This window comes from Ascaphus truei, chromosome 1 (genome assembly GCF_040206685.1).
Source record: "Ascaphus truei isolate aAscTru1 chromosome 1, aAscTru1.hap1, whole genome shotgun sequence".
Taxonomy (NCBI): domain Eukaryota; kingdom Metazoa; phylum Chordata; class Amphibia; order Anura; family Ascaphidae; genus Ascaphus; species Ascaphus truei.
In genome coordinates this window covers 349484514-349621029 of record NC_134483.1, presented here as the reverse complement: position 1 = coordinate 349621029, position 136516 = coordinate 349484514, and the positions used below count along the sequence as shown (strand labels likewise).

At 44.1% G+C, this 136516-nt stretch overlaps 2 protein-coding genes across 3 annotated transcripts in view; both read right to left on the bottom strand.

The window, feature by feature from the left end:
- Positions 1 to 20374, bottom strand: part of BDH2 (3-hydroxybutyrate dehydrogenase 2) — a 60622-nt gene extending 40248 nt beyond the window's left edge. Inside the window, exons 1-4 of the mRNA XM_075608964.1 lie at positions 20240 to 20374; positions 16893 to 16972; positions 2429 to 2507; positions 1544 to 1640 (exon numbers count right to left, since the gene is read on the bottom strand). Of these exons, the coding sequence (XP_075465079.1) occupies positions 1544 to 1640; positions 2429 to 2507; positions 16893 to 16964 (248 nt within the window). The 5' untranslated portion in view covers positions 16965 to 16972; positions 20240 to 20374. The remainder of the gene's footprint in view (positions 1 to 1543; positions 1641 to 2428; positions 2508 to 16892; positions 16973 to 20239) is intronic.
- A 12846-nt stretch (positions 20375 to 33220) lies between these two features.
- CENPE (centromere protein E) lies at positions 33221 to 131871 on the bottom strand. Of its 2 annotated transcripts, XM_075608937.1 has the most exons (53): positions 131811 to 131871; positions 131422 to 131712; positions 127542 to 127639; positions 124382 to 124471; positions 123996 to 124114; positions 119199 to 119321; positions 118321 to 118402; positions 114844 to 114911; positions 114670 to 114744; positions 114322 to 114373; positions 114132 to 114219; positions 112311 to 112440; positions 111638 to 111763; positions 110524 to 110679; positions 109605 to 109761; positions 106125 to 106290; positions 104854 to 105334; positions 103827 to 103886; positions 103567 to 103734; positions 99120 to 99194; positions 98079 to 98198; positions 97813 to 97947; positions 96173 to 96350; positions 95522 to 95676; positions 94735 to 95049; positions 94340 to 94633; positions 88479 to 88787; positions 87660 to 87803; positions 86701 to 86865; positions 85150 to 85464; positions 84755 to 85048; positions 56074 to 56382; positions 55255 to 55398; positions 54295 to 54459; positions 53011 to 53319; positions 52691 to 52861; positions 52466 to 52612; positions 52104 to 52268; positions 50561 to 50719; positions 50190 to 50462; positions 49084 to 49401; positions 47851 to 48012; positions 45996 to 46151; positions 45152 to 45367; positions 44834 to 45067; positions 43256 to 43465; positions 42584 to 42784; positions 42100 to 42297; positions 40524 to 40636; positions 39670 to 39767; positions 39064 to 39226; positions 36935 to 37251; positions 33221 to 33915 (listed from the first exon to the last, which is right to left on the bottom strand). In XM_075608937.1, exons 2-53 carry the CDS (start codon positions 131475 to 131477, stop codon positions 33821 to 33823), a joined length of 9117 nt encoding a protein of 3038 aa, XP_075465052.1. In that variant the 5' UTR covers positions 131478 to 131712; positions 131811 to 131871; the 3' UTR covers positions 33221 to 33820. The 2 variants fall into 2 exon arrangements, with proteins under 2 accessions (XP_075465052.1, XP_075465063.1); XM_075608948.1 differs by lacking the exon at positions 99120 to 99194 and having other exon boundaries at positions 131811 to 131870.
- Positions 131872 to 136516: the final 4645 nt, after the last annotated feature.

Sequence of the window (136516 nt, the reverse complement as noted above, 5' to 3'; positions counted from 1 at the left end):
GGACCCACACAAGTGCCTATTAAAGTTAATAGTGAGCATCAGAGCCTTTCTGGAGCTTAAATCCGGAAATAAAATCTTTATGAGGAGGCACTATGGCCAAAACAAACACGAATTGTTAGTTTTACCACTTTGTAAATATTAATAAATGTAACCCCGCCTTTGGTATTACGTGGGCGTTTGAGGTTTAATGGTGTAGGCTCACACAGAGTAACGCTTCTCTTCCGTTTCATGGTACTGGGTGACTTGGCAGGACCTAAGTCCCGCCCACTTTTGCCTGGTGACGGTGACATCACAGTAGTATACTGTATGTATATTGTGAGGGAGAGTGTGCTGGAACTCGGGCTCCTGGCCCGAGATCTAGTGGAGAAGCCTCACTGTAAATAGTGTAAATATGTTTAGTGTAAGGATGGGTCTATTACAGTGTAGGAATCCCCCTTTCTTGTTTTGTAGTTAGGGACAGTGTCCTGTCCCGATAGTGTCCATGGGAATGGTTCCATACTACTCTCTTGTTTCTCAGAGGAAAGCTATGCCTAGACGGGTTTCCCCAAGCCACAGTCCCCAGGCATCGTAGGATCAACCCAGCCTGAGGGTACGTAGTTAATGCAGGTAACTGGGTGGCATTCAGCACCCGAGATGGGGATACTGATGACAGTCAGAGAGAGTGTAGTACAAGGCCCAGCAGAGGCCCCCAGGAGATAGAGCGCTATCGCTGCTATACAGGAGAGGAATTGTTTCTGAGCTGCGCCCCTCTGCCTGGCAGCCCCAGCGCTCGCGCCCCCCCCGTCCTAGGACACGATGTCAAATGAAACGCAGGTCACTTGACGCACTTTGCCATGGCGATGCATTGCCGAAGAGCAGGCTGAGAGCAGGTAAGAGAAGTTAGAGGCCTCACGCCTCCCCTGGCATTTAATTTAAATGCCTTGGGGAAGAGCGAGGGGCCTCTGTAAATGCTGTGTCCCCCCTAGAAAATCTTGCGTCCCCCCAGTTTGCACACCCCTGAGGTAAACCATCATGATCCAAGCCTTAGTACCCCCCAGCGGTCCGAGAGTGGGGGAGCTAGGGAAGAGCATACCGACAGTACAACCCGTGAATATACCAGAGACTGTATATATAACAAGGTGTATGTTGTGACTGAGCACGTATCACTGGCGGTTAATAAAGCTCTTGTTTGTATGAATACATTTCCCTGCGCCCAGCATTGCATTATCATCGGCCATCCTGCACCCTGACAAGGTAACACAGCCTGAGCACGCCCTGTAAATATACATTGATGTAAAATGACTTAGGAGTTGGGCAAGGAAGGTTACACAAAGAATGAAGCATTTCTAAACAGTTTAAATTGAAATAGTTGTCTTGATAAAATGTAAAAGCAAAAAATTTTTGGAGCACCTTATCCACACACACACACACACACACACACACACACACACACACACACACACACACACACACACACACACACACACACACACACACACACACACACACACACACACACACACACACACACACACACACACACTACGCAGAAAAGTCTACTCACCCAGCTACGTTAAAAAGGACATCGATTCTATCAATTTCTTTGCACAGGTTTTCAATTTGTTCCTTCTTAGTGACATCCAACACTCTTGTTTGAATACCTACAGAAGTTGAATAACATAGTACATTATAAGTGATGCTCCTACTACTTGGTACAGTACAGTGTGGCAAGATAACACAAACAGGCTTGTTTTAGGCGCTTCAACACAGAGCTGAACATAGTATGCATGGGTAGAGATGGAAAAATGTGTATAAATTCAGCCGGTGAACTTTCAGACAACCTTTTCTACTTGCACACGAACAAAAGTTTGTTACAATCTTTAGTTATTAAAAATCCTGTGAAAGCATGCAATTCCACCTGTCTCTATTTTGCTGTAATTTTTATTTTATACACACTCACATTGGCAACTTTTTCCGAACTAAAACATATTTGCGGCAAATTCAAAAGATCACCCATCTCTACTTATGGGCCCATGGGTATGAAAGAGTAGTTTCAGTTTTGAGGTTTTTATAGAATGGCATCACCACCATAGATATATCGATACTACTAAAATATGCTTAAGTGCATGTGACAGGAATGGAGATACTGGACAAATGTGTGATGAGATTACAGGAATTAAGGCATACATAACTGTTTCATACACTTAGTTTACTGCATGAATACAAAGATACAACAAGTAGTGCAGATTGCATTGCCATATTTCTAAAACTCAAACTCATTGAGTTAGCATGTTATTAAAAGGGAAAAGATAAGAAATATTGAAGATAAAGGCGTCAGGTATCACTTTAACCATACATAAAGGAATATGGATGGGAATGAAGCCAGCAACCCCCAAAACATTAAATGAATACATTACAGATTTTAGGAAAGTAACATAGCAGAAAGTACCTTCATAGGATTCCAGTTCCTTCAGCTTCAGACCATTAGTATCCGTGGCAATGACCTGCGCTCCTTCTTTAGCAAATGCCTTAAACACAAACATGGCGCACATCATTAAATAACCTCCTCTACTTTTTACAGCAGTCATGAGCAACCAGCTGATGTGTCACAGTGCAAGTATGGTCCGCTTTTTTTTTTTTTCTCTTCCCTGTATCCCAAATGGTAGCCCATTATTCCTTTTTCTGTTGTACATATTTTCTTTAATTCAACGATACTGTTTTATATGCTCGAGATGCTGCTCTTTGTGGATTGACCTGCTCTTGCAGGATGGATCAGTCCACTCGGAACACCAACTCTTAGGCTGCGGTCCCAGTAACAGCCTGTGCGCACGGCACGGCGTGCGCTGTGCGTGTGAGCACCGCCCCTTCAATGGGGCTGGGCCCAGTACGCACCGTCACGCTGAAGGTGCAGCCGCGCCGTACTGCAAGGTTTTTTACAACTCAATGAAATTGAGTCTAAACCTTGCGACGGAGGCGTGGCCACGCCCCCACCGGCGGTTCACCCAATGAGGGCGAACCAGCCGCGTGACGTAATGGCCACGCCGCCGCAAATCCCCGACCACGCCCCCTCCCATCGAAAGCTCCCTCTCTCCTGGAGACCGCAGATCACGGTTAGCGCTGTGCACGCGTCGCCCTCCCCGCCGGGTGCGCGCGTCACAGTCATGACTGGGACCGCAGCCTAGGGCTGCGTCCAGGGTGGCGCTGAGCTGGTGCGGGCGCTCACGCTGGTCGCGATGAGACACATTGCAACAATGTGTGTGGCCTGCGTTATCGCCCCCCCTGCGCGTGCCCGTGAGCACTCCTCCGGGGCTCAGATTCAAGAGTTTCAAAAATTTGAATCTGTAGCTCCGATTTCAGATCACATGACCAAATTTAGCCAATCAGAGGACAGCAAGGCAAAACCAATGCAATACAAGCATTGGGAGCTTGCATTGGTTGCTGTCCTCTGACAGGGGGGGGCACATGAAACGGGGACACACACGAAACGGAGGGGGGACACAAAACGGGGGGACACGAAATGGAAAACGGAGAGATGTGAATGGGGGGGCAAACAAAGTGGTGGTGGGAGGGGGGCAAACAAAGTGGTGGTGGGAAGGGGGCAAACTGAGTGAGGGGGGATGGGGGAGAGAGGGGAGGCAAGGGAGAGAGGGGAGCGGGGAGAGAAAAAAGCAAGGGGGGAGAGAGAGGGGAGGGTCGTGGGAGAGAGAGGGGAGGGTCGTGGGAAAGAGAGGGGAGGGTCGTGGGGGAGAGAGAGGGAAGGGGGGAGAGAGAAAAAAGGAAGGGGGGAGAGAAAAAAAGAAGGGGGGAGAGAGATGAGGGGGTCATGGGAGAGAGAGGGGAGGGTCGTGGAAGAGAGTGGGGGAGGGAAGGGGGGGAGGGGGGAGGGAAGGGGGGGAGGGGGGAGGGAAGGGGGGGAGGGAAGGGGGGAGAGAGGAGGGAAGGGGGGGGAGAGGGTAGGGTCGGGAGAGAGAAGGGAGGGTCGGGAGAGAGGGCGGAGGGTGGGGGGAGAGAGGGCGGAGGGTGGGGGGGAGAGAGAGAGCAGAGGGAGGGGGGAGAGAGAGCGGGGAAGGGAAGGGGGGAGAGAAAGCAAGGGGGAGAGAGAGGGAAGGGGGGAGAGAGGAGGGAAGGGGGGGAGAGAGGAGGGGAGGGAAGGGGGGTGAGAAAAATGCAAGGGGGGAGAGAGAGGGGAGGGTCTTGGGAGAGAGAGGGGAGGATCGTGGGAGAGAGAGGGGAGGGTTGGGGGAGAGAGGGGGAGGGAAGGGCGGAGAGAGAGGGAAGGGGGAAGAGAAAAAAGGAAGGGGGGAGAGAGATGAGGGGGTCGTGGGAGAGAGAGGGGAGGGTCGTGGGAGAGGGAAGGGGGGAGAGAGGGAAGGGGGGATAGAGGGAAGGGGGGGAGAGAGGAGGGAAGGTGGGGAGAGAAAGGGGAGGGTCGGGGGACAGAGAGGGGAGGGTTGGAGGAGAGTGGGGGAGGGAAGGGGGGAGAGAGGGGGAGGGAAGGGCGGAGAGAGAGGGAAGGGGGGAGAGAAAAAAGGAAGGGGGGAGAGAGATGAGGGGGTCGTGGGAGAGAGGGGAGGGTCGTGGGAGAGGGAAGGGGGGAGAGAGAGAGGGAAGGGGGGGAGAGAGGAGGGAAGGGGGGGAGAGAGGAGGGAAGGGTCGGGGGACAGAGAGGGGAGGGACGGGGGAGAGAGTCGGGGGAGAGGGCGGAGGGAGGGTGGAGAGAGAGGGCGGAGGGTGGGGGGAGAGAGAGGGCGGAGGGTGGGGGGAGAGAGAGGGCGGAGGGTGGGGGGAGAGAGAGGGCGGAGGGAGGGGGGAGAGAGAGCGGGAGGAGGGTGGAGGAGAGAGCGGGGGGGAGAGTGAGCGGGGGGAGGGAAAAAGCGGGGGGGAGGGAGAGAGAGCGCGTGGGGTGAAGGAGAGAGCACGTGGGGGGGAGGGAGCGCATGGGGGGGAGAGAGCGCATGGGGGGGGAGGGAGAGAGCGCGTGGGGGGGAGGGAGAGAGCGCGTGGGGGGGAGGGAGAGAGCGCGTGGGGGGGAGGGAGAGAGCGCGTGGGGGGGAGGGAGAGAGCGCGTGGGGGGGAGGGAGAGAGCGCGTGGGGGGGGAGGGAGAGAGCGCGTGGGGGGGAGGGAGAGAGCGTGTGGGGGGGAGAGAGCGCGTGGGGGGGGGGAGAGAGCGCGTGGGGGGGAGAGAGCGCGTGGGGGGGGAGAGAGCGCGTGGGGTGGGAGGGATGAGAGAGCGCGTGGGGAGGGAGGGAGAGAGCGCGTCCGGGGGGAGGAAGGGAGAGAGCGAGTGGGGGGGGAGGGAGAGAGCGCGTGGGGGGGGGGAGGGAGAGAGCGCGTGGGGGGGGGAGGGAGAGAGCGCGTGGGGGGGAGGGAGAGAGCGCGTGGGGGGGAGGGAGAGACCGCGTGGCGGGGAGGGAGAGACCGTGTGGGGGGGAGAGAGACCGTGGGGGGGAGAGAGACCGTGGGGGGGAGGGAGAGAGCGCGTGGGGGAGGGAGAGAGCGCGTGGGGGAGGGAGAGAGCGCATGGGGGGGGAGGGAGAGAACGCGTGGGGGGGAGAGAGAGACCGCGTGGGGGGGAGAGAGCTGGGGGGGAGGGAGAGAGCGCGTGGGGGAGGGAGAGAGCGCGTGGGGGAGGGAGAGAGCGCGTGGGGGGGGAGGGAGAGAGTGCGTGGGGGGAGGGAGAGAGCGCGTGGGGGGGAGGGAGAGAGCGCATGGGGGGGGAGGGAGAGAGCGCGTGGGGGGGGGGAGGGAGAAAGCGCGTGGGGGGGGGTGGGAGAGAGCACGTGGGGGGGAGGGAGAGAGCACGTGGGGGGGGGAGAGAGCGCGTGGGGGGGAGAGCGTGCGTGGGGGGGGGAGGGATGAGAGAGCGTGTGGGGAGGGAGAGAGCGCGTGGGGGGGGAGGGAGAGAGCGCGTCGGGGGAGGCAGGGAGAGAGCGAGTGGGGGGGGAGAGAGAGAGCGAGTGGGGGGGGGGAGAGAGAGCGAGTGGGGGGGGGAGGGAGAGAGTGCGTGGGGGGGGGAGGGAGAGCGTGTGGGGGAGGGAGAGAGCGCATGGGGGAGGGAGAGAGAGCGTGGGGGGGAGGGAGAGAGCGCGTGGGGGGGAGGGAGAGAGCGCGTGGGGGGGGAGGGAGAGAGCGCGTGGGGGGGGAGGGAGAGAGCGCGTGGGGGGGAGGGAGAGAGCGCATGGGGGGGGAGGGAGAGAGCGCGTGGGGGGGGAGGGAGAGAGCGCGTGGGGGGGGAGGGAGAGACCGCGTGGGGGGGAGGGAGAGACCGCGTGGGGGGGAGGTAGAGAGCGCGTGGGGGGGAGGTAGAGAGCGCGTGGGGGGGGAGGGAGAGAGCGCGTGGGGGGGAGGGAGAGAGCGCGTGGGGGGGAGGGATGAGAGAGCGCGTGGGGAGGGGGGGAGCGCGTGAGGAGGGAGGGAGAGAGCGCGTGGGGGGGAGGGAGAGAGCACGTGGGGGGGAGGGAGAGAGCGCGTGGGGGGGAGGGAGAGAGCGAGTGGGGGGGAGGGAGAGAGCGAGTGGGGGGGAGGGAGCGCGTGGGGGGGAGGGAGAGAGCATGGGGGGAGGGGGAGGGAGAGAGCGTGGGGGGAGGGGGAGAGTGTGGGGGGAGGGAGAGAGCGTGGGGGGAGGGGGAGAGTGTGGGGGGAGGGAGAGAGCGTGGGGGGAGGGGGAGAGCGTGGGGGGAGGGGGAGGGAGAGAGCGCGGGGGGAGGGAGAGAGCACAGGGGGGATGGAGGGAGCGAGGGGGGGGGAGGGAGCGCATGGGGGGAGCGAGCGCGTGGGGGGGAGGGAGCGAGAACATGGGCGGAGGGAGCGAGAGCATGGGGGGGAGGGAGAGAGAGCGTGGGGGGGAGGGACAGAGCGTGGGGGGGGAGGGACAGAGCGTGGGGGGGGAGGGAGAGAGCGTGGGAGGGAGAGAGCGTGGGGAGGGAGAGAGCGTGGGGAGGGAGAGAGCGTGGGGAGGGAGGGAGAGAGCGTGGGGAGGGAGATAGAGCGTGGGGGGGGAGGGAGATAGAGCGTGGGGGGGGAGTGACAGAGCGTGGGGGGAGGGACAGAGCGTGGGGGGGAGGGAGGGAGAGAGCGCATGGGGGGGAGGGAGGGAGCGCATGGGGTGGAGGGAGCGCGTGGGGGGAGGGTGGGAGAGAGCGCGTGGGGGAGGGTGAGAGAGAGCGCGTGGGGGGAGGGAGGGAGCGCGTGGGGGGAGGGAGGGAGCGCGTGGGGGGAGGGAGAGAGCGTGGGGGGAGGGAGAGAGCGTGGGGGGAGGGAGAGAGCGTGGGGGGGGTGAGGGAGAGAGCGTGTGGGGGAGGGAGCGTGGGGAGGGAGAGAGCGTGGGGAGGGGGAGAGCGTGGGGAGGGAGAGAGCGTGGGGAGGGAGAGAGTGTGGGGAGGGAGGGAGAGAGCGTGGGGAGGGAGGGAGAGAGCGTGGGGAGGGAGGGAGAGAGCGTGGGGAGGGAGGGAGAGAGCGTGGGGAGGGAGGGAGAGAGCGTGGGGGGGAGGGAGAGAGCGTGGGGGGGAGAGAGCATGGGGGGGAGAGAGCATGGGGGGGAGGAGAGAGCATGGGGGGGGAGGGAGAGAGCGTGGGGGGGGAGGGAGAGAGCGTGGGGGGGAGGGAGAGAGCGTGGGGGGAGGGAGAGCGTGGGGGGTGGGAGAGCGTGGGGGGTGGGAGGGAGAGAGCGTGGGGGGGAGGGAGAGAGAGCGTGGGGGGGGAGGGAGAGAGCGTGGGGGGGAGGGAGAGAGCGTGGGGGGGAAGGGAGAAAGCGTGGGGGGGAGGGAGAAAGTGTGGGGGGGAGGGAGAGAGCGTGGGGAGGGAGAGAGCGTGGGGAGGGAGAGAGCGTGGGGAGGGAGAGAGCATGGGGAGGGAGAGAGCGCGTGGGGGGGAGGGAGAGAGCGTGTGGGGGGGGGAGGGAGAGATCGCGTGGGGGGGAGGGAGAGAGCGCGTGGGGGGAGAGAGCGGGGGGGGGAGGGAGAGAGCGCGTGGGGGGGGAGGGAGAGAGCGCGTGGGGGGGAGAGAGCGCATGGGGGGGAGGGAGAGAGCGCGTGGGGGGGGGAGGGAGAGAGCGCGTGGGGGGGAGGAAGAGAGTGCGTGTGGGGGGGGAGGGAGAGAGCGCGTGGGGGGGAGGGAGAGAGCGCGTGGGGGGGAGGGAGAGAGCGTGTGGGGGGGAGGGAGAGAGCGCGTGGGGGGGAGGGAGAGAGCGCGTGGGGGGGAGGGAGCGCGTGGGGGGGAGGGAGAGAGCGCGTGGGGGGGAGGGAGAGAGCACGTGGGCGGGGGGAGAGAGCGCGTGGGGGGGAGGGATGAGAGAGCGCGTGGGGAGGGAGAGAGCGCGTGGGGGGGAGGGAGAGAGCGCGTCGGGGGGGAGGGAGGGAGCGAGTGGGGGGGGGGAGAGAGAGAGCGAGTGGGGGGAGGAGAGAGCGCGTGGGGGGGGGGGAGGGAGAGAGCACGTGGGGAGGAGGGAGAGATCGCGTGGGGGGGAGGGAGAGATCGCGTGGGGGGGAGGGAGAGATCGCGTGGAAGGGAGGGAGAGACCGCGTGGGGGGGAGGGAGAGACCGCGTGGGGGGGGAGGGAGAGAGCGCGTGGGGGGGGAGGGAGAGAGCGCGTGGAGGGGGAGGGAGAGAGCGCGTGGAGGGGGAGGGAGAGAGCGCGTGGGGGGGGAGGGAGAGAGCGCGTGGGGGGGGAGGGAGAGAGAGCGTGGGGGGGAGGGAGAGAGCACGTAGGGGGGGAGAGCGCGTGGGGGGGAGAGAGCGCATGGGGGGGAGGGATGAGAGAGCGCGTGGGGAGGGAGAGAGCGCGTGGGGGGGGAGGGAGGGAGAGAGCGCGTGGGGGGGGAGGGAGGGAGAGAGCGCGTCGGGGGGGGAGGGAGCGAGTTGGGGGGGAGAGAGAGAGCGAGTGGGGGGGGGTGGGAGAGAGCGCGTGGGGGGGAGGGAGAGAGCGTGTGGGGGGGGGAGAGATCGCGTGGGGGGGAGGGAGAGAGCGCGTGGGGGGGAGAGAGCGGGGGGGGAGGGAGAGAGCGCGTGGGGGGGGAGAGAGCGCATGGGGGGGAGGGAGAGAGCGCGTGGGGGGGGGGGAGAGAGCGCATGGGGGGGAGGGAGAGAGCGCGTGGGGGGGGGAGGGAGGATGCGCGTGGGGGGGGGAGGGAGAGAGTGCGTGTGGGGGGGGGAGGGAGAGAGCGCGTGGGGGGGAGGGAGAGAGCACGTGGGGGGGAGGGAGAGAGCGCGTGGGGGGGGAGGGAGAGAGCGCGTGGGGGGGGAGGGAGAGAGCGCGTGGGGGGGAGGGAGAGAGCGCATGGGGGGGGAGGGAGAGAGCGCGTGGGGGGGGAGGGAGAGAGCGCGTGGGGGGGGAGGGAGAGACCGCGTGGGGGGGAGGGAGAGACCGCGTGGGGGGGAGGTAGAGAGCGCGTGGGGGGGAGGTAGAGAGCGCGTGGGGGGGGAGGGAGAGAGCGCGTGGGGGGGAGGGAGAGAGCGCGTGGGGGGGAGGGATGAGAGAGCGCGTGGGGAGGGGGGGGAGCGCGTGAGGAGGGAGGGAGAGAGCGCGTGGGGGGGAGGGAGAGAGCACGTGGGGGGGAGGGAGAGAGCGCGTGGGGGGGAGGGAGAGAGCGAGTGGGGGGGAGGGAGAGAACGAGTGGGGGGGAGGGAGCGCGTGGGGGGGAGGGAGAGAGCATGGGGGGAGGGGGAGGGAGAGAGCGTGGGGGGAGGGGGAGAGTGTGGGGGGAGGGAGAGAGCGTGGGGGGAGGGGGAGAGTGTGGGGGGAGGGAGAGAGCGTGGGGGGAGGGGGAGAGCGTGGGGGGAGGGGGAGGGAGAGAGCGCGGGGGGAGGGAGAGAGCACAGGGGGGATGGAGGGAGCGAGGGGGGGGGAGGGAGCGCATGGGGGGAGCGAGCGCGTGGGGGGGAGGGAGCGAGAACATGGGCGGAGGGAGCGAGAGCATGGGGGGGAGGGAGAGAGAGCGTGGGGGGGAGGGACAGAGCGTGGGGGGGGAGGGACAGAGCGTGGGGGGGGAGGGAGAGAGCGTGGGAGGGAGAGAGCGTGGGGAGGGAGAGAGCGTGGGGAGGGAGAGAGCGTGGGGAGGGAGGGAGAGAGCGTGGGGAGGGAGATAGAGCGTGGGGGGGGAGGGAGATAGAGCGTGGGGGGGGAGTGACAGAGCGTGGGGGGAGGGACAGAGCGTGGGGGGGAGGGAGGGAGAGAGCGCATGGGGGGGAGGGAGGGAGCGCATGGGGTGGAGGGAGCGCGTGGGGGGAGGGTGGGAGAGAGCGCGTGGGGGAGGGTGAGAGAGAGCGCGTGGGGGGAGGGAGGGAGCGCGTGGGGGGAGGGAGGGAGCGCGTGGGGGGAGGGAGAGAGCGTGGGGGGAGGGAGAGAGCGTGGGGGGAGGGAGAGAGCGTGGGGGGGGTGAGGGAGAGAGCGTGTGGGGGAGGGAGCGTGGGGAGGGAGAGAGCGTGGGGAGGGGGAGAGCGTGGGGAGGGAGAGAGCGTGGGGAGGGAGAGAGTGTGGGGAGGGAGGGAGAGAGCGTGGGGAGGGAGGGAGAGAGCGTGGGGAGGGAGGGAGAGAGCGTGGGGAGGGAGGGAGAGAGCGTGGGGAGGGAGGGAGAGAGCGTGGGGGGGAGGGAGAGAGCGTGGGGGGGAGAGAGCATGGGGGGGAGAGAGCATGGGGGGGAGGAGAGAGCATGGGGGGGGAGGGAGAGAGCGTGGGGGGGGAGGGAGAGAGCGTGGGGGGGAGGGAGAGAGCGTGGGGGGAGGGAGAGCGTGGGGGGTGGGAGAGCGTGGGGGGTGGGAGGGAGAGAGCGTGGGGGGGAGGGAGAGAGAGCGTGGGGGGGGAGGGAGAGAGCGTGGGGGGGAGGGAGAGAGCGTGGGGGGGAAGGGAGAAAGCGTGGGGGGGAGGGAGAAAGTGTGGGGGGGAGGGAGAGAGCGTGGGGAGGGAGAGAGCGTGGGGAGGGAGAGAGCGTGGGGAGGGAGAGAGCATGGGGAGGGAGAGAGCGCGTGGGGGGGAGGGAGAGAGCGTGTGGGGGGGGGGAGGGAGAGATCGCGTGGGGGGGAGGGAGAGAGCGCGTGGGGGGAGAGAGCGGGGGGGGGAGGGAGAGAGCGCGTGGGGGGGGAGGGAGAGAGCGCGTGGGGGGGAGAGAGCGCATGGGGGGGAGGGAGAGAGCGCGTGGGGGGGGGAGGGAGAGAGCGCGTGGGGGGGAGGAAGAGAGTGCGTGTGGGGGGGGAGGGAGAGAGCGCGTGGGGGGGAGGGAGAGAGCGCGTGGGGGGGAGGGAGAGAGCGTGTGGGGGGGAGGGAGAGAGCGCGTGGGGGGGAGGGAGAGAGCGCGTGGGGGGGAGGGAGCGCGTGGGGGGGAGGGAGAGAGCGCGTGGGGGGGAGGGAGAGAGCACGTGGGCGGGGGGAGAGAGCGCGTGGGGGGGAGGGATGAGAGAGCGCGTGGGGAGGGAGAGAGCGCGTGGGGGGGAGGGAGAGAGCGCGTCGGGGGGGAGGGAGGGAGCGAGTGGGGGGGGGGGAGAGAGAGAGCGAGTGGGGGGAGGAGAGAGCGCGTGGGGGGGGGGGAGGGAGAGAGCACGTGGGGAGGAGGGAGAGATCGCGTGGGGGGGAGGGAGAGATCGCGTGGGGGGGAGGGAGAGATCGCGTGGAAGGGAGGGAGAGACCGCGTGGGGGGGAGGGAGAGACCGCGTGGGGGGGGAGGGAGAGAGCGCGTGGGGGGGGAGGGAGAGAGCGCGTGGAGGGGGAGGGAGAGAGCGCGTGGAGGGGGAGGGAGAGAGCGCGTGGGGGGGGAGGGAGAGAGCGCGTGGGGGGGGAGGGAGAGAGAGCGTGGGGGGGAGGGAGAGAGCACGTAGGGGGGGAGAGCGCGTGGGGGGGAGAGAGCGCATGGGGGGGAGGGATGAGAGAGCGCGTGGGGAGGGAGAGAGCGCGTGGGGGGGGAGGGAGGGAGAGAGCGCGTGGGGGGGGAGGGAGGGAGAGAGCGCGTCGGGGGGGGAGGGAGCGAGTTGGGGGGGAGAGAGAGAGCGAGTGGGGGGGGGTGGGAGAGAGCGCGTGGGGGGGAGGGAGAGAGCGTGTGGGGGGGGGAGAGATCGCGTGGGGGGGAGGGAGAGAGCGCGTGGGGGGGAGAGAGCGGGGGGGGAGGGAGAGAGCGCGTGGGGGGGGAGAGAGCGCATGGGGGGGAGGGAGAGAGCGCGTGGGGGGGGGGGGAGAGAGCGCATGGGGGGGAGGGAGAGAGCGCGTGGGGGGGGGAGGGAGGATGCGCGTGGGGGGGGGGAGGGAGAGAGTGCGTGTGGGGGGGGGAGGGAGAGAGCGCGTGGGGGGGAGGGAGAGAGCACGTGGGGGGGAGGGAGAGAGCGCGTGGGGGGGAGGGAGAGAGCGAGTGGGGAGGAGGGAGAGAGCGAGTGGGGGGGAGGGAGCGCGTGGGGGGGAGGGAGAGAGCGTGGGGGGAGGGGGAGGGAGAGAGCATGGGGGGAGGGGGAGAGCGTGGGGGGAGGGGGAGGGAGAGAGCGTGGGGGGGGAGGGAGAGAGCGTGGGAGGGAGAGAGCGTGGGGAGGGAGGGAGAGAGCGTGGGGAGGGAGATAGAGCGTGGGGGGGGAGTGACAGAGCGTGGGGGGAGGGACAGAGCGTGGGGGGGAGGGAGGGAGAGAGCGCATGGGGGGAGGGAGGGAGCGCGTGGGGGGGAGGGAGGGAGCGCGGGGGAGGGTGGGAGAGAGCGCGTGGGGGGAGGGTGGGAGAGAGCGCGTGGGGGGAGGGTGAGAGAGAGCGCGTGGGGGGAGGGAGCGCGTGGGGGGAGGGAGGGAGAGAGCGTGGGGGGAGGGAGAGAGCGTGGGGAGGGAGAGAGCGTGGGGGGGTGAGGGAGAGAGCGTGTGGGGGAGGGAGCGTGGGGAGGGAGAGAGCGTGGGGAGGGGGAGAGAGTGGGGAGGGAGAGAGCGTGGGGAGGGAGAGAGCGTGGGGAGGGAGAGAGTGTGGGGAGGGAGAGCGTGGGGAGGGAGGGAGAGAGCGTGGGGAGGGAGGGAGAGAGCGTGGGGAGGGAGGGAGAGAGCGTGGGGGGGAGGGAGAGAGCGTGGGGGGGAGAGAGCATGGGGGGGAGAGAGCATGGGGGGGAGGAGAGAGCATGGGGGGGGAAGGGAGAGAGCGTGGGGGGGGAGGGAGAGAGCGTGGGGGGGAGGGAGAGAGCGTGGGGGGAGGGAGAGCGTGGGGGGTGGGAGGGAGAGAGCGTGGGGGGGAGGGAGAGAGAGCGTGGGGGGGGGAGGGAGAGAGCGTGGGGGGGAGGGAGAGAGCGTGGGGGGGAAGGGAGAAAGCGTGGGGGGGAGGGAGAGAGAGCGTGGGGGGGGGGAGGGAGAGAGCGTGGGGGGGAGGGAGAGAGCGTGGGGGGGAAGGGAGAAAGCGTGGGGGGGAAGGGAGAAAGCGTGGGGGGGAGGGAGAAAGTGTGGGGGGCAGGGAGAAAGTGTGGGGGGGAGGGAGAGAGCGTGGGGAGGGAGAGAGCGTGGGGAGGGAGAGAGCGTGGGGAGGGAGAGAGCGTGGGGAGGGAGAGAGCGTGGGGAGGGAGAGAGCGTGGGGAGGGAGAGAGCGTGGGGAGGGAGAGAGCGCGGGGGGAGGGAGAGAGCGTGGGGGGGGAGGGAGAGAGCGTGGGGGGGGAGAGAGCGTGGGGGGTGGGAGGGAGAGAGCGTGGGGGGGAGGGAGAGAGCGTGGGGGGGTGAGGGAGAGAGCGTGTGGGGGAGGGAGCGTGGGGAGGGAGAGCGCGTGGGGAGGGGGAGAGCGTGGGGAGGGAGAGAGCATGGGGAGGGAGGGAGAGAGCGTGGGGGGGAGGGAGAGAGCGTGGGGGGGAGGGAGAGAGCGTGGGGGGGAGAGCATGGGGGGGAGAGAGCATGGGGGGGAGGGAGAGAGCGTGGGGGGGAGGGAGAGAGCGTGGGGGGGGAGGGAGAGAGCGTGGGGGGGGAGGGAGAGAGCGTGGGGGGGGAGGGAGCGTGGGGGGGAGAGAGCGTGGGGGGTGGGAGGGAGAGAGCGTGGGGGGTGGGAGGGAGAGAGAGCGTGGGGGGGAGGGAGAGAGCGTGGGGGGGGAGGGAGAAAGCGTGGGGGGGAAGGGAGAAAGCATGGGGGGGAGGGAGAAAGTGTGGGGGGGAGGGAGAGAGCATGGGGAGGGAGAGAGCGTGGGGAGGGAGAGAGCGCGGGGGGAGGGAGAGAGCGCGGGGGGAGGGAGAGAGCGCGGGGGGAGGGAGAGAGCGCGGGGGGAGGGAGAGAGCGCGGAGGGAGGGAGAGCGCGGGGAAGGGGGAGAGAGCGCGGGGGAAGGGAGAGAGAGAGCGAGGGGGGGAGGGAGAGAGCGCGTGGGGGGGAGGGAGGGAGCGCGTGGGGGGAGGGAGGGAGCGCGTGGGGAGAGGGAGGGAGCGCGTGGGGGGAGGGAGGGAGCGCGTGGGGAGAGGGAGAGAGCGCGTGGGGGGAGGGAGCGCGTGGGGGGAGGGTTTGGAGAGAGCGCGTGGGGGGAGGGTGGGAGAGAGCGCGTGGGGGGAGGGTGGGAGAGAGCGTGTGGGGGGAGGGAGGGAGAGAGCGTGGGGGGAGGGAGAGAGCGTGGGGAGGGAGAGAGCGTGGGGGGGTGAGGGAGAGAGCGTGTGGGGGAGGGAGCGTGGGGAGGGGGAGAGCGTGGGGAGGGAGAGAGCGTGGGGAGGGAGAGAGCGTGGGGAGGGAGAGAGCGTGGGGAGGGAGAGAGTGTGGGGAGGGAGGGAGATTGTGGGGAGGGAGGGAGATTGTGGGGAGGGAGGGAGAGAGCCTGGGGAGGGAGAGAGCGTGGGGAGGGAGGGAGCGTGGGGAGGGAGGGAGAGAGCGTGGGGGGGAGGGAGAGAGCGTGGGGGGGAGAGAGCATGGGGGGAGGGAGAGAGCCTGGGGAGGGAGAGAGCGTGGGGAGGGAGAGAGCGTGGGGAGGGAGAGAGCGTGGGGAGGGAGGGAGAGAGCGTGGGGAGGGAGGGAGAGAGCGTGGGGGGGAGGGAGAGAGCGTGGGGGGGAGAGAGCATGGGGGTGGGAGAGAGCATGGGGGGGGAGGGAGAGAGCGTGGGGGGGAGGGAGAGAGCGTGGGGGAAGGGAGAAAGCGTGGGGGGGAGGGAGAGAGCATGGGGAGGGAGAGAGCGTGGGGAGGGAGAGAGCATGGGGAGGGAGAGAGCGCGGGGGAGGGAGAGAGCGCGGGGGGAGGGAGAGAGAGCGCGGGGGAAGGGAGAGAGAGAGCGAGGGGGGGAGGGAGAGAGTGCGGGGGGGAGGGAGATAGCGCGGGGGGGAGGGAGATAGCGCGGGGGGGAGGGAGATAGCGCGGGGGAGGGAGAGAGCGCGGGGGGGAGGGAGAGAAAGCGCGGGGGGAGGGAGAGAGAGCGCGGGGGGGAGGGAGAGAGCGCGGGGGAGGGAGAGAGAGCGCGGGGGAGGGAGAGCGCGGGGGGAGGGGGAGAGAGCGCAGGGAGGGCGGGAGAGCGCAATGGGGGGGAAGAGATGGGGGAGAGAACAGTGGAGAGGGGGGCAGGGAGAAAGCAGGGGGGGAGAGAGAGCAGGGGAAGAGAATGAGAGAGGAGTGAGTTGCAATCACAGCAGATCCCAGTGTGACGGAAGTGGTGTGATTGCAACTCGCCTACTCCCGGGAGTTGCAGGTTTCATTATCTTCTATATGCTCAAAAGAGTGGCCTTTCTGTAAGTGCGCACTCTGGAAGGGTGTTTATATATTTTTTATATAAAGTATATTTGCTTTTATACCATTTGCGCTATTGTATGTCGCTTTCTCTCTCCTCTCTCACCGATACTCGAGATCCCAGATACACCTTTGCTACTGAATATGACAGGCTTATTTTTTACATTTAAAATGTGAGTAGAAACTTTGGAGGACTATTATGTTTTCCTATTGATGAACCATCGCAATTCTACACTATCGTGTCCCACTTTTTGTCTGTTTTTCCATGGTTCTCCGCTCCCCATTTCCTTTGAAGACAACCTACATCTGAAGAAACTACCTACATCTGCACAAATGATCACTTATTGATTTTAATCACAGAGGAAGTAATGTCTGCACTATCACTGTTTAGAATTGTATATGGTTATTCCACCGATGGCAATGTAAAAATTATTCACAGGAGCTTACTCTACATTATCTGTGGGATCGCCGCCCTGTCACATTTTGGTTTGCACTATGTGCATTATGATGTCACATGCCAGATACATAGCCTACCATGTACAACACCCACTGGCTGACTTGCTTGTTAGAGACATTTTAATCACTAATTAAATCAATTAATGTGTCTAAATAAATTTTTAAACAAAAGATCCCCCAGGTGCACACTCCTAAGGTTCCCTTAGTTTGCCTGCAAAGTTTCAGGTGTCTTTCATCATTAGATATATTCCACTCTAATGTGTATGCGCAGAGGTGTTTAAAAACCAAACTGATTGTTATATATATATATATATATTTTATTGAAAGATATGTACTGTTGTTGTTTTTCCCACATATCGATTGGAGAATAACGCCATCATATACCAGGATCCAAGCGCCGAGGCAGACTTTTTCTTTGTATTCCTTTCTTTCTTTGTCTGCTTTCTGTCTAAACTTTATAGCTCTCCATATCTGCCACCAGGCTGTGTGCATTATGATGTGACGTGCCATTACTTGATGGGGTGGTTTAAGTTAGATATGTTTACCTAGGGCGCCTGTGGGTTGGACCTACGAGGTTCTCACAATGTTGTAACAATGTTGCTGGGGTGGCTCCCTGGAACATAGGCCAGGATAACACTGTTTCAGGAGACCCCTGTCATGGCAAGGATTAAGAAAATGAACAGGGGAGGGAGGTCTTGGCTTTAAGAGTGATTACATTTATTTTAGAAAGCCAACTACATTGGTTAGTTGCCTTTATTGTGAGATAGGTGGGACTACCCCTTTAAATAAGCTGATACAATGAGAGGCAATGCTGGAAAAGGCAGGTCATAATGTATAGACTTACAATGGCAGCAGCCCGTCCGATTCCTTGCGCTGCAGCTGAGAGTACAATGACTTTTCCATCTAGACGACCCATGCTGACACCTGCGGAAACAGTCATTCCTGTGTTAAACATGAACACATACCAGTTAGCAGTTCCTGTGCCAATCCTTTAAGCAGAAATCCCAGATGCATGTTTCTTTTAGCTGAACCCTGCTCACTAGATAACTACCAGTGAAAGTACCTGCGTCATATTCCCTTTTAGGAGAAACACTATGTCTTGTCACATAACCTGCATCTTGTGGGCCAATAGAAAGCCGCAACTTTATTGGACCACCCTTTAAAATCGCAGTGCAAAACAGGAGGTGACACCAGTACCTTCCCCAATAAGCGTCTCGGGAACCAGGAGATCCCCAGAGCAGAAAACGGAGCATTTTTGGTTCGGGGACCTCCCCTGCTTACATTAAAAGAATCTTCTTCTGCAACTTATGTTTTCAAGTAAATGCACAAAAGAGGAAACATTTTTTATTATATTTTAGGCTACTTTTGGGATTGTGCTTACTGATTGCTGTCTGCATGTTTTGTATGTTATTATGAGTTTTAAAATGATGAACTCGTCAGGTTTAACATTTACAGAGCTAAATCAGCAGATGCAGGCCCCTGGCCTCTGAGGCAAAGATCCACAAAGCTCCGTTAAGTCACTTAACTTGGTGTTATTCTAACTTTGTCACGTTAACACTAACGGTGTATGTTCCAAGGACAATAAGTTAACGTTAAGCCAAGCTTTATCCTGTAACGGCTGTTATAGTTAATGACTCGACATGACATGCAAACGAGGCACTATCACATTCACAAAAGTCTAACAAGGTTAACGGGGGAACGTAACATTACATTACTTACAGTAAGTTATACCAATACTTGGTGTAACTCCTATCCTTTATGCTGAAAAGAGGCTTTTGCAGCGAGTGGATGGGTGTAATGCCACATTTAGGTATAATTTAAATAGCATAGGCTAGTATTATTTCCTGGGGTTATTTCCATCTCCACTCTCTCCACTTCTGCAAAAGCCCCATTTCGGGGCATGGAAACGAGTAACACCAAGACAGGCATAACGTGTACTAATACTTGAAGATAATGCAACGTTATGCTACAATGACTACGTGACGTTAAGCCTATGGGAAAAAGAGATGTAATGCGGACTTTGTTTTTGCATATAATTAGCTTTGAGAATACCATGTTAACTCAGGCCACAACACATTCTCCTGTTTTAGGTAAAGTCACGTTATGAGCCCTGACTTAACAGAGCTGTGTGGATCTGGATCTAAGGGCATATTGTATATAGTCCAAAGAGACTGGTAAGGCTGTTTTCAGATGAAAATACCCTGTGACTTCAATGGGGATTTACATCCAAAAATGTCCAGAAATGCCACTTTGGACTATAGAGAATCCCTGTGGCCTGCTATGCCTTCACACTGTCCCCTTTATTTGCTTTGTTCCCACCTTTAGTGGACTCCTCGCTATAAGTCAGGATGATTCAGTTAAATAATTTTTTTTAAACACATTGTTTATCTTCCAATTCTTTCTGGAAGAATTCCAGAACTCATCAACTGTTCCTTCCAATTGGAAGCCATCTTGCTATCTTAACCTGCTAATTACTGTTCAAACATGGCTTTAAAAATCAAGCGGTACTGAAATATATTTTCTTTAAAAAAAAGTAAGTGAAAGTTTACATTTGTAAATAAGTAGTGGTATTCTTTACCCCCTAGTGCAGGGGTCCCCAATCTTTTTGTGCCGAAGTGTACACTTGAGAGTTCAGGAGAGAGTGGCGTGTACCAACCAATTAACACGCACGCGCGCGCACACACACACACACACACACACACACACACACACACACACACACACACACACACACACACACACACACACACACACACACACACACACACACACACACACACACACACACACACACAATACCTAACCTTGGGGGAAGGCTTCCAGTATCACGCCGGTCTCGCTAGCGAATGCTGGGCATGACATACAGACGGGCCCGACTTCTGGCGCAGACCGGCACGAGAAAGACGCACGCTCAGCTGTCGGCAGCACTTCAGCGAGCTACTCATTGGCAGCCAGCGAGCTACCGGCAGCTCGCGATAGACGTGTTGGAGACCCCTAATCTTCGCCGTATTATAAACTGGTTGGCCAGTCAAACCCACAAAAGACTTGGTGGGTGCCATGGTGCCCACGGCACCGCGTTGGGGACGCCTGCACTAGTCCTATCACACTGCTGGCAGTACACACACTGCCAGGTGCTGCAACATAACAATATAGGGTGAAAAGCTACAGCCTTCTTATTGATCTATCTGTTTAGAGATGTGAAGAGTTTACTTTTTATACAGTGACAATATTTTCTTTTGCTAATTTACTTTGGTCCATTCATCTTCCTGACACAGTCTTGTACCAATAAGCCAACACTTGCTGAATTTAAATGTGTTCAAGGATAGCACCTGGCTGTAGGGTTGCCACAATTGTCCCAAAGGTGGTAGGACTGTCCTGATTTTGTTGCCAACTGTTCCAACTCAAGTCTGATGGGACTGTGAGCTCTCCCGAATTTGTCGATGCATTCGCCTTTTTGAAATTTCACTTGGTTTAATAATGAAAATGAATGGACTGGATACAAGGTAATGAGAAAAGGCATAAAGGACAACTTGCCACCTGTTTGAGCCTCTGGCCATGCATGATGTGTCAGTCCCAGCCAGATCTGTTTTGCCATGGGCGTCATAAATAAGCACATGTGCCCCTACTACCCTTGTCTGATGGCTAAAAACCCTAAATTGGCCCCATGCAATCCAGGGTTTTGAATTAGTTTTCTCCAAAACCATTTAAACACTTTTGTTGGTGGTGTTTCACTTTTACCATACGTTTATAGGAACTCTTGGATTATATTTTTCTTGGGAGGCAAGAAATGTCTAAATTGACAAACAATTAGTAGACAAAAACACTGCGATGCCTGTTTTTTGTACATTCTCTATCATTTGTAACCTTTGGTGCTATGTAATCCTGCTGTCATACAGTTGCACAGTCTGGCAACGAAGGGGTTACATTTCTCCTAATGACCTTTAATGATGCAGGTTTGGGATAAGGAGACATGTTATCACATATGTTAATTTTCAAGAACTCAAATCAGTGAGATTTGGGGCCAAAACAAATCTGGTAATTTGATGGTAAAGTACTGATCGTTATCTGTGAGACTCACACAAAAATAGTGAAAGTTGACATGTACAGTAAGTGTTATTATCTGACTGCATTATTTTATTTTTGTCAGTATTGTTTGATGGGATCTATAATTCTGGAGAGCACGTACTGTACCTATTTCAGATGTTCTCTCCTGCAATGCAACTTCCAGCTGCTATATGATCTTTGTACTGCATTCAAAGGAAAATGGAGTATGTTGTTAAACTGCTTGCAGTGTGCAAAGATCACCCCCCTCCTTGTATGTTATGCCTAATCTGAGTGCTGCCACCTGGTGTGTAAAATTGATCAATTCATAAAAATTTATACATTTTACAGAACTGCATGTGTGTGCAACTGTCGACAGTGCATTTCAACAGGGTTCTGCAGGCATTCCTAAATAGGGTGACCAGATTTGCACATGTAAAAACCGGAACACAATTTTTTTTTTAACAAATGACATCAACTGTGTACACACACACACGTCATTCTGCCTATCTTTCCCCACACAGTTATGTAAGTCCTGCTATCTGTAGGCTGTAAGGGGTTAATTTTATGGGTTTGTGACCTAACCCATGCTCCTCTATGATGACTCCTGATGACTATGGTGGTGACTCATGGCCTGTCTAAGCCTATCAGGGTAGGTATAGACCATGAGCCCGTCCCTTCTGTCCTAATTAGGGGACTACCAAATTTAGAGTCAGTCCTGTTCCTGCTCTGGAGGAGTGAGGAAGCAGTAGAGTTATCAGACTCTCCCATGGCAGGATGAGTGTGCTCACCTCCAGCCTTTGGGTTGGAGGAACATCTGATTCAGCCCCAGATGCCCTATACTACCAGGGGCAAAGCACCATCCAGAGGTATGGAGCCTCTGAGACCTTGCATCGCTGTAAGATCTGCCGTGGATTTTCCCCAATAAAGATCCTGTTCATAATATACCTCTGTCTGAGTATCAGTCCTTGGGCACGGATGCTACAAAAATAACTAAATATAGGGATCTAAGTGTACCAACCAACATTAGCCATTCTGGCGTGATGGGGGAGGGGAGGGAGGGAAATGGAGGAAACAAGGGAAAATATATATATGTGGGGGAAATGCGATTGGCGAAAAAGAGCTGCTGTGTGTGGAGTAAGGGGAGCAACGTTTCGGGGCAGGATGCCCCTTCCTCGGCCATGTTCCCACATATCCTCAGAAATGTGGAACCTGTGGTACTTCCCTTTGACGCACACCACATTAGTCTCTCTCCGTGGGAATAAAATGGTGAAACCACTTCACCAAAAGATATCAGGTTGTACTTCCAAAGTCTGGGAATTTCACTTATGTAAAATCAACCTCTAGAAAACTAAATCACAAATCAGGCACCAATATAATACACAGATATAAGTTAGTGTGAGTACTATTTAAACTTTAAATTTTAAAGCATATGTACAAATGCACGCACATACTGTAACCAGCGAGGGATCCAACATACAGTCAGAGCAGGGACAGAGTAATTTATAGAATAGAACTCTATGTGGCTAACTCAATGGGGAAATGGCAGCTCCATAGACTGAACTGCAGCACTGATCAAGTGTCACGTATGGCTCCTTTGATACACTGTCTAGGTAGAACATTTGTCTCTTTGCTCTAAAGCATTTCTGGCCTGATTCATTGGGGCATGCACCCATGGTTTGTCCCTAGACATTTGGGTATTTCCCTTATACCTATGGTTCATATTTGATGTCAGAGATCAACGTCACTTGGAGAATCTAGCCTCATTATGGTTGGAATCCAATGATCATATGGGTTAACAAGTTATGGTTACTCCTGAAGTGATTAATACCTCTGACACCTTGGCATCTGATATAAACTGTTAGATCGTTCATTCTACTTTTAGATCTAAATCCCTTTTTTCCCCTTACCAATCTAAGGGAAACTTTATAGATACATTTTATACTTTGGTTCACCATGACCTTCAACAACTTTGCAAAGATCAGTCTAGTAAACTTCTTAGCAGGAATCTCTCGAGATGAAGAAGTAGCACTGAGGGAACTACAGAAACAGGAAGACTTAGTCATATGGCAAGCTGACAAAGGGGGGAGGGATGGTTTTACAGGACAAAGTTGTCTATATTAGTGAAGCAATCCACCTCTTGTCGGATGAAAAACTTATACCAAGATCGACTCTGACGCTACTAGGCAGATCTGCAGTGTGTGCTTAAAGAGGCCTAGACCAGATGCATTTTAACTGACACTGAATTTAAATTTCATTATATCACGTTTCCCAGGGTGCCTATAGTTTATCATTTACCTAAAGTACACAAATCTCTTACTAACCCTCCTGGCTTTTCTATTGTTTCAGGGACAGAGTCGATGACCTCCAATCTGTAGATTATTATCTACAGACCCATGTTACATCTTTGAGGTCACACATTAGGGACAGCTTGCATGTCATTGACTCCGTCTCCAAGATCAAGTGTCAACCATCCTACCGGTGGGCCACCTGTGACGTTCAGTCACTATACACCTGCATTGATCATAATGTAGCCCTGAGTAGTTTTGGGCTATAGTTCTGTCCTCCTTCTGGCAGTAATACCTAGTAAGGCTAGGTTTGCCAGGAGTAATCATGGGTTTTCCCCAGACATGCAGCTCAGTGAGTCAGAGAAGGTGGGCAATGAGGCCTGCTGTCCAATCAGTGACAGAGGGCTGGTTCTTATTGGAACTGATTTAGTGAGTTGCACTTCCTGATTAAGGCCCAGGCCATGGTTAGTGCTTGCTTGCTTAAGCGTGCTCTCGCTTGCTAATGCTTGCCACTGAGCCCCTACAGTCGCAATTAAAGCGGCTTTAGTAGGGGCTCGCGCATGCTTTCCGTTGTTTGCTGAGGCGCGCTTGAACAGAGCCGACAGTGAAATTTTACATTCACGCGCTGACTCTGCTCACGTGACGCCTCAGCATCCAATGGAAGGACGAGCAGGGAAATGTGAACGGGGTACTGGCGCCAGCGGAGTGAGTGTGTGTTGATGTGCGGTGCGGTGATGTGCCCCCTTCTGCCCGATCCCTGTGGCTGTCAGCCTGCGGGAGATGGAGGGGGCTTGCGCCGCCGGGGGGGGGGGGGGGGGGGGGGAGCGGGTGATGTTCCCCCTTCTGCCCCGATCACCGTAGCTGCCCCCCTGCCCGTGCAAGAGATACAGGGGTGTTGCGCTGCCCCCGTGGGGGGGGGGGGGGGGAGGAGGAGGGAAGGGGGAGCGGGTGATGTGCCCCCTTCTGCCCCGATCCTTGCGGCTGCCAACCTGCCCGCACTGGAGAGGCAGGGGTGTTGCGCTGCCCCCGTGGGGGGGGAGCGGGTGATGTGTCCCCCTTCTGCCCCGATCACCCTAGCTGCCTCCCTGCCCGCGTGGGAGATGGAGGTGGGTTGCGCGGCCGCCAGGGGGGGGGGGGGGGGTGAGGAAGGGGTTGTGTCCCGGAGCAGTGGTGGCAGCAAGGTGGTGTGTGTGATTATATATATATATGTGTGTGTCTGTGTCTGTGTGCATGTGTGTGTGTGCATGTGTGTGCGTGTGCATGTGTGTGTGTGCATGTGTGTGCGTGTATATGTGTGTGTGTGCATGTGTGTGTGTATGTATGTGTCTGTGTGGTGTGTGCATGTGTACCAGTGTGTATGTGTGTGTGTGTGTGTGTGAATGTCTGTGTATGTATGTGTGTGTACATGTGCATGTGCGTGTGTACCAGTATGTATGTGTCTGTGTGGTGTGTGTGCGCGAATATATTTATCAAAGTTGCACAATGTTAATAAATAATTTATTCGCACGTCTTTTTTTTAATTTTTAAAATATATAATAAACACACACACACAGGTTCCCCAGTGACACACAAACACACAGACCACTTCAAAGTGACACACACACACACTGACAGCTACCAAGTGACACACACACAGTGATACCCGCCTCCCAAGCGCGCTTGCTGTCTCCTCTGCCAGGACAGCAAAAAGCTCCTGGTAGAGCGAGCAGCAGCACCTAAGCGCTTACTATGTCCGAGGCCTTAGCCAGTTGGTCTCTACCTTTGATAGAGACAGGTTCATCCGTAGTAAGCTGTCAGGGCTCTGGCAGGCTTAAGGCCCTCCCTCCAGGGAGAGTTTGGGAACCATACCTCCTATACCACAAGGGGATAGAAGAGCAACGACCGCTCTCGGTGCCCTTTGGCTGGGAGTGGGTCCAGGGACATCCTGAGGGTGGATACACTAAGAACTGCTGTAATCTGTGACTGCTGAAAAAGGAAGATCAAATAAAGCATCCTGAGTTTTATAATACCTCCTGCCTAAGAGTGAAATCTATTGGGAGGAGGGGGACGTTTTTTTTCTGCAGAGACATCATCCCATACAGCTGTGGGCTGCACGAGATGGAGGCTCTGCACCTGTGCGTAGAATTCGGGCAAGACCCCAGAAGCCTGTCCTGTAATTCCCATTTACCATGATGAGGGAGACCCAGTGCCCCCTGTTACGAGCAGGTATGCACCACACAAAGCCATGTAACCAGAGTTGCATTTCCCCTAGGAGACACTATGTGAGATAGGGTGGGGGAAACAGGGTTACATTTGGAGTCACTGCTGAGATAAATCAGGACAGGCTTTCAGCGAAGCAGAACTGGAAGAGCAAGATGTATACTTCCAGAGCAAGTGTTGCAGAGAGAGAGAGTCTAGGTGTATTCAGGGGTACCTGAACCTCGCAAAGCACGACCTAAGACTGGCCTAAAGAGGTGCACAAAGTTGGCAGTTGAGCTATAGCTGTTCTAGTTTCCTCAGGCGAGTAGGATGCCTGAAGGAAGTATACTGGGTAACGTGGGTCAGCAACTTCTGGAGAGGGTCTACGGTACTGGCAGTCAATAGGAGGGACGCCCATGCTGCGTGGGGGAAGCTCCCCCAAAAGCACTTCTAGCCGGTAGCCAGTCTATCACCACAGAGCACTTAACTGGACTGTCACCGTGTGCAGTGTACAGAGAAAGAGTTTTGCCTAGCCTGGGGTATGCCGATTATCACTGGTTAGAAGCTGAAATGAAGTGTAGTGGTCACCGAAGAGCGAGTCCCCCTTTAAGCAGTGAAGGTTGTGCTACAGTGAACACCATGGGTTCAACTAAGATGGCGCTGTATGTGATAGTGCCCCCACTAAGAAGTTAAAATGGCGGCTCCCGCTGAGTCTGAATGGCGCAACTGGCTGGGTTTGGCGTGAAAGCCAACGCCCTGCCTGGAGGGAAGTGGCGCGAAAGCAGGAGCCGCGCCCCCCTGTGCTGTGACTGGAACAACAAAAGGTCCATGTCACGCAGAGATGCTGAGTGCCCCTCCTCTAATCTCCAACAGAGGGAGGGGGCATGATGAGTCAATCCCAGAGCTCTACACGAACTGGAGGAGCTGGATGCGAGCTGCCGCCCCCTCAGTATGATGGAGCATGGCGGGCAAGAGGAGTGAGTTCCTCGTTCCTTTTTTGCCCGTCTACTTAAAGTGAGATCAGGTGAAATGGACTTTGCCTATTACTCACTGCCAGAAGGGTTCCTGGATGTACCCACTGATGGGATCACCAGCTTGATGTGCTTGGGTCCTGATTGTGCCTTCCCGGAAGACCTTGTTTGGGGGGCTATTTTCTCAGTGAGTGGAGCAAGCCATCTAGTGTCTAGCCCGCTACTGCCTATAATTGGGGAGTACCAAGCCCTGACGACCGAGACAAGACCCGAGCCTGTTCCAGAGACCGCAACCCAAATGCTACCGGGTGAGGGGACTGAACCTGATGAAGCCAGGGCCGGGCCTCTGGTGTCAGCAAAGCCCGATGGCCCTTGCCCCATAGCCGCCAGCCCAGGTGAAAAAACTATAATAAAGCGCAACAAATATTGTGATATACTCAAGCTGCAGCCTAAACACCAGCGGGTTTTCCCAAATTAAAAAAACCTAAACAAAACAGTGTTCATGGCACAAAGTGATAAAACAGTTAATATGTGCAAATAAACAGTGTTAGTTAGCACTGAAAAACACATAATACTGTAACTCCAAGTAGAAGATTCTCCAGGTCAGCAGACTTTGTAGACCCTCATATGAAGAAACACAAATGCAAGGATATAGTGCATTAACATTTACTTTAAGATGACAAACAACACTGAGGGGATGGTGACACACTCACCCCGCTGGTAAGTAAACAAGTGACTTCGGGCACACTTCAGCCCTTCTCCTTAAATAACAGCACCCGATGTGACCACTCCACCTCAGTCAGGAACAGACCGCGATTGCCTCTGCCAGCGTCTCTCACCCGCAGTGGGGGCACTACGCCGCGTCACGGTCGTTTCAGCAGAAGATTGCTTCTCAGTGGCTCTGAGAAGGGTGAAACGTTGGTGGGGCTCTCCTTTGCCCTTTTTTCCATGACCAATAACTTTTTTTATGGGATACGCACCCGCTTTACTCTTTTCTGGATATCCACAGTAGTGCTCTGCCAGTTCTCTTCCTTTCTATCAGTTTACCCTTACATGCGGATCGCATGGACGTTGCAGCATTCAGAGTGAGTTAACCGCTTGCTACATGTTTGCCTGCTCAGGACTTTAAGACAGTTGGTACATCCTAGGGTGTGATTATACTTATTGCTCCTGGTTTCATTGTTTACATCAGCGTCACGTATTAGTGAGCTCATTATCCAGGATTTGCAACCAATTACCTGTCTCCTATCAAGTTTATATTCAGGGGTCCCCCGAGTATCTGGTCATTCACTCATTTACCCATCTCACTGTTGTGGTCTTTAGCATTACGCATTCATATGGTCCATCTACCTTGACCAGACTGTTATCCTGACCTTGCATCTCTGCCGACTAGGACTACTTTAACAGGGCACTGTCCCCTAATTCTGGTCAGTGATCATATACCTCTACCGTAGCCCCATGGGTCACCTTCCTATCAGACATGAGCAGTTATAAAAAAAAAATAAAAAAAAAAATATATATATATATATATTTTAAGGCACAGTAGGTAAAATTTAATTTGGCTATTACTTGCATCTAGGTGCAATCTAATTCTTGGAGTATTTTGCAGTGATGTGTGTTGACAAAGTGGCATATTGAGTTGTAGCGGGTATCAGGTGTCTAGTATGCCAAGGTGCATTTGGGGTGCTGCACCATATACCATGTCCCCATAATCTAGAAGTGGCATTAGCAGCTGCTGTGCAATGTGCTTTCTGACCAGATCACTTATAGGAACAAATACTCCCTAAGTACACCCCGTTTGATATCCCGACATCCAAAACCTATGCCAATGTGCAACCCAAATGTTAATTGGGAGTCAAAGTATTTGTCCAAATATTTATAACTAGTCACAGAGGATAAATTGGCATTAAGAGTTTGTTCTGACTAGTAGCTCCATCATTGGTACTGTTGCTTCAGAAATTTTGCCGATATCCCATCATTACAGTTGTCAGTGTTTGAAGAAAATGTCCACGGTCAAATTGTTTCTAGAGAGGCTAGCGCTGTGTGCAGATAAGATTGTGTCATCTACATACATGTGCATTGAAGATCCCTTACAAGCTGTGGGTAGATCATTAATGAATACTTAAGAGTAGGTGCCCCACAAAGCCTTGCAGGACACTGCAGTTGACATCGAAGGGGTTAGGATCTCTGATAATTGGTAAAATGACTGTGTGAAGTGTGCCAGATTATACAAACACTATGAAAAAAAACATATGGCTATGTGTAATACGAATGAACAAATAGTACCCCATTCATTCATCTGAATGAAGTCTTTACCCAACACCCCTAGTTGGAGTCAACCAAAGCGACTTAAAAAAAAAAAGGGGGATAAAAACTTTTAACGCCAACACAAAAGGGCAGTTGCCATAATGGAAAGCAATCTTTAAAAATGCAAGTATTAGCCTATTTGAGTAAATTTAAAACTTTCACACGTTTTTCTTTAAAAATAATGACAAAATTCCTATAGAATTGAATTCGGGGTTGAGGAAATTCTAGCCTTCTCACAATATTTCCACATACCACAAGTAATATAACCTTGTGAGAATCCCACAAGAAAGGTGAAAAATGTTGATAATGTTAGAAGCACTGAGAAGATGATTCTGGCCATACAATCCTTGAAAAATGAAAAAGCCCCATACCCAGATGGGCTCACAAATTCCTATTTAGAAAAATAAATAAAATGGTTGTGTGCCGAGCACACACGAAAGTCAAACTTAGTGTTTTGTCACTGAAATTGTATTTTGATTTTCATGTTTTTGAATTAATTCTACTCTGAAAAACTTTTAAACCAAAAACATGAAAATCAAAATACAAAATCAGTGCCAAACCTCAAAAAGGTTTCACTAACCACGTGCATGCTCGGCCCACACGTCTGTTTTTGTCTGAAAACTAAATTATAGATTGCTCTGCTCTTATGACAAGGAAATGTTCTCTCTGTGTGCTTTCAATCGACTGAACTCATTTTTGCTGCTGGATGGGGAGTGTTTCCTCCTTCCCCGTGTCTGGCTTAGCTTCTTAGAGGGGTCTGCGCATGCACTGGAATCATCTAGCCTTCTGTGCATGCGCTGCTTACAGCCGCTTCTACTCATATCCCCAACAATGCAGATGTATGGACACAGTCATAAGATTCTACACATGCGCAGTCACTCATTTCATTACAATTTTCAACCCCACACTTTTTTTCCCATGAGATTTTTTGTGTGTGCCACTGCCAGCTAAGAAGTTTTACTTCAAAAAAAATAGCTACATCACTACCTGGGAATTACAGACCTGATACCTAACAGCAATAGTGGGGAAGCGAATTGAAGGTTTAGTACAGGATAATATTCAGGAAAACCAAGTGGATAATACAATTATTAGTAATTGCCTAATATCCATGCTATTACAATCAGTTGCAGTAAAAATATTTGCACATCAATTAAAAATTGGTTGATGGATATACAGAGTTTCAGTAAATGGAGCCTTTTCAGGTTGGCCTAAAGTTGTAAGTGGAGTACCTCAAGGATCAGTACTTGGACCCCTTTTTTAACTGGTTTATTAACAATCTGGAGGTTGGCAGAGCAAAATCTCCATATTTGCTGATGACACTAAAATGAGCAGGATGTAATCTCTCCAGGACTTCGATAGTCTGGAAACGTGGGTAGGTAGATTGCAGATGAAGTTTAAAATAGATTAATGTAAGGTTATGGATTCGGGAAATAAGAAACTAGGCAATTTACAAATTAAATGGGACAATTAGGTATTTTGAGAAGGATTAAGGAGTATTTGGATAGCCTGCTGTCTACAGTGTCCAGCTATAGCTGCAAAAGGTGAACATCTTATCTTGCATTCAATGGGCTATGGTTGGAAGAAAATCATAATTATGCCACTATATAAATGAGTAAATCCACACCTTGAATAGGGAGAACAGTTTAATTAGACTTCATTAAAAAAAAAATGTAAAAAAAAAACCACAGACATGAAACTAGAAGTGCAGAGAAGAGCCACCAAATTAAGAGGATGAAATAGCGGAATGCCGATGAGATGCCAACTTAATTTTTTTTTTCTCCAGTGAGAACAAACCTAAAGTGAAAAAGCAGCGCACAACCAGAGTAGGGTCCAAAACAAAAATGTTTTATTGAATCTTGTGGGGGAAAAAATAAAATAAATAAGAGGTACACAGCTCTTCTACACACTTCATTCACTTCTGTAAGAAAATCAATCATAGCTATAGAGTGAATCACAACTTGAACAAGAGAGTAATTCCCTGGAATTTTAAGAGATGAAATCCCATAAGAAAAAACTACTTGAAAATATTAAAAGCAGATATTGCATATCCACAGAATGCATTTAGATTCTGGGGAAAGTGTCAAATTACAGAGATTGGGTCCATGGTAGGCGAGGGTGAGATGTATATAAAAACTTACCAGTAGAAGCGATCAACCACAAGGGATGCATTCAAACAGAAATAATCATTTTGGGAAAGGAGTATACACGGTGTAATATGAATGTACCTAATGAACAGAACGTGATTTCTCCCTCCCAGGATGTTATGTCAATAATGCTGGGCTATAAAAGCGGAAATCTGATCGTAGGTGGAGACATGACCTTGATTAGACCAGTCTAGCATTGTATCTCAAAAAACATGCAATTGTTAAGACACATTGGAGTGGCTGGAGGATATGAACCCTATTGAGCGGGACTACACGTTCTAATCTAGTGCACACAATACCAGAATGCAGAAAATCCTAGAGAAAGTAAAAACTTGCATCTGCTGGGGAATGTATCACACACAGACATAGGGCACATTGTTATCGCAGACCATTTGGTGGGAAGGCTAAATATACTGGTAGGAATTTGGTGGGGGGAGAAATAAAAAAAATGGAGCAAACACATGGATATTCCCCAGTTACTTAGTAACTAATGAAAACTAGAAATTATTTTAAAGAAATGGTAAGATTATGCAGAAACCAACAAGGAACATAAACACAAACCTTTTACTGTACTCAGAAACTTCAAAGGCGGTGATGGTGACAATTTCATATTTAGCCAGATTAAAAAAGCGACGCATTGTGGAAAAGTCAAGAAAAAATATTTACAAAAAAGGCTTAAAGCTGCAGTTGTCTTTTTTTTTTTTTTTACATTTATTTTTTTACTTCAATAGTTTCATGTGTGCAATCTCTAATTACCTAAAGAACTGTATAGCTGCAGGTCAATTCGTTCTCCATGTATTGATAGGTCGAAATTTGGTGACATTAAAAGCTGGGATTTGTTTATAATCTGCTTGTCTGTCAGTGGAAGCTCATGAATATTCATGAGCACTCCTTCACTGACATGTGCTAGAGGGAGGGCAGGGCTGACAAAGGGGTGTGCCAGGGCTTGTGACAGGACATGAAGGGGCAGTGCCTTAGCAAATGGCTGTTAAAATAGAATACAAGAAAATTGGTCTTTCAAAGTTGTTTTTTAAAAACAGAAAATGCTAAAAGTATTTTTTCTTACTACAGAACTGATTTATTAAAATAAACACACATGCAGGATATTGACTGAACTGCAGCTTTAAGATGAGGCTAGAAAAAGCAAGCAAGAAACATACAATATTTTAGATGTGAAATCAAAAGTAGATTTCCGAGTAATTTACTAAAATATTTTAAGGAATCTGCTCCAATCACAAAATTAGAACACTTCACATTTAAAGCCCCCAAAAATAAATGAAACATTTAGATACGTCCATATGGAAGCACGATTGAAAAAAAAAAAAAAAAAAAGCCCAAAACAAACACCACCACATTAGTTTACCTAAAAACAAGTGGATATGTAGCTCAACGCCGAAATAAATTTTACAAAAATTAATAAAAAATGATCTCTGCTATCTTTCAAGCTACAGTACAGAGCACCAGGAACAGATTAGCAATGTATTCTCAACCTATGGCTAAAAAATGGCAGCAGGTCTCCTCGAACAAATCTCAGTTATTCAGAGTGACTAAGAGACGATAGCGGGATCTCTGGTGTGTCAACCTGGCAATTGAACCATTGGCACAATTCCAGAGACAAATGATAGAATGTGAGGGGATTAGAATAGGATCAGTAGAACCAAAGCTTGCCGATGATATTTTGATATTAATCACATCCAGATAAGTCTAAAAAGAATTACCTTTTTATTTTATAACCTCGCAAATCTAAAGTCAGAGAATCTACCTCTCCATTTACAAAAAAAAAAAAAACCCCATGTGCTAACTAGGAATTAGGTTACAATCAGAACTGGGAAAACTATACAAAAACAATTTTAAACCAATCAAACAAAATTACGGAGGAACTGAAAAGCTGGTTAGAGCTTCCTCTATCACTATTTGGTAGCGGATGTGAATTAAAAAGAATATTTTCCAAGATTGCTTTATCCCATGAAGAATACCAGTACTACAACACAGATCTAAAAACTTAAAACACAGCCATGTCAAGGTTTCTGTGGGAGGGTAGGAAAAGCAGAATAGTACAAAGTAAAATATATTTACCTAAAGGCAAAGGAGGAATTAATTTACCAGATAGAAATTACAATTTAGCATGCTTACTCAGACACATGGGAGACTAGAATATTTGACGAATAGTCTTTTCCTAGAATCCAGTCACAACTCACAAGCCCCATCACCTTGAAGGAAAAGTTGCACCTGAAATGCTGAGAAAATGCCCCCCATGTAAGTAGTATATTGATTTGCGACAAAAACGTGGAGGGAAATTAAAATAATTTCGATTACTTTCTGATATCTCAAGATCCTTACCTACACAAGGGAACTTGAAATTCCTACCATGGGTAGAACAAAAATCATTTAAAACATGGACAATAATGAAATTGTCTAGATAATCTTATCGACAAAAACTCCTCTTGAAATGATTGATTGAAGCTTTTTCTCCTCTCCTCCCTTTCCCTCCTTTAATCTTTCAAATAAGCCATCTCTTCTATACAAGTGATGGATTACGGCAGGAAATTACCAAACTACATTGAGTGCATTGACAAATGGAAGATTTGATAAGCATTTATCACATGTCTAGATACACAATATCTGAACGTTATACTTTAATCAAAGATAATTACGGCCAGGTTCTACATAACACTGCATGGCAGCAAGATTTCCCAGAGATCCAAAATGACTTATGGGAGTACAAAATATCTATAAACCAACACCTTCAGGGACATGGGAGGTTCAATTTAAAATGATGCAGTTTTCAATAACAAATTCCCCACCCCCAATGACGGGTTTTCCAACCAATGCCCCAAAAGCGCAGGGAAAACAAAAAAACAAAAAAACATTGCATATGGTCATGTAAATATATTTCTACATTTTGGGACAGGGTTTTGGAATAGAACGAAAAACAAACTTCTAAAACCCAAAAATCCCTTGGTTCTAGTGTTTGCAATTAAGACAGCAGAAATTTTATTTATTAGAATCAGATGAAAAACTTCTTCCAAAATTGGGGATGCATTGTTAACTCAGTCAGACAAGGTGAAATCAGATATAGAAAAATTATTTAAACACAAATGGTGTTAAACAGATTTTTACGTAACCAACACCAAGGACAGAAGGTATAGTCTTCTCTGATGGGGGTAAAGAAACTCTGAAAAAGCTGGTTTATAAATTAATTCACTAGAGGATGGAGGAAAAAAAAACCAAAAAAAACTAGGACACAAGACAAGGAAAACATTTAATAAACAAGTAAAACAAAAATAGTTACCCATGTGAGGGAAGAGGAAGCATTACAGTAAGTTAAGTTACAGTTTATAGAGTTCAAAACAGAAGGGGAAGCAAAAAATAAAATCTGATTGCCATTAGTGGTCAGAAAATAATTTAATTTCCACTTATGAGACAATGCATAATCTTTCACCGGGGTCTTTTGTTTGCCTTCTTGTGAATAAAAATACAGCAAATATAGGATACATGTCCACTACAGTATGTAACAAAGGGAGAGAACAGCACCCACAAATGTGCACGTGAGTGGCAGTTACCTAATTTACATAATTAAAATATAGCCTTTATTAATAACCCATAAAATAAAATCAACTAACGGAACACAAGTGATTACAATATATAAAAACAAAGCAGTGCATCTGTGTGTGCACACTTTTAAGTATTAAAAATATGGCAGGAGAGCACACACTGCCAGTTCCCGTCAGCTTTAAAAATAAGGAACATTTTATAAATCACTACTACATTCCCAATTGCAAAAAAACAAATGCACTATGATGGGGAAGAACGTCTGCTTCGTCATGTTTACTGTATGTAAATTTACGATTGTTTACATTCAGAGACGGGCTCATGTGTGTTCGATGCCCACCATTCGTCACTTTGATTGCTTTCAGAAGCTTCTGCAGGACTGGATTCTGAATATAAAAAGAAATAAAATGGTTACATACACAGATTGATATTGTAACAGCTATGTCTAAAATCACTTTAAAGATGTTCAAAATAAGTCTCCCAAAAACATTTACATAGAAGTATTACAATAGCTTTGAAATATTAAGTTGTCCAAAAATGTACTAGTGGAATGTCAAGGTTGTCACCAAATACGGACATAAAAATGCTACAGTAAAACATTTTCACCAGCCAGCACATGAAAAAAGAATTCAGACAAATGCCCCTTCAACCATTGTTTTTATACAACCATTGTTTTTATACAATCTAAATACTCGATCTGCAAGCAAATCTTTAAGCATTTTGCTTAAATGTCAAAACATTTGTGCTTTGCATTCGTGCGGTTTTTTTTCTTCCCCAAACCAAAAAAGGAGGTGAATGTGCCAATTGGAGAAGGTCACAAATATCCACCACTGAAGAAAGTCAAAGTTAATTGAAGTCATAGGTCACATAAAAATTCACCCATCACTAGCCAACAGCACAAATGCGTGAGATTTTAACTACCAAGACCAGCAATTTGAAACCTGCGATTAATATCCGTAATGTAAAGCAGTCCTTTCCCCCCCACTACCCCGCCGTAAGACAATGCACAGATTTTCTTTATCCCAAAACCAATATATATCCTTTGATTGTTTTGCATTACATTTTTTCTAGTTATCCATTATTTACAGAACCATTTACTAGTAATTTTGTAATCAACTGATTCATTTATCAAATGTCTTAACAAAAAGTGGATGTGTTAAAAAATGGGCCCGAGCATGGTTTGAAGTCTAACAGATCTGTGTACAGCACTTTCAAACAAACATTTGTATGAATTTCTGTTAAAAGCCCGATCTTAACGTAGATATACACCCCCCCCCTGCTCTGCCTTTTACCAAAGAATAGGGGTGCACAAGGGTAAATATATAACTTGTAAATAAAGAGTGGAGAGTGTTGCACAAGACTTGTGCTATCCCTTCACTAAAGTACCCCTTTAAAGTGCACTCTCCTAGTATAATGACAATATACTAGTGAGACTAGAGTAGTAGAGAAAGCATCCGTGTTAATACTAATAAGTAATCCCATGTATGTAATGTACAGTGGATATGGTTAAAATCAATTTTAATTAAACTAAAAACTAAAATAAAGCGGGGTCTAAAACTAATGTACATACAAACATATAGATGGTGTGTTAGTTATAATATAAACACCAAAGAGTATTGTAAATCCCTCTTACCATGTTACTTTCTTGGGATAAAGAACTGTTCAAGATAGTACTACATGAATAATACTATCCTCATAGTGGATCAGATTCAATGGCTCTGTTGCTGTATATTAATCTTTTGGAGCGAGACTCTTAGGAGGTATGTATGAGCATAAAGATAAGCGTGATGGCGTGTGCTTATTAAAGTGTCTGTAGTGTATAATATATAACTACCTAATGACCTGGAACTCCTAGATATGTAGTAAAACAGGTAATCTTTTTGTTCACTGATGTATCAGATTCATATCTCACCCACCAGTGTACATCTGCGTTGCCCCAAAGGCACACAGCCTTTGGCGCAGCCAAAGGGTGCGAGCCGTTTGCTGATGTTAAAGCTGCTCTATTTCTATCTGAAACTCATAAGCCCTTTTATCCCCTGTATCCAATTTTCCAACTCCACCTGTCCATGAATTCACTGTATAACCCTGTTCTTTTATTGTAACCATGTATTTTTTATAACTCTGTGCCCAGGACATACTTGAAAACGAGGAGGTATCCCTCAATGTATTATTTCCTGGTAAAACATTTTTTTAAATAAATTAGATACAATGTCCATATGATTGTTGCATATGTAGCATAGCTGAATATTCCCCCTAGAGGTAACTATGGGGAAGTTCAGTACGCAAGGAACACTACACCGACAGTACCACTGCTTTTGTGAGAATAGCCCTATGGAGTGTAGATGCTGTACGGTATAAATGGCAATCCCATAGAAGTTTATAGTGGGGAATAGTAGCCACAGACACTATTGTGCTCCGCACCCACCGGTTTACAGTGGAGATGCGACACTGCACAGAGCCTATACAAGCCCCCCCAATGTGCACCGGCACCGCTGTTCAAGCGAGTATATATTCCCAACCCTCTGGGGTATCAGTGTGTGGTTAATATTTATCCCCAATGTGATATGAGGGACTTGAGGGAAAAAATAGGAGCGTAGATGTACCAAAAGAGGTGCTTCCATAGTCACCTCCCCTGCTATTAGCTGTTTGTGGTTTCTGAGATATACCGATAAATTAAAAAATATATATACACAGCCGGGCCACTGAGTATGAGCGTGTTTTTTGCTCAATGCCGAGTAATCTGTACTTTACTCAATACGAGATTTGCAGTTTATTTGGTAAATATTAGTGTTTACCCTGTATGCAGCAAGCGTATGCTCCGTTTACCACGGAGTATCCTGAGGGTTTACCTCAACATGCGGTTAAGTATAGATAGGTGGACACACACACACACACCCTTTGTTGGGCCACGCCTGCAGTGAGCATTGATTCCGCTCGCTGCCGGGGGTACGGAATGCTTCTCTCTATGTGAGGTTAGCGTGGCTCAATTAGTACAAGATATTTGCTTTAAAAGAGATTTGGTAAACATATATAAATCTCCTGTTCTGGGCCACTCGTGCGAGGTTAGCGTAGCTCATAATACAGCAAGCACAATTTAACATTTCTCATCTCCTAGGTCAAGAGGACATAACGCATTCAATCACGCTCTCCCGACATATGTTTCGCTCATATGTTTCGCTGTCGCTTCGTCTGGGGAGGCAAAGCCCAATCTTTCCTTAATCCCATGGTTGATTTTATAGGACCGTTAAACTCAAAGTAACCAATTTAGGTGGTAAAAATAAATAAATACCAAGACAAATAGTACTCGTTAACCCAAATCTGAGGACATGCACAATACAATAATTTAACAAAGATCATTGCAAACATTCAAGTAGGTACAGAATATTTCAGGATATTGTTACCTACCTGGAAAAGGGGCAAGCTTGGGATGGTCAAAAAAACGGGTTGGGCAAGTGATGGGTAGAGATTTTGACCTTGCATCAAAGAATTTACTTTTAGGGGAATCTTTCTTTTCGGGCAAGTTTTGCTTTTTGCATGGAGATAGACACACACTGCTAAACACTGGTATTTCACTCTTGCTTGGAGACATTGCATGTTGCCTAGGCAGGTCAGGCTTCCTTGGAGACACGGCTTGTTCATGCACAGCATCCAAGTTATGTGATTGGGTTTTAATTACATTTCCCTTCCATTCCTTCAGTTCATCTTCAAGATGCAACATATTTCTTGAGGGGAAAAAAAGAAAAGTTAATATTTGTATCTTGGATAAACATGTTGATGATATTTGACCTACAATCACTGGTATCCCGTATATTTTACTTCTATTTCTTTATTTTTTGTTTGTTTTTATTTTGGGATCCAGGTATATAGCTTAAAACAAGCCAGGATCTGTTTTGACCATTTGGGCAGATCACCCTAGGGGCTCTCATTCCTACATTTTACTCTATGAAATGAATATGTATTTCGGGATAGTCAATGGGAATCCATACAGTATCTATGGTCTCAATCATATTTACAGATTTAGCATCTGTACTATTGGACTTGCTGTAATAATTTCCTAATAGAACCACCTGTGATCTCTCATAGGATATGACCAACCCTTGGTGATTGGTCAGACTGGGGTAGTCTCGCTACTGTTGGCTAGTGAGACAACACCCGTTCAACCTCTTTGTATATATTATAGCCGAATGACCAACATTTTAGACTGGTTTCCTGATGAAGCACGAATCACGTGCGAAACATATGTTGGCAGAAAGACGTGACGCCTGTAAAGTGGTGATTCTTGCAGAAGACAGACTCAAGAAAACAGCTCTTATATGAGCATTTGATTTCCTCTATTGGTCCTCCTTTGCCATCGCTATTTACTTGTAAACTATTGTACTTCTCTGCTAGTTTGGCAGTGTTGCTTTAAGTCTGTTACCTATTCATAGTAGAATCGGGTGGGGAGCACTTCCGCATTCATATCTCGCCACTACACTAGCATTGTTCACATACAGATCACACGTGGCCATTATAATTTGTAGGCAATCATGTACCCTTATGCCAAACTGTGTTCTAGCTGCTTCTTGTAGGCATGTCATTGTAGTCCTATGCTAAGCCACGCAGGAGCTGCTACCAGGATATTAAGCTATACACTACACCATTATTTGTTAACCCTGTATCTGTATATGTATATGTAGAGTTTCTGTAATAACTGCCCGTGGACAAGAGTGGCAGCTCAGAAGCCAACAATTAGGGATACTCTTCGTGTTTACATCCAGATTACGTTCTGTTTGGTTACTGTTACATTGTGTATTATGTATCAACTCTAGTGCCACATAAGTATGTGGTAGTTGGGGAGCGTTTCATCATTAGAGACATTAGTAGCATCTTTGTCTACACCTAATTGATGATATACATGTACAGGACATTAAGAACAGAATTGCATGCGGACAGTATTTCTTATATCTTGAGTCACTTAATTTTTTGGGGTGATTGGTGTTCTTAACACTTGTTGCTATGTTTGAATATATGCTTATTACAACAGAGTATATATCATACGTAACTAGAATTATACATTGCACAATAGCATTCTAGGACACCATCCACCATCTACCCATTTATTCCATATATTTGTTTTGGAGTCGCCCTACAATCTCATTCAGCTCTCCATATAACCATCTACATGCATATACAATGCTGTATATTACAATTAATTGTTTGGATATGGATACCGTGACTGAGTGATTTTGTCTATATCACCACGGCAGAGGAATTTTATACATTTTCTATTGAATATACTTCATTTGATTGTGTCTATTATATATTATGGATGTATTAAAGTTATTTTTTCTGTTTTACTATATTTGCTGGTCCACTTTGATCTATTATGATCACCAATCAGACATTATCTGAAGGGCTATTACAGTCCTAATTATCACTATATATGTACCGAGTGCAATAATTGGAGCACTTTGGATCAACTGTGTGCAAAATATTTGTATCTGCATTAAACCATTGTTCCTGAATGTAAATAAATGTGATTTTTTCCGTCTCACCTGGAGAGACGATTACAGTGGCTCTTATATCGGGAGAGCTCCTTTTCTAACCTCGCCTTCTCCGATCTCAGCACCAGCATTGCCGTGCTCTGCACAATGCCACTTCCACCACCACAAGTCAGTGCCAACTTTGAGGAAGAGGGATGATCTTTTTCATCAAAAACTGTGGGGAGAAAGAGGTTAGCATTCAAAAAGTTGCACTACCCATTTATCAGCTTCTGGTGAGATACTTTTGTATGGAAGGATAAAAAGTCTAGCTTTTCATTTAAAAAATAAATAAATAAAACGTTTCATGCAAATATTAGACCACTATTTTTAGTCCAGTTAAAGCAAACATTGAAGAACTCCTGCAGCAAATAGGAAGTTAAATAAAATGTACACAACTCCGCTTTAATTTCATTCACGAGCTAGGAACATAGGTGATAATAGCAGTAAAAGGCAAAATAGCGTTAGGTCTGCCGCTAAATCCCTGTTAAAAACAAACATTGCTCATATTCCAACATTTACAGTTATGTTTCTGATCAGGCTTCTTATTCTCGCTGTTGGTTATGGGCCCCACATTTTAGTAGAAAATAGTGAATCTATTTCTATACTTTGTTTACCTACCCGAAGTATCATGGTCTTGCTGTGTTCGTCTCAACTGTTCTTTTAATTTACGTATATTTTCTTCTTTATCTTCCATGCAAGACTTTAACGATGTCATTCTGCCACGGGAGTTAAATTACAGCCATTTAAGACACATTTTATATACTGCATCAGCCTCCAGTTATCTGTGACATGTAGCTCATCAATAGAGCAGATCACAGATATGCCCATTCAAGTCAACGGGAGTATATGTGCGGTAGCGCCTGATCAACAAGTCACTTTACCTTAAGCATCATTACATTTTAAAGTCAACATTTAGTGGTTTGTTACTTCTGAAATTGAGCTTTTCTTTTTAATGGGGTTGCAAAGCCAGTCAAGCGTTTCATCTATCTTGTGCCTGTCATAAGACCACTCAAGACCGGGACAAGATGTAAAGGGGTACTCTTTGCCCGTGCAAGCTCTTGTCCATCACAATATCCCAAAAAAACGACACCCACAAGTTAAATGGCCCGTGTCTGCAAGACCAGACCAAAAAAAGCCAATAACCCTGTTTATTTTGGTGCTAAGAGTGCAGCACTATTAAGTGAGGATGAGTTACAAAAAATTATCTCCAATTACTAGGAAATCTTGGATGACAATTTAGATTTACAGCAAAGAAAGACATTTCAACTGCCTTAAAGGGTCATGCTAAAGTATGTATACTAATAAAATGCAAATACTAGACTAATTTCAATAGCTTAAAGCAAAATGTCCTTTTTTTTATTATGGAAAATTGTAAAAATGTGAAAAATGTCAATTTTACTTATATTGATCATTAATTAAAACCCAATTTAAAGCCGAGCATTTTGCCCCAGAATTCGTAAAATTGTACTTACTCTTGTTCCATTGATTTAGACAACTTAATTTTCCCCATTTCAATTTTTACCAACCGAGTTTTGAGGTTGTCAATTTCTGCTCTATATGGTTTTGTACCGTCAGCAACTTTTTCCTACACGGTCAAAAAACATAAAAAAAGGGTCAACACTGGTGTCTTGTCAATGCATTGGATGAACAGTTGAAATCTTAATTTGCACAAGCTCGAAAAAGATTGAACCATGCACGCATCTATTGCCAAAATGTAAGACACTGCAATCTTTTGGATATAGAAAAAATCAGAGTGCACATCCCATGGTGTGTGTGTGTGTGTGTGTGTGTGTGTGTGTGTGTGTGTGTGTGTGTGTGTGTGTGTGTGTGTGTATATATATATATATATATATTTTTTTTTTTAAAGTAAAGTGCAACATGTACACACAAGAATTAGAAGATATATAAAATATAGTCCCACTCACAGAAGTAGAGATGTAATCAGGATCTCGGGTTATTTGAAAGGCTTCACCAAACCATATCAGTTCTTCAAAGATGGATTCTACTGAACGTCAGGGTAGAAAGAGCAAATCATGTAATCTTTTTTACGAGTAAAAACTAACGGTAATCAAAAACACTCAATATGAAAAACAATTGGGAATGGGGCACCAGGCTCTCTCCATTAGGTTTGTGGCGTCACTTTGTGATGTTCATGATGCCATCATCCAGGAGAGAGCCTGGTGTACCCATTCACAATGCGCAGTGCTGCAGCATCTGGATATGGCCCAGAGGGCGTCACTTTGTGATGTTCATGATGCCATCATCCAGGAGAGAGCCTGGTGTATCCATTCACAATGCGCAGTGCTGCAGCATCTGGATATGGCCTAGAGTGGTCTACATGCAATTGGTTTTCATATTGTTTGTGAGTGTAGTTTTACACCATTTTCTCCATGAGTAAAATCAATATTATACTATTGTTGGCTTTTCTTCCCAACATGAAGCTCACTAGAATCCATCTTCTTTGAAGACCTGTTATTGTTTTGGGAAAGCATTTGGAATAATCCGAGAGCCTGATTACATCTGTAGTTCAGCGAGTGGGAATATACATACAATAAGCTTAGGGCTTTATGTTAAAATGGATAAGAAGCAAAAAGGTGACACAGCTCATTTGCATGTCATTTACCAGAATCTTTGACTGCAGTGGAAGCACAGTTTGCTTAGAGATGGTGAAAAGCAGTGTTGCAGACCTGTCTGCGACATGAATGTGCTCACAATAATATTTTTATTTGCTGTACATATTACACACTGTTTTTATATACCACAGGGGACTTTTTTATATATTTCATTGTAGACTCTTTGGAAAGTCTGTTTGAGAAGTGGTTGTATGAACGCTTACATTTTATATTGCATGTTTTACACACCGCTTTTATGTAAAACTTAAGTGAGATTTGCGCTCATCTTTCACCTTTTCACATCGTTGTAAAATATTTTGCACATGCAATCATTGACAGGAGGCACAATGAGTGTAGCTTCCCAGATTATTTTAAACGTGAGAGAGTGAGAGAGTGTGTGAGAATATGTAACACACACACACAAATTGTGACATACCTGAAGTGTCTGCATTTCTTTTAATGCGGTCTGAAGATTATTTTCTTTTTCAGTCATCTTAACCTGCAAATTAGCCAGCTCCAATTCTGCTTCTCTTGACAATAGTTTGTTTTGTAACAGAGTTGCTTCTTTCTGTTTGGCATGTGATTTTGCCGCACCCAGTTCCATTTCTAGGTTTTGAATGCTGGTTTGCATCGTCTAGGCAACAATAATGAAAAGGTAAATACCATATGTAGTAGCTTCACATCGATTTTATGATCTAGGACTAATGCCCACCTAAATACCCTAGTTTCAGTGCCTAATTGCCATAATGCCCATTGCCAATGTGTGCTACCTAACTTTAGACTGAGACTAGGGTTATACAATTGCTTGCCCCACCCCTTCAAAAATCAAGCCAAAGTGATCTGTAATTAGCTTTCACAAATCCCCATTGCATTGGGAACTTACAAAACTTGAGCACCACTACAGAAAAATAAAGGGTTACCTTTAATTCTGTTTCCAGAGTCCTCAATTTGCTCAAAAGTCTTGCATTTTCTTTCTCAATCTCATTTGTATTTCTGCCTGGAGCAAGGCATTGCACAGTTTTCAATAATTCAGTTCTCTTCGCTTTAGTCTCTTGTAAATCATGATCAAGCCGATTTTTATATAAACTCATCTCTGTTTGTGTTTTGGATGGAACAAGTGCCTGTAGAGTAAACATAGGCAACCTGTTTTGAAAGCAGTGTGTACTAATTTCAGGTATTAAGTATTCTCATACGCATCCATTACAACACCAAACTAAACATGATGAAAAGGAGAATTTATATATATTCTTAAGCCTATAGGGAACCATGTTTATGGTTTTGAAGCAAAAGGTGGCACTGTGTGTTCATTTGCCTTGCTGCAGTGGAAGTGGTGTGTGATAATGGTGAAAGGCGGGGTTGCAGACCTGTTTAAGTCATGCAAATGAGCATACAGTCACAGTCACACACCATATATAGGGGGGTAATGTGCAGCCCTTTTGAAGGCTGAAGGGCCTCACATGCTGCACTTTGAAATATATCATCTACCACTTGGGTTAGACTCATTTGCCATGTAAAAACACAAAATAGAAGTCCTGTTTTAGCAATGGAAAAGGTTTTTTTTTTTTTTTTTTTTTTTGGCATACTTTTCTTACCTCAAGCCTTTTTATTACGAGTTTGACAGTTTCAGCGATTCTCTTATTTTCCTGCTGGAACCCTTCACTGAGCTTCATGGCATCAAAGTGAAGACCATGAATTTCATCAAGCCACCGGAGAAAATCCTTTTTAGATTTTAGTTCATCATGCAGCTCATCTCCCAAAGTGGCAAGAATGACTTGTGTTGCAGAAAAATCCTCCTCAATGTGCTGCACACAAAGATACAAAAAAGTACCAACAGCAACATTACCAACCAATATAAAGGATAATGTAGCAACCACACTTTGCTGTATTACAGGTTTAAACATTTGATTAGGTAAAAATCGGGAATTAAATGAGCACTGTACCCTACAGAAGTGTATCATACAGAGAAGGACTATTGTATCCTGCAACGGGTACACAGGCCCCCAACGACCTGGGGATAGAATCTGGTGAAGGAAAGACTGGACGGTACTCAATAGGTCTTGTCAAATGAATAGTATGTTTATTGTGCAAACATTTGATCAGCTGTTGTCCTATTTTTGGACAAAAGGTCCTAAATAGGACAAATGTTAATCGAAGATATTTGTACAATAACCAGACTGACACCAATGGCGTGTCTTCCAGTCGCCTAAACTCTTAAAAAGTATATCTAGTGCACATACTTGCCACGATTACGTTAATGCACACCCAGTCTACCTTTTAACGCCTAGTAATAATTATTAGAGCCCTTTTAAAAAAGTGTCTGCTTTTTTACTATGTGGTGGTAGATGGTCAATTGAGAAGATTTGTCAGTGGAGTTGAGAAAAGTGTACGCTATACTTTAAATTGTAGTTATTCAGAAAATGTCCTGAACACAAATGACTGCTCCATACTACTGCATTTGCAGTGGCCTACGGCAGCAAATTCAAACCAGTGTTCTTCTAGAGCAGTGGCAAACAACCTGTTGGGGGTTCTTGAGGAGTGAAGTTAAAGATATCACCGCTTCAGCAGAGGTGGTTCAATCAAAATGGCTGCGGCACGGATTAAGCCACCTGTGCTCAAGCAGGGATATCCATAAAGCCTGACCTGATTGGGGGGTGGGGGGGTGAGGGGTTTGAGGACTGGCGTTGGGAGCCACTGTATTGTATGTAGAGCCAAGTTTTCACCATGGAAAAAATACATAAATGATCATTGTAGACATTGTCCCTTAAAAACCCAAAATGATAAATACAGCAAATATTTTTAGGACTAGTATTCCATTACTACACAAGGAGAGCTTAAACCATTTTTACACATTCACAGATGCTTTAACCCTTTTGAGTTCCCCAGGATGTAGCTACACTTATGAAATTAGTTTTTTGGGATGTCGCCACAACGTCAGGGGGCACAGTGCCAAAACCCATTATTTAGTAGCTATATCTAAAGTTAAATAAAGTGCTCCAATTCTATGGGGAGATCGCATCAAGCGCCTATGGAGCTCAGGATAGGGCATGATGACTTCCGTTGCAGCATCAGTGATGAAGCAATCATGTGACGAGTGCCAGGACCCTTTCAGCACTCTGGCCCAGCTGCCTTTCGAAGGATTAAAGGTCAAAGACCACTGGCATATACCATACCTTTATAAGCTCAATTTTCCCAGAAAGCAATTTATTTAAGTGTTTTAGTTCACAGTTTTTAAGTTCGTCAGATGCGGCTTCTGACCATTTTGTGCCGTGTCGCTCAAGGCACTGAAACTGAAGTAGCAGCTCATCGTGGTTCCTTTGCTCTGCAGATAGATTTCTTTCATTGTCCTTTATGTAGTTTAATGTAGTGTAGTGCTCCTCTTTGATTGCAGTTTTCCTGCATACCACCTATTAAGATAAAGTAAAAATTCTGAAAACAGCTAAAAACCAGTCCTTCAGAACGGAGACAAATGTATTGTGGGGGCACTATACCTTAAACTTATTTAGGAGACTCTGTAGTTTATTATTTAACTTCAGATTTTGAGCCAGGATGTTTTCAAATGACCTCGACAGTGCAGAGGAGAGAGATTTCTGTGCGTTACTCATGGACAGTTTTTGAGCTTCAACGTCGTCATGAAGGTCACTAGTGATGTTGTTAAGTAAATGGTTATGATTAGAAAATACATCTGCGATTTTGCCCATAAGATCCTGTATAGAGAGAAAAATATCCACATCAGTTTCAATATGGCAAACACACAACATTAGATTTTACTTTAAGTCCACATGTTGCATGTATGTGTATGAATAAAAATCTGCAAATGTTTAAAGAGAAAAATTACACAGTCAAATACTTCTATATTCTCTTGGAAAAGGGTAATTTAGTTTAAGCTTTTGGCCAAAGCGTCGTAAGCCTGTGAGCAGGGTCTGCCTTGATGTGGCTCACAATGCATTGGTCAAAGGGTTATAAACTAAGTGACCCTTTTTCAAGAGAATATATAGAAGTATTTTACTGTGTATTTTTGTCATATTGGAAGTGGCATTGGGCTTTTTTGTTTTGTTTTATGCATCCGCCATGCTTAGTAGCACTCCTTTTTGACACTTATATACATATATATTTTTGTGGGGGCTCAGGAGTTCCCAAAATGAGCTTCTTGAGGTTCTGTGTAATGTTTAAAGAAAGTTGACTTTCCAAATTCTAAAAATTGTAGGCAATTACCAAGCAGTTGCAAGTCATAAGACAGTTTGCTGCCCACTCAAGTGACAAGGCTGTAAGGTAACTTCTGGTATGACTTGCCACTGTTTAGCAAGTATGGCCCTGTATCTTTATTAGCAATACCTGTATTTGTTGATTTTTCTTTTCAAAGACATCTACAAGTTGAACATCCTCTTGAAAAGGTGCATTCTGAATTAAAGGCAACACCAACATTTGTTTCTCCTTAAGATCAACCTCCTCACGAAGGTCGCAATTTCTATTTTTTTCATCCTTTAAGTCCTAAAATACACAAGCATACATTAATACAGATACAAACTTTAACGCCCTGGCAGGTGCGCAAACATTAAAAAAAGTAAACAAAACACCCTAGCCCTTGAGGTGAATTTCTGTGCCATCTTCAGATGAGGCACTGTTGACAATAATCATCCAAAAACATAATTGGAGTATCTATGTTTACACTGTCTAGAGGTAAAAGGGGTTAATCTCTTCTGTTTCAGATGTTTGTCTCAGCAAATAAAAGTTCTAAAGACAGATATATGCTACAATTAAGAGGAGTGGTCAGATATTTGTGAGATCGCTTCGAAATCATTAGTCTGCAGTATAATTAGACTTAAAAAGAAAAAAATTAATAATACGGTACGTTGGTATCTCCCTTCAGTCAGACTACATAAAGTTTATCCATTATGTTCCCGACTTTGCTGGAGAGAATGCAACCAGGCGAGTTTCATATCCAATATTTGGTGATCTTGCGCTTAAATAATTCCTGTTCAGATAGATCCATATCTATCAAATAACTGATTTCGATGTCTAGGGACCCTTGGACTGAAACACATTAAGCACGGTAAAACGTATCATTGCCAGAAACTGGAAAAAAAAAAATCCGACCAAACTACCTGGTCTCAAATTATTAACACTGTGGAAGGTAGTCTCGATGGAAAAAACAGCCAACCTAAATGACTTGGGTTAACAAATTCCAGAGCTTGGGCTCCTTGGTACCAAAAATATGTCCATGCTAAGGCGATTCTCGCCCCCCCCCCCCACTCCCATTAATACAGATTTGATTGTGATTTAAATTCTATCCGGTGACTGCTATCAGACTTCCAAGTACAGTATGTAAAGTTTATTCTACAGGATATATTTCTAGGTTACAGTGACACATTTTGTCCAATGGTATAATTGACTATCGCACTGTGCTTTCTGCTTTCTTTTCTTCCATCTCATATGTTTATGTAAAAATGCAAGTCCTATTCATAAATACAGTTTATAACCGATTTAGGTACATTAAAATTCCAGAGGTAACAAAAAAACAAAACAAGTGCAGTTCAACTTTTTTTCAGGAGCTCTGGAAAACAGCACACCTAAGCAGGTTATCTATTAAGCCGGAGTAATTTGGCAAAATGCGTAGGAGTGGTAAAGGACTGACAGGAGGATTAATTACAGCCCCACTGACGTCGTGGGAGAGTACGAGAAAGTGGAAGTAGTGTGTGTGCATTCTGGCGGGACCGCGCGAGTGAATGGAGTGCAGAGCGCTGACCGGGACTGAGAAAGGTTACAGCTCGGCTAAGTCTAGGAACCCGTGTAGGACTGACTGCAGAGAGTGCTGGGATCGGAGACACAAGAGATTGTACAATGTCCTAAAGAACCTGTAATATGGGAGTGAGACCATTGGATGGTACATATACATCTTACACTTTTGAAACATTGCACTATTGGTTCTCTACTTGTCCCTTTTCTATGTTAAGTGTGAGTCTGACACTTGTTCCAACACCATCAGCACTATTTTGGACACATGAATTTGCCCAGACTGGAGGGCAATTTGATTAGTGCTGCACCAGCTGTTACTCACAACTTACGATATTTGTGTCACTACATTTGTATAAATTTACTTTTAGAGACCATTTGATTAGTTTGATGCATTTTTACACTTGGGCACAGAGTAGCACTAAAAATCGTTTGTTTGTACTATTTAAACAGATACCTGGTGTAGTTGTTGCAGCTGTTGCTGTAAAGATGATATTTGCTGCAATAGATTATCCAGTGTGTTTGTTTTTTCAGTAAGCTGCCCGTTTAGCTGATCTTTCAGTTGCTTGATGGCTTGTAATTCAGTCTGACAAGTATTCAGCTCCTCCCTTAGCTCAGACTAAGAAAGTTACACCGGCAATTATTTTCTAAAATCTCATAATTCAACAAATATTAAGCAACCAAACAGATGTACATTTTTAAACACACAAAAAGGTGTCGCTCACACTAAAAAGTAAATGGTAACAAAAACCAGTCTATAAAATAAGAAATCTATTGACGGATGGTGCTGGGAATAAACGAATATATAAACACACGAAGAAAAAACTGAATCAGATGAGGCGCACATAGGCGAGCTCCTGACCCATGATTCTGTTGCTCAGCAGGGAATACTCCATCATGGACTATTATTCAACTTCAGCTGAGTATTACCTGTTTTTTTTGTGGTTATTAAACCACTTTTTAAAGGCGATTTGCCTGTGTGTACAGTTTAATATTTATGCCTTGCTCTCAGTGGGGGCTAGATAATGGCTTTATTAGTACTATACAGGCACATCTCTTTTGATTGATAGTGTATTAACCTTTCATTGTTTGCTGTGGGCAATTAAAAATGTGTATGTTGATTTTTCATCTATTTCTTACCCACCTCCCCTTTGAGATATGCATAGCTGCACTATTTTTTTTTCATGCATAGTTATAAGCTTATTTAGCCATATCTATTTTGGTTAGTGGCTTTCCAGTGATAGTATTTGGTGCATTATTATAGTAGCAGTTTTGACTTTATCTCAGGGTGTTACTCTATAGCCCTCTCCTTTCACAATTTCCATAGTGGTCTAGCATGGCAAGTTTATTCTACTTGGGATATGGTAGCATTTGACCCTATTTTGTGTGATCTTGTCTCATTACAGTAGTGGTGCTATTTTTCCTTGTATGATCAGGTTTTGGTACAATTTCCCTTTTTTTCTTTTGGGAGGTTCTTAGTGGTCTGTTTTTCTGTATTTTTTTTTTAAATATTGTTAGTGTTACTTACCTTTGTGTTCAATTAAAAGTCATTTGATTCGGACTCAGACTTTACATTTCTTTATGGGTTAAGTACGGTTATTTTTTTGAGTGCCATTAGTGGGATTCTGCTTTTTCTTCGTGTGTTTAGATGTACATTTTTGTTTATACATATCTACGTGTATGTACTTACTTCTACTTTCTCTTGATCTTGTAGATTTGTATACATTCTGTTATTTTCTGTTCTTATTCCCTCATTTAATTGCTGAAGCTGTTCCCTGTCTCGATGAAGAGTTGATATTTGCATCTCATGTTCCTGGATACAGTTTACCAAACTAGCTTTTTCAGCTTGTATTTGTTGAGATGAAGCATTATCGTTGGTAATCTTCTCCTTCAGCCGTTTGATTTCAGAAACTAGTCCTTCCAACCTGTGGTTTGCTGCCTTCTTCTCTAACCAAAGGAGATCATGCTGATACTGAAGTTGCTGTAGTTCATCGCTAGATTTCTTGGCCTCAAAAAATAAAATAAATAAATAAATCTTACACCTTGCAAAAGCTTTAGATCTACATTTAACGCAAGGTCTACTGCATTGAATTAACATTGTAATTGAGACATAATATAATGTTTAGGGCATCAAAGACGTATTGCATTTATGACAGTCAACTAGCACGAACCATAGTTGTCTGTAGGAAGCACAATGCAGTGATACAATTATGACTGGGATGGGGTGACCAGGGAAAACTATTGTTCAGATCTAAAGTATTAATTGTGTAACCACAAATTAATTAGGAATTAGACCACACTGTCTAATTTAGTTTGGGTTAAAAAGGTTTTATTCTCGACGGAACAGAAGCTTAAAATGCAGTTTCACCAAGCAACATATATTGGAAATGCAATAAAGCATAAACACCCCCCACCCCGTTTCCAATAAAGTGTTTTTATATTAAAAAGTTTTTCCAAATATGGAGTTAGAGCATACATATAGGACAATATGGATTAGGGGTTTATAGATGACAATTAAAAATATTAAATGTGAATTGTGTATATTTCCCCAAAATAAAAAATGCAGAAAACGTAAGGAAAGAAGCATGCGACAAGGGTGAAAAACAAACCAAACAAACAAACCAAGGAGTAGTGAACCGTTTCACTTCCCTTGCTTGGTCAAGGGAATCAAGAACGAATGCAAAATTGAGAGCCTTCAAGCACAGAGAGCAAATCCACTCTGTCCTGCACCCAATCGGTTACATGAATATTTTAAACCTCTGCATTCTTCAGCTTGCTTTGCCATCTGAAAATTACCTCTTCTTTGAAGGTTTCCTTTAAGTGTTGCAACTGATCCTTCTCTTGTGACACACTTCTAATTTCTTCTGTCAGAGCAAATATTTTCTGAGCAGCTTCAAGGTTCTCCTTCTCAACCTTTTCAAATGCAGATTCGTTGCTCTTTAAACGCTCGTTAAAACGTTCCATCTCTGAGGTCAGTAGTTGCAGAGATTGGCTAAGGACCGCTTTCTCGCTGAGAGTTTCTTTCAGAGTGTTCATATTTTGACCCATCTCTTCCTCTACAGAAGACAACTAAAAACAGAATATTAGATAAACAAAAATCGGACTGTGAAACACAAATATTTAAATGACCAAATGTACATAAAATCTAAAAGGTCATTAAAACAAACCTTTTCTTCCAATAAAGAAATTTTCTCCATTGCCACAGATTTTTCCTGTATGCTGCTAGAAGAAGATTCCAAAATCTGATTATTCAATGCTGCAACTGTATGTTTCTGCTGCTGCAATTCTTCTTGAGCCCTCCTTAATTCATCTTGTGTTTCAATAGACTAAGGATAAACATACAATTACTAGAAACTTTTCATTTAGTTCCTCAGGGTAGAAGATCAACCACTTCAGCAAACTTTCCCTAGGACCATTTGCTACATCTATACATGCACCAACTTTTCACACTATTCAGGTTTATTTTTACATTGACAATTGTACAATGTAAAGGCAAAAGGACAAATATTTTAAGACTTCTGAGTTTATAAGATCAATCTGTCACTGTATGGCTGTATACCACTTCACTAGTGTAATCAGAACCACCTGTATTCTGTAAAACCCCAGGGTCTCCAGGGAAGACACTGGGAGTTCCATAAAATAGTCACCATGACATTTTACCTTTATATTTAATAAATAAATAAAAAAATAAAAAAAAATTCACCATTACATTTGAAGAATTTGTTCTTGAAAATGCATACAATATTCCAAAATACAACACCATTAACAAAAATACTTCTATATTGTAGTGATGATATTTTATGTACACAAGATGGGTAGTCCGTGTTTCTAGGTTATCAAATTGAATCTTTAAAAGGGTACTCCAGACTTGATGTCTGAAAACCTCTGAACAACATTAAAATGGCAACTATGGGAAAGTTACCAAAATTGTGTGCAGTTAGAGTAGTTAATGAATTGGTGAAGTTTAAACACTTTACACCCTTGCAAGGCATTTTACCCTAGCTGGTTAACCAATTGCATTACAATTGGAAAAACCATGACCTGGTACTTCTACTGTTCCAGGGACTAAGAGGCCCAGCCTGATGCTATTTGGCATAAAGTTTAGTGTGATAATTTTGATCGGGTTTGGTTAACAAGTTATGGACATACTAGAAATGCCTGTAGACAAGCAGAGATATAGATAGAGAGATATAGATAGAGAGATATAGAGAGAGATATAGATATAGAGAGAGATATAGATAGAGAGAGATATAGATATAGAGAGAGATATAGATATAGAGAGAGATATAGATATAGAGAGAGATATAGATATAGATATAGAGAGAGATATAGATATAGATATAGAGAGAGATATAGATATAGAGAGAGATATAGATATAGAGAGAGATATAGATATAGATATAGAGAGAGATATAGATATAGATATAGAGAGAGATATAGATATAGAGAGAGATATAGATATAGATAGAGAGAGATATAGATATAGATATAGAGAGAGATAGAGATATAGATATAGATATAGAGATATATAGATAGAGAGATATATAGATGGAGATAGATGGAGATAGATGGAGATAGATATATAGATGGAGAGATATATATATATATATATATATATATATATATATAAAAGAGAGAGAGATAAAGAGAGAGATACAGTCAGAAGTTATCACAGTATTGCAATCATCCTGGTATATTGCACAACCCTACCTGGAGGTTATCGTTACATTTCTCTATAAGTGCATCTCTTTCTCGGGTAATAGTAGAGACCAATTTCACCAACTCCTGTTTTTGTTCCACTATAGCTGTATGTTCAACAATAACTTGATCTCTCATACGTATTGTGTCCTTTAGTTGTTCCTCCAATTGCAATAGCTTTGAAAGGTTAAAAAAAAAAAAAAAAAAGTTACTGCATATTATTCCAAAAATAAGAAATAACTTATAGTGTTATTTTAGCTGAAGCAAATCTACTGTTCTACTGCTTGCAATGGTACACATCAAAACCAGCAAGCCAAATAAAAACAAAGTGTCTGGCTAACATCTAAATAAGCCACATCTTGTACATCCCGTACTTTATGTTCCAGGCCCACTCCTAGACTCGTTTGGTCCGTTGGTATGGTAAATTCGTTATTTGCTTCAGCTCTCAAGTCGTCCAACAATTGTGATTTTTTCCCCAACTCCTCTAGTGCACATCGTAGTTGTTCCTGAGTTTCAATAGACTAAAACAAATAAAATAAAAATAAAACAAAACTCTAAATGAAACCCGATAGACTATTGCTCATCTTTCATGGACTTACCATTTCAATAGTTTCTTGAAGATCAAGCTTCAGTTGGTCTCTCTCAGATCTTACATTTACCAATATATCCTGCAGTTCTTGCTCCCGTGCGACTGCCAATATCTTATCTTTACTTTGTTGTACTCCATCTTGCAACAGGTTCGTCTCAGAGAACAGGTTTAGTTCAGTCAACTGTTGAATATATTGAAGGATAAATCATGCTGTAATTCTAGTGAATTACCTATCGTTAAGCCTTTATATTTTGGCAGAAACTAGACAGATTTATTTTCTTGGGAAACACCCGTTTTATAACAGGAACCCCCCCCCCCTACAATACGCACCACTTTAACATTTTCAGTTTCTTCTTTAAGCTGGTCCCCTTTGCCTTTGTGGCTCCCTTGCATGTTCAAGTCTTCTCTCTCCTGCGATATGGATCTCTGCAGCTCCTCAAAAGTAAGGAGTTTTTGTGTCGCCTCAAGCCTCTCCTTTTCTACCTTTCCCAGCGCTGACTCGGCAGCTTTAATGCGATCTTGAAGCTGCTCCATCTCACAGACTAAGCTCTGTCGAGCCCTTTCAACCTCATCTCTTTCACGATGAAGTTTTTCATACTTTGTTTCATTTTCCTGAAGCTCTTCCATTAGAGAAGAAACCTGAAAAGCAATGTTTAGCCAAGAAATCATCATACCACAAATAACCAAGTCACAGTTATTCACTGCTTTAAAGGTGCAGTCCCAAATAGCAAGTGCAGGTCATCACCTATATAACTATTTTGTAAAAATTCACATTAAGATGTCAAATAGTTTTGTAGATGTGTTGTAGGCTGGGATACATTTTAAAGTACCAATTTTAGGGTTTTTCATACATGAAATTAATATGTGCAAAGCTTTATAAATGCCAGTTTCTTCCAAACCAAAAGGTCAGTACACAACATAATATTTCCCCCCCCCCCCCCCAGGACTAATACGGCTATTACAACTTTAAAGCTTAATATTTGTAAAACTAATTTAGTTCAAAGTCCAGCTACAAGACCACAGCCAATATAATGGGTTATAGAAAATATGCTGCTTTGTTACTTGGAAGCATTTAGCTCACTGATGAAAACAAAAAATAAATAAAACAGAATTCCAGTTTCTAGAAATCACAATGACAATTAATAGTGGCCACAAAATACATTTAAAGATTATCCAAAACAGAAAATTACTGGATGCTTCTAAAATTTGAAGATAAAAATGCAGTTTCTTTATAATGCCTGATATCTGGTACGCGATGACATTTTGTAAAATACATTTACGAGTTTAACAAACCTTTTCTTTTAGCGTTTGGCATTTTACCCTAGCTGGTTAACCAATTGCATTACAATTGGAAAAACCATGACCTGGTACGTCTACTGTTCCAGGGACTAAGAGGCCCAGCCTGATGCTATTTGGCATAAAGTTTAGTGTGATAATTTTGATCGGGTTTGGTTAACAAGTTATGGACATACTAGAAATGCCTGTAGACAAGCAGAGATATAGATAGAGAGATATAGATATAGAGAGATAGAGAGAGATATAGATAGAGAGAGATAGATACAGTCAGAAGTGATCACAGTATTGCAATCATCCTGGTATATTGCACAACCCTACCTGGAGGTTATCGTTACATTTCTCTATAAGTGCATCTCTTTCTCGGGTAATAGTAGAGACCAATTTCACCAACTCCTGTTTTTGTTCCACTGTAGCTGTATGTTCAACAAGAACTTGGTCTCTCATACTTATTGTGTCCTTTAGTTGTTCCTCCAATTGCAATAGCTTTGAAAGGAGAAAAAAAATAAATAAAAAAGTTACTGCATATTATTCCAAAAATAAGAAATACCTACACCACGTGATGTGACGTCACCGCGCCCACGCGTCACATCACGTGGTGTAGCTGATTCCTGGTGTACCGGAGCCTCTGCATGTTGCTGGATGTGTGCGAATAGCCGTATTCCATGAGAGACGCAGCGTTCTGGCATTGATTAGCCAAGTATTTTTACTCTACTATACAGAGTGTTATGCTGCAAGGATTTATGATCTTTATCACTAGCTACAGGGACTCCCGAGTAAAACTTGACAGCGATGTTGGAGCTGTGCTGTTTGATTTCAAGCAGCGTTCATATGGTAGTTTAGTTGATTAGGGAATTCCCTCTTCCATCCTGCAAACATACCTCTGAGTGTAACGGTTTATTAGAGACCTTTATGTCTGCATGGACGTTGTGTTGTTCGCATGTTATTCATTATTCATCCAACTGCTGGGGCAATGATTTAGGAGTTTGATTGCCAGATTTTTGGGTGATCAACTGTGTGTACAACTCTTGATTTTTCAACTTGAGCAGGAGGTTAGTTCAGTACTATATATTATATAGACATATACACCATACAGCAGGAATTAGCAACATTAACTCACTTTATCACCCTTGTGTTTCACGTTGTATTCACCATAAAATTTAAAATAACTAGTGTGGAGTGCACCATAAATGTACATTCTGTGAGTGATCTGGTGATGCGTCACAAGTTTCACTCAATTTTTAATACATTTTGTAAAATAAATTTACGAGTTTAACAAACCTTTTCTTTTAGCGTTTGGTCTTCTATAATTAATGGAATGCTTCCAGCATAATCTGTCACCTGTCTTTTCAAGTCATCAACTAGCTCCTTCTGTCCTTTGAGCTCTTCCTGGGTTGTCCTTAAATCATCTTGGGTTTCAATAGACTATAGATTTTGTAGACGAAAGTAGAAATAAGCAGAATTTTAGAATATGCTTGTATTGGTTAATTAACATGCACGGTATTCTGCGGAAACAATAATATTTCACAGATTGGAACGACATGTCAAACACAAAAAAGGTGTATTCAACTACAATACCCACCACAATAATCGTTCGATTTGTTTGTTCCCATCACCCGAGATGCTCTTGCAGATTCTACACAACACATCGGAAGCCTTTCCAATAGTATTTAAATCTACTGAAGTCTACATTTGTTTTGAAAATTGTAATAGTAAGGGGCATTGAGAACCGCTAGCAATAATTGATAAGGCTATTCTAAATATTAAAAAAAAATTTTTTTTAACACTAAACAGTGTAATTTGTTTTTAAAGAAGTAAAACATGGAAATTAACATGAGGAAGCTTACAGCTTTTATTTCTAAGGACAGAGGGTTCCTGAAGATTTATGGCTGTTCAATATTTAGTTTTCCATGTGGTAATACCACAACTAATGTAATAAACTATTAGAAAAATGTAATTCCTATCTGGCAATGGACCAGTAATTAATTTATAAAGAAAAAAGTATTACAATTTTGCCTGCCAATTCCAAGGGTGTTCTGGGCACCATCACAGTTTCATCTGGATCAGGACTAATGCATGGAAACTCAAAATGTGAATTACCAGTTCAATGTTTTCTTTGAGATCTTGCTTTAGATTGTCCCGCTCTGCTTTAAGGTCCTCTAATGTGCATCGGAGTTCATTTCTTTCTTGGACAGATACTTGGTAGTCGTCTTGAAGAGCTTTGAGTTTTTGAGCAGCCTCAAGCATTTCCCATTGCATTGTGTCCAGGGCTGACTGCGTGTCATTCAAATGCTTCTGCAGTTGTCCCATCTCAATCAGTTTATGCCGAGTTTGTTCAAGTTCTTCCCTTTCCTTATCAGTTTCATGTTTATCATCCTGCTCTTGGTGAATTGCAAGTAGAGATGATAACTAAATGGACAAAAGATTAATATAGTTTAAATCTCAAACAATGTTCAGAGTAACCATATTACACATTGCGGAAATATGTATGAGTATGGATGTAAAGTTGAGAATGGAGAAACCAAAGTGTTACAATTCAATGGTTATTTTATGCTGGTAATAAAGTAATATATGGTTTTCTTGTATATTGATAGTATCGATTAACTTGAACACCCCCCCACCCCCATTATCATGGATTCAATAGGTGGCACCAGTCCCATCTGCCCAACTTTGTCTAACATGTATTGATACAGGTTTAGAAATAATGAAGACTGGCACTTTCTGCAGATAATCTCATGAATAAGAAATACTAAATTGGCATACCTTAGTAGAATATGACATGAATGCATTCTAAATTACAAGAAACTGTACAGTTTGTGTTACTGGGGATATTGGAAAACATTTATAAAAGGTCGGTAGCAGAAAGCACGGCTATCCTCTTATATTGGACAATGTGGCCACTTCCTTCACGTATTCAGCCAATTCCCAAGGTTGCTTTGCCTCTGACGTATTACTGTGAGACTTTAAGAGGTGAGGCTGATAAACTAAGCACAGTGTAAAGGAGATGTGTGACCACCATTCATAAGGAGAGGTGCGTCAAAATGCATGTGTGCACATCCATCACTAGTTTTCATCTTTAGAATTGCAAAACATTTTTTCTGATTGAGAGCCTGTCTTAGCCATGTACCTAAAACTATTCCTGCTTTGCTTGTGCCTATGTATCCACATAAAAAGCTTTATATTATATACAACAAAATCCAGGATCACTCCTAAGAAAAACTGATGCTACTAAATGAATACTAGCCAGTCCCACACAAGAAAGCCAAATCCATAAAGCACAAAATGTATGTCCATAAGCATCTCTTCCGTTCACTATACCACACGTGTACTAATAGTATTGTAATGACACCCCTTAGGAGTACATGGCTAATGACTAACACGGGTAGGGGCTAGTTGTGGTAGGGATGAATGAATATCAGTGATACCGCCGTGTCTACTAACAAGGAAGCAAAGGCTAAGTACACCGCTACCCTCCGCCACTGCCCTCCTACACCCGGTGTCAACCACGGACTCCGGAATCCTCTCACGGAGGTAGGGGAAGGGAGATAACTCACAGTCTTGACTCGCCGAGCTCCGGTCTGCGATGACGTCACTGGACTGTGAACCGGAAGAGGAAATCAGCGTGCTCCAGCCCAAAGGTAAATCGTACAAAAATAGAAGGTTGCGAGGCGGTTCACTGCTGCCGCCGGGGTATGAATGCAGACACGCAATGAATAATAAAGTATTTATTTGTGCATATTACACAGAAATTCGCTGCAGAGCAAACTCTGACGCGTTTCGTTCCTAGCAGGAACTTTGTCAAAGAGTACCCAGCACTAAGCCCTGTGATGCATATATACTGCGCTCCCCTCATGCAATTGGATGATAGGCAAGTAGGTAATTAAACACACAGTGTGAATACACCTGGAGACCAATGAACCCACAGGAGTATGAGTAAAGTTAACACTATAATCTCCATACTTAGAGCACACACAGATGCATCAATAGGGCACACAGATATTAACACAAACTTTTCAATGACAAACTAATGGATTAAAAACAAAGAACAACCACAAGACTAAATGTCTAATAGTATCAATCTACAGCTATAGACAACAAGTGCCGGTAGTTCAGCAGCAGAATGAATATTGATAAACTTTAAAACATCTCTCACATTGTGAAATCATTAGATCACTTAATAGGGATTTAGTAATAACAATATAGAAACTTGATCTTCTGTAAACTTATTACACTATGAAATACATATAAATGGGAAAACATACTTCATCTATATCAAATGCAATGGTAATACATGCCCTCATAAACTACAATACACACTTATATTATAATAGCAATATCAATAATAAAGAATAAATGAAACAAATCATTATATATAAAAATCTCACACCACTTGATGAATATACTAGATAAAAAGTGAATAAATGTATTAATAATATAACCAAATCTTTTATATAAAAAACACACACCACATTAGTGAATATACTACATATAAACAAGTGAGTAAATAAATTGATAATATAACCTATATACATAAATCACAAATTTAACTTAAACACTCAAATCAAAAAATGTTTAAGATCCCACTCGATATTCATACCTGTGGGATATAAGGTGTTTAGGGCATGAATCCAAAACATTTCTCTGACATTCAATTTATTCCTGCTTTGCTTGTGCCTATGTATCCACATAAAAAGCTTGATATTATATACATACTGTAGATTCAAATTGTTGCCACCTTCCCATCCCTTTGGAGAAGGAAGATAACAGGTGTTAGAACTATACTATGAAAGATTGAATGATTAGCCAGGTACAAGTAGGAAACTGGAATTAATGTGGGGGTGGCAGTAGTTTTATGTTCTGTAATTTCTACTAATTTATTTATATGGGCTGCAAAACGGCTACCAGCCCATATAAATTTGTAATACTAAACCTGAGGTTCGGGATCTGTAGCAGGGTTATGGTTTCATGTTTATCCTACTAATTATGCATTTGTGGTTTCCATGTAATTTTGTGTGATTCATTGTATGCTTGGGCCAGTAACAACGATCAAGTCAGGGGGCTTGTCAGGGGGCTAACCTTTGTGTGGGGCCAGATGCTGTGCTTGTGGACAATGGTGAGGTAGGGTGAGCCCGCCTGCTTGGAGAGTTAACACTTCCAAAGCTGAGGCATTGTTATTCCCTGGCAGCAAGAGTCTAAGCAAGAGGCATGAAACGAAAAATTAGGAACAGAGGCTTTGGGTCTAGCCCCATCTGCTACGTTCCCATTTACCGCGCTTCCAAAGCTCTGCCCTCGAGGCTGTCTGTAAGCACCGTCACCACCCAGTCCCATTTGGTCGGCACACAGATTCAGATGAGCCAAGGAAATTATAGAAGTCTATGCCGATCAGGGCTCCACAGTTCTTGTAGTAGAAGGGTGAATCCACGCTCGTGCTTTCAACTATGTTGATTAATAAGGTTAACTTGTGCTCCATACTGCTACTATGTGTCTGAGTCGTTCCATCTCCCCAAAACTCCACCGAAGAAAACCTCAGAGGACCAAACAAGAATAAGAACACACAGCACACCAGAGGCAAGTAAAATGTATATTAAACACCGGTAATAAGTAAGACACTTATCAGAAATCAGCTGTGCTATGACTGCACTGCGGTCATTCTTTCTGATTAGTGTATGCCGCAGTGCCTGACGGAGCCCTTTGAGAGACACACTAGTCTCCTGCACGTCGAGTACCTTTGCTGAAACGCAACCCGGAAGTGTAGGATCGCCGACAATACCAAGCTAGTCCCAGCGAGCGGGACATGAAGTCGGCTAGCACCACACTTCCCCAGCGCCTCAAGATCGGCTGAAGGCACGGTGAACTGCGTTCCACTTCATTTGACTTAATTGTAAGTTTCTACTTAATTACCCTTGTTTAAAATACATTTTACTTACCTCTGGTGCGCTCTGTGTTTTCTTCTCCACAGTTCTTGGTTGGTCTGTGTCGAGAGACCAACTGGAAAGTGAACTGTGGAACCAGAGGCAGTCATCCCGAGTTACTGACAAAGGAAGCATCCGGGGTAAGCTAGATTCATCAGCGCCCTCCACCTTTGCACTGTTGTGATGGATTGGATAAAATGCCTATTTCTTCATCTGTAATGTGTACCTTGCTATGATTCCTTACTCAAAATGGCTACCGCAGCTCCCCCTCCCATCAACTATGAAATCAAGATGACACCCAACCGAGGAATTCCACCCAAATGCTGTGTCCAAAAAACCTACAATAACAAGACCATATAAGGAAAAGACCTAACAAAGAACCAATGAGACACTGACCTGTGCATTGGCACACAACCTTTAGACCTGAGACAGCTCCTTTGCATACAAACCCTCCCCTACAGCCCCTATATAGGAACGCAGGCTGTAGTAATAAAGACAGACATTATCATTCTGAACTCTGTGTCAGTGTGATTTTTCTCATTGCACCACCTACGTAGGAAACCAATCTGGACGGGGACAGATACTCTGCAGACGTTTGGTCTGATCCAATTCAGCTGGCACCCAACGTGGGGCATCTGGGTTGTGAACCAACAGACAGCCGTGAACAGAGGAACCGAGGTGGACCAAATGCGGACGCGGCAGGAGACTGGTCACCTCTGGAGTACGGTAAGATAACATTTATTATCTACCGATACGCACTGTCTCCGCTGTTGGTCTATTTCTGTGTCTCATACGGCTCTACGAAGGTCACCTAAAGACAGGTAGATATCTTGCCCGGAGCCCGTTTTAAACTCAAACCTGTTACCTACACTGTCACCTGGTATATGTTTATATGTTATATATGTGTTAGTCAGTGCCGCAAGTGGGAGCCCGAAGTGGAGTGGGATTTTTGCCGGCTGACTAGGGGTCTTGTCATTATACGTTGTAAACTTGGTGGAAGGAGGGGAATGGGGAAGTAAGGGAAAGTCGGTTCAGAGAGGAACACGGTGATCCCTGTAGTGACTGCGTGGTTGGCGCGTTGCAGAGGGAGGGGTGTTAAGGTGCGCGTTACGGTTGGTAACAGCGTGGAATCCTGCCGACTGATTCCTGAACAACCTTTTCCTCTCTCGTAATCAAGTTGTATGTTATGTCCAAAATGTGTTTGTGAATTAGTGTTGAGAATTCATGAGGACGGGTGGGGATTGTTGAGAGTAAAAAAGAGATAGGCAACAGTTACTTGGGCGATAACCCTTAGACGTTAAGCTGCCCGAACTCCTGGTTTTTCGCGTTAAGGTACGCTTTACAGTAAAAAAAGAAAAGTGAATAGGAAAGAAATAGCAAGTGAATTTGCCGATAGATAATCAAGGCATATGATGGTGTTGAGGAAGTAGGTATTGAGGGTTATTTTTATGAAAGGTTTATATGCAGAAATTGGGATACAATTAGAGTCTGTGTATATTGTTTGGAAGGGACAGAAAGTGTTATAAGTGGAAAAAAAAGGCAGGACATTTTTGCTAGTAATTGCAGTGCAGCTTTAAAAAAAAAAAAAAAAAAAAAAAAAAAAAGAGTGAGGAAAAGCTCGGATTCAATTTGGTGCCATAAAGTGTGTAACCAGAGTAAGACAGAGAAAGGAGTCTTAGCCTGCCACCTAGTGGCGGAAAGAGAGAGAAGAGAACGGAAAAGAATGGATGTAGCCCTGTAACTGGTAGAAATGTATTTTTTTTTAAAAGGTTTGTTCGTACTGGCCACACAAATGGGTCTTTTAAAACCAGAAAATATTCTTTCCTTCTGTTCTAATGGCAACTAGAAAGAGAATCAGAACAGAAGCACAGACCGCGCCAAACCCCCCCTGTTTTTCCTCCAAAGGAATGTGCAAAAGATACGGAAATTGTGCAGATGTTTAAATGAAAGAGGGGTCTTTTTCTGTGGGATTGATAAGCTCAGGGAGCGCCGTCTTGTGTGTTTTTGAATCCCACAGGGAAACATACCTTACGTTCATATGGGTCAAAAGAATTCTGTTGAGGGACAGAAGTGTCCCGCTGCATTTATTTTACCATTGCCAGGACAGAAGTTAATATAACAAGTGAAAAAGAAAAAAAGTAGATTGCAGCCAGAAATGTGGCGAAAAATATTGAAAGAAACGAGAGGAATTTTGAGTGATAACAACCTGCTGAAGACAGCGGAAGCCTGGTTTAATGTCGCCAAGGCTGTCCACAGAGAAAAATGGACTGAGCAGGAGATAGAAAAGGGAGGGAAGGTTGTATTTCTTTATCACCCTTGCGGCGACTGTACAAGTAACCCCACTGAAAATGACCAACCCCCCCACCCTATGCTGGTGCTGACCCACCCTCCTGGACATGTTTAAGGTGTGGCACCCGAAACCCCCAATGCAGGGAAGATTGTTTTAATTGTGATGCGCAGCGCCCCCGTGTGACTGATTCACCTATACTAACTCCTTTGTTACCTTCGCTCCCAGCTCCAGCAGCACCCCCACCTATACAACCCACTACCCCGCCCACGAATGACAAACCAACCTTGACTGCCCATGCAGCACAACTATATCCTGTGCTGCAGGCGGATGGTTCCTATTAAACCCCGACTGCGCCCCTAATGCCAGCCCTTTCACCCCAAACAACCACTGCCCCAGCGGTAGGGATTCAAGTCTACCCTGACACAACAATGGCACACAGACCCAGCAGCAGTGTCCACTACAGTGCGCCCTATAGTTTTGACTCAGATAGTGAGTCACAGGCCGCTGCACAGGAGGCGAACATGACCTGGAACACTAACCCCAGACATCCCCCAGTACCCGACCGCAGCCCAAGGTTATATGGGCAGACGCCCAAGCAGGTAGAAGGCGCCCCAATAATGTAGGTCACCTTCACCCCCCCCCCCCCAAGCCTCCTCCCTGGTAACCACCCTACCAGACCCAGAGAAACAACCTATGCCCTTTTATCGTAGAGTGGCCCAGATTCAAAAAACGTATTCAGCAGCTCGACGAGATTTGGTTAGCTTATGCGAGATTAAGGCGGGGGAAGCATACTGGCCCATAATGGAAAAAAGCCTGACAGACGCTATGGTGACAGGTGATGATACATATGCCTCCGGGGTGGACTTTTGTGACCAGTTACGTGACTGGGCCAGGGAAAAGCTGGCTGACCAAGCCATCAATGTACAGGATGTGACACAGGAAAAAGGGGAATCAGTAGAGAAATTCCATACCAGATTATCCCAGTTTTTTTCCGATTTAGGTTTTACCACCTACAACAAAGCCCATAGTCAGATGTTATCTGCTGCATTTGTAGCCGGACTCGAGGCACCCATTCGGAAAGGTTTAATTCTGGCACGACCAGAATTCCGGGTACTCCCTCTAGATACCCTTTTGTTGGTAGCGAAGGGTCTTGAATCAAGCCAGGCCCTGAAGAAAACCACCCCTATTATGTTGGCGGAGAATGTCTCTGCCCCCACTTATGGCCAAGGTTACAATCATGTGCAGTATGAGCCACGACCACCTCCCACTTGTTTTAATTGCGGCCAGCCCGGCCATTTTAGAAGGAACTGCACGGCACCTAGACGCCCCCGCAGGAATCAATATAACCCCGGAAACAGTAATTCCCAGTGGAATCAGAGCAGGGACAACCGCTACCCCGATGACCAGCTACCTCCCTGTCAAATGCCCTTTCAGCCCACCAATCATGGTGGGGACCAGCCCCGCTAGGAATCCGGCAAGCCTGTGTCAACCCCCCTTCTAGCCGTAGCCGCCCGGGAAGGAGAAGGTCTCCTAGCCCAGGTTATATTACCCACTAAAGATAGCACAAGCTGATGCTATCACTAAACATGTTAAGGCTCTCCTTGCAAATGGCGCATTAATACCTTGCACCTCACCCTGCAATACCCCTCTTTTCCCTGTGAAGAAACGCACCGCGAAGGGTGAACCTGATAAGTATAGAATGGTTCAAGATCTTCAAGCAGTAAATGATGCAACCATTGTACGATGTCTTAACAAATCCCTTTCAGATGACCCCAGAGGCTTCCAAGAATTTCACTGTTCTCAAACAGGTAATATCCTCGGCCCCTGCCTTGGGCCTCCCAGACTATGATTTACCCTTCAAGCTTTTCGTATCAGAACGAAATGGACATGAAACTGGAGTGTTTCACATGCTGGCCGATGTCGACCTATTGTTTATTACTCCAGCAGTCTCGATGCTGTGGCTCGTGGTGGACCGTCCTGTCTTTGCTGCTCAAGCACTGCTGGATAAAACTTCGGATATTGTTCTAGGGCATGACCTCATTCTCCTGGCACCACATGACATTTCTGCCATTCTCAATCAGACACAGCCAAAACATCTGTCCGCTGCCAGACACCTCAGGTTGCAATGCTCGCTTCTCATTCCAGACAATGTCACCTTTCTCCGGTGCCAAGTGCTTAACCCCTCCACTCTTCTTCCACTTCCCGAGGGGGGAGATGTGCAGGGACACGAACAAGAACAAAGCACAGCTGGAGTCGACCTACCCCATGATTGCTTCGAACTCATGAAGCTAGAAACAGCTCATCTGCCCACGGTGAGTGAAACGCCGATACAGAACCCAGATCTAATTCTGTTTGTGGATGGTTCTCGATATGCTGATCAACAAGGCACCTATCATACGGGTTATGCTGTCACCACAGACTCTGTGGTCCTACTGGCAAGCACACTACCGTCAACAGCATCTGCACAAGAAGCCGAACTACAAGCTCTCACTGCAGCGTGTAAACTGGCAGAAGGACAAACGGCGAATATCTACACTGACTCTAGATATGCCTTTGGTGTAGCACACGATTTTGGCGTCATTTGGCAAACCAGGGGATTTCTGACAGCAGCAGGAACACCAGTGAAACACAGCTCAGCCATACAAGCTCTGATGGACACCCTACTCCTTCCAAGCCATGTGGCCATCCTAAAAGTAAAAGCCCATGGGAAACTGAACACAGAAGAAGCCAGAGGAAACCATCTGGCGGATGCCGCGGCAAAACAAGCTGCCAGCGGGATACGAGAAGTGGAAGATCGAGTGGACACGACAAGGATGGTTCCGTTAATGCAGAACCTCCCAGTAAAATCGAGAATATCTGAAGTTGCAAGAATCTGCAACAAAGGAAGAAAAGGAAAGCTGGAAGAAAAGGAGGTGCATGACCCCAAGAAGGAATTTACGAGTACAAAAAGAAACTGTCTGCCACAGGCACTGTAACCTGCTGTGGTACAATGGGCACATAGAGCAGCACATCTCTCGAAGACTCTTATGAATGCACTGATCGACAAATACTATGTGGCGCCTGGAATTACCCCAATGACTAGTAATTTCTGCAAATCATGTACAATTTGTGCAAAGTGTAACCCAGGACGTGTGGAAAAACCACCGCAGAAACACCTTGCAAGGCCCTTATACCCTTTCTAGCGTATCCAGATTGACCATATTCAGATGCCAAAGTCGGGCCGTTTTGCATATGCTTTAGTAATTGTAGATATGTTTTCAGGATGGCCAGAAGCCTATCCTGTCACCAATCTCACAGCAAAAAAAAACTCCTGACAGAGGTGGTTTGTAGATATGGGGTACCTGAAATAGAAAGCGACCAAGGCCCCGCTTTCACTGCTACGCTAGCTAAAGAAATTTGGTCCGCGCTAGGGACCACCCTTGCTTTCCACACCCCATACCATCCCCAGAGTAGCGGAAAGGTAGAAAGAATGAATGGCCCAGGAAACAAATATGCCCATGCCAGATAGTCTACCCATTGCTTTGTTCAGTGTTCAATACACCCCACGAGGGGAACATGCTCTATCCCCATTTGAGATACTGTTTGGTACTGCCCCCAGACTTGATTGTTGTTACTACCCACAGCAGTTACAAATGCAGTCTGATGTTTTGACCAAATATGTAACTGCCCTAGCGCAAGAACTAACCAATATGCATGGTCAAGTGTTTTCTTCTATTCCATATCCAGATCTAGATACCGGGACTCAGACCCGTGCCCGGAGACTGGGTGCTCGTGAAGAAATTTGTAAGGAAACACTCCTTAGAGCCCAGATATGATGGTCCTTTCCAAGTTCTGTTGACCACAGCCACATCAGTCAAACTAGCTGGCAAGAACACCTGGATACACGCCTCTCATTGCAAGAAGGTTCCAGCTCCCAACGAGGACACCTCAGAAGGAAAATGATTCTATATATCTTTTGCTTGTTGGGTCTACGGGGGGCACAAGAGATTGCTATCACCCAACATGAAGGGGTAGTCACATTTTGGTATAATTCATCCAATACTCATGTAGCTACCTTCTCCTTTGATTATTGTAATATAGTCAGCTGCCCCTCAACACAATGGCAATGTGTTCTATACAGCAATTCCGGTTCCAGGTCCACTTATATATGCGTAACGGATTCCTACTGGGGACAGGAATGTGATTACTGGGGAGCAGTAGGATGGAACACAGGAACAGATTGGGGATACCGACCACAAAATGGCCTAGCAAGGAAAGACAGGAATGGCAAGTCTCTAATTAGTCGGATGACCTTGCGAAAAACCGGTACATGTCTAGTCAGTGGTAAGACGGGTAAAATAATGAAACTCACTAACTATAGAAAACCCTAGCCCCGGGGACGCTGGTGTATATGTTCTAGGGACTTGGATAAAAGGAGGTACAGGGGGTGCTTACGGGAAGTTCAAACTACAGGATATGTATAATTCCAAAGATTGGCAGATGTCAACCCGAAAAAACCCCGAGCCAGAGAAAACCCCCCCGTAAACCACATTTCCATACATTGGAAAACATGGTGGCAGTAGCTAACCCCACATTTGAGGATACTATGGCCACGGAAACTGGATTCTCTAACACCAATTTGTGGCTTGAATGGATGCGATATAGTGCAAACAGTCATAATAGATCCAATTGTTATGTCTGTGGTAGTGCTAGACCCCATTTGGGCACAGTGCCCCTCAATATCCCAGAGGACAGTGAAGACTGTTTCCTCAGTTTATTCACCAACACCTCCACTAACCACACCTCCTGTGAAGTCTGGAAAAAAGAATACCCTATAATCACAAAGGCACCCCGGCCTGAGGAAGGGATTACAATTTACCAGGGGAACTACATCTGTTATGCTAACCACGACCATAAAGGTAGATTTTTGGGTAATTTCACCTTTGGATATTGTTCTAAATATAGAATCTCTCCGGAACACTGGTCCAGAACCAGGTCCAATCATTAGGCGATATCTATTGGATATGTGGGGATCTAAAGATTCGGACTAGATTAGAAGGGAACTGGACTGGAGAGTGCGCCCTAGCAAAAGTCCTGATGCCCTTACATATTCTCGCAGACCATTCCTCAGATAATAACGTCCCTACAACACACCACCGCACCAAACGCTCCACCCTCCCCGGTTGTTTTGACCCTCATGTTTATATCAATGCTATAGGGGTCCCAAGGGGGGGTGCCCGACCAGTTTAAAGCCAGGGACCAGGTTAAAGCGGGATTTGAATCTCTGATTCCCATAGTTACCATCAATAAAAACGTTGATTGGATTAATTATGTGTATTACAACCAACAACGGTTTGTCAATTACACCAGAGATGCATTACAAGGTATTGCGGACCAATTAGCCCCAACATCTTATATGACCTTCCAGAATAGAATGGCTTTAGATATGATTCTAGCCGAGAAAGGAGGTGTTTGCAAGATGATTGAGAATACGGGAACCTGTTGTACCTACATTCCCGATAACACTGGCCCCAATGGTAAAGTCACATTGACCATTAAGAAATTAGAAGAACTGTCAATTGAACTCAAGAAGAATTCCAGGATTACTGATCCATGGGACCAGTATTTTGGTTGGCTAACGGGATGGCAAAAGATTCTTGCCCAAATAGGCATCGCAATAGTTATTATTTTTGTCTTGCCTGTGATTGTCTGCTGTGTTCTCCCATGTTTTAAAAAGTTCATGACCAAAGCTGTTGACAATAGCACTCCTACCTTTTTTCTGCAGTCAGATAATAATACTCCACTCTCGGAAGATGGTCCATTTACTCCGTTACAGTCCCTCCCAGTTAAGTACAATAGTATAAACCCACAGGGACAGCATCTGACTTCCTTATGTGCAAAGTCTGTGGCAAGGGGGGTCATGGACAAGCCATGACCCGTTTAACGTACAGCACAAAAAAGTTCCCAGGCACACCTGGACAGATGAGTTAGTATACATTTAGGGACAGACTCAGAAATAGACATTTCTAGGGGGGACTGTGATGGATTGGATAAAATGCCTATTTCTTCAGCTGTAATGTGTACCTTGCTATGATTCCTTACTCAAAAAGCTACCGCAGCTCCCCCTCCTATCAACTATGAAATCAAGATGACACCCAACCGAGGAATTCCACCCAAATGCTGATGTGTCCAAAAAACCTACAATAACAAGACCATATAAGGAAAAGACCTAACAAAGAACCAATGAGACACTGACCTGTGCATTGGCACACAACCTTTAGACCTGAGACAGCTCCTTTGCATACAAACCCTCCCGTACAGCCCCTATATAGGAACGCAGGCTGTAGTAATAAAGACAGACATTATCATTCTGAACTCTGTGTCAGTGTGATTTTTCTCAGTGCACCACCTACATAGGAAACCAATCTGGACGGGGACAGATACTCTGCAGACGTTTGGTCTGATCCAATTCACTGTGTTGCTACCTTTTAGCTCTGGCCAGAATAAATCATTGCTAATTTAACACACTCATTATGCATATTGCTTTGTAATACTGTAAAAAGTCTGGTTTAATCTCCATTGTGACAAAAGTAAAACATTTTAAAGCAGCAACATCGCATCAGGCATCAAATCACTAAAACAAAATAAAAAAATATGATGGATCAACATCAAAAGCCTGCACTTTTCATAAAGAGTTCTTGTACAAGAACAGAACTGGGCATAATTAAGCAGACTAAGAGCAAGAAGAATCCACGAATTACATACTAAAATGGTTTCCCAGAAATAGCAAAAGGTACCAAGTCATGAAGAATAGGAAGGCTCCATGGGAAGATTAAAATTAATTTCCCCAGCTTCAAGTTGTCAGTTGGAATTTTTTTATTGCAAAACTTTAAATGCCGTAGTTATCCATTCATAATAAGAAACAGAATACCTCAAGAACTACAGACCAACCTTCTTTAAGATTCTCACTAATCGGCCACAATGCGGATCCGCTTATAACACGGTCTGGGCATGGCTCCCGATTTAGAACATCTACCTCTACACACCAACAATCCCCAGCACCCTGCTCTGGGTAGTCCTGCTGCTGCGCTGCCAGGTCTTGGACAGCTGGAAGAGTTATCCCAGCTCTCCCCCTCCGGCAGACGCAGAACCCCTGATCTCTGCCATTTTATCCTCGCGATCCACAATACGATCATGCTATAAGGGGGAACCCAAAGGACCGCGTTATAATGGGGTTCGGCTGTATTGAAGAATTCACCTACAATTTAGACATTGATTGGTTGCTGGTGGTCTTCTAAACTTGTGGTAAAAATATCAGAGAACTTGCTTAATATAGAGTAAGAAGGTGGGTTTCCATATATCTTATCAAGTGATGTTTAGCAAATGTGTCAAAGATGAACAGGGAATAGAACTAGAAGTTGAAAACTAGGTCTCCCTTGGCCAGCAAGTAGTTACAGATGGGAAGCTTACAAATGAAAAGCAATAGGAGAGTGAAGATGGGATGGATGACTGTAGGAAAAACATGACAATCTTTGTAGAGAACCTGCCGTTGCACCTCAAGGTGAACGTGTTTGACCAGTGTATTCTGCCTGTGCGCACGTATGGAGGTTAATCCTCCACCATAAATTCAAAGGAAAGGCAGAATATTCAGACAACTCCTAGCATGGAGAGATTTGTTGGGTATGAATCGAAGACAGAAAAAAAAAAAAAAAAAAAAAACGAATGACTGGGATTGAAAGCAAACTATATTAAAAAAAAAAAAAAAAAAAAGTTTGCCATCGCAAGGGTGAAGAAATTAAGATAGAAGTGGGCCATCATGTCACAGGGATACTACTACATTGGATTCTAAGGGATATACGAAAAGGACCAAATAACCATCAAAAGCAAGATGAAAGGATAAAATCAGAACCACGTTACTCCAACAAATTAAGAGGCTGACAGCCAGAGTACCAGGGGTGAAAAGACTTATCAATATAGATCCTTCGGGTCCCGTGTTAATTCAAATAATGACATTTTGGTTCTCACATACATACATACATATATATATATATATATATATATATATATATATATATATATAAATATTTTTTTTTTGCAGCTTTTACATCAATCTAAAAATGTAAATCTACAAATCTATTGTAAATGTCAAATTCCTTAAAAATATATATATTAAAAAAAAACAGGGTTCCATGCAACATGTATGTAACTGCGATTCAACAGTTGCTCATGCTGGCAATTGCAGCAGTTTGTTTTTTGTTAGACTCATATATCCAATCCAAGAAGAGGAACAGGCTTAAGCATCAACATTTAATAGGAAACTGCAGTTTGAGCCAGGTACTTGGAGCGCTGCCCACTGTGAAAACGTTGGGTTCTACCAGGTAATGGCTGCTGCCATTGCACAACATCTGAGTCGTCGCAAGCAGTCGGAGCACACATGTCAAAATAATACATTTGCTTTTGACAAATTGAGGTTTCAGTGTATTCTCTTACGTTTTCATCAGGACATTATGTCCTGATGGTGTATGATAAAGCACAGAAACCTCGATTTATAATTTGGCTGGTGTTGGTATGCTCCAGCTTCTTGCAAAGAACAGGCATAGGCAGACCTTATACTACCTACACGGCGGCGCGCACGACTGCAGCCCCAGCGATCTGTGAACTTGGGGAGGCGATGGACACATCACGAAGCGGGTTCGACCTCATTGGATGAACCAGCTCACGTGACGCAGCAGCTGCCGGAAAGAAAATTTGTCTCCTCAAAAACGCTGCCACGTCAACTCAGTACTTCGCCTTAAGCCCCTCAACCAAGGAGGTGACGAAGTTGAGACATTAGGGGGTCTGGCACAACAACATAACAGCATTTAGGATGAAGCCATTTTGTGTGAATATTTCAATCCGCCATTTGGTCTTGTCTTTGTGAGTCTAATTTCTGTGTTTCATTTCTGTATAAACAAATGTGTGAAGCAGAGGAATGGAATTTTTGCTCCTAACTAAATTTATTGACTCTTCCTCATCCAATCAGCTTCAAATTGAAAGTGTAAACAGGCTAAAAGTTATGAGAACCCATGAGATAAGTTTAGATTCTTGCAGTAGAATTTATTCTCATAACATATTGCTAGGCGACAGAATAGGCACATCCCATTTAACCCCAGAATGGTTTCTAGCTGACAGGCAGTTATACAATATTATTATGTATTACAAAATGACATCAACTTTAATATTGTTATGTATTACAAAATGAGGAAATGTTTAGTGACGTGCAAGCCCCCCCATAAAGGGGTGGAGCTTTAGGATTTAGGGTATAAATATATGGCATATAGTGTTATTATTTAGAGAGCTTTTGTTTTGAAGCTGTCTCCGTTGTGCACTTGACTTGAATAAATTCACGTGTTATTCTGTTTCAAAATAACCTCAGACTGTGTTTTTTATTTACGCTTTCCACAGATGGCGCCCGAATAGGGACTCAATATCATCGGAATCGAGCACCCGGATGAATCACTCCTCCATCACTCAAACCTGAGCTCACATATGAATCAAGGTAAGGCTACCTGCATTTTTTAGACAAACAGCCTGATTAAATTGTTTTGAGTGGTGCGTGGAGCTGATTTTTGAACGGTGTCTTATCTGATGTGACGAGTAAGAATCCCTAGCAGTTTCACGTGAATTTATTATTCTCTGTTCCTGTATTCATTTTAAAGTGTAAAAGTTGTTAAGAGTTGTTAGGGGCTAAGGTAAGAGTCCCGTTAAAGGTTTTGGTGTTGAAAGTGAGTGTTTTTGTGCTTAAAGGGATTGTTTTCAGACCGTCCTGGGTTGTGAAATATTTTTGTTGTCGGAGCAGGATGGGTCCCTGATTGTACATTTGCTCTGTTTTGTCATTTACATACCAAGTGAGTTCATGGATATCTGGTTAGAAGGTCTTATCTGTATCCATGTTATAAAAGTATAAGGTTTATCAGGACTGGGTTGGACCCGCTGAAGTGATGCAAGTTTTTCTTTGGTATAGTTATGGTGAGAAAATGTGATTGGGGAACAGTCTCGTGACAGGTCCTTATCTGCATATTTACACTATTCAGAACAATAACATGCCAAAAGAGTTGTACGTAATCAGCTTGCGTTGATTATTGTAACGCTAAATTATACAGGTCAATTAAATTTGATTTCTGTAACCGAAGAAGTATTGTACAGGTCAATTAAATTTGATTTCTGTAACAGGGGAATAATGGGAAACCAAAAATTCTCACAGGATTGTGTGTCTGCAGACGAAAATAATAAAGAATGAATACAGAGAACGAAGAGAGACAATATAAATATATTTTGTTGGCCAGTGAATGGCACTGTTTGTACTATTATCAACTAATTGCGCAGATGTTTAAATGAAAGAGGGGTCTTTTTCTGTGGGATTGATAAGCTCAGCGAGCGCCGTCTCGTGTGTTTTTGAATCCCACAGGGAAACATACCTTACGTTAATATGGGTCAAAAGAATTATGTTGAGGGACAGAAGGGTCCCCGCTGCATTAATTTTTACCATTGCCAGGACAGAAGTGAAAAAGAAAGTGAATAGGAAAGAAATAGCAAGTGAATTTGCCGATAGATAATTAAGGCATATGTAGTGTTGAGGAAGTAGATATTGAGGGTTATTTTTATGACAGGTTTATATGCAGAAATTGGGATACAATAAGAGACTGTGTGTATATTGTTTGGAAGGGACAGAACGTGTTATAAGTGTAAAAAGGTAGGACATGTTGCCAGTAATTGCAGAGCAGCCCTAAGAGAGAGAGAGAGAGAGAGAGAGAGAGAGAGAGAGAGAGAGTAGAAGAAAAAGAATGGAATTGAAAAGATTTGTTCGTACTGGCCACACGAATAGGTCTTTTGAACCAGAAAATATTTTTTTTCCTTCTGTTCTAATGGCAACTAGAAAGAGAATAAAAGCAGGTTATTTATATGAGAAGCTGATTCGCTGTGTAGGAGAGAAGTTTGTGTCTATGTTCTTTGGGTGTCTGTATTGTGTGTAACCAGTAAAAACACATGGAATATTTTGTGTTTAAAAATATGGGTAAAAGCTCATAAGCATTGTTTGATGAGAGAGGAGTTGGGAGTGACCCCCAAGCAGCGTGCTTGAGCTACTGGATGGAAGATTCAAGAGTAATGTGGAAGGAGATAATAGGGTCAGGTTTGGGAGGAAGTATGAGGAACTCTGTTTTTGCCATGTTAAATTTAAGGCGAAAGAGGGTCTTCCAGGATGAGATAACAGAGAGACATTCAGAAACGTAGGTTTGTATGGCAGGTGTAAGGTCAGGGATTGAAAAGTAAATGGTGGTGTCAGCATAGAGGTGATATTTAAACCTAAGAGATGTTATTAGGTCACCTAGAGAGAGTGTGTACAGAGAAAAGAGAAGAGTGTGGTCCACAGAGGCAAATGCTTCAGAGAGGTGGAGTAATAGGAGCAGAGTGTGATGACCTCTGTCTTGGGCAGCATGTAGTTCATGAGTTATTTTAGTGAGAATTGTCTCCGTGGAGGGAGCAGTGCAGAAGTCAGATTGTAGAGGGTTAAGGAGAGAATGGGTGTGAGAAAATGGAGCAAGCAGGCGAATGCAAGACAAGTTCAGTAGTTAGAAAGAGAGGTAGGGTCAAGCTTGCTATTTTTGAGTCATGGTATAACTATTACATGTTTGAAGGAGAATGGAAATGTAGCAGATTAGAGGGAGAAGAGGAGAACAACAGTGATGGTGACACTCTTTTGAGACAGTGGAAAAAGAGTTAAGGAAAGCAGGTAGAGAGTTGGAAGCAAAGTAGGATAGGAGGAAAAAGAGGGAATGTTCTGGTGTATGGATTCAACCTCTTTCTTAAAAATAGTCAGCAAAAGTCCTGAGGTGAGATGAAGGAAGAATTTGTGTGGGGTAGACTTATGAGTGTTGATTAATGGAAAGAAATAGGTTTGTGTAGCTTGAGAAAGGACAGAATTGCAACAGGATAGCATAAATTTGTAGTGAATTAAATCAGTGAAACTATGAAAGTTCATACAGAAGGCATTAAAGAGAACTGAGTGGAGGGAGATAGCATGCGCGTGTGGCGTTATTTGTGTGTTAAGAAGTTATATGAACCTCAGCTATATAAAAGCCCGTTGGTTAATTTTTGAAAGGTCATAAAAAATGTAGTTCTTAGGGCTCTGTATAAAGCTCCATGTATTTAAACTTTAAGCAAAAGTTCCAATCCAATAATAATTATTTTTAGGAGGAAGCGGTGGTGTGTCATTATCTTATCTTTTCAGGGTCAATTGGCGAAACGCCCAGAAACAAAATGTCTCTTTGCCCGGAAACAAGTCTTATAGAAAATATTTTTTCTTTAGTCAGATGAATATGCAGAGTGTCTTTAAAATGATAAAGCTGACCGTGTGCTCAGCACTGTGCAAAGAGATTATATAAAGCAAGACATTAGTGTGAAGTCTTATACAAAATCATTTGTCTATTAACTGAATATGTGATATATTTTATAACTTTTAACCATTTATTTTTCCATAGGTGTACAATTTTATTATAAGCAGTAGTTATTGTTAAAATATTTGTAGAATGTTTTGCCAAAGTGGTGCATTGGGAGTCACCTCCCATTTTTGGATATGTTCTAGGTATAGAGTTAAAGGACAGGTGATATATAGTGGCAAATACAGTTACATAAGTGAGCAGGGTATATATATTATATGCAAGGCATTTCACATTTTAGCAGAATAGTTACAATGGAGTGTTTGGGGTGGAGGCCTGACTGGAATTGGCTAGGGGTATTTGTCTTAGTATAGTAATTGTTTAATTGGGAGTGAACACATTTTTGTCCATGACTTTGGATAGTAGTGTATTGCAATGTATGACTTTATATATATAGCGTCAAAAATGTTCTCAGTACTTCATAAAGAATACAGTAGAGGGAATTATAATAGAATAGTAAGTGCAGCAAAATCAGACAATAGGAAAGGAAATCCCTGCCCTTAAGAGCTTACAATCTAAGGTTTGAGGGGAATTTACAGAGATAGCAGGTGAGGGAATAAGTGCTGTAGATGGCAGTGCTTGGTCACAATGGGTGTGGTAGGAGTGACTGTGTGTGAAATAATAGCCATGAGTGCAGGCTATTGGGATGTTTAATTTGTGGGGCAAGTTTTAAGGTTAGTTAGTATTTTATGAAAAGGTTGATACCATTTGCATCGGAGGAGATGATAGTGAGGCATGAATGAGAGCAAGTGTGTATTGGGAGAAGAGATATTGGTCTGTAGTTTGAGACAGTGTTTTTGTCCCCACTTTTGAAGATTGGGACAGCTCTGGTAGTTTTCCAAGTCTTAGGGATATGGCCTGTAGACAGGATAGAGTTGATTATGGAAGCAATTGGTTTGACAATGACTGAGGCCCAAAGCCTTAGGAACTTAGATTGTAGTACAGTAAAGTCCACATTAGCTGCTTAGTTTTAAATATGAGGAGCATTAATAGGAGATACCTCTGTCTATATGCGGATGTTAAGACAGTAGTAAACACATTGATACAAGAATTTGTTCCTAGGTATAAATTATCTCCCTATGAGACACTTATGGGATGACTTATGACTATCAGTAGTTCAAAGGAACAAATTAAGGACCATCTATTGGTAATAAAACAATTAATAAGTATTGTATGCCACTAATATATTTTTTGAGTCTCTCTAGGCATAAGGTATGATAAAAGTGCACCTACACGAGACGGAGTTAAAGGTCAAGTAGTTCCTAAACAAGCATGCTCTTCATCCCAGATGAAAGGGCCCATACTAACCACCAATACAGCAATTAAAGTGGCAGAGTTCTTTCCCTGGACCCAAAGTACAGTAAAGCTCATTCCAGCTCCACCAAAGACCAAAGTCGCCTAAAGCACAGCTGCATCAAGTTAACGTTTTGACGAGACAAACTTTGACCGTTAACCAACGAGGAAAATAAGACACCAGGCTAAGGCCAGGTTTAATCAGAACATTTCATTTTTTCAGAGACTCAATATTTTTATTCTTTAGAGTGTGTTAAGTTAGAAATTTAAGGTGTATGTACAATTGAGCCTTGATGGGAGGATTGGTTTCCTGGAAGCGTGGCTTGTGAAAGCTCTTGTATGTGTTTTGGCAGTACTCATCACACTCTATGTATGTGTCATATGCAGCAAAACTTTGATCCAGAAGTGTGTTGCACCTCCACCGAGAGGAGGGGGTCACCCAGGGGGTGTGTCAGCCACAAGGATAGGATCATAAGTCAGCCATGTTGACCATCGCAGACATTGTCTGTTCTGATATTCAGAGTGAATGATGTATACAATGCGTGCAGGGGTGAGGATCATGCATTTCGCTTCCACAGATACCAAACCCCTTCAATTCTCAGTAATAGCTGAAAATATATGATGATAGAGATAGATGCCATATCCTTTATCTAGCAACTGCATATCCAAAGAAAGGTTGCGTACATAAAATAAGGGTTTTAGTATTATGTGTATAATTTCTGTATTTTTCCAATTTTTTAAGGGAACCTCTTTAAAGGGTGTATCACACACTAGGAACAAGAATCAATTTATGGGTCAAGTGTCTCCACCAACCAATGAAACCTGTGTAAAAATGTATGTTCAGTCAGATAACAATTTACAGGAAGGATGTGGCCTTAATTTTGCAGTTTTTAATTTCATCATTAAACCAAGAACAGGTTTAGATCAGGCTTATGGCCTTACAAAACAGAATGGCTTTAGATTACATTTTAGCATCAAAAGGAGGTGTATGTGCCCTAATTAAAGAACAATGTTGTGTTTTCATCCAAGATCAGAGTGGCAAGGTACAGCATGAGTTAGACAAGATAGAAGTAATTCAAGAAAGACTTAGGAAGGAAGGTGACACAGACTGGGACCCTTTGGGGCTGACTGGATTGGTAGGATCACTAGGAGCGAAATTTTTGAATGCGGTAATGTGTGTGATTGTGATACTCGTTGTCTTCTATGTTTGTGTTACGTTTGTCAAAGGCATGATCCACAAATGTGCCACCCCCACTGCAGACATGATTCCATTGTTTGCTGAACCAATCTACAGCAGTCCCTTGAAGAAAGAAGATGCCAAGTACAATGTTCTAACTCCGGAAAAGAATTTGGCTATAACGCCATACTACGAGACTATGACTACATTTGGCAGGCACCCTCGTGCACTGTCCTACACCCTCAAGCAACATTATGAAATGATGGAGCACCCTTGTGCCTCAGAACGTGTTTCTGGACTAAAATCATACCAATAATTCTCAAAAAACAATGTTTTAAAGAATCAGAGGAGGGACTGACGAAGTTGAGACATTAGGGGGTCTGGCATAACATAACAGCATTTAGGATGAAGCCATTTTGTGTGAATATTTCAATCCGCCATTTGGTCTTGTCTTTGTGAGTCTAATTTCTGTGTTTCATTTCTGTATAAACAAATGTGTGAAGCAGAGGAATGGAATTTTTGCTCCTAACTAAATTTATTGACTCTTCCTCATCCAATCAGCTTCAAATTGAAAGTGTAAACAGGCTAAAAGTTATGAGAACCCATGAGATAAGTTTAGATTCTTGCAGTAGAATTTATTCTCATAACATATTGCTAGGCGACAGAATAGGCACATCCCATTTAACCCCAGAATGGTTTCTAGCTGACAGGCAGTTATACAATATTATTATGTATTACAAAATGACATCAACTTTAATATTGTTATGTATTACAAAATGAGGAAATGTTTAGTGACGTGCAAGCCCCCCCATAAAGGGGTGGAGCTTTAGGATTTAGGGTATAAATATATGGCATATAGTGTTATTATTTAGAGAGCTTTTGTTTTGAAGCTGTCTCCGTTGTGCACTTGACTTGAATAAATTCACGTGTTATTCTGTTTCAAAATAACCTCAGACTGTGTTTTTTATTTACGCTTTCCACAGATGGCGCCCGAATAGGGACTCAATATCATCGGAATCGAGCACCCGGATGAATCACTCCTCCATCACTCAAACCTGAGCTCACATATGAATCAAGGTAAGGCTACCTGCATTTTTTAGACAAACAGCCTGATTAAATTGTTTTGAGTGGTGCGTGGAGCTGATTTTTGAACGGTGTCTTATCTGATGTGACGAGTAAGAATCCCTAGCAGTTTCACGTGAATTTATTATTCTCTGTTCCTGTATTCATTTTAAAGTGTAAAAGTTGTTAAGAGTTGTTAGGGGCTAAGGTAAGAGTCCCGTTAAAGGTTTTGGTGTTGAAAGTGAGTGTTTTTGTGCTTAAAGGGATTGTTTTCAGACCGTCCTGGGTTGTGAAATATTTTTGTTGTCGGAGCAGGATGGGTCCCTGATTGTACATTTGCTCTGTTTTGTCATTTACATACCAAGTGAGTTCATGGATATCTGGTTAGAAGGTCTTATCTGTATCCATGTTATAAAAGTATAAGGTTTATCAGGACTGGGTTGGACCCGCTGAAGTGATGCAAGTTTTTCTTTGGTATAGTTATGGTGAGAAAATGTGATTGGGGAACAGTCTCGTGACAGGTCCTTATCTGCATATTTACACTATTCAGAACAATAACATGCCAAAAGAGTTGTACGTAATCAGCTTGCGTTGATTATTGTAACGCTAAATTATACAGGTCAATTAAATTTGATTTCTGTAACCGAAGAAGTATTGTACAGGTCAATTAAATTTGATTTCTGTAACAGGGGAATAATGGGAAACCAAAAATTCTCACAGGATTGTGTGTCTGCAGACGAAAATAATAAAGAATGAATACAGAGAACGAAGAGAGACAATATAAATATATTTTGTTGGCCAGTGAATGGCACTGTTTGTACTATTATCAACTAATTGCGCAGATGTTTAAATGAAAGAGGGGTCTTTTTCTGTGGGATTGATAAGCTCAGCGAGCGCCGTCTCGTGTGTTTTTGAATCCCACAGGGAAACATACCTTACGTTAATATGGGTCAAAAGAATTATGTTGAGGGACAGAAGGGTCCCCGCTGCATTAATTTTTACCATTGCCAGGACAGAAGTGAAAAAGAAAGTGAATAGGAAAGAAATAGCAAGTGAATTTGCCGATAGATAATTAAGGCATATGTAGTGTTGAGGAAGTAGATATTGAGGGTTATTTTTATGACAGGTTTATATGCAGAAATTGGGATACAATAAGAGACTGTGTGTATATTGTTTGGAAGGGACAGAACGTGTTATAAGTGTAAAAAGGTAGGACATGTTGCCAGTAATTGCAGAGCAGCCCTAAGAGAGAGAGAGAGAGAGAGAGAGAGAGAGAGAGTAGAAGAAAAAGAATGGAATTGAAAAGATTTGTTCGTACTGGCCACACGAATAGGTCTTTTGAACCAGAAAATATTTTTTTTCCTTCTGTTCTAATGGCAACTAGAAAGAGAATAAAAGCAGGTTATTTATATGAGAAGCTGATTCGCTGTGTAGGAGAGAAGTTTGTGTCTATGTTCTTTGGGTGTCTGTATTGTGTGTAACCAGTAAAAACACATGGAATATTTTGTGTTTAAAAATATGGGTAAAAGCTCATAAGCATTGTTTGATGAGAGAGGAGTTGGGAGTGACCCCCAAGCAGCGTGCTTGAGCTACTGGATGGAAGATTCAAGAGTAATGTGGAAGGAGATAATAGGGTCAGGTTTGGGAGGAAGTATGAGGAACTCTGTTTTTGCCATGTTAAATTTAAGGCGAAAGAGGGTCTTCCAGGATGAGATAACAGAGAGACATTCAGAAACGTAGGTTTGTATGGCAGGTGTAAGGTCAGGGATTGAAAAGTAAATGGTGGTGTTGTCAGCATAGAGGTGATATTTAAACCTAAGAGATGTTATTAGGTCACCTAGAGAGAGTGTGTACAGAGAAAAGAGAAGAGTGTGGTCCACAGAGGCAAATGCTTCAGAGAGGTGGAGTAATAGGAGCAGAGTGTGATGACCTCTGTCTTGGGCAGCATGTAGTTCATGAGTTATTTTAGTGAGAATTGTCTCCGTGGAGGGAGCAGTGCAGAAGTCAGATTGTAGAGGGTTAAGGAGAGAATGGGTGTGAGAAAATGGAGCAAGCAGGCGAATGCAAGACAAGTTCAGTAGTTAGAAAGAGAGGTAGGGTCAAGCTTGCTATTTTTGAGTCATGGTATAACTATTACATGTTTGAAGGAGAATGGAAATGTAGCAGATTAGAGGGAGAAGAGGAGAACAACAGTGATGGTGACACTCTTTTGAGACAGTGGAAAAAGAGTTAAGGAAAGCAGGTAGAGAGTTGGAAGCAAAGTAGGATAGGAGGAAAAAGAGGGAATGTTCTGGTGTATGGATTCAACCTCTTTCTTAAAAATAGTCAGCAAAAGTCCTGAGGTGAGATGAAGGAAGAATTTGTGTGGGGTAGACTTATGAGTGTTGATTAATGGAAAGAAATAGGTTTGTGTAGCTTGAGAAAGGACAGAATTGCAACAGGATAGCATAAATTTGTAGTGAATTAAATCAGTGAAACTATGAAAGTTCATACAGAAGGCATTAAAGAGAACTGAGTGGAGGGAGATAGCATGCGCGTGTGGCGTTATTTGTGTGTTAAGAAGTTATATGAACCTCAGCTATATAAAAGCCCGTTGGTTAATTTTTGAAAGGTCATAAAAAATGTAGTTCTTAGGGCTCTGTATAAAGCTCCATGTATTTAAACTTTAAGCAAAAGTTCCAATCCAATAATAATTATTTTTAGGAGGAAGCGGTGGTGTGTCATTATCTTATCTTTTCAGGGTCAATTGGCGAAACGCCCAGAAACAAAATGTCTCTTTGCCCGGAAACAAGTCTTATAGAAAATATTTTTTCTTTAGTCAGATGAATATGCAGAGTGTCTTTAAAATGATAAAGCTGACCGTGTGCTCAGCACTGTGCAAAGAGATTATATAAAGCAAGACATTAGTGTGAAGTCTTATACAAAATCATTTGTCTATTAACTGAATATGTGATATATTTTATAACTTTTAACCATTTATTTTTCCATAGGTGTACAATTTTATTATAAGCAGTAGTTATTGTTAAAATATTTGTAGAATGTTTTGCCAAAGTGGTGCATTGGGAGTCACCTCCCATTTTTGGATATGTTCTAGGTATAGAGTTAAAGGACAGGTGATATATAGTGGCAAATACAGTTACATAAGTGAGCAGGGTATATATATTATATGCAAGGCATTTCACATTTTAGCAGAATAGTTACAATGGAGTGTTTGGGGTGGAGGCCTGACTGGAATTGGCTAGGGGTATTTGTCTTAGTATAGTAATTGTTTAATTGGGAGTGAACACATTTTTGTCCATGACTTTGGATAGTAGTGTATTGCAATGTATGACTTTATATATATAGCGTCAAAAATGTTCTCAGCACTTCATAAAGAATACAGTAGAGGGAATTATAATAGAATAGTAAGTGCAGCAAAATCAGACAATAGGAAAGGAAATCCCTGCCCTTAAGAGCTTACAATCTAAGGTTTGAGGGGAATTTACAGAGATAGCAGGTGAGGGAATAAGTGCTGTAGATGGCAGTGCTTGGTCACAATGGGTGTGGTAGGAGTGACTGTGTGTGAAATAATAGCCATGAGTGCAGGCTATTGGGATGTTTAATTTGTGGGGCAAGTTTTAAGGTTAGTTAGTATTTTATGAAAAGGTTGATACCATTTGCATCGGAGGAGATGATAGTGAGGCATGAATGAGAGCAAGTGTGTATTGGGAGAAGAGATATTGGTCTGTAGTTTGAGACAGTGTTTTTGTCCCCACTTTTGAAGATTGGGACAGCTCTGGTAGTTTTCCAAGTCTTAGGGATATGGCCTGTAGACAGGATAGAGTTGATTATGGAAGCAATTGGTTTGACAATGACTGAGGCCCAAAGCCTTAGGAACTTAGATTGTAGTACAGTAAAGTCCACATTAGCTGCTTAGTTTTAAATATGAGGAGCATTAATAGGAGATACCTCTGTCTATATGCGGATGTTAAGACAGTAGTAAACACATTGATACAAGAATTTGTTCCTAGGTATAAATTATCTCCCTATGAGACACTTATGGGATGACTTATGACTATCAGTAGTTCAAAGGAACAAATTAAGGACCATCTATTGGTAATAAAACAATTAATAAGTATTGTATGCCACTAATATATTTTTTGAGTCTCTCTAGGCATAAGGTATGATAAAAGTGCACCTACACGAGACGGAGTTAAAGGTCAAGTAGTTCCTAAACAAGCATGCTCTTCATCCCAGATGAAAGGGCCCATACTAACCACCAATACAGCAATTAAAGTGGCAGAGTTCTTTCCCTGGACCCAAAGTACAGTAAAGCTCATTCCAGCTCCACCAAAGACCAAAGTCGCCTAAAGCACAGCTGCATCAAGTTAACGTTTTGACGAGACAAACTTTGACCGTTAACCAACGAGGAAAATAAGACACCAGGCTAAGGCCAGGTTTAATCAGAACATTTCATTTTTTCAGAGACTCAATATTTTTATTCTTTAGAGTGTGTTAAGTTAGAAATTTAAGGTGTATGTACAATTGAGCCTTGATGGGAGGATTGGTTTCCTGGAAGCGTGGCTTGTGAAAGCTCTTGTATGTGTTTTGGCAGTACTCATCACACTCTATGTATGTGTCATATGCAGCAAAACTTTGATCCAGAAGTGTGTTGCACCTCCACCGAGAGGAGGGGGTCACCCAGGGGGTGTGTCAGCCACAAGGATAGGATCATAAGTCAGCCATGTTGACCATCGCAGACATTGTCTGTTCTGATATTCAGAGTGAATGATGTATACAATGCGTGCAGGGGTGAGGATCATGCATTTCGCTTCCACAGATACCAAACCCCTTCAATTCTCAGTAATAGCTGAAAATATATGATGATAGAGATAGATGCCATATCCTTTATCTAGCAACTGCATATCCAAAGAAAGGTTGCGTACATAAAATAAGGGTTTTAGTATTATGTGTATAATTTCTGTATTTTTCCAATTTTTTAAGGGAACCTCTTTAAAGGGTGTATCACACACTAGGAACAAGAATCAATTTATGGGTCAAGTGTCTCCACCAACCAATGAAACCTGTGTAAAAATGTATGTTCAGTCAGATAACAATTTACAGGAAGGATGTGGCCTTAATTTTGCAGTTTTTAATTTCATCATTAAACCAAGAACAGGTTTAGATCAGGCTTATGGCCTTACAAAACAGAATGGCTTTAGATTACATTTTAGCATCAAAAGGAGGTGTATGTGCCCTAATTAAAGAACAATGTTGTGTTTTCATCCAAGATCAGAGTGGCAAGGTACAGCATGAGTTAGACAAGATAGAAGTAATTCAAGAAAGACTTAGGAAGGAAGGTGACACAGACTGGGACCCTTTGGGGCTGACTGGATTGGTAGGATCACTAGGAGCGAAATTTTTGAATGCGGTAATGTGTGTGATTGTGATACTCGTTGTCTTCTATGTTTGTGTTACGTTTGTCAAAGGCATGATCCACAAATGTGCCACCCCCACTGCAGACATGATTCCATTGTTTGCTGAACCAATCTACAGCAGTCCCTTGAAGAAAGAAGATGCCAAGTACAATGTTCTAACTCCGGAAAAGAATTTGGCTATAACGCCATACTACGAGACTATGACTACATTTGGCAGGCACCCTCGTGCACTGTCCTACAAAGTACAATGTTCTAACTCCGGAAAAGAATTTGGCTATAACGCCATACTACGAGACTATGACTACATTTGGCAGGCACCCTCGTGCACTGTCCTACACCCTCAAGCAACATTATGAAATGATGGAGCACCCTTGTGCCTCAGAACGTGTTTCTGGACTAAAATCATACCAATAATTCTCAAAAAACAATGTTTTAAAGAATCAGAGGAGGGACTGACGAAGTTGAGACATTAGGGGGTCTGGCATAACATAACAGCATTTAGGATGAAGCCATTTTGTGTGAATATTTCAATCCGCCATTTGGTCTTGTCTTTGTGAGTCTAATTTCTGTGTTTCATTTCTGTATAAACAAATGTGTGAAGCAGAGGAATGGAATTTTTGCTCCTAACTAAATTTATTGACTCTTCCTCATCCAATCAGCTTCAAATTGAAAGTGTAAACAGGCTAAAAGTTATGAGAACCCATGAGATAAGTTTAGATTCTTGCAGTAGAATTAATTCTCATAACATATTGCTAGGCGACAGAATAGGCACATCCCATTTAACCCCAGAATGGTTTCTAGCTGACAGGCAGTTATACAATATTATTATGTATTACAAAATGACATCAACTTTAATATTGTTATGTATTACAAAATGAGGTAATGTTTAGTGACGTGCAAGCCCCCCCATAAAGGGGTTGAGCTTTAGGATTTAGGGTATAAATATATGGCATATCGTGTTATTATTTAGAGAGCTTTTGTTTTGAAGCTGTCTCCGTTGTGAACTTGACTTGAATAAATTCACGTGTTATTCTGTTTCAAAATAACCTCAGACTGTTTTTTATTTACGCTTTCCACAGAGGCTAAACAAAAAACAGACCTGAGCCAACTAGTAGACTAAAAAAAGTTTGCTTCTCAAATTTTCATGGAATAATTGAATACCAAAAGACACCTACCTTGTTCACTTGCTCTTTAAGATTGTCCCTCTCTGCTTCTATAGACCTTTGCACCTCCTCCTTTTCCTTCCTAAGAACTGTGAATTCTTCTTGTAAAGTATCAAGTTGTATGTTAACCATATTCTTATTTTCCTCTGCGGTTGAGAGAGCAAAGTGGGTGGTTTTCAGTTGCTCCTTAAGTTGATCAGTTTCTAAAAACAACATCTCCTTAGCTTGGACCAGTTCTTCTCCCTCAAGTAGAAGACATTCTTTATCTTTAATCACCTCTTCAAGTTCTTGAATTTTAGTGGAAAGCTTTATTCAAGCACAAAAATAAAATAAAAAATTGAAGTTAGTGGGACCCCAAACTCCCTCCCCACCCCCACCCAGGCTCTGCCAAAACAGATAAAACCAACCTTGCCTTCTACAGTTTCCACAATGCCTTTAAGTTGCTCCACTTCTTGGAATAGACCTTCAGCTTCACTTTGTTTCTGGGTCATTTCTGCAGTTGTCAACATGCATTTTTCCTGAAGTTCATCATGCACATTTTTCAGTTCCAAGTACTTTTCGGCAACTTGTTGACTCGTTGACTGTGTATGTGTTAACTCTTCAGTCAAGTTCTCAATTTTCTCAGATAGCTCTTGTAGTTTACTCTCTTTATCGCTTAGTATAGTTGCTGATTGTTCTCGTTCATGCTTTAACACACTTAGTTCTTCTGAAGTCTTGAAAACCTGGTAGGAAGGTGATTGGAACAATGGTGAAGGTATTCATAACTAAACACCTGTGCCAACTACTATAATATTATTAACATACTTTTACACTTTAGGTCTGACAATTATTTTTCAATGCTAAACAGTAGAAACATTTAAAAGCCAAATAAGTCTCCTTGGAAAAATCTGGCCATGCCATGTTTAGGGGATAAACTAATCACATACCATACATATTTACATGTGTCTAGTGATTCATTTGTAAACTTGGTCTTTAAATCACGTTGAATACTATTTTCAGGCACCGCAAGGTGTCAATACAATCGCTTTGAAAAGTGCTTAGAAGAATGATTTTTGTACAGCTGTAGTTATTATGACTTTAAAACCAGCACATGCTCAGGAGGGCAAGATACTAGCATAGGATGTAAACTTAAAAGCCTATGGTAAGGGGGTGGGTGTGATGGGCACTTTAAAAACCAGGGTTTTTATTTGAATCTTAGTTTGACAATGCTGTATCCCTTCAGCAGGCCATATGACCACTCCAATATCCCAATACAAAATCAAATGTTCTGAGCACAGTGGCAGGATCTCCAATCAAATCATGATTGAAGGTGCTCAAACATCACAATGGACAGTGGTTGCTGGAATACTGGTGGTCCAGAAACATTCAAAATTCCCTTAAGGAAGCTCTCCTCTTCTCAATTATAGTATACCAGTATGTAGAGGATCTATCTGCTACACTGATGACGTTTATGGAAGTGTCACACACAAAGTGCATTGAATAGCCAAGTTTTGAAAACTCTTTAAAAGAGTTTGTTTTGATATTCCTACTTCAAATTCGATTTTCTAAATTAGATATCCAAATTAGTAGTTAATGAATTGGTGAAGTTTAAACACTTTACACCCTTGCAAGGCATTTTACCCTAGCTGGTTAACCAATTGCATTACAATTGGAAAAACCATGACCTGGTACTTCTACTGTTCCAGGGACTCAGAGGCCCAGCCTGATGCTATTTGGCATAAAGTTTAGTGTGATAATTTTGATCGGGTTTGGTTAACAAGTTATGGACATACTAGAAATGCCTGTAGACAAGCAGAGATATAGATAGAGAGATATAGATATCGAGATATAGAGAGATATCGAGATATATATATATACAGAGAGAGATATCGATATAGATATAGATAGAGAGATATAGATAGATACAGTCAGAAGTGATCACAGTATTGCAAGCATCCTGGTATATTGCACAACCCTACCTGGAGGTTATCGTTACATTTCTCTATAAGTGCATCTCTTTCTCGGGTAATAGTAGAGACCAATTTCACCAACTCCTGTTTTTGTTCCACTATAGCTGTATGTTCAACAAGAACTTGGTCTCTCATACTTATTGTGTCCTTTAGTTGTTCCTCCAATTGCAATAGCTTTGAAAGGAAAAAAAAAAAAAAAAAAAAGTTACTGCATATTATTCCAAAAATAAGAAATACCTACACCACGTGATGTGACGTCACCGCGCCCACGCGTCACATCACGTGGTGTAGCTGATTCCTGGTGTATCGGAGCCTCTGCATGTTGCTGGATGTGTGCGAATAGCCGTATTCCATGAGAGACGCAGCGTTCTGGCATTGATTAGCCAAGTATTTTTACTCTACTATACAGAGTGTTATGCTGCAAGGATTTATGATCTTTATCACTAGCTACAGGGACTCCCGAGTAAAACTTGACAGCGATGTTGGAGCTGTGCGGTTTGATTTCAAGCAGCGTTCATATGGTAGTTTAGTTGATTAGGGAATTCCCTCTTCCATCCTGCAAACATACCTCTGAGTGTAACGGTTTATTAGAGACCTTTATGTCTGCATGGACGTTGTGTTGTTCGCATGTTATTCATTATTCATCCAACTGCTGGGGCAATGATTTAGGAGTTTGATTGCCAGATTTTTGGGTGATCAACTGTGTGTACAACTCTTGATTTTTCAACTTGAGCAGGAGGTTAGTTCAGTACTATATATTATATAGACATATACACCACACAGCAGGAATTAGCAACATTAACTCACTTTATCACCCTTGTGTTTCACGTTGTATTCACCATAAAATTTAAAATAACTAGTGTGGAGTGCACCATAAATGTACATTCTGTGAGTGATCTGGTGATGCGTCACAAGTTTCACTCAATTTTTAATACATTTTGTAAAATACATTTACGAGTTTAACAAACCTTTTCTTTTAGCGTTTGGTCTTCTATAATTAATGGAATGCTTCCAGCATAATCTGTCACCTGTCTTTTCAAGTCATCAACTAGCTCCTTCTGTCCTTTGAGCTCTTCCTGGGTTGTCCTTAAATCATCTTGGGTTTCAATAGACTATAGATTTTGTAGACGAAAGTAGAAATAAGCAGAATTTTAGAATATGCTTGTATTGGTTAATTAACATGCACGGTATTCTGCGGAAACAATAATATTTCACAGATTGGAACGACATGTCAAACACAAAAAAGGTGTATTCAACTACAATACCCACCACAATAATCGTTCGATTTGTTTGTTCCCATCACCCGAGATGCTCTTGCAGATTCTACACAACACATCGGAAGCCTTTCCAATAGTATTTAAATCTACTGAAGTCTACATTTGTTTTGAAAATTGTAATAGTAAGGGGCATTGAGAACCGCTAGCAATAATTGATAAGGCTATTCTAAATATTAAATTTTTTTTTTTTTTAACACTAAACAGTGTAATTTGTTTTTAAAGAAGTAAAACATGGAAATTAACATGAGGAAGCTTACAGCTTTTATTTCTAAGGACAGAGGGTTCCTGAAGATTTATGGCTGTTCAATATTTAGTTTTCCATGTGGTAATACCACAACTAATGTAATAAACTATTAGAAAAATGTAATTCCTATCTGGCAATGGACCAGTAATTAATTTATAAAGAAAAAAGTATTACAATTTTGCCTGCCAATTCCAAGGGTGTTCTGGGCACCATCACAGTTTCATCTGGATCAGGACTAATGCATGGAAACTCAAAATGTGAATTACCAGTTCAATGTTTTCTTTGAGATCTTGCTTTAGATTGTCCCGCTCTGCTTTAAGGTCCTCTAATGTGCATCGGAGTTCATTTCTTTCTTGGACAGATACTTGGTAGTCGTCTTGAAGAGCTTTGAGTTTTTGAGCAGCCTCAAGCATTTCCCATTGCATTGTGTCCAGGGCTGACTGCGTGTCATTCAAATGCTTCTGCAGTTGTCCCATCTCAATCAGTTTATGCCGAGTTTGTTCAAGTTCGTCCCTTTCCTTATCAGTTTCATGTTTATCATCCTGCTCTTGGTGAATTGCAAGTAGAGATGATAACTAAATGGACAAAAGATTAATATAGTTTAAATCTCAAACAATGTTCAGAGTAACCATATTACACATTGCGGAAATATGTATGAGTATGGATGTAAAGTTGAGAATGGAGAAACCAAAGTGTTACAATTCAATGGTTATTTTATGCTGGTAATAAAGTAATATATGGTTTTCTTGTATATTGATAGTATCGATTAACTTGAAGACCCCCCACCCCCATTATCGTGGATTTAATAGGTGGCACCAGTCCCATCTGCCCAACTTTGTCTAACATGTATTGATACAGGTTTAGAAATAATGAAGACTGGCACTTTCTGCAGATAATCTCATGAATAAGAAATACTAAATTGGCATACCTTAGTAGAATATGACATGAATGCATTCTAAATTACAAGAAACTGTACAGTTTGTGTTACTGGGGATATTGGAAAACATTTATAAAAGGTCGGTAGCAGAAAGCACGGCTATCCTCTTATATTGGACAATGTGGCCACTTCCTTCACGTATTCAGCCAATTTCCAAGGTTGCTTTGCCTCTGATGTATTACTGTGAGACTTTAAGAGGTGAGGCTGATAAACTAAGCACAGTGTAAAGGAGATGTGTGGCCACCATTCATAAGGAGAGGTGCGTCAAAATGCATGTGTGCACATCCATCACTAGTTTTCATCTTTAGAATTGCAAAACATTTTTTCTGATTGAGAGCCTGTCTTAGCCATGTACCTAAAACTATTCCTGCTTTGCTTGTGCCTATGTATCCACATAAAAAGCTTGATATTATATACATACTGTAGATTCAAATTGTTGCCACCTTCCCATCCCCTTGGTAGAAGGGAGATAACAGGTGTTAGAACCATACTATGAAAGATTGAATGATTAGCCAGGTACAAGTAGGAAACTGGAATTAATGTGGGGGTGGCAGTAGTTTTATGTTCTGTAATTTCTACTAATTTATTTATATGGGCTGCAAAACGGCTACCAGACCATATAAATTTGTAATACTAAATCTGAGGTTCGGGATCTGTAGCAGGGTTATGGTTTCATGTTTATCCTACTAATTATGCATTTGTGGTTTCCATGTAATTTTGTGTGATTCATTGTATGCTTGGGCCAGTAACAACGATCAAGTCAGGGGGCTTGTCAGGGGGCTAACCTTTGTGTGGGGCCAGATGCTGTGCTTGTGGACAATGGTGAGGTAGGGTGAGCCCACCTGCTTGGAGAGTTAACACTTCCAAAGCTGAGGCATTGTTATTCCCTGGCAGCAAGAGTCTAAGCAAGAGGCATGAAACGAAAAATTAGGAACAGAGGCTTTGGGTCTAGCCCCATCTGCTACGTTCCCATTTACCGCGCTTCCAAAGCTCTGCCCTCAATGCTGTCTGTAAGCACCGTCACCACCCAGTCCCATTTGGTCGGCACACAGATTCAGATGAGCCAAGGAAATTATAGAAGTCTATGCCGATCAGGGCTCCACAGTTCTTGTAGTAGAAGGGTGAATCCACGCTCGTGCTTTCAACTATGTTGATTAATAAGGTTAACTTGTGCTCCATACTGCTACTATGTGTCTGAGTCGTTCCATCTCCCCAAAACTCCACCGAAGAAAACCTCAGAGGACCAAACAAGAATAAGAACACACAGCACACCAGAGGCAAGTAAAATGTATATTAAACACGGGTAATAAGTAAGACACTTATCAGAAATCAGCTGTGCTATGACTGCACTGCGGTCATTCTTTCTGATTAGTGTATGCCGCAGTGCCTGACGGAGCCCTTTGAGAGACACACTAGTCTCCTGCACGTCGAGTACCTTCGCTGAAACGCAACCCGGAAGTGTAGGATCGCCGACAATACCAAGCTAGTCCCAGCGAGCGGGACATGAAGTCGGCTAGCACCACACTTCCCCAGCGCCTCAAGATCGGCTGAAGGCACGGTGAACTGCGATCCACTTCATTTGACTTAATTGTAAGTTTCTACTTAATTACCCTTGTTTAAAATACATTTTACTTACCTCTGGTGCGCTCTGTGTTTTCTTCTCCACAGTTCTTGGTTGGTCTGTGTCGAGAGACCAACTGGAAAGTGAACTGTGGAACCAGAGGCAGTCATCCCGAGTTACTGACAAAGGAAGCATCCGGGGTAAGCTAGATTCATCAGCGCCCTCCACCTTTGCACTGTTGTGATGGATTGGATAAAATGCCTATTTCTTCATCTGTAATGTGTACCTTGCTATGATTCCTTACTCAAAATGGCTACCGCAGCTCCCCCTCCCATCAACTATGAAATCAAGATGACACCCAACCGAGGAATTCCACCCAAATGCTGATGTGTCCAAAAAACCTACAATAACAAGACCATATAAGGAAAAGACCTAACAAAGAACCAATGAGACACTGACCTGTGCATTGGCACACAACCTTTAGACCTGAGACAGCTCCTTTGCATACAAACCCTCCCCTACAGCCCCTATATAGGAACGCAGGCTGTAGTAATAAAGACAGACATTATCATTCTGAACTCTGTGTCAGTGTGATTTTTCTCATTGCACCACCTACATAGGAAACCAATCTGGACGGGGACAGATACTCTGCAGACGTTTGGTCTGATCCAATTCACTGTGTTGCTACCTTTTAGCTCTGGCCAGAATAAATCATAGCTAATTTAACACACTCATTATGCATATTGCTTTGTAATACTGTAAAAAGTCTGGTTTAATCTCCATTGTGACAAAAGTAAAACATTTTAAAGCAGCAACATCGCATCAGGCATCAAATCACTAAAAATAAAATAAAAAAATATGATGGATCAACATCAAAAGACTGCACTTTTCATAAAGAGTTCTTGTACAAGAACAGAACTGGGCATAATTAAGCAGACTAAGAGCAAGAAGAATCCACGAATTACATACTAAAATGGTTTCCCAGAAATAGCAAAAGGTACCAAGTCATGAAGAATAGGAAGGCTCCATGGGAAGATTAAAATTAATTTCCCCAGCTTCAAGTTTAGTTGGAATTTTTTTATTGCAAAACTTTAAATGCCGTAGTTATCCATCCATAAGAAACAGAATACCTCAAGAACTACAGACCAACCTTCTTTAAGATTCTCACTAATCAGCCACAATGCGGATCCGCTTCTAACACGGTCTGGGCATGGCTCCCGATTTAGAACAGCTACCTCTACACACCAACAATCCCCAGCACCCTGCTCTGGGTAGTCCTGCTGGGGGGTGCTGCTGCGCGCCAGGTCTTGGAAAGCTGGAAGTTATCCCAGCTCTCCCCCTCCGGCAGACGCAGAACCCCTGATCTCTGCCATTTTATCTTCGCGATCCACAATGCGATCATGCTATAAGCGGGACCCCAAGGACCGCGTTATAATGGGGTTCGGCTGTATTGAAGAATTCACCTACAATTTAGACAATAATTGGTTGCTGGTGGTCTTCTAAACTTGTGGTAAAAATATCAGAGAACTTGCTTAATATAGAGTAAGAAGGTGGGTTTCCATATATATCTTATCAAGTGATGTTTAGCAAATGTGTCAAAGATGAACAGGGAATAGAACTAGAAGTTGAAAACTAGGTCTCCCTTGGCCAGCAAGTAGTTACAGATGGGAAGCTTACAAATGAAAAGCAATAGGAGAGTGAAGATGGGATGGATGACTGTGGGAAAAACAAGACAATCTTTGAAGAGAACCTGCCATTGCACCTCAAGGTGAACGTGTTTGACCAGTGTATTCTGCCTGTGCGCACGTATGGAGGTTAATCCTCCACCATAATTTCAAAGGAAAGGCAGAATATTCAGACAACTCCTAGCATGGAGAAATTTGTTGGGTATGAATCGAAGACAGAAAAAAAAAAAAAAATGAATGACTGGGATTGAAAGCAAACTATATTAAAAAAAAAAAAAAGTTTGCCATCGCAAGGGTGAAGAAATTAAGATAGAAGTGGGCCATCATGTCACAGGGATACTACTACATTGGATTCTAAGGGATATACGAAAAGGACCAAATAACCATCAAAAGCAAGATGAAAGGATGAAATCAGAACCACGTTACTCCAACAAATTAAGAGGCTGACAGCCAGAGTACCAGGGGTGAAAAGACTTATCAATATAGATCCTTCGGGTCCCGTGTTAATTCAAATAATGACATTTTGGTACACACACACACACACACACACACACACACACACTGGGACCGGAGCATGTATGCAAAGCGAAAATGTACTTAAAGTGAAGCACTACCTTTTTCCACTTATTGATGCATGTACTGTACAGCAATCATCATACAGGCATACCCCGCTTTAAGTACACTCACTTTAAGTACACTCGCGAGTAAGTACATATCGCCCAATAGGCAAACGCCAGCTAACGCATGCGCCTGTCATCACGTCCTGAACAGCAATACCGGCTCCCTACCTGTACCGAAGCTGTGCGCAAGCGGGGAGACTATAGAGCCTGTTACAAATGCGTTATTTACATCAGTTATGCACGTATATGATGATTGCAGTACAGTACATGCATCGATAAGTGGGAAAAGGCAGTGCTTCACTTTAAGTACATTTTCGCTTAACATACATGCTCCGGTCCCATTGCGTACGTTAATGTGGGGTATGCCTGTAACAGGCTCTATAGTGTACTTAAAGCGGGGTATGCCTGTACACACATTATAATAATTTTTGCAGCTTTTACAACAATCTAAAAATGTAAATCTACAAATCTATTGTAAATGTCAAATTCCTTAAAAATATATATATATATATTAAAAAAAACAGGGTTCCATGCAACATGTATGTAACTGCGATTCAACAGTTTGTTTACTTTCATGTGTATCTATAGGTCTGCATCTACATGCATGTTTTAAGGTTCCCAACAAATCTTACTGAAATAAATTTGCTCATGCTGGCAATTGCAGCAGTTTAACAAAAAACAGACCCATATATCCAATCCAAGAAGAGGAACAGGCTTAAGCATCAACATTTAATAGGAAACTGCAGTTTGAGCCAGGTACTTGGAGCGCTGCCCACTGTGAAAACGTTGGGTTCTACCAGGTAATGGCTGCTGCCATTGCACAACATCTGAGTCGTCGCAAGCAGTCGGAGCACACATGTCAAAATAATACATTTGCTTTTGACAAATTGAGGTTTCAGTGTATTCTTACGTTTTCATCAGGACATTATGTCCTGATGGTGTATGATAATGCACAGAAACCTCGATTTATAATTTGGCTGGTGTTGGTATGCTCCAGCTTCTTGCAAAGAACAGGCGTAGGCTGACCTTATACTACCTACACGGCGGTGCGCACGACTGCAGCCCCAGCGATCTGTGAACTTGGGGAGGCGATGGACACATCACGAAGCGGGTTCGACCTCATTGGATGAACCAGCTCACGTGACAGCAGCTGCCTAAAAAGAAAATTTGTCTCCTCAAACGCTCCCGCGTCAACTCAGTACTTCGCCTAAAGCCCCTCAACCAAGGAGGCTAAACAAAAAACAGACCTGAGCCAACTAGTGGACTAAAAAAAGTTTGCTTCTCAAATTTTTCATGCAATAATTGAATACCAAAAGACACCTACCTTGTTCACTTGCTCTTTAAGATTGTCCCTCTCTGCTTCTATAGACCTTTGCACCTCCTCCTTTTCCTTCCTAAGAACTGTGAATTCTTCTTGTAAAGTATCAAGTTGTATGTTAACCATATTCTTATTTTCCTCTGCGGTTGAGAGAGCAAAGTGGGTGGTTTCCAGTTGCTCCTTAAGTTGCTCAGTTTCTGAAAACAACATCTCCTTAGCTTGGACCAGTTCTTCTCCCTCAAGTAGAAGACATTCTTTATCTTTAATCACCTCTTCAAGTTCTTGAATTTTAGTGGAAAGCTTTATTCAAGCACAAAAATAAAATAAAAAATTGAAGTTAGTGGGACCCCAAACTCCCTCCCCACCCCCACCCAGGTTCTGCCAAAACAGATAAAACCAACCTTGCCTTCTACAGTTTCCACAATGTCTTTAAGTTGCTCCACTTCTTGGAATAGACCTTCAGCTTCACTTTGTTTCTGGGTCATTTCTGCAGCTGTCAACATGCATTTTTCCTGAAGTTCATCATGCACATTTTTCAGTTCCAAGTACTTTTCGGCAACTTGTTGACACGTTGACTGTGTATGCGTTAACTCTTCAGTCAAATTCTCAATTTTCTCAGATAGCTCTTGTAGTTTACACTCTTTATCGCTTAGTATAGTTGCTGATTGTTCTCGTTCATGCTTTAACACACTTAGTTCTTCTGAAGTCTTGAAAACCTGGTAGGAAGGTGATTGGAACAATGGTGAAGGTATTCATAACTAAACACCTGTGCCAACTACTATAATATTATTAACATACTTTTATACTTTAGGTCTGACAATTATTTTTCAATGCTAAACAGTAGAAACATTTAAAAGCCAAATAAGTCTATTTGGAAAAATCTGGCCATGCCATGTTTAGGGGATAAACTAATCACATACCATACATATTTACATGTGTCTAGTGATGCATTTGTAAACGTGGTCTTAAAATCACGTTGAATACTATTTTCAGGCACCGCAAGGTGTCAATACAATCGCATTGAAAAGTGCTTAGAAGAATGATTTTTGTACAGCTATACATCAGGCCAACAATTTTAGAATAGACACTGCTAGAAATTGTTAAAAAAAGGTTTATATTGAAGCAACTCCATTGAAAATGAAACCATTACAGCATTTACTTTAGATCCAAATCAAGGGAAATATCTACCTGCTGTTTCAAATATTCAACTTCACTTGGCAAAGATTTATATTCCGATAAGGAAGCCACTTCCTTCTGCAAATCGTGTTTCTCGTCTAGCCCTTTGCTAAGTTGCTTTGAATAATCCGCAATCTTCTTTTCCAATTCCACACGAGAAAGTAAGTCTGGAAAGTGAAGTAAAGCAAGTGGTAAATAAGTTTGAGGATTATTAAGTTTGTGACTTCAAGTAAAATATACGATTATGTTTTGTGCAAGTCACTCATAGCTGTTAAGAGAAGGCGGGGGGGAGGGGAAGAAGAGGGGGAAAAAAAAAAAAAAACGGTCACATTGTTGAATGTAGCTGGACAAAGATAGCTTCAATTAAACTCAAGCGCAAGTTTTTGCTTTATTCTTTTCTCCATTAGCAATAAGCAGCATCTAACGAGTGTTTGAGAGAAGCAGAATTGCAGACCGATTAGTATGCAAGTGAGCTTTTTAGCTTACATTTGCAAGACCTTATTTCACATTCTAAAACGAATACCCATAGTAGAGAATGTTGTATTGTGTTGAGGGTATTTAATTTGTTGCAATTGCATTTTATGTCACTACATTACTCCTTGAAATGGACGAAAAACTTTTAAAAATGTAGTCTTAAGTGTAACAATCAGAAAAATCACCAACCTTTGGGAACTTTCCCTGCCATGAGGTTATTAAGCTGCATTATCTCATTGAAAGCACATTGCAATTCTTTCTGCAAATCGTTCTGCATTTTTTTGTAGTTTCTCTTTTCTGTCTCCAGCTGCTTTTGATACAAAGAAACATCTTTCTCCATTTGCTTATGATGACTTGAAAGTACCTCCTGTACAAAAAATAAAAATGAAAAGTTGTATTGTGCAGATTGTTTTAGTACTTTGATAGTACAGTATATAGGAGAGGAAAAGCACTTTATCAAGCATTTCTGATGACTCATTCAGTCTCGTATTGTAATGAAATCTAGTGCACATTAGTTCAGAATTTTGCCAAATTAAAAAAAAAAAAGCGGTCATCGTTGACTGCTGCTTTAAAGTTAATTTTTTATGTTCTTGCTATTCCAACACAATGCTGCTTTTATAAGAAAATCAAAAATTTTAAGTCTAAAATATTAAGTGACCGGGAGGTGAAAATGGAGCTCAGTCCAGTTTAAAAAAGGTACAGACCTTTAGCGATTGCGAATAGTGATTATGACTTTAAACCAGCACATGCTCAGGAGGGCAAGATACTAGCATAGGATGTAAACTTAAAAGCCTATGGTAAGGGGGTGGGTGTGATCGGCACTTTAAAAACCAGGGTTTTTATTTGAATCTTAGTTTGACAATGCTGTATCCCTTCAGCAGGCCATATGACCACTCCAATATCCCAATACAAAATCAAATGTTCTGAGCACAGTGGCAGGATCTCCAATCAAATCATGATTGAAGGTGCTCAAACATCACAATGGACAGTGGTTGCTGGAATACTGGTGGTCCAGAAACATTCAAATTCCCTTAAGGAAGCTCTATTGCACACTTTTCTAGCACTACTGAAAAGTATAAATCCATCCCCAGTACATTTGAAAAATGTGCAAATAAATCCACATAGGGGAAAAAAGAAATAAACCCTCAACTACTCGCCCATAAGTGCATGAACAGATTATGCAGTACATTTACATAACTCAATACATATCCCAATATGGAATGGGGGTGCATAACAGTATATACAAAGAATATATTTTTTCATTCTTGCTTACCACTGCAATGTTAATTAGGACGAACACATGAATATACAAAATAAAAATATATATAAGTGCATGTATGCAAGGAGTAATTGTGTATAATGCCCAATACAGAAGTTCACTTATGGCACACTCAAGTGGTAGAAAAGTATAAACCTTGACCTTTATTAGTACATTAGAGTATTGAAACCATATACATACATACACTGTACTATAAAAAGTCAGATGCTGGGACTTAAGCGAGGGGTAGATTGCAGCGAAATTCCTTTACTACACGAGACTCTGTAGTTTGTCAACCCTGTGAAGAGGTAAGTGTAGTTAGTGTAACTTAATACACACAAATATTGGCGCTTAATGTTCAGTCTTCCTGCCAATCTGGACTGCCGCACAACAGGATAGAGCTACCTTTTTCCTCTCCCACTGGAGTGCGCCATAAGTGATTTTCTGTAACCCACCCCACACAATTTTCTTTGTTGTATAAAACTACTGTTGTCCCAATACTGCAGTTGTCACCAAAAACCTATTCAGATCATTATTGCGTCAAAACGCATCTGCAGAATTAGGTACGCACCATTTTTTCCTTCAGCTCTAGGTTTTCACTCCTGAGGAATGCAGATTCTTTTTGAGCATCACGGGTCACAGTTTCAGCATCACTCAGGGACTGTTTCACTTGAAAGAGCTCTTCACACAATGTCTCACTGTTGCCCTGAAAATCATTCCAAATTGTGGGTTATTTCACAATGATAGCACCAGTTTCAATTTGTGGCAATTCAGATGTAAACTATAGATGAATGTACGGAAATGTTACCTTTGAAACACTATGCATGCTGATCTTACCATGGAGACAGAGAGATCCATATTTCTGACTTTTCTCTGCAGTTTATCTGCTTGTTTCTGTAACTCATGGAGCTGCTCTTCACGCTCTTTTAAAAGCTTTGATTTACTTTGCAGCTCAGCCTGCAATATATTACAGCACAGAAATGTCAATATTTACTTTGTGCGTTTAAAAGCGTATGGATTGCAATTATTTCTGATCAGACCCTTTAAATATATTGCGTCACACAGCACACAATTTAAAATAAATTTTAAAAAAGTTGCTACTTTTCAATTGCTGGCCATTAATGTCCTAGTTCCCCCATAATATTGTCCATTATTGTGATATTGTACTCCATAACGAGTGCCTTCCTATGATGGATAACGATGACTGCTGGACATTACGATATTGACAAGTTCTGCATCATATGAATTTAACAATGCATTTTATGTACAGTACAAGACTGTCTGAAGTTAAAAAAAGCAAACAAGTCGAAATACACATCTCCACCTACCATAAATCCTTTTTCTTCAAAATTAAACTGGTATAGTTTAATTGTAAGAATTAATTTTTTAAAAGCCATGGTATTAGGGAAAGATTATGACCCAGATAGATCAAGCAGTGGTAAGGAAAACTGCAGCGGGAGTTATTCGAACACTTCATGCGTTGTGTATATCGGAATACCCACATCTTGGCACGGATTGTCTTCCAACTTTACCGCCTTAAGATGCGAGTGCAGAAAATGGCATTTGAGTGTTCTGTTTTTTAAAGACTTTAAAATTGACACAGTAGCACACATTGCAATTCATTCATTTCATTGCACCCAAAGAAACAGAATCCATGACATTCAAAACAAAGCAACCGCGATAAACACGTGCCTGGGGAGATTGGCCGCGTGGAATACACACCGCACACAAAACCGGCACTGTGATTTGTTAGAATAACGGCCGCTGCAGCTGTTCTTTCCAAAAATTACATTTTTAGTCGATTTGCATGCGGCTTTATTTTTCGGTGCATTAATAACTGAGACTTTGTGAGAAGAAACAGACACCAGAAAAGCTCACCTCAAGGTCTCTGTTGCACATCTCTGCATTCTCAACTACCTTCTTTAAACTGATAATTTCATGGGTGAATTGTGCCTAGAAAGCAATTAAGCAATAGTGCGAGGAGTGTTAGCAAGCATTTGTTGATTAAACAGCCATCACCAAAAGAATGGATTCATCTATACACAAGGTTGTATTTGAGCATCAGTGTTGGAAGAAATGTTTCTGAGTCCCAGCATTAAGATTTTTTTTCTTCCGCCAATTTCTCAAAAAGGTCCTTTAATTCCTGAACACCAACAATGCATTTACTGTATTTTAATTCAGTACTTTAGCTGTTCCTATGTGAATGGATACTTGTGAAACGGTGGATATATACTCGTGGTTTTGCTTCCATATCGGAGCACTATAACGTTGCAGTTAATCGTCTGCTCATATGTAGAGTAAACTCCTTAGTTAAACACTAATAAAAATGGTCAAAAAACGCAAAGTTATATTCTGCAAGATTAAATATTGTAAGAAACCGTAAGAAGTTGGCAGCAAACCTTATAGCACATGTGAATTCTATTATACACACATTAATGCAGCAGTTAAACCATCACCCCAACATTAAAATTATACAGGCATACCCCACATTAACGTATGCAATGGGACCGGAGCATGTATGTAAAGCGAAAATGTACTTAAAGTGAAGCACTACCTTTCCCCCACTTACTGATGTACTGTAATCGTTATATACGTGCATAACTGATGTAAATAACGCATTTGTAACAGGTTCTATAGTCTCCCCGCTTGCGCACAGCTTCGGTACAGGTAGGGAGCTGGTTTTGCTGTTCAGGACGTGCTGACAGGCGCATGCGTGAGCTGCCGTTTGCCTATTGAGCGAGATGTACTTAAAGTGAGTGTCCTTAAACCGGGGTATGCCTGTACATTGCATTAGTGACCACAATATGAAGGGGCATTATTCACCATAGGTCAGTTAACTAGTCAGAGCTCGTAAAAAGGAAGCACAAAACATTAATATGTCAAATATAAGATTCAATGGAGGGAAGTACGCTGCCATACAAACTTTAACAGAAATGGCAGTAGACAAATACTAATGAGATGTACCATAGCTATCCCTAGACTGTTGGGAGGGAGTACTTCTTTCCACATATAGAACTGAGCCTATGGTCTCAATAATGCTGCAATCACCACAATAACCTATGTGAAGGTGCTGTAGCCAGTCCAAAGGGAAGAGCCATACATTGTTGGTGACTGAGGTTTATATAGAATCACAAGAACCAACTGTGTAATTGTTTTATTGGAATGTGGAGATCAGCATCCTTTGTCTATAGAAGCTAGAAATGCTCAGCTTTCCACTGTATGACTGCCCTCAAGGACTCCATCTTGAAATGCTGGATGTTGAAGAAAGCATTGATTTCTTTAGATTCATCATTGGTCTCAATCCTTTTAATGGTTTCTGTACTAGAAACAGGATTGCAGAAAACCCCCCTCGCCTCTGAGAAGGCAGAACTGGTTGAATTGCCATATTGGCCAACAGATTGTGAGTGGCTTGTTTTAAGGCTAGGTTCTTCTCTGGATTGTTTAAGGAGGCCCATATCCTTGTTGTAAACGCCTGGCATTTCCAGGAACTCCAAGGAATACCCGAGCTATAATGCTGAACCTAGGAATGTTTGGACCCACAAGTCCACAAATCTCAGTCTTAAAAAGTCCATAGTAATCTATAGATCTATATCTATATATATTATACATCATACACGAACCAGCTTTTAAATTGTTAATTGTGAAGATTGGAATGGATGATTTAGAGGCGTGGTGTCACCCAGGAGTGTGCGCCAGCGATAAGGAAAGGATCACAAGTCAACCATTCTGACCATAGCAGCCATTTTGTCGGTTTTGTCATTCTGAGTAAATGCAGTATGAAAGATGCATGCAAGGCTGGTGGTTTGGGCAGTCGCTCCCAGGAGAAAGTCAGCCCCCACTAATTCTCAGGAATAGATGTTGTTCTGACCCTTAGAATATGAGCCACTTTCCATATCTGACATCTGCACATCCAAGGCTGCAAAAAGGTTTATTGTTCAAGTAGAAAACCACAACCCCCAGATCAGAAATATGTAGAGTAAAGGTCGCTTGCACAAGATATAGTTTTTATTTTATATAAGGGTTTAGCATTTTTTTGTATAATTTCTGTATTTTTCCATTTTCTAAGCCAGCCCCTTCTGAAGGGGCATATTATTCTTTAGCAAATGTATAAAATGTACTGTCAATCATTAAAATTGCCAGAGAGCAAATTTTAGCTTTCTCCCTGCGTTCGCTTGTACAATAAAACTCACCGGATTATTCTGAGCCCTAATTATTTGTATTCACACTTTCACAATGTATTGAGAATATGGTCAGGTTCACATGTATAAAGCAAGGATCAGAAAAAAAGTCATGATTGCTCCAATTTTGAGGATAAAACACGAAATCAATGCACTGAAGGGATGTCCGTGGGACCCATGTAAGGCCACGCACATGTCAGCGCCTAGGAGCTGACGCTTGTCAGCGAGCCCCTGCAGCCGCAATGAGCGGCTTTAGCAGGGGCTCGCGCACGCTTCCGCAAGCGTGCGGAAGTGTAGCCGACAATTTTTTAGTTTGAGCGCTCACGGGAGTGCAGGGCCAGTCACGTGAGCGGCTTGCCCAATGATGGCGAACCAGCTCAGTGACGTCCCTGGCCCGCCTCCGACGGCGCGTGAACTAAGGCCATGGAAAGCACCCGCTTTCCCTCAGCCTCAGCGCGCCTCCGCACGGCTGAAGTCACTATGGACTCAGTCTAAGTGGTGGACCCCTGACCCCCTCATTTGCTGGAAATCATTTACCCCTGGAGCTAGACTAATGTCCATAGAACTTCTGACAAGAAAAAAAAAGTACTCATGACCTTGCAGGTCTGGAAGCCAAAATCCAGGTGCTCTCAGCCTGAAGGAAATCACATCCCAATGGGGAAGGTTTAGGCGGTGCACTGCATTCAAGAAAAATTAATGACGGAGGCTTGATCGCTTGGCAGAAAAAAGTTGTTCATTGGTCCTTCTGCAACATAGTAGCAAATAATAACCTTGAGAGGAACCTCGAGGTTCTTGTTTGCTACTCTGTTGCGAAAGATCCAGTGAACAACTTTCTTCTGCTGAGCGATCCAGCCTCTGTCAATTTTTCTTGAATGCAGTGCAGCGCCTAAACTTTCCCCCTTGGGATGCCATCTCCTCTTCTCAATTATAGTATATGTAGAGGATCTGCTACACTGATGACGTTTATGGAAGTGTCACACACAAAGTGCATTGAATAGCCAAGATTTGAAAACTCTTTAAAAAGAGTTTGTTTTGATATTCCTACTTCAAATTCGATTTTCTAAATTAGATATCCAAATTCTGACTGTTCTGGAGATACAGGCCATTGCTGGTTTCAGTGTCATTCTGATAAATGTATCGTTTGCGCAAAAACACCCTCCATTCGTCACGCAATAGGATCCATAAAGGAAGATCCATCCTCGGGGATCGTTGTATTTTTTACAATCTTGGTGACGGCGGTTTTACCCAGGTACTGCAATCAGCTTTACTGAAGGGGTACATTTTCATGAATTTTCTGACAGTCTTCATGATGTTATTAGAACTGTGAACAGGAAATTTTCTAGTAGATTTTTTTTTTACAGCTAGAAAAGGCCTGGTCCATGCCCCAAAATCTTTGGTGTCCTCAATAATCAATCTCATTCTTAAAGAACTTCTCTATAGCAACCATTTTAAAAAGGAACCCTCACCCACGTCGGACGACTTCCTCCGACAAGGTATCCCCAAGTTCTGAGACATTTGCCTGTTCTCAATCAATGAAACAGGCTACAAATCCAATGAAGTCAGTGATTTGGGCCGGTGTAAAAGACCCCTGACACTGCTTTATTAACAGACTGTTGGAAAGAAGTTCAGTCAATGCAAGTAGTCAACAGTAGAATTTTCTTCTCATGCATCATAATGTACTCTGCAAAATATTGAGGTAGGTAGCCCAACGTTTGTCATCACACCTGCACAATATTTAGCCTTAGAAACAATATTTCAATAACTTGAGTCTCTTGCTGCGGCTGCTCTGTTTTCTGGTTGCCTGAACCGGAGAATGAACAGACGCTGTTGGCTTTCTAACAATATGCCCCCTCATAGTGGTCACAAGTTCTTGTCCTACCAACTGTGGGGAGGAGCTATCCCATTAGTATATTAAACTCAATTTTTATATAAGCCGACTGTACTGCTAAATGAAATGTAGGGCCTTCTTGAAATTAAGGAATGTGCCAATAAATAACTTGTAACCAAATTATACTTGTTAGTCTAAAATAATTTGCATTTTTAGTTGAGGATGGCTGCTTCTATGATTCAGCTGCATTCCCTCTTTTCTGATCAGAGATGCAAATTCATATTCAATGCCTTCAGGGTAGTTCAATTCATATGCTTACCTCCTGCTCCTTTTGCGTTTCGCTCTCTAGCCTCTCAAATGTATTGATATCAGCCTTTTCCACGAGCTGACGTTCCATTTCAGCAATTTCCCTCTTCAGGCTTTCGTTGTCAAGTAGAACACTGTCAAAATTATTCTGCATGACAGCTATGTCCGTCAAAGCCTTTCCCTAGGGAAACAGCCGCATTTATAATCAGGAGGGGGGGGGGGTGGAAGAGAAGGAAAGGAGGATTTTTTTTTTTTACAAAAATCACGACTTACTTTTTCAGTCATTAGAGCTTCACAAAGTTGGATACTCTCCATAAACTCTTGTTCGTGGCACTGAAAATAAAAGAATTCCGTCAAGAAAAGCGGATTTAAAAATAACAAAGAAGAGGCGTCAGTGATGGCCGACACCTGAAAAAGGAGATGTGCCGTGTGCTACAGCAACAATGTTTTTTTAAAATGCAACCTTCTTGCAGGAACTGACATTTTTGCCTCTATTCAACAGGGTATGAACGCAGAAGTAACCGCATCGTTAAGAGCATTATATAGTGCACCTATACAATGTATAAAATCCCAAAGTGGTTTGCAGCACTCAAAATGAATAGAGATTTGGATATGCCAAAAGAAACTGATCTAGCAAAACAGCACATAGCACAAATGACAATATCAAAAAGAAATATGCCGAAAAAGGACAGTCCTAATGTGAACACGAGAGGTGCGAGGAAGAAAAGAACAAAAACACCATTAAAAAAAAGGGGGAGGGGTTACATATGTACAAGGGGGGGCAACGTTTCAGGAGGTTAACCCCTTCTTCTGGCCCATTCCCAAAGACCAGATGGGTCTTCGGTACTTCCCTTGATGCCCTAAACTATACTTAAAAACCTCCCTCCAAGGTATATCCAGAGGGATTAAACCCCACGTAATACTCGAAGAGACAGATGGACCTATGTCAGTGATAAAAGAGGAGCCCAGAAATGCTATTCCAATTGATGGCTAAATCAGAGCTTTAGAGAATACTGTCAGCATCTGTTCAAGCAAACAAGAAAAACCAAGGTAATCAGGATAATAGTGTTAAGCATAAATTGCACTAAGCTCCCACTAGGGGTTAACGTTACATGCAGCTCCAATGAGCTTTGGAGCAGAGTAGGAAGTCCCAAGTAAGCAATCGCTTTTTTGTTCCAGAGACTTTATTGATCTGCACTGCCTGTTTGCTTGGGACTTCTTACTCCACTCCAAAGCTCATTGAACTATACATAGTCCCAGCACATGGGATGAGGGCTTACGTATGTGAATAGAAACTCACGTTCTTGTCTTTAGGACTGCGATGCATGTTAAAGTTTGCAATAATTTCTTCTAAATCAGCAATCTTTTGTTCGAGCATCGTTTGGTGTTCCAGTTTGGAGTCAGTGCACTGAAGGGTTCCATCAACAGTACGCTCTTCCTCATTTTTACCAGCGATATGACCTGCACCTTCCAGAACCATTTTGTTTCTTAGAACCAAATTTTCTGCATGTCTCTGTCCATCAACTGTTAATGAAGGCTCACCCAGCCCATTGTTCTCAGTTTTAGCACAAAGCTGGCTTTCCAGATCTGTTTTTAGAAGTTCATTCTTTTCTTTGTCTGACTGTAGTTGTTGTAAACGTAAGATCTCTTTAGCCAAAGATGCTCTTTTTTCAGCTTCAGCCTCATTTTCTTTAGTCAACTTTTGCACCTGGTTTTCCAACTCTGCAACCTGCTGCTCCAGCTCTTTATATTTCAGAAGAGCTCCATCTTGAATCTGGACACTGTTTGAAGACACCGTAATTAGTTAAACTTCTAATGAACCCTCAAAATATTCAATTAACCAATTGGAACTTGGTCAACTTGTTCTGATGACATGTAAGGAACGTAGAGAAGTTTGTCCAAAATTGATATTTTACCAAGAAAGAAACATTAATATGCAGACATTTGTTATGTCCTGAAAAAGCATAGGAGGTATCCACCATAGTCACATATTATACACTGCTTGACAAACTACAAACAAATCATGTATGAAAAAAATAAATCTTAGCTTCAAAACAACTTTGCTTCATTTGATGACTTTATTTGGCAAGGTTTTCATATGTAAAATGAAGACTTGCAATGCTTTAAGTAATTTGGCTCCCATCTTTTTTTTTCTCTTTTTGTTTGTGTTGCACAAACTCCGAATCAGTCAGTCTTATTTCCTATTCAGACAATTGCCAGGAAAAAAAACAAAAAAAAAAAAAAAACCACACACACGACCGACCCCAGGCAGTATAGTGTCCTGAGCTTGTGGGGGCCCAAACTGCACCACAGTGTGTGCAGACTGTAGGTGGGTGGTATAGCTGTCCATTACAGCAGAAACATCAAAAGTGACCCTCCACAATGCCATGCCACTGTGGATGCAAAACAACCTACTGCTGGGAATCACTGCTCCAAGTCAAGGAGATACATTTAAAACACATTGTTAATTGAATGAAGAGTTTAGTTTACAAAAACAAACTTAAATTTGTATGTTTATCAAACTCAAGGTGCTAAAAAAAAAAAAAATCCAAAGTATTGTACTTTATATACCTTTGATTCATCGGTCCTTCAAATGTGAAGTCTTCAATCATTTGCTGACCTAGTGCAAATTTCTCCCTGCGACTTACTTTATTTGACAGATTACAATCTATTTCTAATCCAAAGTCATCAAGTACGCGGCTTCTGTCATCAAAATCAGAAAACTCTGTACAAACAGCTGAAAAGGAGACAGTAAAACGTTACAAGTCCAGTTCAAGAAATATTTCTGCATTCAGGTTGAATATATACACATATAATGGGCAATCAATAACCATGGAGCCACAGTGTACATGTAAAGAAGCCCATCTTTAAAGTGGTCCTTTAAGTGGCATGCAGTGTGGAGTTTAACAGGAGAGGAACAAGAGGACAATAGAAAACCTACTGCCCCATAATCCGGAATTTGAACTGCACTAGAAAGGACATTTTCTATCCCAGACCTCACTCTCAAACACCATCACTGCCATGCCTCCTACTATTTATATTTGCTCTGACCTCACTTTTCAAAATACACGTTTCTACTAGTCTCATGTCTGGAACTCTATTCATATAAAATCGGCATCTCTCCTTCATTCTCCACTCAGTTCACATAAATGCCTTTCCTACCTGCGCCCTCTTACACTACACAGCTATACCCCACCCCTACAAAACACTCACATTCACTTTTAATGCATCTCCTCCTTGATTCTGGGGATCCCACCCAATCCTGTTCCTAGCCTTATTACTACATGCTCTCGTCCTTGCCTCCCACATTACATACAATAAAAAAACAAAACACACACATACTCCTGGTGTCAGCCCCCTCTTACCACATACCCATCCCCTGTCACCCATCCTCCCTTCTGTATGCTCGCTCCCTTTTCAACAAGTTCCTCTGTGCATGACTTTTTCAATCTGCTCCTCTCTGCTATAACATTTGGCTCAGTCTGACTCTGCCCTCTCTTATGGTGGTCTATCCCCACACTCCGTGCATTGATGGTAGGGGTGGGGGCGTGGGGCTCCTCTCTACCATTACTGAACAGTTCTTATTCCTCCTTTGAGGCACACCCTGTCCAGTTTTTTTTCTCCTCTCCCTGTCCACGTGGTGGTCATCTAACGCTCACCTACCTCGACTCACCTCCCTCCCCTCTGTCTCACGTTGAATCCTGGCACTCCTCTCTCCTCTGACTCCCCTGTTTTCTCCCTGGGAACTTCAACTGCCATATTGATGACCTCTCCCCCCTTGGGCTTCCCGCTTTCTATCTATACCTCTTCATTTGGCCTTCACCAATGGACTGCAACCAGCACACAAGAATAAATGGACAGACACACCTCTGTTTTCTCCATTTCCTCTGACCATCTCATCAATTTTCTCACTTCACCTCCATCTACCCCTCGTTTCTGCAGAGACATGCGCTCTATTAACCTACCGGCTTTTGATTCCACTTTGTGCTCCTCCCCCAGCTCTGCTCCAGATCCTGACAACCTGGTCAGGAACTACAATTCTGTCCTATCCTCCTCTCTGGATCTACATGCCCCTCTTTCTGCTGTTCTCACCCATCTAACCCCAGACCCTGGTTAAATCACACTCTGCATTCCTGCAATCGTGCAATCGTGCCTCTGAATGCCCAAGGAGAAAAGCTCACTCTCGCAGACTTCACTACAAACTTATTTTATCCTGTTTCAAACCTACTTTTCTTCACTAATCAATACGCACAAATCTAACCTACATCAACTGTCTGACTCTCTACTCCGACCATCATCTGCTACCTGTTTTTGTCCTCCATTTCACCTCAGGACTTTGTCTATTTCAAGAAAAAAGGTGGAATCCATACATCAGGACACCCCCTCTGTATCCTCATCTTACACCTCGACAACTCTCCTCCTTCCTTGACTCTTTATCCGCTGTCACAGAGGATGCATCGGTGCTGAGCTCTTCTCCCTCTACCACTTGCCCCCGACCCCATTCCCTCCCATCTCCTAAAACCTCTTGCTCCTACTATAATCCCTACGCTCACACACATTTTAACTCCCCCCTCTACTCTGATACCTTTCCCTACTCCTTCAAAAAACATGAAACAGTTATACCATTACTCAAAAATAGCACGCTTGACCACTACCGGTCTTTATCATCCCGTCTCCTTCCTGCCTCTAAACTCCTTGAACATCTTATATTCTCGATTGCTCAATTTTCTCACCACCTATTCTCTCCTAGACCCTCTACAATCTGTTTTACGCACTGCTCACCCCACTGAAACAGCCTTCAATAAAATAAACGACCTCCATGCTGCCAAAGACAAAAAGGCCACCACACTTACTCGACCTCTCCTTTTTCCTAAATGTTACTTTTGTCGGAAGTGCTTATATTAAGTTTGTTCTTGTATAGCGCTGCTAGTTTTACGTAGCACTTTACAGAGACATATTGCAGACAGTCCCTGCCCCGTTGATCTTACAATCTATATTTTTGATGCCTAAGGCACAGGTAGGACATGAATTGCCCACGGTCACAAGGAGCGGACACTGGGAATTGAACAAGGTTCCCCTGCTTCAAACTCCGTGCCAGAGTCAGTGTCTTTACTCATTGAGCCACTCCTCTATTGTGTTATTTGTATGATTTGTCATGTGTATTACTGCTCTATGTACATTAATAGCACTATATAAATAAAGCTATACATACAATTAATGCAAACATGCTTTTTTTAATTCGCATGGGTGCACACCACACAATGTTAAGGTAACAAAGGGTGTCTCTCAAACATACTGTACGTGAAGACATGTTTCCCTTTATATAATTACCAAGCATATGCCACACAATGACTGTCTCCAAAATGTTGTATTTCACATGTGTGACAGAGGGTATATAAGCATTGGGATACCCAAGGTAATCTGAATTTAGTGAACACGATTATAAAAACAGCCCCCGTTCACACAAGATAATTTCACTGGGCAGCTTTGTAAGGACAGTGAAACATATTACACATGTTTCTCAGGTCTTGGTAACAGTTACGCATCATAATTCAATGTAAAAGAATGGACTTTTTATCTGCTACAAGTCAATGGTTGGGATTTCCTTCATGGTTATCATTTGGAGCTCAGAAAGGACTTATTTTATTTAAAGGGTCAGACCCACTAAACAAAAGCAACCCAATTGGCTTCCCTAAGCAAACCCAACCATTAAAATAAAAGAAACTTAAACTTCATTCCTTTTCAGTGAAGTGTGTTCAACAGGTCCATGTGAAACAATGCGTGCATGTGTTTCTACCCATGGGGCAGGAAAAAGGGGACATACTGCTTATTGGAAGGGTGGGCCAGTCATGCTCACAGTAATGCCCCCAAAGAGTACTTTGTGTTTAAAAAAGTATACAAAAAAAAAAACATTAAAAATAAGGATCCTGCCAAGTGTTGGACTGTAAAATAAATACTGAAACTTCATTTAACTTAAACAAATCTGACTGGTTTATTTTGGTCTTATACAAGAGAGAGACCGACTGATATAGTAAACCATGAAATACTTACAGTCATCAGCAGTTTCACTTATAGTCGAGACAGAAATCTTAGCTCGCTTGTTGAAGTTGGAAGATATTTTTGACACAATATTAAACCCAGAAATATTTGCCGTACACAAGTTTTGTATTTTTCCAGGAGCCCATGTAACCCTTCTTTTTCGTTTCTCCTATTTTGAAGGAAAAGGGTAATTTAGCTATGACAGATGGACTATGCAGGATCATTATGATGTGGAATTCTTGCATAGAAAAGGGACTGATCCGTTATAATTTGAGGCAGTCGTCAGTGGTGTGATGCATGTGCCCAGTGAATTAGTTCTATTTATCATAGTTTCTAAAAGGTGTAACAATATCTAGAAATGTAGTACAATGGGTGAAAACAAAGAGAATTGCATTAACAAAAGCTGGTAGAAAAGGTTCTAGTCTCCACACCCACTCAATGCAAACTAAGTCTAAAGAAAGCTTGTTGTTTCAGTTAAATCTTATAGGGGAGTCCTCTTAAGTAGATACATCATTTTGAATAGAATTTGTGTGAAAACTACCTTGGGCATGGCATAAAAAGTACGCGCACACTGGCGGAGGGGGGACGACTGTTTTATCAATTCATTAAAGCAGCAGTTCAAGCTGCTGTTGAATGGAATACATACATACATTTTTTTTTTAATGCTACAAGTATTTTTTCATAGTACAGGAAGAAAATAAATAAATAAAAACCACCACAAACCACATGTAGGATATTGCTTGAACTGCGGCTTTAAGACAGAGTCTTCAACTCCAATACCTGGAGGGCCATTCTTGCACTGCCGGTCACTAATGTTACTCAACTGTTCTGTCAAACGTGTTCAGGAGAACAATTTTATTACAAATGGTTTTCATGTTATTGTGTCAGTCTGTACCAATGAAGTATATCTACCATATTAAAGAAAGCTTACCCGTTGGTCTTCTGTGCACACTTCTGAAGATGCAACAACACGGTTTTTTAAGTTCCATATTCTCTCTTCTCGTTCTTTTCGAAGTTGCTGTATTTCTTCCAATAACTGCCCATGTTCTTCTTTAGCCATGGCTTGAGCTCTTGTCTCGGATGATGCCTAACAGATGGTTGTCACAAGAACAAAAAAGTACAGCTTTGTTCTTATGTGAGGCAACCTAAAAACAACCTAACTTGAAACTGAATTAGTTTCCATTTTGTTTCCTACTATACAACCCTGCCGACATGGAGATGTTGGATTTGTGTAGTCTTCAGTAAACACCAACTATTCAGTATCATGAAACCGAGCTGCAAAAAACTACAGCTCAAAATTATATTAACCCTTCAATAGACGCAGTCTAGACCAATTGTAACCTGTAGCCATTTTTATGCCAAATAAGCACTGTCAAAAGGGAACTACTTCAAACACGTTTTTTTAAAGTAGAAATGCAGTAGATGATGCATAATCTTATTCCATGTAAAAATAAAATGCATTTATGTCCCCCCTAGGTGGGAAGCAGGGGTGTCTGGAACTGAACCACTTCCCAAGATACTTCCCTCCATAGGTACGGTTATTAGAAGTTTAAATACACCACATTACAAGGAACAATTGGCAGCTGCAATGGATAACTTTGCGACTTCCTATTGGCTCCTGTACCTCCATATTTGTACACCCAGCGATGCTGCAGGCAAACCCTGCAGAGGCAATGATCTCAGAAAGCAGGGAGGTCTCTGGAGCAGCGATCAATGTAGTTCAGTTCCAAAGACCGACATTTTCCCACCAATAGGAAAGAAAACACTATGCAGAACCACACCTTCAACTCTAGCTTTCTTTCAATAAAAAAAAACACACACTGAAAACCTGTGTGGCACAGGACAGTTGGAGGGGTTTGAGAAACACTGGTATAGGCAAAGTATTACAATTTAATTGTGGACACAACAACTCTAGGAGGTAACCTGCTCTGGGGAAAAAAAAAAAGTCACGCCTGGGAAAGTCTATGAACATATAGTACTATCTGGTATGAGGTGCGCCCAAATGGCTCCAACGCATCATTTTCTATGTCTAAAATGGAACTTACCTCCAAGCCTTCCAACTGCTTCTTTAAATTCATGATTTCCTTCCGGTATCTTTTCAGCAATGCCTGATCATCCAAAACTTCATTAACTTGTGGAGTATTCTTCATGTTTTTTGCCGCACTAGCAAACTGAAAGACAGAATTGACAATGCCAACATCAAGAATAAGGTATTCATGCAATGAACTGTTATATCTGCCATGCACAACATATTGTTTTTACAGTTTCCCTGACAGAAGGGCCATTGTCTTGAAATGTGTTGCTTAAAACCTTCAGCAGGGAAAAGGTAAGACATTAAACATTTTTAGGAATCCGATTTTCTGTATAAAGGAATCACCCAGATTTAAACCATTTAACAGGTCACCACACCACGGATTGTAATTAATTCCAAAGCGGCCAACACAGCACTAGCTAAAAACCATTTGTCCATCTCCTAGTTTCAGATCTTCAATCCATACTTCATGTTGCAGGAAATGAAATATTTATTGGCAGCTCTAGCGAAATCCAAAGAATTTTTCAAAAGTAAAAGGGATCGTGCGCATACACACACGAATCTTCATTAGTAAGATGCAGATCTATAGTAATCCAATGTTAAGATATCAATGTTGCTATATATATATATATATATATATAAAAATAAATAAATTATATATACACATAATTAACTACTTCCCTTACCTGGAGAGTACTCAATGTCTCATCATAGCAAACAGATGTAATGGTACAGATAATCACAGTCTTCGCATTCCCGCCCAAAGAGTTTTGTAAAATTCTTGTTAGTTTGCTGTCTCTGTAATTTATAAAGCCACTGGATAGAGAGAGGGAGGGGGGTGGGAGGAGGGATAAGTACAATTAAAAGGACTATTTTCAACTCCTAAACAAACATGCATAAGCATTTTAAAACCCAACCCTTTTAAATGTAAATTCATACAGCACGTTTCTAATTTGTTAAACTTTAATATGTCCTTTTTAATTAGCATTCTTATTTGTGTAACATGTTACTAGAATTTCCAATGGTTTCATTCAGATTGCTAAATAATGCAGTTGTCCCAATGGTAATGTAGACCAGGAGGAGGGTTATTTACACTAAAGGTCTAAGGCCCCAGTCATTGCGTGCACACGTGGAGCACCTGGCGGCAAGTGCACCAGTTTCAGCCTTGATCTGGGGTCAAGGGGTCGCAGCCATGACGTCACATCCTCAGCAGAGCACTTTCCTCTCATTGGTTAAAACTATCTGCACTATCATTGGTTGACGGTCAACCACATGATGCAGTCGCCGCACGGAAAGACAATTCTTGTCTTCCCTACATGTGGTCGCGCCATCGCGCTTTGTACGCACACGCACGCCGACAGGGGCCGGCCCCATAGTGGGCCGTCTTTGTTCACGCCAGTGGGGACGAGGCCTTATGCTTACATCAGCCAAAGTGACTGATCCAGTCGTGATATTGAATAAGGTAAGTGAAGAACAAAGAGTGTGTATGGTGCACAGCCAAAGAGTGAGTCAAGTTGAAAAGTAAAATTATTTTATTGGGTCTACATATTAAATTTTTTTTTAAAGCAAACCTCCTACGCGTTTCGTGCATGAACGCACTTTACCAAGGAGTCAATTATGGTACACAAACATTTCTTTTAAAACAAGTGCTGATCGGCGATTTCATGACGCCACACGCAGTGACTTCACCAATACCAGCGCACGTCCTGCAGTGGACAGAGCGATCTGAACCACAACTGATCAGATCCCCACACAAGCTGCTAGTGCTGTGCGCATGCGGAACCCACCCAGTCATGCGTCTCCATGGAAACCCCCTCACAGCACCACATTACATGTAAAATTTTCTTGATATATCAATATCTACTAAACAAAAACAAGCACACAAATCAATATCTACAGACAATACATATATCATATCCTTATGTACAAGTATTACCTCCTAAGACACTGGCAATATATTTCTGATGAACTCTAAATCACCATAACTATATACTGTAAACAAGTAGTGTATAAATTGTCTAACTACTTATAATTATATAGAGACAAATACACAAAGAGGAAAGAATGTAAAAGCGATAGAGAAATGTACACAAAAAAATATATTAAAGACAGCAAATACATCAACAATGACAAAAATGGAAGATACACTTATTTTTTTGTTTTTCACTAAAAATATGATTAAATACCCAAGGAGGCTTCACGCCAACTTGGAGACAAGTCCTCCTACTCTGGACTATCACAGTCTACTGCTCGTGCACTGCGGCAAGCAGTGGGGGCGAGGGCTTATGCTACATCAGCCAAAGTGACGGATCCAATCGTGCTATTGAATAATCCCTAAAACTGGCTTAAAATTTATTTTGGGAGAAGGTAGCACAGGTTAAAGCACCTAAATTAAATGAGGCAAAGGCGGCATGGACATGTTTATTGCAAAGGATTTGTACACTACCATGATCAGAATATATTATTCTCTTACTACATTGTAAAAGTCAGCTAAACCAGTTACTTACCCAACTTGTCCGTCGCCAAGTTTCTTAATGACCTGCCCCAGGATAAACAAACTGCGGTTGATGTTGCACCCTTCTTTCAATCTGACACCTGAGTGACAAAAGCTTTTTTTTTTTACCATTTCATTCGTTAGGAACACACAATGTTTAAAACTGGTACAATTATTTATCTTGTAATCAATAAGTACATTACCTTCTGCTCCAGTTTGGCTAGCTCTTTCACTGCCTGCCAGGTCTACCAGATTCTGCATAAAGAGAAAGAATTACTTTCAACAGGGATGGAAAAACAAAATTAAATTTCAAATTAGAAATTTACTACCACATGTACTCTTCGTTCGTTACTTTAACATGGGCCACAACAAATATCAACCCTTGCACACCAGTTTTAGGAAACAAATATAGTAACCAGGTTAGGATGTCAAATTATCCTGACATGTAAAAAGTGCAGAAACCCGCAGGAGCATTTGAACACTTTACCAGAGTGAAAGCCAGAAAAGGAAACGTAAGCTGAACATAGTTGGAAATATTTAGCATCACTCACCAAATGTGATACCATTACAGCCCCATCACAGTTCTCTGCGCCTCCAGGATCATTTTTTTCCCGACTTTCAATGATCTAGAAAAACAAAAACGACAAAGAAAATAGCTCAGTACAAAGCCTTCACATTCAAATGCATTGTATTCATTTAAAGGACAAAGATTCAGAAATACTTACCATTCTAAAAATGGTATGAGAGCGACTACTATGCTCGTTCATTTTTGTCTCCCCATAATGCCGGTTCTCTGTTGAATACAAATTAGATTTTTTAATCAATGCACTAAAAAGGGTGCCCGTTTCAATCTTTTCCGATAATGTATATATATAGTATATATATAATATATATATATATAATATATATATATATATATAATATATATATATATTTATATTAAAAAAAAAAGATTCTGGTTATGGAAAGGATGCCTGAAAGTTGCTTTGTAAACAGACAAATTGTATATGTATATATGTTTTTTTTTTTTTTTTTTTTTTTTTTTTAACTAAAGTGCTACTTACTCTCAACGTATGACAAATTACGGCACTGTTGCACCTATTAAAAAACTTCTGTTCAATTAACAGATTTTTCATAAGGATCAAAAAGTTTACAATGGAGGTATGAAAGCCATGGACATAGTAGATATGCATTATATATTTTATATGAAGTAGCAAAGAAGAGGGAGTAGGTGGTATGATTACTGGTTGGTCCAATGAGAAGGTATGTTACAAGCTTTCAAACCTCGGTCATACATCAGGTAAACAGAAATACAGAAACAAAATATAATACAGTGTTTGTAAGAGGGATATCTGGTTGCAATGGCGGGGAAGTGGGACATAAGACAAAGTAGAAACAGGTAGCCTAGTGTGAAAATTAACAGTAGACAAAAAAGGCTTCTCCCCATTGAAAAGCAAAAGCGGCCTAAACAGTAAGACAGGGGGAGGGAAATGGGACAAGACGGTATGTGTGTATAAATATACACACACATACACCCATGTGTATATATGTATGGTGAATGTACAGATTACACTTTATGGGTGTGTGTATATTGTATGTTTAGATGTATGCATATGTAGATGTGTACATACAGGTACACAGTTGTGTATGCATGAGTTTATATGTACAGTGGCTAGAAAACTTTTGAACACCAATGATAATTACGGAAATGCCATAGTTTTTCCATGATAACTTTGAAATCAAAACTAGTCTTTTCTTAAATACCCAATAGGGTTTATATTAACCAATTCCATGTCTTTTGAAACAAAATGTATGAATTAGACAATGAGTAATTAAGAGTGTCAGGGTATGTGCAAAAATGAAACTTTGTTTTATTTGCAAAATTAAAGGGGATCATTAAAATTGAGTGTTTAAATAATTAGGTAGATCTTCATGGGTGAGTCTGGGAGGCCCCACCCTATATAAACATCGGATAGTTTGTGAATTTGGTCTTCATCGTACAGATGTGTGGAAACATGCCACATCAAAAGAAATTGGAGGACCTCAGAAAAGCAGTTATTGATGCTCAGCAGTCTAGAAACGATTACAAAAATCAATTTCTAAGTATTTGGGGCTCCACCAATCCACTGTCAATCTACAAATGGAGAAAGTTCAAAACCAGAGACTTAATTTCTCCAACGAGCACAGATCCACAAAATTCTGGAACAATGTTCTCTGGACAGATTAATTTTTACTTATTTATAAAATGTTTTACCAGGAAGTCACCCATTGAGAGTTGCCTCTTGTTTTCAAATATGTCCTGGGCATAGAGTTAAGACGACAATCTTAAAAAAGGTAAAACTTTGTCCTCAATGAGAAACGTTATGTTTAGCGAAAACCAAACACTGCTTTTGAACAGAAGGACCTCATCCCAACCGTCAAGCATGGTGGTGGGAGTGCGATGGTTTGGGGCCACTTTAGGACCTGGAAGGCTCGCCATCATTGACACAACCATGAATTCTGCATTGTATCAGACGATTCTAGAAGAGAATGCCAGGTCAGTCTTGAGTTGAAGCGAAAATGGGTCATGCAGCAAGACAATGATCCTAAACACAAGCATATCTACAGAAAGATGGCTGCAGGTGACATTCCACGTTATAGAATGGCTTAGTCAAAGTTCGGACCTAAACCCTATCGGAACTTTGTGGCAGGACCTGAAGTGAGCTGTCCATGCAAGGAAGCCCTCAAATGTCACTGAGTTGAAGCAGTTCTGAAAGGAGGAATGCGAAAGATGTCCTCCGGCACGATGACGCAAGTACAGTTAAATATAAATTGGATAAATGCAGAAGGGGACAACAATGTATTAAGATTAATGTAGTTTGTGATCTAGAAGTGTAAATGTTTAACAATGTCTAAATAGGTTAACAACCTTTATTAATACATTGTTGTACCCTTCTGTATTTATCAAATTTATATTTAACAACTGTACTGGATTGACCGCACCGGAGGACATCTTTCTTTGTTGCTCACAATTTGGAGGGACATGGAACTCTCTCCTGGCCTCTGACAGCTGGACTTATGTTTACCATTTTGGACTATGTGCCTTCTTCAATTTAGACTTATTTTGTATTAACACTATATTGTATTTATTCATTCATTATTAGGTTAGTACAACTTTTTTCCTTTGAGGAATGGGCCAAAATTCCTCAAAAGCGATGACTAGTAGTTACAGGAAACGCTCAGTTGAAGTCATTGCTGCTCAAGGGAGTGCCCAGAGGAACTGAATGTAAAGGCTCACATACTTTTCAGATGTGTATCAATTGTAGATAAATGTTGAAAAAGTATCACATTTGTGTAATTTATCAGGTTCTCTTTATGTACAGTATTACGTTTTAGATAAAGCGCCAATGACATTTTAGGTTTGAAATGTGTGGAAGTTCACAAACTCACCACTGCACATGTATGTACAGTATGATGTACAAGCGAGTGCGTATACATGCACCATTCCGGTAACTCTTTAAAATCGACACACACACACGCACACACGCACCTTTTGAATTTAACTGGAGGAGCCATTTATGCGCTATTCATTTTCACACTAGGCTACTTGGTAATATCTCATAAGGCTGAGTTTAGTGTGGTCTACGGCGACGTGACCGCGTGACGTCCGTCGCACAGCGATTTCCTGCATTCTGGTGCAGGAGACCAGAGATCCCGACCGGGGGGCATGGCCATGAGCAGTTCACCCTCATTGGCTGAACCGCTCACGTGTCAGTGACAACACCCCTCGATCGCTGGAAAGAAAATCTTTTGGATTCCAGCAATCGCGACGGCTGACGTCACACCCGACGGACATGTACTTGCTATGGCTCTGCACAATGTCGCAGTCCCATAGCAAGCACTATAAACTCAGCCTTATGCCCCATTCCCTCTCAGCCATTGCAACCAGTTATTAGTCTTACAAGCACGATCATATTTTCTGTATTTCTGCCATAACCGATGGACACTGAAAGGTTTGAAAACTTGTAACTACGAGATATAGATCTTTTAAATAAAAAATAAAATAAAAAAAACCACCACACACCATTCTCCCTCCTTTGCTACTACATGAAAGAAATGACCAACACAGCTACGCACCAATATTTTATATGATAATTTGTTCTCATTTTTAAATCATCCAACATTTTTATTTCAGAACAAAAAGCATAAAATGTAATACTTACTTTCCCCCTTTGTTATCCAATGCATAACTTGCTCAGGAAGGACAACTAGTTCTTCAACGAGATCAGCAACGTATACATTCCTCTACAAAGAAAGCACAACGTTTTAATACAAGTACTCAACATTTCTTTTAACACACTCAGATTGCCAATTGCTGGCATGTTCACTGCATGGCACTCTTGGAAATACTCTGCCGCTGTCCTCTCGAGTCGCAGCGGCAAATGTCGCCACACTGCGTTGCCATGGAAACGCGACGTCATTTGACACCGTCACGTCACCATGGCAACGAGACACCCTGTGGGCAACAGCCGCGGCATCATTTGACGCTGCAAATCAAAAGGACAACGGCAGAAAGGAGACAGCAAGAAGTCGCCCAGCATATGTAAGCTACTACCCATTAGGTCCGATAGGCCCAAGAGCGCAGCAAATGTATATGGGGCACACATTTTTGCCACCCTAGGTCACAGGCCTAATGAGAAATCTGCCACTGGAGGAGGAGCAGACACAGGAAACCAAACTTCTCCCAAATGTTAGCCAACAATGTGTACAAATCTCTCAGGATATCCCCATGATAGGTTGGGCAGGCGGTCGGTCTGTCACTCACCCAGGAAATACTGGGGGAGGAGATTTTAATGGAAATGGGCTCCAGAGGAAGAGTGACAGGTGTTAATATGTATGCACATATAGTTTAGGTAGGTTTCTGTACAAAGGTTCAGCTGTTACATGGTTGCTAAGCAAATGAGACTGCACATCCCTCCCCTTCTGACAGATCGGACGGACAGACGGATGCACGCGCAATTTGTAGAATTAATTCACTTTGGTTATTGGAGTGTTTGCCTATTGAAGTTATTTAACTTGTTTATTCACCATTTATACTTACATTGATATCTTCACGAATTTCTAAGGGCTTCTTCTTTCGGTCATCACAAAGGAGATCAGTCACAGTTTCATTGTATATTTCCATATAGGAAACTCGCAGCAGAAACTCCCTGTTGTTTGAGATCTAAGAAAAAGGCAACAAGCAACAATACAGTTAACATAAAATCCGACTATGGGATGTGCAGAATCAGTGCAATGTAGACATGCAAATATCCCATCTTAGGAGTACACAAAAAAGTAGTTTATTTTATATAAATAAAAGTACTAGAGAAAGTTGTAGCTTTAATAGCCATATTAGTGGTGGCGGAACGGCCTTTTGAGCAGCACCAGGGCCCAGGATTCTCTGGGGCCCATCCTCAAGCACCAGTGTGAAGGGGATGTATAGTGAGAAATAAGGGCTGAGATGTAAGGAGGAGTGTAAAGCTTTAAAAGTGAGGAGGAGAATTGAGTGAGATGCAGGATTTCATCGGAAGCCAGGAGAGAGATCTCAGCAGGGGAGATGGAGACAGATTTAGGAAAGAGTAGAGTGATTCTGGCAGCAGTGTTTAGGATAGTTTGTAGGGGAGACAGGAAGGCCAGACAGCAGGAGGTTACAGTAGTCGAGACGGGAGAGAATGGAGGGTCTGTGTCAGAGTTTTTGCAGTCGAGCAACAGAGGAAAGGATGTGTCATGGTAATATTGCAGAGGAAAAAACAACAGTTTTTTGCTACCTTTTGAACGTGAGAAAGGAATCTGACCCCTACACAGCGTGCTTGGGCTACTGGATGAATGATAGTACTCCCAACAGTAATGTGGAAGGAGGAAATAGGTCCAGGTTTGGGAGGAAGTATGGGCTCTGTTTTTGCCATGTTAAGTTTAAGTCGGCGGAGGGCCATCCAGAATGAAATAGAGACATTCAGAAACTTTAATGTGTACAGCAGGTGTAAGGTCAGGGGTAGAAAAGTAAATTTGTGTTTTATCAGCATAGAGGTGATATTTGAATCCAAGAGATGTGATTACACACTCTAGGTGACCTAAAGAGAAAGGGTCCCATGACAGAGCCCTGGGGTACCCCCCCGAGAAATCAATAGAGGAGGAGGTGTTTGCAGAAGAGACAAAGTACAATGGGAGAGATAAGAGGAGATCCAGGATAGAGCGTATTACTCCTGTAGAGAAATGAAAGGTATGTGTACAGGTAATGTCAGAAAATAAAATCATGACAGCTTTTTTTTCTTAATGTGTACACATTAAAAGGTTTTATGAAAGGGATTGTATTGGAGACAATCCAATAAGAATATAGTCACATGAGATCCAGGTCAGTGTTACAGATTCTCTTTTGAGATGTAAATATAGTTCCATAGCAATTTAATATACCTCAAGTAAGTTTCCTTGGGAGAAATGGATGGAAGAAATTAAGATGAAGGTTTACTTCAGGTTTTCCAAAACAATTAAAAGCCAAAATTGTTTTCACATGAACAGGGTCAATTGAAAGAAAAAAAGATGAAAAATAGGCAGCGCACTACCAACAAAACGGGAGGCTCAAGAGTTAAAAAAAAAAATCCTTTATTCCATAACAGGATCAGACAGAAAAACCCATGTCCAACAGCACCACACCATCAATTGAAAGAAAGAACATGAGTGGTTGGTAACGTCGGGATCTGCGGGTGGAATAAGTTTAATAAAATCTTTTACAATGTTATCAAAGTCTTCTGTGGCATCAGCGTTGGGTAATTTGTTCATTCATCATTGTACTCTGGCTTTATTATGTATTATTTTTCCAATTTTTTTTATATGCATTGTGAAAAGAATGTGTACACAGATCAAGGTAAAAATGAGAAGGTGAAACATTGAATATAATTTAGGGGGAATGTTAGAAAATTATGAGCACAGCTGTCATTCGTTATTTCTGATGGTAAAGAATGTGGCTAATTTCCAAAGATAGAGATGTGGTGATAATATTTCAACCACTGTTGAAATGCATCTGAAGCAAATAAGTGGCTTTGATTATTACAACTGTGGTAAGATAAAAAGATGTGACATTTGAGGACTATGACATAAGTCATACAAGTGTGAAAACACACACAAAGACAGACACACAAAGACAGAGACAGACACACAAAGACAGAGACACACACAAAGACAGAGACACACACACACACACACAAAGACAGACAGACAGACAGACACACAAAGACAGAGACACACACACAAAGACAGAGACACACACACACACACACACAAAGACAGAGACACACACACACAAAGACAAACACACACACACACACACACACACACACACACACACACACACACACACACACACAAAGACAGAGACAGACACACACAGACTAGAATATCCTATTTCTTCCCTGACTACTGATCTGATATCAGAAGAGTGAAGGCCAGCTGGAGGAGGAAGGGACAACAGATGAAATCCATCTTTGACAAGTATATGCCATATTTGATGTGAAATACCATATAACTGTTATATGAAAGTGCCCAAGCTTGTTAAACAATTAAACCTATACTAATTACACTCAAGTAATACAATAGTGCAACATGAACTCATACTAATGAGCCAAGGCTGCCAGGAGAAAAATACCCCTGGGGAAGTGACGAAATGTAACGTGAAGTGTCAGAGGTCGTGGCAACTTTGGAGAAACATATGTGCAGCGTTCTATGCGTGAGGATATCTCCAACTAATAAGTGAACAACCACTCCTCCCCAAAGAGTATACGGTCAGTTGGAAGTGATGCAGAACTCCACCCCCCCCCCCTCCCAGTGACAGAGGAAAGAGCAGGAGCTATTTTGCCCTTGTTGGACTACCATGCTTATAACTGCTGCGCTGTAAGTAGGATTCTGGTTCTACCACCAGATAAAAGAAGAGAGCCTACAAGAAGTTATCTATTGATTTTTATTGATACTATATTTTATCAAATCAGTTTAATTGTTTTTATTAGCCTGTGTTTGTTTGTGTGGTGTATGCCAAGTGTTGTTCCAGTTTTATGTATGTACGTTTGTGGTCTGTTATTGTACTGTATATGTCAATGTAATTTATTCATAATCAAATAAAGGGGCAGGATAATCTGTGGCCAAGATCACATGACCACCACCCACCAATGGGATGTATCATTAGCCATGTGATGAGTCACAGCCAATTAGGGACCCCTACCATTATGTAACCCAATTTGAAGTGTGGGAGGGATTTGTATGCAGAAGCCCTATCACAGTCTGACATTAATCAACCAATGGGGTAAGAATTAAGTGTATAAAGATCTGAGAGAATCACTCTGTAATTGCCCCCGATGAAGCCACAACGGTGAAACATATGTTGGACAGGCTAAGCGTCACCACCTAGTGCGCTGGCTATATCGGTCTGTTGCCTTTTCTCAGTTAGAGTGTTTCGGAGCCTTCTAAAGGAAGCACAACACTCTGACTACTCTCCTATTTGTCATGGTTCCGAGTACAAGACACATACTTTGTGATCTTGAAATAGCTGTTTTGCTAAATATAACAGACCTCTAGGTTCATTTACCTTTGAACCTGTTGGTCTGGTACATATGTGTGTGTATATATCCGTATATAATTTACCTCCTACTTAATTATTATTAATTTAACCTCCTACTTAATTTAAGCTCACCCCCTCCCACATTTAAATGGTTGGGGGCTCACTCCATAGCATCTTCCACACAGGGGAACATGTTTGCTTGCAGGATGGTTGTGACATCTCTAATACAGAGTGCTTTTCCTGGTAATGTACAGGTTAATAAAGGCTTCAATCAGACTTAGAACTTTGCAACTAATATTGACAGATTTACTATAAATCATTCTTCCTGTCATTACACAGGTTATTAAGAATTTATATTAGCGTTAGGGACCCCTGAATTGTGGTCTGCCGTGACGTTGGCTCAGGGGCTTACAACAATTTTGGCCAAAAATGTCAAACTAAAAGACCATTTTACTTAATAGATATTTATACATATATATTTAGGCACTGTACCGTGTATGATTTTCACTGGATGTGCTAAAACTGAGCTTTGTCTGTTTTTTATGTGCTGTCTCTGGTTTTAAATATATATCCGTATATTAGCATTAGCTGGCTCAACAAATATACTATATTATTCTGAGCACACACACTATATTAAGCTATACTCTCCATTTAGGTGTAGTCCTCAAACTATATAGAACTGTATTGGTATAACTACCACTGTTAGTATAATCATAGTAGTGGGACATTCTAAAATAGTTATTCCTAGCATACACTGTTAGTTTGAACTAGGCATACAGTTACCTCCTCCGTTTTTAATTTATTTTAATCACTTTGGTTCACGTTAGTTTTTTGCTGCAATAAATATATTTTAATCATTTATTAATAAATAGTAATTTTTAATATAGGTATAGGTGTTCTCTTGTGCGGCTATTAGGGAGCTTTCTTTCTTTTCTTTGCTTATGTAATATATTATTAACAGTACACACTATGAATTATTTTTGTGTTTGATTTCACATGTCACGTAACGCCATCCACGGAATTTCCAAGCTGGTCTAGATCTACAAGATCTTTTCTCCCTGTAAGGATTCCATTCTGTTAATCTATCAGCCTATTTGGACATTTATCTAGACTTTGTTTCTAAGGCGCCAGTTTGTATGTTTTTCCACAACGGTTATATGCAAGTAATACTCAGGATAAACATGTGACAAAACCAAATGCTGAATTTCATATCTGGCGACAATGTGTCAGAAGACTGACAACTTAACACAGCGGAAAGAGTCTTACTTCTAACAAGAATCTAGCCAACCCACCACAAGTATTAATACATACCTTCTGAATCATTTTAAAGACATCCTGAACTGCCTGGGGTAGTATTCCTAAAGAGGTCTCTGTCCCCATCATGGTATAAGTCTTACCAGAGGCTGTCTGCCCATACGCAAAAATTGTGCCTGTAACAAAATAATAATAATTCTGCAGTGGACGGTATTTACACTGCTAATTAAAACTCTTCAGACATTTTAACAAATCGCTTAATACCTCCCCATCACAGTTCCCAAAAAGGCTGCTAGAAATTGAAGGCGGGGATTCAACAGGTTGTTATCAACATTGTACATCTACACTACTTTTGATCACACTGCCATCAGAATATCGTTCCTTAAAGAAAAACTCCAGAACACCAAGAGGAAAAAAAAAAAAAAAACACTGAAAAACCTTACCATTATAACCCTGTATAGCAGAGTAAACAATTTGAACAGCCATTTCCTGGTAAACCCGATCAGTTTTTTCGTTGGACTGAAACACACGATCTAGAAAATAATTGCGCGGTTACTAGTGCAAAGTTACGTCACAACAAGCTGTATAGAAGAGAATGTGATCTTGATCTGTAAACTTTATACCAGGGGCGCAAACATTTTACATTAGTTTTACTGTCGGATACAGCAACACTGTTTTCCTAGAGGAATTTCCAACACAAATCTGATTCATCCACAAAACTTTGAGCAACAATATTTAGAAATATAAATACGATAAACTTTCTGAATAGAAGTTTCAAAATAATCTAAAAAAAACCTTTTTTTTTAAAAATGCATTATTAACCTATTCAACGGTCAGATCAGTTTGGTCCTACACACAAAATCTGAATAATACCAATTAAACCTATGTAAATCTGTTATTTCCAAAAGCTATAGCTCGGAAGGTTAACAGCAAGAATTATACGCAAGAGATACATTTTTGGCTTGACTCCATGATTTGGAGTCAGTGCAGAGTGCTTGGCAAAGCTTCGCTCCCTCAACAATTTAATAAAAGGAGTTTTCCTAATGTGAAGGAATAGTTTTGTATTGTGAGCATTATAGTCCAGCTTTCCCGTTTGGAGAGAAAAAATAAAGTGTGTGCAGAGCACGCCCTTTTATGTGAATCTTGTGTTTTGTCACTGAAATAGTATTTGTGATTCTTTTGATTTTTAATTAAAAATATCACCAGCTCAGTGCCAAAACACAAAGAAGTCTGACTTAGAATGAGTGTTTTAGCTATTTGCATTTCTATATTTACAGTAACTGAATTCCGTGTGTCGGCGCCTTCTGCGCAGGCGCGTCTGGCACCCTTGGCAACGGATCCTGCGCACCGAGCGTGCGAGGCCGCCGCATACACGCCGAGATGGCAACACTGATGGCCTCTTCTGCCAGCAGTGACATCACTTCCACGGCTGTACTTCCGTCACCATGATGGAGATTTACTCCAAGGCAAATTTTCATTTGGTAGGTATGCCAGCATAGAAGTCTGACTTCAAAAACTTTTAGCATACCACCCTTCACTGTGCCTTTGCGACAATTACCGCCGCTACACTGGCGCTCTTTACGATGTTCAATGAACGGGCATAGCTTTTTTGCTTGCATCTAGTGAAGATCAGTTCAAGCCACTGATGCAATTCAAGTGGAAGATGGAGGATTTCCTCTTCCGTTTTGGAATTTGTGTAGTGTTCAAATGGTTGTGTCCCACTCAAGTATCAAAGTCTATAACATGCTGGCTGAAATATGAATGCGTGTTTGTACAAGTATGTGCATTTACAGTTACATACAAGGACCTATGGGGAAACACATTAAGCACTGGTGCAGGTGTCACGGGGGACCAGCACTTTTAACACATTTATACCTGGGGATCATATGATTGATCAAAGCAAGGAGATAAAATAAATTGTAATTTAGTTCACGAATGGACATACACACAATTACACTCAAAATACACTCAAAATACACTCAAAATACACTCAAAATACACTTGCTGGAACGGGGCCAAACGCAATAAAATGTTCCCAAAACGAAATCTTGGAAAAACAGAGTCTCAAGGAGCAATATCCCCAGGAGCGGGAGTTGCTCGCAAAATGGCTTGAAACGGTCCCCGGTCAGCAGCGCTACCTGCGACTGCTGTGTACTCCGATGGAGCTGGTTCTTTCATTCTGCCACCGCTGTAATGGCACTTGGAATCCATGTATCTTATGAAATCTTAGATGTTTCTCACGAAGCTTGATGAAATCTTAGGTGAATCTGATTCCCGATGGGCTGCAGGAATTTTTCAAGAGTTTAAATCCCTATCCCTAACTAGTGCAGCCAATCTTTCCATGGGAAAACATTTTCCCACCTATCCTGGAGTTGCCAATACTTTAGAAACCTGGCAGAAGGGGCTTCTCGTTCTGCTAAGGGCATGCACGAACCTCGCACCTCTGCCTCTAAGCATACGAGACCAAACCATACCTGGCGACACTCCGTCTGAGCTGGCCACCATTTGGTAAACTGCCTGGACTTTACACTAGGATGGGGGTACTTGAGGATTCCCTCCCCGACTAACACCTTGGGGACACTGAGCCCTTTAAACTCTGGGCTTTTACAGACATCGTGGCACCAAGCCAGCGGGATGTCTTAGAAGTCCGGAGCTGCACAGCCTTAGCTCATTTAGTGAGTCACTAGACACATACCGTGTGGGGGCTACAATAAGTGAGTAAGTCCCGGTCCCCTGTGGTCTGAATGAAAGCACAAATGTGCCTAACACAATTTGAGGGGGACTTTGCGTAATTTTTATAAGTTATTATAAAAATTACGCAATGGGTGTTTCCCCCTGAACTACACGCACAGTAAGTTTCAGCCGCTTTTATTCCTGAAGCGCTGAACTTAAGAACATTTTTACTCTCGCCATCGTATACCTGGCAGGAGATACACTGAACCCCTATACTGAGTTCTGGGGGTTTGGGCATATACCAGGGTACCCAGGAATGTGATTCTCCCCCTGCCCAGTCTTACTGTTCAGGTCTGTGCTGAAGCAGGGAGATCTGGCAATGAGCTGCAAACTGCTGCCTAGGGAGGATTTTGTCCAGTGGTCTGTGTCTTCATGTCTCCAGGGATCTGGAAGGATAACTGGGTACATGTTTCAGGGTAACCAGCAAGTCTGGCCCCCTTCTACCCAAACACACCCAGACAATACTTCACCGTAAAAACATCCCTGAAACTCACGCCCTGTGCATCTCCACTGGTTGGCACTCCTGGAACAGTAAAACACATCCATCTTTATTGAAATACAGTGCATATGTCATAACTGGGTTGTTGCAGAGCTGACACTTCAAGCTGCCCAATATGGCTAAGGAGCACCCAGCCGGGCATAATACCTTCATTATTGGCCTGGGTACCACCTCACCATCACAGCAGGGTCCAAGTCAATGGCACTTCATGCAGGATCAGTGTGCAATATCGCCCCGTAAGGCTTTGGAAATATTGTGTTACATTTGCTAAAAACCTCACATCTGCACTGGGTGACTGTTTTAAAAGAAATATGTTATTTGAATGAATACGGTTTGAGTACCTCATGCTTATGTGTGGATTATATGCTCACCAAAATGGAAAGATTTGATACTCTCGACGTGTGCAATAGTCGAGTTTTCAGCCGTCCAGTAGTGCATAACTTTGTCTCCATGTTCCTTACTCTCCTCTCTGTAATACAGAAAAGAGAAACCATTTTGTCTGAAAATGTAAGTATCTTTATATAGCACCATTAATGTACATAGCGCTTCACAGCAGTAACACACGTGACAATCATAAATACAAATACATAATGGGAAGTTCTTTCAGACATAAGGGACATTTAGGAAAAGGAGTCCTTGCCCGAAGAGCTTACAATCTAATTGGTAAGTAGGCAGAACGTACAGACAGTAGTAAGGTGTTCTGGTAAGTGGGTCTGCAAGGGGCCAAGCTTTATGTATGAGGTGTCTAATATCAGTCACGGAGGTGTGCTTTAAGATGGGTCTTAAAAGGTGGATCGAGAGTGTGCCAGCCTGATATTGAGGGGAAGGGCATTCCAGAGGTGTGGGGCAGTCAGTGAGAAAGGTTTAAGGCAGGAGAGGGCTTTTGATACAAAAAGGGGGTAGAAAGAAGACATCCTTGAGCAGAACGCAAGAGTCGGGATGGTGCATAGCGAGAAATTAGGGCTGAGATGTAAGGAGGGGCAGAAGAGTGTAAAGCTTTAAAAGTGAGGAAAAGAATGGAGTGTGAGATGCGGGATTTGATCGAAGCCAGAAGAGGGATTTCAGGAGGGGAGATGCTGAGACAGATCTAGGAAAGAGTAGAGTGATTCTGGCAGCAGCATTTAGGATAGATTGTAGGGGAGACAGGTGAGCAGCAGGAAGGCCAGGCAGCAGGAGGGTACAGTAGTCGAGACGGGAGAGAATGAGGGCCTGAGTCAGAGTTTTAGCAGTCGAGCAACAGAGGAAAAGGCGCATCTTAGTTATATTGCGGAGGAAAAAACAGGTTTTAGCTACCCTTTGAATGTGAGAGGAGTAGTGTGACCCTAGGCAGCGTGCTTGTGCTACTGGGTTAATAATAGTGCCTCCAACAGTAATGTGGAAGGAGTTAGTAAGGTATGTTTGACTAGCAAAAGTTTTTTTTTTTTTTTTTTTTTTTATCTCATTGGTGATTTATTGGGGAGGGTCATATGACTGCTTAGGCTTGTCCTATAGTAGGTGCGGGCGCCTGTGCACGCTTTTTGCGTGTATGTATTGTGTGAATTAATGTATTAAATAATATTTAAAAAACAAAACCATTGCACAATAAAAATAATTTTTATTACACACACCATTATATAAAGGCTGACTAACCACAGCCAATTATAAGTGCCGAGAGAGCGCGACCACTATATAACAGCCCCATGATGTAGACAAGTAACACCACCCCCAGCATTGGCATTTTGCTTGATGGGACTTTCATCTAACGATACCGGCTTCCGTAATTATTTCCCCTGTATGCTACACGGGTCAATTGATCATTGCACCTCTGACTGTGGACTATCACCATGCACTACCGGGAGGCCGGGGAGGCAGTCTGTATACAGCTCATGCGTGTTTGTTATTACTTCCTAGGCTGTGTTCCACCAATGTTTATTCGATGCTTTATACGGTCACATTAGTATCCAGAGTTCAGTCACAGAGAGCAGGCAGCAGAGGGCATGTGTGGGGGCTCGCTGCACCCTCTTGCAGCCCGGGCGACTCCCGCTGCAGCCCTCTGCTCAAACCATGCTCCCGCTCCCTACGGACCACAGGTAGTGGTCAATTGCCTCTCCATGCACCGTCTGCATGCAGTGCGGGCACAATGTCAGATGCAGCGGGGCCTCGGCCTTACCATGCACCCCAAAACTGGAACAGCCTAGCGGAGACTCCCCCGGCCCGCAAAGCGGAGACTCCCCCGGCCCGCAAAGCGGAGACTCCCCCGGCCCGCAAAGCGGAGACTCCCCCGGCCCGCAAAGCGGAGACTCCCCCGGCCCGCAAAGCGGAGACTCCCCCGGCCCGCAAAGCGGAGACTCCCCCGGCCCGCAAAGCGGAGACTCCCCCGGCCCGCAAAGCGGAGACTCCCGCGGCCCGCAAAGCGGAGACTCCCGCGGCCCGCAAAGCGGAGACTCCCGCGGCCCGCAAAGCGGAGACTCCCGCGGCCGCCTAGCGGAGACTCCCCCGGCCCGCCTAGCGGAGACTCCCCCGGCCGCCACCAGCCTAAGTTTTTTCAAAATTTAAACTGATCTGTAACTGTTACATACGCCTAAATAAAGAAAAACCTGGCGCCAAATAGTCAGTGGAATGTCCTGTACTCCTCAAGGGATCCGCACACTTGCTCGACAGACCATGCAAAGAAAAGAACACAAACAAACAAAAATCATAGCGCAACACTGTAGGGTAAGCAGTACTGCACTAATACACACAAACAGTTAAGAATCCTAGCGATTATTAAAATAATTATTTATTAAAAAGAACTATGCCAAGACCGACAATGGCAAATACAAGGAACCGCAGGTCATCCGGAGCACAAAAATTGGAGCCCTACTTACATACAGCAAGGTTTAAGCTCGCATGGTAGGAACAAGTCCTAGGTAGAGATGATCTCCCTGGCGGGTGATGCCTCTGCTCCACTGCGGCTCAGACACCAGTCAGTCCTTACGATGGTAACCGGAACAGCTCCGGCCGTGGGGGCTGGTGTGCGGGGTCCACAGCTCTGCACCGCGTGTAGACACACGCCTCACTTCCTCCTACGGAGCAACAGGAAGTCTCTGCGCGCCCGCGCGCGATAGTGCCCGTTGCCTTAAAGGAACAGCTGGCAGGCTGAAGGGAAAGTTGGGCTCCAAGGCCAAATGTCCTTAAACGTCCAAAGTCAGTCAAATAGTGGCTGTGCCACTAGCCCTACGCGTTTTCGTAGATGTCACTCTACTTCCTCAGCCCCTGAGGAAGTAGAGTGACATCTACGAAACGCGTAGGGCTAGTGGCACAGCCACTATTTGACTGACTTTGGACGTTTAAGGACATTTGGCCTTGGAGCCCAACTTTCCCTTCAGCCTGCCAGCTGTTCCTTTAAGGCAACGGGCACTATCGCGCGCGGGCGCGCAGAGACTTCCTGTTGCTCCGTAGGAGGAAGTGAGGCGTGTGTCTACACGCGGTGCAGAGCTGTGGACCCCGCACACCAGCCCCCACGGCCGGAGCTGTTCCGGTTACCATCGTAAGGACTGACTGGTGTCTGAGCCGCAGTGGAGCAGAGGCATCACCCGCCAGGGAGATCATCTCTACCTAGGACTTGTTCCTACCATGCGAACTTAAACCTTGCTGTATGTAAGTAGGGCTCCAATTTTTGTGCTCCGGATGACCTGCGGTTCCTTGTATTTGCCATTGTCGGTCTTGGCATAGTTCTTTTTAATAAATAATTATTTTAATAATCGCTAGGATTCTTAACTGTTTGTGTGTATTAGTGCAGTACTGCTTACCCTACAGTGTTGCGCTATGATTTTTGTTTGTTTGTGTTCTTTTCATGGTCTGTCGAGCAAGTGTGCGGATCCCTTGAGGAGTACAGGACATTCCACTGACTATTTGGCGCCAGGTTTTTCTTTATTTTGGTTTATTCTGTTAGTACTGGCAGTATCACCGGGCAGCCATCCTTTATTATAAGTTTTTTAATATCACACTGTGTATTACACTTTAGCGCTAGTTCACATTTTTTTCTTCACCATTTCTGTTACATACGCCTACAATATATATATTATCTTTAACTGTGCATGCAATGTCTTGTATATAATGTATACTCTTTTCACTTATGGAACAATGTATTATTTGTCATCTTAACTCTATGCCCAGGACATACTTGAAAACGAGATGTAATTCAATGTGTTACTTCCTAGTAAAACATGAGATATATTAATATATACTGTATTAAATATACGCAGACACGACCCCCGCCCCCCACGTTACCTCTGTATGAGTGGCCGGAGCCGGACGCAAACCTTCACCGCGTCCTCGTCCGACATAGCTGCGCCGGGACTGCTCTCCTGTGACCGCGCGGATTCAAAGCTCAAACCCGTTACTACCGCCAGCTCCCCGCGTCACGCCAGAAACCCACTGACTGCTCTCGCGCCGAGTAACAGCTCAACTGTTTAAAAGTCCCTCCTGCCGCTCGCTAATTGGTCCACCACCTTGCGACGTCACTAAACACAGTCCGAAGCGGGATCATACCATTCGGAGACGAGTGTAGGGGAAGCAAAGCTGAGTGGGGGGATTGAAGAGCGATTAATAAAGCGTGGAAGGCAAAATATATCTGTGCCTGTTTACCCTCCTCCTGTCCCCCCCTCCTGTCCCCTTACCTTACTCCTGTCCCCTTCCCCCTCGATCCACCGATCGCTGCCCGGGGCGGGAGGTCCCCACTGCTGCAGCCCGGTTGGCGTGCGGGGGGAGGGGCATCGGCCACCAACCACGTGACTCCCACCTACCCTGCCGCCTCCCCGCCAGCTAGCTTCATGCCGCCGCGGGCTGGGGGGAAGAAGCAGTCTGTAAAGCTGCTTGGCCGCACACTGTGAAGACAAGCCGGCGAGGGGAGCAGGGCAGTGGCGGACACGGCGGGGCTAACTGCCCCTGGGGCGGCCGCTGGGGGATACCTCGCGACGTGCCTCCCCAAAAGTGTGTGTGTGTGTGTGTGTGTGTGTGTGTGTGTGTGTGTGTGTGTGTGTGTGTGTGTGTATGTGTGTGACACCAGAGGTACCCCCCCAATCAGTAACTTCCCCCCCAATCAGTCACCTCCCCCCCAATCAGTCACCTCCCCCCAATGAGTCACCTCCCCCCCCCAATCAGTCACCCCCCCAGTCAGTCACCCCCCCCCCCAGTCAGTCACCCCCCCCCAGTCAGTCACCCCCCCCCAGTCAGTCACCCCCCCCCAGTCAGTCACCCCCCCCAGTCAGTCACCCCCCCCAGTCAGTCACCCCCCCCAGTCAGTCACCCCCCCCTCCCAGTCAGTCACCCCCCCCCCCAGTAAGTCACCCCCCTCCCCCAGTCAGTCACCCCCCTCCCCCAGTCAGTCACCCCCCCTCCCCCAGTCAGTCACCCCCCCTCCCCCAGTCAGTCACCCCCCCTCCCCCAGTCAGTCACCCCCCCCTCCCCCAGTCAGTCAGCCCCCCCTCCCCCAGTCAGTCACCCCCCCTCCCCCAGTTAGTCACCCCCCCTCCCCCAGTCAGTCACCCCCCCCTCCCTCAGTCAGTCACCCCCCCTCCCTCAGTCAGTCACCCCCCTCCCCCAGTCAGTCAGTCACCCTCTCTCTGTGTATCACCCACCCTCTGTGTGTGTCACCCACCCTCTGTGTGTGTCACCCACCGTTTCTTCCCTCTGTCTCTCCCCCCCACACTCTCACTCTCTCTCTCCCCTCTCTCTCTCTCCTCTCTCTCTCCCCTCTCTCTCCCCTCTATCTCCCCACTCTCTCTCTCCCCCACACTCTCTCTCTTCCCCCCCACACGCTCTCTCTTTCTTCCCCCCACACGCTCTCTCTTTCTTCCCCCCACACGCTCTCTCTTTCTTCCCCCCACACGCTCTCTCTTTCTTCCCCCCACACGCTCTCTCTTTCTTCCCCCCACACGCTCTCTTTCTTCCCCCCACACGCTCTCTTTCTTCCCCCCACACGCTCTCTTTCTTCCCCCCACACGCTCTCTTTCTTCCCCCCACACGCTCGCTTTCTTCCCCCCCACACGCTCTCTCTTTCTTCCCCCCACACTCTCTCTTTCTTCCCCCCACACTCTCTTTCTTCCCCCCACACTCTCTCTCTTCTTCCCCCCCACTCTCTCTCTTTCTTCACCCCACACTCTCCCCCCACACTCTCTATCTCCCCCCCACACTCTCTCTTCCCCCCCCAACTCTCTCTTCCCCCCCACACTCTCTCTTCCCCCCCACACTCTCTCTTCCCCCCCACACTCTCTCCCACCCCCCACACTCTCTCTTCCCCCCCCCCCACACTCTCTCTCTTCCCCCCCCCCCCCACACTCTCTCTCTTCCCCCCCCCACACTCTCTCTCTTCCCCCCCCCACACTCTCTCTCTTCCCCCCCACACTCTCTCTCTTCCCCCCCCACACTCTCTCTTCCCCCCCACAGTCTCTCTCTTCTCCCCCCCACTCTCTCTCCCCCCTCTCTCTCTCCCCCCCCTCTTCTCTCTCTCCATTCTCCTCACTCACTCTCTCTCCCCCACTCTCTCTCTCTCCCCCCACTCTCTCTCTCCCCCACTCTCTCTCTCTCCCCCACTCTCTCTCTCTCCCCCACTCTCTCTCTCTCCCCCACTCTCTCTCCCCCACTCTCTCTCTCCCCCACTCTCTCTCTCCCCCACTCTCTCTCTCCCCCACTCTCTCTCTCCCCCACTCTCTCTCTCTCTCCCCCACACTCTCTCTCCCCCACTCTCTCTCCCCCACTCTCTCTCTCTCCCCCACACTCTCTCTCTCTCCCCCACACTCTCTCTCTCCCCCACACTCTCTCCCCCACACTCTCTCCCCCCCACTCTCTCTCCCCACACTCTCCCTCCCTCTCTCTCTCCCCACTCTCTCTCTCTCCCCCCCACTCTCTCTCTCTCCCCCCCACTCTCTCTCTCTCCCCCCCCACTCTCTCTTCTTCCCCCCACACTCTCTCTCCCCCACACTCTCTCCCCACACACTCTCTATCTCCCCCCCACACTCTCTCTCTCTCCCCCCCACACTCTCTATCTCCCCCCCACACTCTCTCTCTCTCCCCCCCACACTCTCTATCTCCCCCCCACACTCTCTTCCCCCCCCACACTCTCTCTTCCCCCCCCACACTCTCTCTTCCCCCCCACACTCTCTCTTCCCCCCCACACTCTCTTCCCCCCCACACTCTCTCTTCCCCCCCACACTCTCTCTTCCCCCCACACTCTCTCTTCCCCCCCCACACTATCTCTTCCCCCCCCACACTCTCTCTTCCCCCCCCCCACACTCTCTCTCTCTTCCCCCCCCCCACACTCTCTCTCTCTTCCCCCCCCCCACACTCTCTCTCTTCCCCCCCCCCACACTCTCTCTCTTCCCCCCCCACACTCTCTCTCTTCCCCCCCCACACTCTCTCTCTCTCCCCCCACTCTCTCTCTCTCCCCCCTCTCTCTCTCCCCCCTCTCTCTCTCCCCCCTCTCTCTCTCTCCCCCTCTCTCTCCCCATTCTCTCTCTCTCCTCACTCTCTCTCTCTCCCCCACTCTCTCTCTCTCCCCCACTCTCTCTCCCCCACTCTCTCTCTCCCCCACTCTCTCTCTCTCTCCCACTCTCTCTCTCTCCCCCACTCTCTCTCTGTTCCCCACTCTCTCTCTCTCTCTCCCCCACTCTCTCTCTCTCCCCCACACTCTCTCTCTCCCCCCCACACTCTCTCTCTCTCCCCCACACTCTCTCTCTCTCCCCCACACTCTCTCTCTCCCCCCCACTCTCTATCTCTCTCCCCCCCACTCTTCCTCTCTCTCTCCCCCCACTCTCTCTCTATCCCCCCACTCTCTCTCTATCCCCCCACTCTCTCTCTCTCCCCCCACTCTCTCTCTCTCCCCCCCACTCTCTCTCTCTCCCCCACACTCTCTCTCTCTCCCCCCCCCCACACTCTCTCTCTCTCCCCCCCACACTCTCTCTCCCCCCCCACACTCTCTCTCCCCACACTCTCTCTCTCTCCCCCACACTCTCTTTCTCTCCCCCCCACACTCTCTTTCTCTCCCCCCCCACACTCTCTTTCTCTCCCCCCCACACTCTCTTTCTCTCCCCCCCCACACTCTCTCTCCCCCCCACACTCTCTCTCCCCCCCACACTCTCTCTCCCCCCCACACTCTCTCTCCCCCCCACACTCTCTCTCCCCCCCACACTCTCTCTCCCCCCCACACTCTCTCTCCCTCCCCCCCCACACTCTCTCCCTCCCCCCCACACTCTCTCCCTCCCCCCCACACTCTCTCCCTCCCCCCCACACTCTCTCTCTCCCCCCCACACTCTCTCTCTCTCCCCCCCACACTCTCTCTCTCTCCCCCCCACACTCTCTCTCTCCCCCCCACACACTCTCTCTCCCCCCCACACACTCTCTGTCTCTCTCTCCCCCTCTCTCTCTCTCCCCCCCACACCCTCTCTCTCTCTCTCCCCCCCCCACACTCTGGATCTCTTATTTACCCTATACAGGCATACCCCGCATTAACGTACGCAATGGGACCGGAGCATGTATGTAAAGCGAAAATGTACTTAAAGTGAAGCACTACCTTTTCCCCACATCGATGCATGTACTGTACTGCAATCGTCATACAAGTGCATAACTGATGTAAATAAGGCATTTGTAACAGGCTCTATAGTGTCCCCGCTTGCTCACAGCTTCGGTACAGGTAGGGAGCCGGTATTGCTGTTCAGGACGTGCTTACTGGCGCATGCGCGAGCTGCCGTTTGCCTATTGAGCGTGATGTACTTACTCGCGAGTGTACTTATAGTGAGTGTACTTAAACCGGGGTATGCCTGTATATCTTACTTGCCCTATACTACACCGAAATAACCTATACTGCTTTCTTCCAGATCTGACTCAAGCTTCACACGGAAGACATCGGAACCCCCCCTAACCCAGAAGACAGGTAGGGAACACCTCCCCTCCAATGTATAACATTGCGGGAATGAGGTACCTGGACATTGAGGGACTGAAGATCAGGTAAGATCCCAGGCGGGATTGCTGCTTTAGATATTGTGAAGCGGGGACGTCCAGACACTGGTTAAGGGGTTCAGGAAATTAGTCGTTCACAACCTGGCTTTTATTTCTAGATCCGACATTTACACACACACACACACGTAACAAGGACTAATTGTACTATAATGTAATACAATAAATACATTTATGTCATAAACGAATGTTGTTCTGACTAGGAATGTATTAAATGTATTTTATTTATATATTTTATTTTAAAGCGGGGTTGGGGGCGGGACTAGGGTTGGGGGCGGGACTAGGTGGCGAGTAGATTTTTTGGTTGGGCGAGTAGATTTTTGGGTGATTTGTCGAACACTGTATGTATGTATATATATAAGATCCCCACCCC

Bases quoted from the DNA above. Each gene is read 5' to 3' on its own strand.
- CENPE (XM_075608937.1), bottom strand. From the start codon at position 131,477: ATGTCGGACGAGGACGCGGTGAAGGTTTGCGTCCGGCTCCGGCCACTC. The intron at 46,152-47,850 runs GTATCTGTTTAA...TGTGTATTTTAG, and splicing joins AGCTGCAACAACTACACCAG to GACTTAAAGGATGAAAAAAA. The intron at 39,768-40,523 runs GTAAGTACAATT...CTCCCGTGGCAG, and splicing joins TCTAAATCAATGGAACAAGA to AATGACATCGTTAAAGTCTT.